At 37.8% G+C, this 144,179-nt stretch overlaps 2 protein-coding genes across 3 annotated transcripts; one reads left to right on the top strand and one right to left on the bottom strand.

Moving 5' to 3' along the window:
• The first annotated feature begins 5,141 nt into the window (after positions 1-5,141).
• LOC128638274 (leucine-rich glioma-inactivated protein 1) lies at positions 5,142-117,051 on the top strand. The gene is made up of 9 exons (XM_053690139.1): positions 5,142-5,360; positions 55,937-56,439; positions 88,480-88,551; positions 89,481-89,552; positions 97,383-97,454; positions 103,939-104,010; positions 108,231-108,409; positions 109,976-110,140; positions 115,434-117,051. Exons 2-9 carry the CDS (start codon positions 56,237-56,239, stop codon positions 116,294-116,296), a joined length of 1,698 nt encoding a protein of 565 aa, XP_053546114.1. The 5' UTR covers positions 5,142-5,360; positions 55,937-56,236; the 3' UTR covers positions 116,297-117,051.
• A 1,401-nt stretch (positions 117,052-118,452) lies between these two features.
• LOC128638275 (FXYD domain-containing ion transport regulator 6-like) lies at positions 118,453-136,763 on the bottom strand. Of its 2 annotated transcripts, none has more exons than XM_053690141.1 (6): positions 136,668-136,763; positions 132,923-132,965; positions 130,862-130,894; positions 130,151-130,225; positions 121,511-121,575; positions 118,453-118,872 (listed from the first exon to the last, which is right to left on the bottom strand). In XM_053690141.1, exons 1-6 carry the CDS (start codon positions 136,677-136,679, stop codon positions 118,861-118,863), a joined length of 240 nt encoding a protein of 79 aa, XP_053546116.1. In that variant the 5' UTR covers positions 136,680-136,763; the 3' UTR covers positions 118,453-118,860. The 2 variants fall into 2 exon arrangements, with proteins under 2 accessions (XP_053546116.1, XP_053546117.1); XM_053690142.1 differs by having other exon boundaries at positions 118,453-118,875.
• Positions 136,764-144,179: the final 7,416 nt, after the last annotated feature.

Below are 144,179 nucleotides of genomic sequence, written 5' to 3' on the forward strand. Positions count from 1 at the left end.
GTATATACATATATATTTATGTGTTACTATGTGTATATATATATATATTTATGTGTTACTGTGTGTATATACATATATATTTATGTGTTACTATGTGTATATACATATATATTTATGTGTTATTATGTGTATATACATATATATTTATGTGTTAGTATGTGTATATACATATATATTTATGTATTACTATGTGTATATACATATATATTTATGTGTTACTATGTGTATATACATATATATTTATGTGTTACTATGTGTATATACATATATATTTATGTGTTACTATGTGTATATACATATATATTTATATGTTACTATGTGTATATACACATATATTTATGTGTTACTATGTGTATATTCATATATATTTATGTGTTACTATGTGTATATACATATATATTTATGTGTTACTATGTGTATATACATATATATTTATGTGTTACTATGTGTATATACATATATATTTATGTGTATATATATATATATTTATGTGTTACTATGTGTATATACATATATATTTATGTGTTACTATGTGTATATACATATATATTTATGTGTATATATATATATATTTATGTGTTACTATGTGTATATACATATATATTTATGTGTATATATATATATATATTTATGTGTTACTATGTGTATATACACATATTAACACATAAATATATAGGTGTATAAGCATATACGTATATATTTACTGGGGACACACAGTTCCTATAGACCTCAATAAAAAGGCACTTTTTAGTACCGTTTTTTTTTTTTCCCTAACAACCGACACCCACGAACTTCAGCCCCAAAATTCTGCCTAGTGCAGTAAGTTTATTGAAAAATAAAGATGCTGCCATCTTTATTTTTTAGTAAACTACACTAGATCATATTTTGGGGGCATTTGTTGCAGATTTATAAAATTAAACCAGAGATCTGATCTCTGATCTCTGATTTTATAAGCTCTAATTGCTACCGCAAGCTCACAGTAGCATTAAAAAGACACTTGTAATGACTGGTTAATTATTTCACTCCCGCAAATGAGCAAATATGTTGTAATAATTTAGTGATCCACTTGTACTCTTGCCCTAGGTGTTTATCCTGTTCTAAAATAATAGTCAATGGCTGCAAACAAATCTTCTGCATTAAGAAAGGGACAGTAAAGTCAAAATTAAACTTTTACGGATGAAATAGAGCAGCAATTTTATGAGACTTTTAAATTTACTTCTGTTAACAAATTTACTTTGTCCTCTTTATTTATAAGTGTGTGTATATATATAGATATATATATACAGAGATACCTAGGAAGGCAAAACTGCAAAAAGGAAAAGCTCTAGTGAGTTACAGGTGAAACTTGGAAAAATAGAATATTGTGCAAAAGTTAATTTATTTCCCTAATGCAACTTAAAAGGTGAAACTAATATATGAGATAGACTCATTACAAGCAAAGCAAGATAGTTTAAGCCGTGATTTGTCATAATTGTGATGATTATGGCTTACAGCTCATGAAAACCCCAAATCCACAATCTCAGAAAATTAGAATATAGTGAAAAGGTGCAATATTCTAGGCTTGAAGTGTCCCACTCTAATCAGCTAATTAAGCCATAACACCTGCAAAGGGTTCCTGAGCCTTTAAATGGTCTCTCTGGTTCAGTAGGAATCACAATCATGGGAAAAGACTGCTGACCTGACAGTTGTGAAGAAAACCATCATTGACACCCTCCATAAGGAGGGAAAGCCTCAAAAGGTAATTGCAAAAGAAGTTGGATGTTCCCAAAGTGCTGTATCAAAGCACATTAATAGAAAGTTATGGTGAAGGGAAAAGTGTGGAAGAAAAAGGTGCACAAGCAGCAGGGATGATCGCAACCTGGAGAGGATTGTCAGGAAAAGGTAATTCAAAAGTGTTGGGGACTTTCACAAGGAGTGGACTGAGGCTGGAGTCAGTGCATCCAGAGCCACCACACACCGACGGATCCTGGACATGGACTTCAAATGTCGTATTCTTCTTGTCAAGCCACTCCTGAACAACTAACAATATCAGAAGCGTCTTACCTGGAATAAAGAAAAACAGACCTGGTCTGTTGCTCAGTGGTCCAAAGTCCTCTTTTCTGATGAGAGCAAATTTTGCATCTCATTTGGAAACTAAGGACCCAGAGTACGGAGGAAGAATGGAGAGGCACACACTGTAAGATGCTTGAAGTCTAGTGTGAAGTTTCCACAGTCTGTGTTGATTTGGGGAGCCATGTCATCTGCTGGTGTTGGTCCACTGTGCTTCATTAAGTCCAGGGTCAACGCAGTTGTCTACCAGGAGATTTTGGAGCACTTTATGACTCCTTATGGAAACGAGCCCTATGGGGATGCTGACTTCATTTTCCAGCAGGACTTGGCACCTGCCCACACTGCCAAAAGCACCAAAACCTGGTTCAATGACCGTGGGATTACTGTGCTTGATTGGCCAGCAAACTCACCTGACCTGAACCCTATAGAGAATCTATGGGACATTGCTAAGAGAAAAATGAGAGACATAGACCGAACAATGCAGAAGAGCTGAAGGCTGCTATAACACCTCAGCAGTGCCACAGGCTGATAGCTTCCATGCCATGACGCATTGAGGCAGTAATTGCTGCAAAAGGGGCCCAAACCAAGTACTGAGTACATACAGTATGCATGCTTATACTTTTCAGAGGTCCGATATTGTTCTTTGTACAATCCTTGTTTTATTGATTGCATGTGATATTCTAATTTTCTGAGATTGTGAATCTGGGGTTTTCATGAGCTGTAAGCCATAATCATCACAATTATGACAAATCACGGCTGAGTCTATCTCATATATTAGTTTCACCTTTTAAGTTGCATTAGTGAAATAAATGAACTTTTGCATGATAATCTAATTTTTCGAGTTTCACCTGTATTATTTCACTTGTTTCAGGTACAAAACCCTTTATACAAACTGCATGGGACTGGAAATGGTCTGGATTTTGGACTAGTTTAGATTTTGGAATATTTGCATCTGTATACTGTGACAGTTTGGAGAGGGGATGGGACCAAGTCTAAGCATCAATATCTAATGTCATTTGCACAATATTTACATTATGGGGCATATTTATCAAGCTCTGTAAACAGGCTCACCAGAAGTTATGAAGCAGCGGTCTAAAGACCGCTACTCCGACCATAGCCTGTCTGCCTGCTCTGAGGCGGCGGAACAGAAATCAACCCAATCAAATACGATCGGGTTGATTGGCACCCCCTGCTGGTGCAATGATAAATGCCGACAGCATATGCTGTCGGCATTTATCGATGTGCGGCGGACATAATACGCTACTTGGTATCATATCCTCTGGCACATTAATAAATATGCCCCTGTCTGATAATACAGCTTATATGTGCAGCCTAAAGGGGGTTTGTAATATACTTAGTACCACTAGAATGTGCAGTGCTGTAACCAGAATGGCAATAGCTGTTGTTTTAAATATATAGACTAATATTTGCATTTAAGAACAGAAAAAAAATCAATGGTAGAAAACTGTGACTTACTGGTGGGGAAAATGGTCATTTTAAAAAAAATATTAAATTATTAATTAAAACATCTGAATTTCAGAATAATTCTGGATTTTGGAATTTCAGATTTGGGGATTTGTATATGTACCAATTTAAAGAGACAGTAACGTCATAATTAAACATTCATGATTTAGACAGAGCATACCATTTTGAACAACTGTCCAATTTACTTCTGTTATTTAATTTGCTTCATTCTCTTGTTATCCTTTGTTGAAGGGTTTATCTAGGTAAGGTCAGGAGCAGCAAAAGCACCTGGTTGCTAGCTGCTGATTGGTGGATATATATATATATATACATATACAGAGGCGTAACTAGAAACCACAGGGCCCAGGTGCAAAAATCTAAGAAGGGCCCACCCCCCAAAAAAAGTGAATTTGATATATATCTTTTTTTTTTTTTTACTTTTTTTTTTTACCCTGTGCCCACAGTCTGTGAGATAGTCTGACCCCCCCATTACTGTATATAGTGACACTGTTGGGTCACATATATACACACACACATAAACACCAATGGGTAAAACAGAAACACTAACCCCTGTAGTCAGAGACACTAGTGAAGCATCATGTCACACTCACATGATATCAGTGCAGGAAGTGGCAGGTCAACGTTTTTTATTGTTTTTTTGGGGGGGTTTTTAAGCTGTTTTAAGCAATTGCGACCTCTGCACCCCTGTAGTTTCACCCCTGTGTGTGTGTATATATATATATATATATATATATATATATATATATATATATATATATATATATATATATATATGCCTATTGTCATTAGCTCACCCATGTGTTAAGTTAGAAACCAGTAGTGCATTGCTGCTCCTTTAACAAATGATACCAAGAGAATGAAGCAAATTTGATAATAGAAGTTATTTAACATTGTATGTTTTACCTAAATCATGAAAGAAAAATTTTGGGTTTTATGTCCCTTTAATCCCTGTGAACATGTTAAACACATAGTTAAATTCAGCTTCAGATAAACAATGCACAATTGGGAGCCAAAAATCATCTGATAAGCCAATGACAAGAGACATTTGTGTGTAGTCACACAAGCTAGATTCCGGTAGTGCATTGCTTCTCCAGAGCCAACCTAGGTATGCTTTTAAACAAAGGATAGCAAGATAACAAAGTAAATGTTCTAATAAAAGCAAATGGATATGTATCTTCTCTTACTGTATGCTCTCTGTACCATGAAAGTTTAATTTGGACTTTCATAAAAGGACACTCAAGTGTAAATGTAACTTTCATGATTCAGATGGAGTCTATTTATATTTACACTTTTTGAGTCACCAGCTTCTACTGAGCATGTGCAAGAATTCACAGAATATACGTATATGCTAAACTAAATTGGGTACATTTAAGTGGAAATCATCTCACTAAGTTCCTCCAGCTGTATAACAAAAACAACAAACAGAATAAGTGAATACTGGCAGACGCTGAAGGAAAACTGGAGACATTATGCTCACTTAGAATGATAAACAGAGACACAATCTGACACATATAAACGCGGAAATAAAAAAAAGCAGCACCAATCACTGGGCCCTTCCCCTAAACCCATCCCAAAGAAGCAGCTATATTGTGTCAGAGAGAGAAACACTGGCAGAGAGAGTGGGTGGGAAACACAAAAATAGAACAAGCTTAAAAGGAAACAGAGAAAATAAGGCAAAGCGTAGCAAATAAAGATCTAGTGATTAATAATAGTGCTGAGAGATCACCCCCCAAACCCCCCCACAAAGAGCTGCAGAGACAGTGAATCAAAGAAGCAGAGACAAGATGCAAGAAAACCACAAGTGTTCTGCACAATGTGATGGCACAGTAAGTACCACAAGAGTTTTTTCATATGTTTTTAAATTTCATCCACTACTCACACTCTATTAACAATGTTTAACCTTTTTGTATATATTTATTTGTTTCTTTATTTATATTTATTTATTTTATATGTTTTATATACTTTTGGACATACTGGGGGCATTCAATATCATTCAGAAATGTTTATTGTATGATATTTCTACAAAACTCACAGACTAGGGGCTCGATGATTGAAAGCTCTCTGGGCTGGCGAGATTATTAAAGAATGCTGCCAGTCCTTCTATTTCCCTGGTGGAATGATCTAAAGCCGCTTTTTACTCTGAAAACAGGGTGTCTCGCTAAGGGGCGAATACTGCATTTTCATATGAAATGTGCACAACAAAATTTGTATTTTAAACATTATACAAAACAAATATTTGAACCATTCACACAAAAATAAGCAGGGAAAAATTGTATTGTTAAGGTGCATCAAAAACCGTAACAAAATTCTTCACCAAAAATCGTATGTTAAAAAAAAAAGTTAAAAAAAGTTAAAATTGTATGTAATTTACACAGGAATAAATCAAATTAAATATGCACAGCGTAAATCGTAATTGTAGTACACTGGGTGTGCGAAAATCACACCGAAATTTGAACTTATAAATACAAAATGCAAAGTGTAATTGTTGTTTTTTCGTAAAATGGGCTGAACATGGGCGTAACATGGGCGTTCCATGGGTGTATATGAAAATGTCTCTCTAATCCCAGCCTAATTCTATAAAAAAATTCGCACTGGAGATATCACCGTTTTTTCTCACCAACTAAAAGGTGGCGAGCTTTTGTCAAAACACTCAAAATAATTATAACCCTAATAGATAAACACATATATACGAAAATATAGGAGAATATAAGATGCTCAATACAGAAAGCAGCGTAATGTGAGTTATATTGGCTGCAGGATTTTAATTTAATGTGCTCCCCCTGCTCCCTGCTAACTTCGCTCTAAGGAGCGAAGTGTCCGTATCCAATGAGCTCCAATACTTTTAATAGGAGCCATCTCGCCACTCGCAGGGACTGCCCCTTTTTTACTATCATTCCACTGGGAGCAGCCTTGCGAGAGTCGGTGAGAAAAAGTAGAGCAGGTGAAGTTTATATCATCGAGCCCTAGGAATTTTTTTATAGAATAGTTGATAAGCTTTTCTAAAAGATTATGAACAACCCAAATACTAGAAAGTTTGTTTCTGCCTTTTGTTATATATAGGCATTCCAGATTTATTTTATTTATTTTTTATGATTTGTTTCCATAGAGCATCTTTTGTTTTTTCTTTCCATCCTACCACTTGAAGCAAATTGTACAGCATTTGGTCAATAACCTTTTGATCTGCTCCATAAAACCAACAAATGGTCTTACATGGGGAAATAGGATTTATGGAAGGAAAGATACCTAGGTGTTGATTCTGACAGGCAGAAGATTCCAAAAAATATGTGGAATAGTATTTGAGCTATAAAAACTAGGCTTGGTTCCTAAAAAAATAAATAATGCAAATGTGTTGTAGCATAGTATAATGATGGGAGAAAAGATTTTATTGACATAGATTTTAGGCTGAAAACACAAATAAGTTTTATGTCAAGAATGTTTCTTAATAGGCTCTTGATTTCATATTCAGCATTGTTTGGTTAAAGGGACAGTCTACACCAGAATTTTTGTTGTTTAAAAAGAAAGATAATCCCTTTATAACCCATTCCCCAGTTTTGCATAACAAACACAGTTATAATAATACACATTTTACCTCTGTAATTATCTTGTATCTAAGCTTCTGCTGACTGCCCCCTTATTTCAGTTCTTTTGACAGACATGCAGTTTATCCAATCAGTGCTCAGTCCTAGGTCACTTTACGTGCATGAGCTCAATGATATCTATATGAAACATGTGAACTAATGCCCTCTAGTGGTCAAAATGTATTCAGATTAGAGGCAGTCTTCAAAGTCTAAGAAATTAGCATATGAACCTCCTAGTTTTAGCTTTCAACTAAGAATACCAAGAGAACAAAGCAAAATTGGTGATAAAAGTAAATTGGGAAGTTGTTTAAAATTGCATGCCCTATTTAAAACATGAAATTTTTTTTGGACTTGACTGTCCCTTTAACATTATCAGTTCAGACCTGTTACACTGTATCTATAGGTTTTCATAAAATATAAAACAGCCAAAACCTTATCCTCTAATGGTGGGTTTGTATTATATTCCTCATGGGAAAAATGAAAAAATGTAATGTATTAGTCAGGTTCATAACTGAACATTAAGATATTGCAATACCAGTTAGGTAATATAATGTTTAAACACATGAAACATTTTTATATTCTAATATCAAATATTTCATTATGTGTAGTAACAATGTTGTTGTATTACACAATCATTATTTATTTGCAAACGTTTTCTGTAATTCTTAACTTTGTTTTTGTTTTGTTTTTGTTTGTTTATTTTCCTAAACCTGGGAGTATAGAAAATACAGACTCCAATACAACCTGCTACATTCAGCACAGCTATTGTTTGATTACTGTAGTGGCTAATTTATATCTGTTCCTAGACGGCCTCGTCACCGTATATAAGAGCTTAAGATGCTATTTTAGGGACTTAAAACAATACAGATATTGTTATAAAAATGATTATTTTAGATATATTTTTTATATTTATTTTCTTTGCAGATCTTTGTACGGTTTAAATGCTGATATAATCCAGAGATGGGCAGTTTCTAGTACATAGAGCTGCAGATCAATATTTTAGGAGCTATAAGGGTGGCCTATAAATCTATTACCATTAAACAAACAAATAATAGATTTCCTGTAAACGTTTAGTGGCACATGGCCAGATTTGGTTACAGGGCATTCTCCGTCTGCAGATCTTCCCTCCAGAGGCCTCTTTTGAGTTGTGTTCACCCCAAATCACACATTTTTATTTGTTTTTTCCTTGGGCCACAAAACTTTGGTGCACAATGTTAGTTCTGCTTTTCTTGAAGGGCCAAATAAACTAGTACCGAAGGCAGCATAAAGCCCTCTGGTTTAAACAACTTTCTAATTTACTTTTATGAACAAATTGAAATGCAGGGATGTAAACTCAGGGGCATGCACGTGTCTGGAGCACTATATAGCAGCAGTTTTGCAAGAATGTTATCTATTTGCAAGAGCACTCAATGGCAGCACTATTTCCTGTCATGCTTCAGATGCTACCTAGGTATTTCTTCAACACAAAATATCATGAGAACAAAGCAAATTTAATAATAGAGGTAAATTGGAAATGTATTTAATATTGTATGCCCGGTTTGAATCACAAAATAGTTTTTTGGGTTTCATATCCCTTTATGAATGTCTGTGATTAATTAAGCTTACAATTCACAATAAAATATGGATGAACACAAAAGGACATTTGGTTCTTATTTACAGCCAAATTAAAGTTTCGGTGTTAAGAACAATTAAAGGGACATTAAAGGGAAAATGTGTTCAATCATTTTATTTATTGCTCTGTTTCTTGCATTTAGCATGGGTTGATCGCAATCCATCAGTTTCATCTATCTACTGGCTGCCTATCAGTATCAGCTATCTACTGGCTGCCTATCAGTATCAGCTACCTACTGGCTTTTTATCAGTATCAGCTATCTACTGGCTTTTTATCAGTATCAGCTATCTACTAGTTGCCTGTCAGTATCAGCTATCTACTGGCTGCCTATCAGTATCGGCTATCTACTGGCTGCCTATCAGTGTCAGCTATATATTGGCTGCCTATCAGCATCAGCAATCTATTGGCTGCATATAAAAGTCACATATGCCCACTATATCCAAGCTATACTGTATGTTGCAGCTCTTTGCGCACAATGGAAATAGTGTGCGTATTATGAGTTAAAAATAAACGTGTTCGCTTGAGCGCAATCAAATTTAACATGTGTTGGGTTACGCAAGACACAAAATTTGCACAAAAACATCAAAAATATATTTAACAGTACAGTTACACATTTATAATAACACTGTCTGATAATTAATTTATTATATGTGAATTTATATGTATACATATATAGAGATATATATATAAGTGCATTGGAGCCCTTTGCAGTAAAGTAGCTGAAAACATGTAAAAGCATATTTATGTAATATTGATATTTAATAATGTATTTAACTCTGTATGTACTGTAAATATTTCTCATTCAAATGTTCTTTACATAAGGGAATATGTTTTGAGTATTTTGAAATAGATATTCCTATACGTATATATATATACCAACAAAAAAGCCATCAGATATATAGAAATATGTATTTAAGAATAAATAGAACATATGCTGCTATGTGGAGAATACAAACTGTTACACAAAACTCATAACTAAACTGCTACAAAGTACACTAACACACATAAACTATCTATTAACCCCTAAACCAAGATCCTCCCGCATCGCAGACACTATAATAAAATTATTGACCCCTAATTTGCCGCTCCTGACATCGCTGCCACTAATAAAATTTATTAACCCCTATTCCGCCGCTCCCTGACATTGTCGCCACTATACTAAAGTTATTATTTCCTATTTCTTACACCCCAACATCGTTCACACTATAATAAAGATATTAACCCCTATTCCGCCACTCCTCGACATCCCCGCCACTAAATAAAGTTATTAACCCCTAAACCTCTGGCCCCCGACATCACTACCACTAAATAAACCTAATAACTCCTAAACCGCCAGCCCCCCACTTAGCCAAAAAACTAAATTAACCCCTAAACCTAACAACCCTCTAACTTTAAATTCAAATTAAAATATCTCTATCTTAAAATAAATAAAAACTTACCTGTGAAATTAAAAAAACCTAAGTTTAAACTATAAATTAAACTCACATAACTATTATACTAAAATTAAAATAACTATCAATTAAATAAATACAATTACTCATTAAAAAAACCTAACACTACTAAATAAATTAAATCTACAGTTACAAAAATGAAAAATACTAAATTACAAAAAATAAAAAGGGCATTCAGCTATTTTAAGACAAGCCCAAACCCTATTCTAAATAAAAACACCTTAAAAAAACCTAACACTAACCCCTCTTTAGGTACTCACAGTTATTGAAGTCCGGCTTGAACGATCTTCATCCCAGCAGCTCCATCTTCATCCAGACGGCTCCATCTTCATCCATCGAGGGACCGGCATCTTCCTCATCCTTGCGGAGGCGGAGCGGTCGATTCGCAGAGGCGGAGTTCCATCTGCATCCAGACGACTCCATCTTCATCCATCAAGGGACCGGAGTCTTCTTCATCCCTGCGGAGGCAAAGGTCCATTAATCCGACATGGAGGTCCTCTTCATCCGATCGTCTGGCCGCGCACTGAGAATTTAAATGCAAGGTCCCCATTTTCATACTGGGGGTACCATTGCATTCCTACTGGCTGAAAAATTTAAATCATCGATGGATGAAGATGGGGCCGCCTAGATGAAGATGGAGGCGCTGGGATGAAGATCGTTCAAAACGGACTTCAGCAACTGTGAGTAACAAAAGAGGGGTTAGTGTTAGGTTTTTTTACATTTTTTTGGGGGTGTTTTTTTTTTAGATTAGGGTTAGGGCTGAATGCCCTTTTAAGGGCAAGAAAAAGAGCTGATTGCCCTTTTAAGGGCAATGCCCATACAAATGCCCTTTTCAGGGCATCGGGTAGATTAGTTTTTTTTAGCTAGGATTTTTTTATTTTTTGGGTTTGGGGGGTGGGGGTTTGTAATGTTAGGGGGTGTTTGTTTTTATTTTGTAGCAAAAGAGATGATTTCTTTAGGGCAATGCCCTACAAAAATCCCTTTTAAGGGCAATTGGTAGTTTATTAAAGATTAGGATTTTTTATTTTGGGGTGTTTTTTTTTTTTTTAAAACAGGGTATTAGAATAGGAATAATTTTTATTGTTTTGGATAATTTCATTGTTATTTTTTGTAATAGTACGGCTAGATTACGAGTCTTGAGTTATGAGTAAAATAGCAGCGTTAAGCCTCATAACGCTGCTTTTTTTACTACTGATGGTATTACGAGTCTTGCAGATTTAGGGGCAAGGCACACTTTTTTGGCCTTAACACAAATCAACTTACGCAAATTGTGTATAGTCTTTTTTCTATGGGACTTCCATAGCGCCGGTATTTTTGAGCTTGTCCTGGGAGGCTAAAAAGTGAGCGATACACCCTACCCCGTCAAGATTCGTAATGCATTTTAAAGTCAGTAGTTATGAGTTTTATACTACAACGCTGTAGCATAAAACTCATAACTAAAGTGCTAAAAAGTACACTAACACCCATAAACTACCTATTAACCCCTAAACCGAGGCCCTCCCGCATCGCAAACACTAAAATAAAATTATTAACCCCTAATCTGCTGCTTCGGACATCGCCGCCACTAGAATAAACATATTAACCCATAAACTGCCGCACTGCCACATCGCAAACACTAGTTAAATATTATTAACCCCTAATCTGCTGTCCCTAACATCGCCGCCACCTATCTACCTTTATTAACCCCTAATCTGCCGCCCCCAACGTCGCAGCCACTATATTATATTTATTAACCCCTAAATCTAAGTCTAACCCTAACCCTAACACCCCCTAACTTAAATATAATTAAAATAAATCTAAATACAAATTGCTATCATTACCTAAATAATTCATATTTAAAACTAAATACTTACCTATAAAATAAACCCTAAACTAGCTACAATATAACTAATAGTTACATTGTATCTATCTTAGGGTTTATTTTTATTTTACAGGCAAGTTTGTATTTATTTTAACTAGGTAGAATAGTTACTAAATAGTTATTAACTATTTAATAACTACCTAGCTAAAATAAATACAAATTGACCTGTAAAATAAAACCTAACCTAAGTTACACTAACACTTAACACTACACTACAATTAATTAAATTACCTAAATTAAATACAATTCTCTAAATTAAATACAATTAGCTAAATTACAAAAAAACAAACACTAAATTACAGAAAATAAAAAACAAAGATCAAGATCTTTAAACTAATTACACCTAATCTAATAGCCCTATAAAAATAAAAAAAAACACCCAAAATAAAAGCCTAGCCTAAACTAAACTATCAATAGCCCTTAAAAGGGCCTTTTGCGGGGCATTGCCCCAAAGAAATCAGCTCTTTTACCTGTAAAAAAAAATAGGAACAACCCCCCCAACAGTAAAACCCACCACCCACGCAACCAACCTCCCACATAAAACCCTAACTAAAAAAACCTTTGCTCCCCATTGCCCTGAAAAGGGCATTTGGATGGGCATTGCCCTTAAAAGGGCATTTAGCTCTATTGCGGCCCAAAGCCCTAACCTAAAAATAAAACCCACCCAATACACCCTTAAAAAATCCTAACATTAACCCCCGAAGATCCACTTACCGGGTGAAGTCTTCATCCAAGCGGCAAGATGTCCTCAACGAAGCCAGCAGAAGTGGTCCTCCAGACGGGCAGAAGTGGTTCTCCAGATGGGCAGAAGTCTTCATCCATCCGGCGCGGAGCAGCTCCATCTTCAAGACATCCGGCGCGGAGCATCCTCTTCTTCTGATGTCTTCTTGCTGAATGAAGGTACCATTAAGTGACGTCATCCAAGGGCGTCCCTTAGATTCCGATTAGATGATAGAATTCTATCAGCCAATCGGAATTAAGGTTTAAAAAATTCTATTGGCTGATGCAATAAGCCAATAGGATTGAACTTCAATCCTATTGGCTGATCCAATCATCCAATAGGATGGAGCTTGCATTCTATTGGTTGATTGGAACAGCCAACTAGGGTTTGCGATGCGGGAGTACAGCGGTTTAGGGGTTAATATGTTTATTATAGTGGCGGCGACATTGGGGGCGGCAGATTAGGGGTTAATAACATTATGTAGGTGTCAGCGATGTTGTGGGCAGCAAATTAGGAGTTAATAAATATAATGTAGGTGTCGGCGATGTTGGGGGCAGCAGATTAGGGGTTAATAAGTATAATGTAGGTGTCAGCGATGTCGGGGGCGGCAGATTAGGGGTAATTAAGTATAAGATTAGGGGTGTTTAGACTCAGGGTTCATGTTAGGGTGTTAGGTGTAAACATAAAATGTGTTTCCCCATAGGAATCAATGGGGCTGCGTTACTGAGCTTTACTCTGCTTTTTTACCGGCTCTCCCCATTGATGTCTATGGGGAAATCGTGCATGAGCACCTACAACCAGCTAACCGCTGACTTAAGCAGTGCTGGTATTGGAGTGCGGTATGGAGCACAATTTTGCTCTATGCTCACTTCTTGCCTTTTAACGCTAGGTTTAGAAAAACCTGTAATACCAGCGCTGTAGGTAAGTGAGTGGTATCAATAACAAGCAAGTTAACACCGCACCCCTCATAACGCAAAACTCATAATGTGGCCGGTAGTTTTTTTTTATCTTTTGTAATTTTAGTGTTTTTTATTTTTTTGTAATGTTAGATTTTTTTTATTTTTGTAATGTTAGTTATTTTTTTTTTTGTAATGTTAGGTTTTAGTGTAAGGCAGCTTGGGTTTAATTTTTATTTCATAGGTAAGTTTGTATTTATTTTAACTAGGTAGTTAGTAAATAGTTAATAACTATTTACTAACTAGTCTACCTAGTTAAAATAAATACAAACTTACCAGTGAAATAAAAACTTAAGCTAGCTATAATATAACTATCAGTTATATTGTAGCGAGCTTAGGTTTCATTTTTATTTCACAGGTAAGTTTATATTTAGTTTTATTTATTATTTAGTTAATAATTGTAACTTAAATTTGGGTATATTTTAATTATGTTAAAGTTAGGGGTATTAGGTTTAGGGTTAGGGTTACGGTTAGGTTTAGGATTAGGTTTAGGGGTTAATATAGTTTAATTTAGGTTATTGCGATGTGGGGGCCGGCAGTTTAGGGGTTAATAGGTTTATTTAGTGGCAGTGATGTGGGAGGCCAGAGGTTTAGGGTTTAATAACTTTATTTAGTGGCAGCGATGTTGGGGAGTGGCGGAATAGGGGTTAATAAATTGATTTAGGTGGTGGCGCTATCGGGAGCAGCAGATTAGGGGTTAATAACATTATGTAGGTGTCGGCGATGTCGGGGGCAGCAGATTAGGGGTGTTTAGACTTGGGGTTTATGTTAGGGTGTTAGGTTTAAACTTAACTTTTTTTTCCCCATAGACATCAATGGGTTTGCGTTACGGAGCTTTTCATTCCGCGATCGCAGGTGTTAGGTTTTTTCTAACACTCTCTCCCCATTGATGTCTATGGGGAAAGCATGCACGTCAAAGCAGCGCTTGTATTTTGTGCGGTATGGAGCTTAACGCAACCATATTGCATGCACAAAAACTCATAATGCAGCGCTATGGAGGGTAAAATAACGCAACTTTTTGCGTTTGTTTCGCACCCTCTATAGCGCAAAACTTGTAATCTAGGTGATTTTCAATTAAATAACAGAATCCTCTGTGATGCGATTCACCAGGGGCCTTTGTTAACCTAAATGTGATCGCCCTCGCTGTCTCCCTTGTGGTTTACTGCTCAGTTCATTAACACTAAAACATCTTGTGAGTTTGTCACCAGCGTCTCTGGTCCCTAATGAGATCTGAGAGATGTTAAATAAAGTAGAAAAACATCACAGACCAACAAGGGAATAAACTGTCTGTTTCAGTACCAGAGGGATTTAAATCTGGTATCCAACTAGGCATTCACAGCCACAGATCCTGAGATTACCGAGATCAGACTAACCATGGTATCCAAATAGGTATTCACAGCCCCAGATCCTGAGATTACAGAGATCAGACTAACCATGGCATCCTACGCATGACATCACAATGAGCTCATGGTATCCTACGCATGACATCACAATGAGCTCATGGTATCCTATGCATGATATAACAATGAGCTCATGGCATCCTACGCATGATATCACAATGAGCTCATGGTATCCTACGCATGATATCACAATGAGCTCATGGTATCCTACGCATGACATCACAATGAGCTCATGGTATCCTACGCATGATATCACAATGAGCTCATGGCATCCTACGCATGATATCACAATGAGCTCATGGTATCCTATTCATGATATCACAATGAGCTCATGGTATCCTACGCATGATATCACAATGAGCTCATGGTATCCTACGCATGATATCACAATGAGCTCATGGTATCCTACGCATGATATCACAATGAGCTCATGGTATCCTACGCATGATATCACAATGAGCTCATGGTATCCTACGCATGATATCACAATGAGCTCATGGTATCCTACGCATGATATCACAATGAGCTCATGGTATCCTACGCATGATATCACAATGAGCTCATGGTATCCTACGCTTGATATCACAATGAGCTCATGGTATCCTACGTATGATATCACAATGAGCTCATGGTATCCTACGCATGATATCACAATGAGCTCATGGTATCCTACGCATGATATCACAATGAGCTCATGGTATCCTAAGAGCTCATGGTATCCTACGCATGATATCACAATGAGCTCATGGCATCCTACGCATGATATCACAATGAGCTCATGGCATCCTACACATGATATCACAATGAGCTCATGGTATCCTACGCATGATATCACAATGAGCTCATGGCATCCTACGCATGATATCACAATGAGCTCATGGTATCCTACGCATGATATCACAATGAGCTCATGGTATCCTACGCATGATATCACAATGAGCTCATGGCATCCTACGCTTGATATCACAATGAGCTCATGGTATCCTACGCATGATATCACAATGAGCTCATGGTATCCTACGCATGATATCACAATGAGCTCATGGTATCCTACGCATGATATCACAATGAGCTCATGGTATCCTCCGCATGATATCACAATGAGCTCATGGCATCCTACGCATGATATCACAATGAGCTCATGGCATCCTACACATGATATCACAATGAGCTCATCGTATCCTACGCATGATATCACAATGAGACCATGGTATCCTACGCATGATATCACAATGAGCTCATGGTATCCTATGCATGATATCACAATGAGCTCATGGTATCCTACGCATGATATCACATTGAGCTCATGGTATCCTACGCATGATATCACAATGAGCTCATGGTATCCTACGCATGATATCACAATGAGCTCATGGTATCCTACGCATGATATCACAATGAGCTCATGGTATCCTACGCATGATATCACAATGAGCTCATGGTATCCTACGCATGATATCACAATGAGCTCATGGTATCCTACGCATGATATCACAATGAGCTCATGGCATCCTACGCATGATATCACAATGAGCTCATGGTATCCTACGCATGATATCACAATGAGCTCATGGCATCCTATGCATGATATCACAATGAGCTCATGGTATCCTACGCTTGATATCACAATGAGCTCATGGTATCCTACGCATGATATCACAATGAGCTCATGGTATCCTACGCATGATATCACAATGAGCTCATGGCATCCTACGCATGACATCACAATGAGCTCATGGTATCCTACGCATGACATCACAATGAGCTCATGGTATCCTACGCATGATATAACAATGAGCTCATGGCATCCTACGCATGATATCACAATGAGCTCATGGTATCCTACGCATGATATCACAATGAGCTCATGGTATCCTACGCATGACATCACAATGAGCTCATGGTATCCTACGCATGATATCACAATGAGCTCATGGCATCCTACGCATGATATCACAATGAGCTCATGGTATCCTACGCATGATATCACAATGAGCTCATGGTATCCTACGCATGATATCACAATGAGCTCATGGCATCCTACGCATGATATCACAATGAGCTCATGGCATCCTACGCATGATATCACAATGAGCTCATGGCATCCTACACATGATATCACAATGAGCTCATGGCATCCTACGCATGATATCACAATGAGCTCATGGCATCCTACGCTTGATATCACAATGAGCTCATGGTATCCTACGCATGATATCACAATGAGCTCATGATATCCTACGCTTGATATCACAATGAGCTCATGGTATCCTACGCATGATATCACAATGAGCTCATGGCATCCTACGCATGATATCACAATGAGCTCATGGTATCCTACGCATGATATCACAATGAGCTCATGGTATCCTACGCATGATATCACAATGAGCTCATGGTATCCTACACTTGATATCACAATGAGCTCATGGTATCCTACGTATGATATCACAATGAGCTCATGGTATCCTACGCATGATATCACAATGAGCTCATGGTATCCTACGCATGATATCACAATGAGCTCATGGTATCCTAAGAGCTCATGGTATCCTACGCATGATATCACAATGAGCTCATGGCATCCTACGCATGATATCACAATGAGCTCATGGCATCCTACACATGATATCACAATGAGCTCATGGTATCCTACGCATGATATCACAATGAGCTCATGGCATCCTACGCATGATATCACAATGAGCTCATGGTATCCTACGCATGATATCACAATGAGCTCATGGTATCCTACGCATGATTTCACAATGAGCTCATGGCATCCTACGCTTGATATCACAATGAGCTCATGGTATCCTACGCATGATATCACAATGAGCTCATGGTATCCTACGCATGATATCACAATGAGCTCATGGTATCCTACGCATGATATCACAATGAGCTCATGGTATCCTACGCATGATATCACAATGAGCTCATGGCATCCTACGCATGATATCACAATGAGCTCATGGCATCCTACACATGATATCACAATGAGCTCATCGTATCCTACGCATGATATCACAATGAGCCCATGGTATCCTACGCATGATATCACAATGAGCTCATGGTATCCTACGCATGATATCACAATGAGCTCATGGTATCCTACGCATGATATCACAATGAGCTCATGGTATCCTACGCATGATATCACAATGAGCTCATGGTATCCTACGCATGATATCACAATGAGCTCATGGTATACTACGCATGATATCACAATGAGCTCATGGTATCCTACGCATGATATCACAATGAGCTCATGGTATCCTACGCATGATATCACAATGAGCTCATGGCATCCTACGCATGATATCACAATGAGCTCATGGTATCCTACGCATGATATCACAATGAGCTCATGGCATCCTACGCATGATATCACAATGAGCTCATGGTATCCTACGCTTGATATCACAATGAGCTCATGGTATCCTACGCATGATATTACAATGAGCTCATGGTATCCTACGCATGATATCACAATGAGCTCATGGTATCCTACGCTTGATATCACAATGAGCTCATGGTATCCTACGCATGATATCACAATGAGCTCATGCTATCCTACGCATGATATCACAATGAGCTCATGGCATCCTACGCATGATATCACAATGAGCTCATGGTATCCTACGCATGATATCACAATGAGCTCATGGTATCCTACACTTGATATCACAATGAGCTCATGGTATCCTACGTATGATATCACAATGAGCTCATGGTATCCTACGCATGATATCACAATGAGCTCATGGTATCCTACGCATGATATCACAATGAGCTTATGGTATCCTAAGAGCTCATGGTATCCTACGCATGATATCACAATGAGCTCATGGCATCCTACGCATGATATCACAATGAGCTCATGGCATCCTACACATGATATCACAATGAGCTCATGGTATCCTACGCATGATATCACAATGAGCTCATGGCATCCTACGCATGATATCACAATGAGCTCATGGTATCCTACGCATGATATCACAATGAGCTCATGGTATCCTACGCATGATATCACAATGAGCTCATGGCATCCTACGCTTGATATCACAATGAGCTCATGGTATCCTACGCATGATATCACAATGAGCTCATGGTATCCTACGCATGATATCACAATGAGCTCATGGTATCCTACGCATGATATCACAATGAGCTCATGGTATCCTACGCATGATATCACAATGAGCTCATGGCATCCTACGCATGATATCACAATGAGCTCATGGCATCCTACGCATGATATCACAATGAGCTCATGGCATCCTACACATGATATCACAATGAGCTCATCGTATCCTACGCATGATATCACAATGAGCCCATGGTATCCTACGCATGATATCACAATGAGCTCATGGTATCCTACGCATGATATCACAATGAGCTCATGGTATCCTACGCATGATATCACAATGAGCTCATGGTATCCTACGCATGATATCACAATGAGCTCATGGTATCCTACGCATGATATCACAATGAGCTCATGGTATCCTACGCATGATATCACAATGAGCTCATGGTATCCTACGCATGATATCACAATGAGCTCATGGTATCCTACGCATGATATCACAATGAGCTCATGGCATCCTACGCATGATATCACAATGAGCTCATGGTATCCTACGCATGATATCACAATGAGCTCATGGCATCCTACGCATGATATCACAATGAGCTCATGGTATCCTACGCTTGATATCACAATGAGCTCATGGTATCCTACGCATGATATCACAATGAGCTCATGGTATCCTACGCATGATATCACAATGAGCTCATGGTATCCTACGCTTGATATCACAATGAGCTCATGGTATCCTACGCATGATATCACAATGAGCTCATGGTATCCTACGCATGATATCACAATGAGCTCATGGTATCCTACGCATGATATCACAATGAGCTCATGGCATCCTACGCATGATATCACAATGAGCTCATGGTATCCTACGCATGATATCACAATGAGCTAATGGCATCCTACGCATGATATCACAATGAGCTCATGGTATCCTACGCATGATATCACAATGAGCTCATCGTATCCTACGCATGATATCACAATGAGCTCATTTTATCCTACGCATGATATCACAATGAGCTCATGGTATCCTACGCATGATATCACTCTACAAGAGTCTGCTTTTAAAGTCAGTTTGGGGCTACATTTGGATTACAGTTATGGTTTGAAGAGATATCGATCCCAATGTTTTTCTTCCAGGATTCAGATAGAACATGTTATTTTAAACAACTTTCTAATGTACTTATATTATCAATTTTTATTTTTTCTCTTGGTATCTTTTGTTGACAAGCAGGGACATTTCTGGAGCACTATATGGTAGCAGTTTTGCAAGAATGTTATCCATTTGTAAGAGCACTAGAGGGCAGCACTATTTCCTGTCATGTAGTGCTACAGATAGGAACAAAGCAAATGTTATAATAAATGCTCTGCCTGAATCACAAAATATTTTTGGGTGGTTTCATATCCCTTTAAGTTTAGGGTCATGGCTTAAGATTAGGGCTTAAAGGGACAGTTAGTTTGAATTACATGTTCATGAGTCAAATAGAGTATGCAGTTTAAACAACTTTCTAATGTTTTTATACCATAAAATGTGCTTTGTTCTCTTGCTATCCAACCAACACACTATGGCAGCAGTATTTGCAACAATGTATAACATTGCAATAAACATTGTTGCAAACACTGCTGCCAGATGGCTAAAGACACATTCACGCTCCTGAGCTCACCTAGGATTACTTTTTAACAAAGTATACCAAGAGAACTAAGCAAAGTTGTATTAAATATCATGCTTTATCCAATCTTTACTGCCTCTTTAAGTTTAGTGTTAGGACTAGAGTTAAGGCTGAGGGCCTGATGGTAGATAAGTTGCCGGCATGGAGAAAAATCAAGTTAAATCTTTTGGGAATTTAGGTATCTCCCCTTCATGGCCAGAACCCTGTATAATTAAATAAACAGTTCTTAACCTAAAATCTGCCTTTCTAAAATGATTTAAGGGATCATCTCACCAGGGATAGGGCTTAGATTTAGGTTAAGGGCTAGAATAAGGGTTTAGGTGTAGGGTTAGAGCTTATGTTAACGGTTAGGGCTAAAGTTAGGCATTAGGTTTAGGGTTAGGGTTAGAGTTAGGGTTTAGGTTTAGAGTAAGGGCTTATGATTAGGTTAAGGGCTAGAGTTAGGGTTTAGGTTTAAGGTCAAGGTCTATGATTAGGGTTAGGGCTACAGTTAGTGCTTAGGTTTAGGGTTAGAGTTAGGGTTTAGGTTTATAGTAAGGGCTTATGATTAGGTTAAGGGCTAGAGTTAGGGTTTAGGTTTAAGGTCGAGGTCTATGATTAGGGTTAGGGCTACAGTTAGTGCTTAGGTTTAGGGTTAGGGTCTATATATCTATGATTATGTTTGGATTTATGTTTAGTGTTAGAGTTAGGGTTTAGGTTTAGAGATAGTGTTTACGTTTCTGTGTTAGGGTTTATGTTTATGGTTAGGACCAGAGTTTGGCTATGCCTAAGGACTTGGTTAAAGTTATAGTAAGGCATTAAGTTTAAAGTTAAAGCTACAATTAGGGCTTAGGTATAGGGTTAGGACTTTAGATAGAGCTTAGGTTTAGGGCTAGAGTCATTGTTTAGAATCAAGGTTAGGGCTAGAGTTAACATTTAAGTTTATGGTTAAAGCTAAAATTAGGTTTTAAGGTTTAGGGTTACAGATTAAGTGAGGATTTAGGGTTAGGGCTACAGTTAGTAAATTAGAGTTGTGGCTAGGTGAAAGCTGGATTGGGTTTAGGGCTAGATTAAGGGTATAAGGTCTAGGGTAAGGGCTAGAGTTAGGAATTGAGTTTACTGATACAGATAAGGCTTAAGTTTAGGGATAAAGCTAAAGTTAGCTTTTAAGGTTTAGGGTTACATATTAAGTGAGGATTTGGGGTTAGGGCTACAGTTACTGTAGGTCTTATTGTTAGGGCTAGAGTTGAGGCTAGATTAAAGATGGAGTTAGGAATTGATTTAGGGCTTAGGTGTAGGGTTAGGGCTAGAGTTAGGACTTTGGTATAATGTTAGAACTAGTATTAATACTTATGTTTAGTGCTAGGGTAGCATTATGGTTTAGGTTTAATGTTAAGGCTAGATTTAGGAATTAGGTTTAGGGTTAAATTATAAGATTGGGCATAGGTTTAGGGTTATGGCTAGAGTTAGGAATTAGGTATAAGGTTTGAGCGAGGGCTACAGTAAGGTTTAAGTTTAGGTCTAGAGAGGATTTAGGTATAGGGCTACTGCTAGAGTTAGGAATTAGATATAGGGTTTGGGGTAGGGCTAGAGTTCGGGTTTAGGTTTAGGGATAATATATAGGGTTAGTGCTAGTGTGAGGGCTTAGTACAGGGTTAGGACTAAAGTTAGGGCTTAAGTATAAGGTTATGACTAAAGTTAGTAAGTATTAGGAATATAATTAGGGCTTCAGTGTAGGGTTAGTCATAGACTGTATAGAGTTAGGTACAGAGTTTGGGATTAGGGTTATTATTATTATTATCGGTTATTTGTAGAGCGCCAACAGATTCCGCAGCGCTAACAGATTCCGCAGCGCTAGGTTAGGGGCGGGCTAGAACTAGGTATTATGTATAGGCTAGGGCTAGAGTTAGGGCTTTGGGATACGTTTTTGATTAGGGTTAACCCTTTTAATGCAAACTCATCAGACAGGTTAATTACACTGTTAATTCATTAACTGAATTGTGAGAGCTGTTTATATTAGCCAGAGAGATCAGGAGATCAGTTGCTCATAAAGATTAATTTCTTGTTACTTTCAATAGTATTTTAAACAGAATTAACCCCCTGTTTCCCATATGTAATTCCTGCTCTTTTCATATTAATGATAGAACATTTTATAGTTTAAAGTCCCTTTAAAAATTCTGGATAGTGGCAACTTTGTGACAAATATATAGTGTTCATTAGTTCTGTAAACCCATGACTAAATCACTAACATGATTAGCGTCTCTCTAACTTGCGCCCTCAGGGTTTACCATTTACAATAGTCCCCTTATTGCCCTGAATCTCCAGATAGAGTATAGGGCCAAACACTGTAGGCGGAAGTAGATGGTTCCCACAGAAATTTTTTATAGGTGAAAAGTACCAGGATTCCAATAAGAATTCCCGTGAGAGAGAAAAAAAAGGAAACCAACATCAACATACACAGATCAAAAATACAATGATGTTGCTACAATAAACTAATACAATAATTTGATTGCTAATTTGCTATTTATACTGAAGTTTGGTTTATAGTTGCTGCTAAATTGACTACTTTTATTTATTTTATGTCCATGATTTAAATGCTCCCCAGTGATTCTGAGAATAAAAAATAATCTTTTCAGTATGCTAAAAAAAAAATCACAATACAAAACAATTATTTTATTCACATATCCCACTACATTCCTTGTTTATTTTAATATTCCTAACTAACATGGGCGTGATCCGATAAAGATCGTAGTTTGCGGCGCAAGCGAGGGAACCCCTGCTGCCCGCAGTTTCAGCTCGCAACTCGAGCTATCCGTCAGAGGCTAAAGTGCCGTAAGTCTGATAAACCAGCGATGTCCAGAAATCTGCGTAAGTACAAATTTCTGGAGTCGCCAGTGACTAACGGCACTTTAGAAACTGCCGGCGCCTACAAAACCTGACTAAAGTTATAAAATCACCCGTACTGTCTAACACGCCTCCCAAACATAGCCCGACACGTCTAACCCTCTATCCGCTATCCCCCCTCACTATCCTAACAATAAAAAATGTATTAACCCCTAAACCGCCACTCCCAGACCCCGCCGCCAGCTATATTAAATCTATAACCCTCTAATGTGAGCCCCTACCCCGCCGCCATCTACCTTACCTACCCCCTAAAGTGAGCCCCTACCCCACCGCCATCTACCTTACCTACCCCCCAAAGTGAGCCCCTACCCTGCCGTCATCTACCTTACCTACCCCCTAAAGTGAGCCCCTACCCCGCCGCCATCTACCTTACCTACCCCCTAAAGTGAGCCACTACCCTGCCGCCATCTACCTTACCTACCCCCTAAAGTGAACCCCTACCCCGCCGCCATCTATCTTACCTACCCCCTAAAGTGAGCCCCTTACACCGCCGCCATATATTTAAAAAATATTAACCCCTAATTTAATCCCCCTACACCGCCGCCAGCTATATTAACTATATTAATCCTAATTATATTAGGGTTAATATAGTTAATATAGTTATTATATTATATATGTTAACTACAGGCAGTCCTCGGGTTACAGACATCTGACTTAAGTACAACTCGTACTTACATACAGAGAAAATAGAGCTTTATCGACAATCCTTCTTTCCAGGATAATCCAAAATACTGAAAATCCAATTGTCACAAGGACAGAAAGTGATGTGAAATTTTCTGAACAGGGGCACAGATAGCAAAACAAACTTTATCCTATGCTATCCAAAACAAAACAAAAATGTTTGGCTAGAGTTTCACCTAAAAAAAGTGCCTGTTCCAACTTACATACAAATTCAACTTAAGAACAAACATGGGGCGCGATCCGATATCGATCGCAGTTTGCGGCGCAAGCGAGGGAACCGGCGTCGCCCGCAGTTTCAGCTCGCAACTCGAGCCATCCCATATAAGTCGCCGTCAGATGCTAACGTGCCGTAAGTCTCACAAACCAGCGATGTCCAGAAATCTGCGTAAGTACAAATTTCTGGCGTCGCCAGTGACTTGCGGCACGTTAGAAACTGCCGGCGCCTATAAAACCTGACTAAAGTTTAAAACACCCGCACTGTCTAACACGCCTCCTAAACATAGCCCGACAAGTCTAACACGCCTCCCTAACATAGCCCGACAAGTCTAACACGCCTCCCTAACATAGCCCGACAAGTCTAACACGCCTCCCTAACATAGCCCGACAAGTCTAACACGCCTCCCTAACATAGCCCGCACTGTCTAACACGCCTCCCTAACATAGCCCGACAAGTCTAACACGCCTCCCTAACATAGCCCGCACTGTCTAACACGCCTCCCTAACATAGCCCGCACTGTCTAACACGCCTCCCTAACATAGCCCGCACTGTCTAACACGCCTCCCTAACATAGCCCGACAAGTCTAACACGCCTCCCTAACATAGCCCGACAAGTCTAACACGCCTCCCTAACATAGCCCGACAAGTCTAACACGCCTCCCTAACATAGCCCGCACTGTCTAACACGTCTCCCTAACATAGCCCGCACTGTCTAACACGTCTCCCTAACATAGCCCGCACTGTCTAACCCTCTATCCGCTATCCCCCCTCACTAGCCTAACAATAAAAAAGCTATTAACCCCTAAACCGCCGCTCCTTTACCCCGCCGCAACCTAATAAAGTTATTAACCCCTAAACCGCCACTCCCGTACCCCGCCGCCAGCTATATTATATCTATAACCCCCTAAAGTGAGCCCCTAACACCGCCGCCATCTATATTAAAATTATTAACCACTAATGTAAGCCCCTTACACCGCCGCCATCTCTATTAAAATGATTAACCCCTAATTTAATCTACCTACCCCGCCGCCAGCTATATTATCTATATTAACCCTAAGTATATTATAGTTAATATAGGTATTACATTATATATATTAACTATATTAACCCTAATTATATTAGGGTTAATATAGTTAATATAGTTACTATAGTATTTATATTAACTATATTAACTCTATCTAACCCTAACTAAATTTATATTAAATTAATCTAATTCATTTATAAACTAAAATATTCCTATTTAAATCTAAATACTTACCTATAAAATAAACCCTAAGATAGCTACAATATAATTAATAATTACATTGTAGCTATGTTAGGGTTAATATTTATTTTACAGGTAAATTGTTAATTATTTTAACTAGGTATAATAGATATTAAATAGTTATTAACTATTTAATATCTACCTAGTTAAAATAATTACCCAATTACCTGTAAAATAAATCCTAACCTAAGTTACAAATACACCTACACTATCAATAAATTTAATAAACTACAAACATCTATCTAAAAATACAATTAAATTAACTAAACTAAATTACAAAAAAAAAACCCCACTAAATTACAAAAAATAAAAAAAAGATTACAAGATATTTAAGCTAATTACACCTATTCTAAGCCCCCTAATAAAATAATAAACCCCCAAAATAAAAAAAATTCCCTGCCCTATTCTAAATTCAACAAATTTCAAAGCTCTTTACCTTACCAGCCCTTAAAAGGGCCTTTTGTGGGGCATGCCCCAAAGAATTCAGCTCTTTTGCATACAACAAATACAATACCCCCCCCCCATTACAACCCACCACCCACATACCCCTATTCTAAACCCACCCAAACCCCCCTTAAAAAAGCCTAACACTACCCCCCTGAAGATCTCCCTACCTTGTCTTCACCACACCGGGCCGAACTCCTGATCCGGGCGATGTCTTCCTCCAAGCGGCAAAGAAGAATTCTTCCTCCGGCGATGTCATCCTCCAAGCGGCAAAGAAGAATTCTTCCTCCGGCGACGTCTTCCTCCAAGCGGCAGCAAAGTCTTCATTCTTCCGGCGGCATCTTCAATCTTCTTTCTTCGCTCCGCCGCCGCGGAGCATCCATCCCGGCCGACTGCTGAACTTGGAATGAGGTACCTTTAAATGACGTCATCCAAGATGGCGTCCGCCGAATTCCGATTGGCTGATAGGATTCTATCAGCCAATCGGAATTAAGTTAAAAAAATCTGATTGGCTGATTCAATCAGCCAATCAGATTCAAGTTCAATCCGATTGGCTGATCCAATCAGCCAATCAGATTGAGCTCGCATTCTATTGGCTGTTCCGGCGGAGCGAAGAAAGAAGATTGAAGATGCCGCCGGAAGAATGAAGACTTTGCTGCCGCTTGGAGGAAGACGTCGCCGGAGGAAGAATTCTTCTTTGCCGCTTGGAGGATGACATCGCCGGAGGAAGAATTCTTCTTTGCCGCTTGGAGGAAGACATCGCCCGGATCGGATCAGGAGTTCGGCCCGGTGTGGTGAAGACAAGGTAGGGAGATCTTCAGGGGGGTAGTGTTAGGCTTTTTTAAGGGGGGTTTGGGTGGGTTTAGAATAGGGGTATGTGGGTGGTGGGTTGTAATGGGGGGGGGGTATTGTATTTGTTGTATGCAAAAGAGCTGAATTCTTTGGGGCATGCCCCACAAAAGGCCCTTTTAAGGGCTGGTAAGGTAAAGAGCTTTGAAATTTGTTGAATTTAGAATAGGGCAGGGAATTTTTTTTATTTTGGGGGTTTATTATTTTATTAGGGGGCTTAGAATAGGTGTAATTAGCTTAAATATCTTGTAATCTTTTTTTTATTTTTTGTAATTTAGTGTTTTTTTTTTTTTGTAATTTAGTTTAGTTAATTTAATTGTATTTTTAGATAGATGTTTGTAGTTTATTTAATTTATTGATAGTGTAGGTGTATTTGTAACTTAGGTTAGGATTTATTTTACAGGTAATTGGGTAATTATTTTAACTAGGTAGATATTAAATAGTTAATAACTATTTAATATCTATTATACCTAGTTAAAATAATTAACAATTTACCTGTAAAATAAATATTAACCCTAACATAGCTACAATGTAATTATTAATTATATTGTAGCTATCTTAGGGTTTATTTTATAGGTAAGTATTTAGATTTAAATAGGAATATTTTAGTTTATAAATGAATTAGATTAATTTAATATAAATTTAGTTAGGGTTAGATAGAGTTAATATAGTTAATATAAATACTATAGTAACTATATTAACTATATTAACCCTAATATAATTAGGGTTAATATAGTTAATATATATAATGTAATACCTATATTAACTATAATATACTTAGGGTTAATATAGATAATATAGCTGGCGGCGGGGTAGGTAGATTAAATTAGGGGTTAATCATTTTAATAGAGATGGCGGCGGTGTAAGGGGCTTACATTAGGGGTTAATAATATTAATATAGCTGGCGGCGGTATAGGGGGATTAGATTAGGGGTTAATAATTTTTATATAGGTGGCGGCGGTGTAAGGGGTCAGATTAGGGGATAGATAAGGTAAATGGCGGCGGTTTTAGAGGCTCACAGTAGGGGGTTAGTTTATGTAGATGGCGGCGGGGTCCGGGAGCGGCGGTTTAGGGGGTAATAACTTTATTAGGGATTTCGGGGGGGGGGGGATCGCGGTTGACAGGGAGATAGACATTGCGCATGCGTTAGGTGTTAGGTTTATTTTCTAGTTAGTTTAGGGAGTTACGGGGCTCCAATAGTCAGCGTAAGGCTTCTTACGGCTGCTTTTTGTGGCGAGGTGAAAATGGAGTAAGTTTTCTCCATTTTCGCCACGTAAGTCCTTACGCTGCATATTGGATACCAAACTGCGCGGGTTTGGTATACCTGCCTATGGCCCAAAAAACTGCGGGCGACGGCAGAAATATACGGGCGTAACTTCTATATGTGATACCAAACCCGCGCAAATATTGGCGTCGCCGGCTTTTGCGGGCGACGATTTATATCGGATCAACCCCCAGAAGTCCCTATCTTGTACGTAACCCGGGGACTGCCTGTATATTAACCCTAATTATATTAGGGTTAATATAGTTAATATCGTTATTATATTATATATATATATTAAGTATAATAACCCTATCTAACTCTAACATCCCTAACTAAATTCTTATTAAAATAGATCTAATTAATATTAATATTATTAATTAAAATATTCCTATTTAAATCTAAATACTTACCTATAAAATAAACCCTAAGATAGCTACAATGTAATTAATAATTACATTGTAGCTATTTTAGGGTTTATATTTATTTTACAGGTAACTTGGCATTTATTTTAACTAGGTACAATAGCTATTAAATAGTTAATAACTATTTAATAGCTACCTAGTTAAAATAATTACCAATTTACCTGTAAAATAAATCCTATCTTAAGTTACAAATATACCTACACTATCAATAAATTAAATAAACTACAAATATCTAAACTAAAATACAATAAAATAATCTAAACTAAATTACATAAAAAAACAAACAGTAAATTATAAAAAATAAAAAAAAGATTACAAGATTTTTAAGCTAATTACACCTATTCTAAGCCCCCTAATAAAATAATAAAGCCCCCCAAAATAAAAAAAATTCCCTACCCTATTCTAAATTTAAAAAGTTCACAGCTCTTTTACCTTACCAGCCCTTAAAAGGACCTTTTGCGGGGCATGCCCCAAAGAAAACAGCTCTTTTGCCTGTAAAAAAAAAAACACAATACCACCCCCCCAACATTACAACCCACCACCCACATACCCCTATTCTAAACCCACCTAACCCCCCCTTAAAAAAACCTAACACTACCCCCCTGTAGATCTCCCTACCTTGTCTTCACCCAGCCGGGCAGAACTCTTCATCCGATCCGGGCGATGTCCAATCAAGCGGCAGAGAAGTCTTCTTCCATCCGGGCGATGTCTTAAATCAAGCGGCAGTGAAGTCTTCTTCCATCCGGCGATGTCTTCAATCAAGCGGCAGTGAAGTCTTCTTCCATCCGGGCGATGTCTTCAATCAAGCGGCAGTGAAGTCTTCTTCCATCCGGCGATGTCTTCAAGCAAAGCGGCATCTTCAATCTTCTTTCTTCGCTCCTCCGCCGCGGAGCATCCATCCTGCACGAAGACTGAACTAGGAATGAGGTACCTTTAAATGACGTCATCCAAGATGGCGTCCGTCGAATTCCGATTAGCTGATAGGATTCTATCAGCCAATCGGAATTAAGGTAGAAAAATCTGATTGGCTGATTAAATCAGCCAATCAGATTCAAGTTCAATCCGATTGGCTTTTAAGGGCTGGTAAGGTAAAAGAGCTGTGAACTTTTTAAATTTAGAATAGAGTAGGGAATTTTTTTTTATTTTGGGGGCTTTATTATTTTATTAGGGTGCTTAGAATAGGTGTAATTATCTTAAAAATCTTGTAATCTTTTTTTTATTTTTTGTAATTTAGTGTTTTGTTTTTTTGTAATTTAGTTTAGATTATTTTATTGTATTTTAGTTTAGATATTTGTAGTTTATTTAATTTATTGATAGTGTAGGTGTATTTGTAACTTAGGTTAGGATTTATTTTACAGGTAAATTGGTAATTATTTTAACTAGGTAGCTATTAAATAGTTAGTAACTATTTAATAGCTATTTTACCTAGTTAAAATAAATGCCAAGTTACCTGTAAAATAAATATAAACCCTAAAATAGCTACAATGTAATTATTAATTACATTGTAGCTATCTTAGGGTTTATTTTATTTTATAGGTAAGTATTTAGATTTAAAGGGACAGTAAACCTTAAAAATAATGTTATATAATTCTGCACATAGTGCAGAATTATATAACATTATTTAAGTGCTATAGCTATAAATGCCTTTTTTACCTTTTAATATGTTAAAAATATGGCGCTTTTACAGACCCGCTCTCTGCTCTCTGCTGAGCGGGTCTGTTATATTTAATCAGTGCATCGGGCCAGCTGTATAGTCACAGCCCGGCCCGACCGTGCCATAGCACTAAGTTCAGCTCGCTCCTGTGACAGGAGCGAGCTGCACTTAGTCTTATGGCGCGGTCGGGCCGGGCTGTGACTATACAGCTGGCCCGATGCGCTGACTAAATATAACAGACCCGCTCAGCAGAGAGCAGAGAGCGGGTCTGTAAAAGCTCCATATTTTTAACATATTAAAAGGTAAAAAAGGCATTTATAGCTATAGCACTTAAATAATGTTATATAATTCTGCACTATGTGCAGAATTATATAACATTATTTTTAAGGTTTACTGTCCCTTTAAATAGGAATATTTTAATTAATAATATTAATATTAATTTGATCTATTTTAATAAGAATTTAGTTAGGGATGTTAGAGTTAGTTAGGGTTATTATACTTAATATATATATAATATAATAACGATATTAACTATATTAACCCTAATATAATTAGGGTTAATATAGTTAATATATATAATATAATAACTATATTAACTATATTAACCCTAATATAATTAGGGTTAATATAGTTAATATAGCTGGCGGCGGTGTAGGGGGATTAAATTAGGGGTTAATATTTTTAAAATATATGGCGGCAGTGTAAGGGGCTCACTTTAGGGGGTAGGTAAGGTAGATGGGGGCGGGGTAGGAGCTCACTTTAGGGGGTAGGTAAGGTAGATGGCGGCGGGGTAGGGACTCACTTTAGGGGGTAGGTAAGGTAGATGGTGGCGGGGTAGGGGCTCACTTTAGGGGGTAGGTAAGGTAGATGGCGGCTGGGTAGGGGCTCACTTTAGGGGGTAGGTAAGGTAGATGGCGGCGGGGTAGGGGCTCACTTTAGGGGGGTAGGTAAGGTAGCTGGCGACGGTGTAGGGGGATCACATTAGGGCATTATACTTTTATTGTAGGTGGCGGCGGGGTCCGGGAACGGCGGTTTAGGGGTTAAATACTTTATTAGGGATTGCAGCGGGGGATCGTGGTTGACAGATAGATAAACATTGCGCATGCGTTAGGTGTTTGGTTTTATTTGGCAGGTAGTTTAGGGAGTTACGGGGCTCCAATAGACAGCGTAAGGCTTACTAAGGCTGCATTTTGTGGCGAGGTGAAAATGGAGTAAGATTTCTCCATTTTCGCCATGTAAGTCCTTACGCTGTATATTGGATACCAAACTGCGCTGGTTTGGTATACCTGCCTATGGCCCAAAAAACTACGGGCGAAGGCAGAAATATACGAGCGTAACTTCTAGGTTACGCCATATATGTGATTCCAAACCAGCGCAAATTTCGGCGTCGCCGGCTTTTGTGGGCGACACTGCATATCGGATCGTGCCCCATATTTCTTTGCACTCTTTATTATTATGTCTGTAGAATCTTCTCATAATTAAAAGCCACTGTTACTGATTGCCCTGCACCTTCTGAATATGCTGCCATAGAATATGTCCATATCAAGAAGCACCTCTTTCCAATATACTTCTGTTTTTCATGAATTATTTGTTAGGTAGGCAGAGGAATGTACATGTTTCTTGAGAACTGAATGGCAACAGTACATGTTTGTAAACTTGTTATTCATATAGGTCTAGATTACAAAAGGAGCACAAAAAAGTAGCACGATTGAGTGCTAACAACGCACAAGATAAATCACTAGACCTCCTATTCTTGGATTCGTATTACAAGTTGAAAGTTAAAAGTTTATATGTGAGTGAACAATTCAGGTGCGCTTTTATGTGGAAGTTTGTACAGCTGTGCTAAATACCTTTTACCATAGACTTCTATGGCGTGCGCTACAAAAACCCTGTTATGGCTTTTAATTGTACACCTAAAGATGCGCAACGCTAAGGGCGCTAACCTAAAGGTGTGTTAAGAAATACTTCAAAAGGATTCACTATGAAGAAAATGTGATATATATACAGTGTGTATATATATATATATATATATATATATATACACACATATATATATACACACCTTTTAGCTCTTTTCAGTCAAACACCTTGTCATATAGCTCCCTTTAAAACACTTGTCATACATACATTTATTTGGACAATAAACTTATATTATATATATATATATATATATATATATATATATATATATATATATATATATATATATATATATATATATATATATATATATATATATACTATATATATATAAATATGAGTGTAATACTTTAATTTATTATGTATTACATGCGTTTAGTTCTACTTTTCTTGTAACCTTAACATTTTACTTCAGATCTCAAATCGCTCTAACTTTTGAAGCGTTATTTGGGCTTTCGCTTGAGTGAAACACATAACTTTCAACTTGTGATATAAGCGATGCTTAGTGCAGTTATAAACTCCGTTAAATGTATATAGGGAGCGCTAAAGAAATGTCGGCCACGCTAAAGATTCTCCGGCTAATATGTTTTCCCCTGGACTTACAATACCACATTGCGTTTTTGACAGCGCACCTTTCACTAGCTCTGCACTTGTGATCTAGGATAAATTGGAACGTTTTTTAGTTGTTTGCCATTTCTTAATTAAGAACCTTTTATATAATTTTAATGCATTCACCTTCATGTATTGGTAAACCTTTAAAAATAATAAGATAGTAGAAGCTTTCTAAATAAGGCATATTTCTTTCTTTCTTGCCTTCGTTCTCTTTTACAGATCATTTGTAAAAGTCTTTAGAACTCTTGTTAAATTGCTCTGCTAACATTACAAAGACCTTCTTTTCATAACGTTAGAAGCTTGGAACATTTCTTCATCATGGGCCAGTGACCCCCTTTCATTAGAAAGCAAATTAATTATACATTCAGAAAGATAAATATAGAATGGTTAACATTTCCATTATTTATAGTAGGTGGCTGAAATTGTTTGTTCTCGGAGAGTGTAAAAGCGCTGGACTCTGGCACAGAAGAAATGTTCTCTGGAGTGATAAATCACACTTTATTATCTAGCAGCCTGATGGAAGAATACGGGTGTGGAAGATACCAGGAGAGCACTACCTACTGGAATAAATAGTGCCTACTATAAATTTTGGTGGAGGAAGGAAACTAGTCTGGCTGTTTTTTAGGGTTCATGCTAAGCCCCTTTCTTATTTGTGATTCTTGATCTGAGATGGTTGAGTAATTTCAGTTGGTTAATTGGAAAACAGGTAGCACCTGTCAAATTTTGGCAGAATTGACTCAACTTTAATCCTTGTTTGTATGTTTTTTTATTTTAATAAAATATGTGTTCCCATATATGTGTCTAAAAACACATTTAGGGCTAGATGTGCAAGCGATATTAGCGCTCCACTGAGTAATAGCAGTGCACAAGCGCAATGCAAATGCAAGCTCACATTCGCATTGCTAGGACGCATTGCGCTCAAGAGAGTGTGCTTCCATAGGCTCCAATGGGAGCCTTATTCTGATGCACAGCGAAGGGGTAAGTAGTGCAGCGATGGCAGCATATTTTTAAATATACATGTACAGTATATGACTATATACATATAAATGTATGTGTTAATAAGTGTATATACACATACTAACACATAATATATATGTATATACACATACTAACACATAAATATATATGTATATACACATAATAACACATAAATATATATGTATATACACATAGTAACACATAAATATATATGTATATACACATACTAACACATAAATATATATGTATATACACATACTAACACATAAATATATATGTATATACACATAATAACACATAAATATATATGTATATACACATAGTAACACATAAATATATATGTATATACACATAGTAACACATAAATATATCTGTATATACACATAGTAACACATAAATATATATGTATATACACATAATAACACATAAATATATATGTATATACACATAATAACACATAAATATATATGTATATACACATAATAACACATAAATATATATGTATATACACATACTAACACATAAATATATATGTATATACACATAGTAACACATCAATATATATGTATATACACATAGTAACACATAAATATATATGTATATACACATAATAACACATAAATATATATGTATATACACACAGTAACACATAAATATATATGTATATACACATAATAACACATAAATATATATGTATATACACATAGTAACACATAAATATATATGTATATACACATACTAACACATAAATATATATGTATATACACATAGTAACACATAAATATATATGTATATACACATAGTTACACATAAATATATATGTATATACAGATAGTAACACATAAATATATATGTATATACACATACTAACACATAAATATATATGTATATACACATAGTAACACAAATATATATGTATATACACATAATAACACATAAATATATATATATACACATACTAACACATAAATATATATGTATATACACATAGTAACACATAAATATATATGTATATACACATAGTAACACATAAATATATCTGTATATACACATAGTAACACATAAATATATATATATACACATACTAACACATAAATATATATGTATACACACACAGTAACACATAAATATATATGTATATACACATAGTAACACATAAATATATCTGTATATACACATAGTAACACATAAATATATATGTATATACACATACTAACACATAAATATATATGTATATACACATAGTAACACATAAATATATATGTATATACACATAGTTACACATAAATATATATGTATATACACATAGTAACACATAAATATATCTGTATAAACACATACTAACACATAAATATATATGTATATACACATACTAACACATAAATATATATGTATATACACATAGTAACACATAAATATATATGTATATACACATAGTAACACATAAATATATATGTATATACACATAGTTACACATAAATATATATGTATATACACATAGTAACACATAAATATATCTGTATAAACACATAGTAACACATAAATATATATGTATATACACATACTAACACATAAATATATATGTATATACACATAGTAACACAAATATATATGTATATACACATAATAACACATAAATATATATATATACACATACTAACACATAAATATATATGTATATACACATAGTAACACATAAATATATATGTATATATATATAGTAACACATACATATATATGTATATACACATAGTAACACATAAATATATATGTATATACACATAGTAACACATAAATATATATGTATATACACATACTAACACATAAATATATATGTATATACACATTGTAACACATAAATATATATGGATATACACATAGTAACACATAAATATACAGTATATGTATATACACATAGTAACACATAAATATACAGTATGTCTATATACACATAATAACACATAAATATATATGTATATACACATATTAACACATAAATATATATGTATATACACATTGTAACACATAAATATATATGTATATACACATATTAACACATAAATATATATGTATATACACATTGTAACACATAAATATATATGTATATACACATAATAACACATAAATATATATGTATATACACATAGTAACACATAAATATACAGTATATGTATATACACATAGTAACACATAAATATACAGTATGTGTATATACACATAATAACACATAAATATATATGTATATACACATACTAACACATAAATATATATGTATATACACATTGTAACACATAAATATATATGGATATACACATAGTAACACATAAATATACAGTATATGTATATACACATAGTAACACATAAATATACAGTATGTGTATATACACATAATAACACATAAATATATATGTATATACACATATTAACACATAAATATATATGTATATACACATTGTAACACATAAATATATATGTATATACACATATTAACACATAAATATATATGTATATACACATTGTAACACATAAATATATATGTATATACACATAATAACACATAAATATATATGTATATACACATACTAACACATAAATATATATGTATATACACATAATAACACATAAATATATATGTATATACACATAATAACACATAAATATATATGTATATACACATAGTAACACATAAATATATATGTATATACACATACTAACACATAAATAGATATGTATATACACATAATAACACATAAATATATATGTATATACACATACTAACACATAAATATATATGTATATACACATAGTAACACATAAATATATATGTATATACACATACTAACACATAAATATATATGTATATACACATACTAACACATAAATATATATGTATATACACATAATAACACATAAATATATATGTATATACACATACTAACACATAAATATATATGTATATACACATATTAACACATACATATATATGTATATACACACAGTAACACATAAATAAATATATATGTATATACACATAGTAACACATAAATATATACTGTATGTATAAAGTCATATACATATATATTTACTGGGAACACACAGTTCCCATAGAGCGCAATGTAAAGGTACTTCTCACTGCCTAGTGCAGTTGTTTTTTATTTAAAAAAAATGCTTCACTTTTTTTAAAATAAAAAAGTTTAATTCCCTCTATTTTGAGGGCATTTGATGCACTTTTAGAAAATTAACCAGAGATCGGATCTCTGGTTAGTTTTTGAAACGCGGTAGCAATAACCAGCAACTTGTAATGGCTGGTTAAATTTGCCCGTTTGCTTGCACACAATAATTTAGCGCTCCACTTGTAATCTGTCTCTTAGTTGTTTATGCTTATGATGGCTGTCACCATCTGACCATCTGTCAGAGAACAATCAGGAGCAATTAACATGAAATAAATGCTGAATATAAATATGTCTTCTAAGTAATAATAGCTTGAGAATAATATGTAGATGCGTTTTTTTTAAATATTATTAGTTGTAAACATATTTAAGAATTAAGTGTAACATTTTAGTTTCTAGAACGTAATAGGCACCTCCATGTTGAAACCTAGATTTCCTTTATCTTATCCCTTCTGCTGAGAATAATTAGGGCCATATTTTAGGGAGTTGCTAAATGTGCAAACAATGGCAGTGCAGAATATATCAACGTTAAAGGGACAGTCTACTCCAATTTCTTTTGGTTTAAAAAGATAGATAATTTTTTATTACCCATTCCCCAGTTTTGCACCAGCAACACGGTTATATTAATACACTTTTTACCTCTGTGATTACCTTGTATCTAAACCTCTGCAGACTGCCCCCTTATTTCATTTCTTTTGACATACTTGCATTTTAGCCAATCAGTGCTCACTCGGTAGTAAGCACAATGATATCTGTATGGCACACACAAACTAGCGCTGTCTAGCTGTTAAAAACTGTCAAAATGCACTGAGATAAGAAGCGTCCGTCAAGGGTTCAGAAATTAGCATGCAAGCCTAGGTTTAGCTTTCAACAAAGAATACCAAGAGAACAAAGCAAATATGATGATAAAAGTAATTTGGAAAGTTGTTTAAAATTGCCCTATCTGAATCATGAAAGTTAAATTTTGACAAGACTATCATTTTAAAGGGAGATAGGTACTATATCAATATAATTGCTACTAACTAGCCTCAGTGTGTCTCTTAAAAATCTAGAATAACTATGTTACAATTAAAAATTCTCATCTGTATTCATAAATTTCAAATGGTGTAGCTAATATTAAAATAATATTTGTTTATCAGTTTCTAATAATCCGATTGACTAAAATGATTTAGTGAATATCGCCCTCTAGTGTCATATGTTAGCTTCATTGGAATTTTCACCTTTTTTTGCTGCAAATACATGTCCAGAAATATCATTAGACTTTATAACAACTTTTTAGGAGTATTACTAATTCTATGTCCCTTTTAAGGAGATTTATTAATTATATTTGTGTATTATGTTTTCTTTGTTGACTCTAATAAAGAGTATTTTTAAATATTTCTGTTTAAAATATAAATTTCTCTTGAAAAAACAACTTTTTCATGTTTTTGAGGTATCCACGACATAGCTTTGGGGCTTGTCCTTGATAGCCAGTGAGTAATTCATATTTTGGTATCAGCTGTTCACGAACATTTCTTCCGACCTTCAATATCAATTTAAACAGCTATAAATGACCTTTTTTATGCAGCAGTGTTTTAGCATTTTTTTTATTTTTTTTCCAAACAACTTTGTTGAAAATAAAATGATGAGATATATATGGTGGGACACGCAGCTCCTCTGATTTACATTTTCAACAGTTACAAGTTTTCGCACAACTACATGGCTAGACTAAACAAAAATCATAATTTCCTAGGAACTTATAAGTTAAAATTAAACAAGAAAGTGGAGAAAGGGAAAAGGGGAAGAAAAGAGAGGAAAAGAAGGGGAAAGGAAGGCAAGTCCTGTCCTGTACACAATTCTCAAGGTGCATCGACTATCAGGTGTTTTTCCGAAATATTTATTTGTCTTATTCGGGGCGCGATCCGATATAGATCGTAGTTTGCGGCGCAAGCGAGGGAACCCGCGTCGCCCGCAGTTTCAGCTCGCAACTCGAGCTATCCCATATACGGCGCCGTCAGATGCTAATGTGCCGTAAATCGGATAAACCAGCGATGTCCAGAAATCTGCGCAAGTACAAATTTCTGGCGTCGCCAGTGACTTGCGGCACGTTAGAAACTGCCGGCGCCTACAAAACCTGACTAAAGTCTAAATCACCCGCACTGTCTAACACGCCTCCTAAACATTGCCCGACACAACTAACCCTCTATCCGCTATCCCCCTCACTATCCTAACAATAACAATGTATTAACCCCTAAACCGCCGCTACCTAATAAAGTTATTAACCCCTAAACCGCCGCCAGCTATATTAAATCTATAACCCCCTAAAGTGAGCCCCTAACACCGCCGCCATCTACCTTACCTACCCCCTAAAGTGAGCCCCTACCCCACCGCTATCTATTTTAAAATTATTAACCCCTAATCTAATCCCCCTACCCCGCCGCCATCTATATTAAATTATTTAACCCCTAAAATACTAAAACAAAGAAACCTTTCTGTGCATGTTTTTATATCTTATATTGTGAGTATTCTGGTCAAAGTTTTTTGTTAATAAAGTGCTGTTTGTTCATACAATATTGCACTATTGGAGTCCATCTGTTTGTATTCACAGACTGCGCTGTTTTCTGTGGGATTGGAGTTACCTAAAATACTAAACTATCCCTACCACTAAACCTAAGTCTAACCCTACAAATAGCCCTGAAAAGGGCTTTTTGCGTGGCATTGCCCCAAAGTAACAGCTCTTTTGCCAGCCCTTAAAAGGGCTTTTTGCGGGGCATGCCCCAAAGAATTCAGCTCTTTTGCCAGCCCTTAAAAGGGCTTTTGGCGGGCTTTGTCACAAAGTAAACTGCTCTTTTGCCTACAATCTACATCCCCCTACACCGCGGCCACCTATAATAAATGTATTAACCCCTAATCTAATCCCCCTACACCGCCGCCAGCTAGATTAACTATATTAACCCTAATTATATTAGGGTTAATATAGTTAATATAGTTATTATATTATATATATTAACTATATTAACCCTAATTATATTAGGGTTAATATAGTTAATATCGTTATTATAATATATATATATAAAGTATAATAACCCTATCTAACTCTAACATCCCTAACTAAACTCTTATTAAAATAAATCTAATATTAATATTATTAATTAAAATATTCCTATTTAAATCTAAATACTTACCTATAAAATAAACCCTAAGATAGCTACAATATAATTAATAATTACATTGTAGCTATGTTAGGGTTTATATTTATTTTACAGGTAAATTGTTAATTATTTTAACTAGGTATAATAGCTATTAAATAGTTATGAACTATTTAAGAGCTACCTAGTTAAAATAATTACCCAATTACCTGTAAAATAAATCCTAACCTAAGTTACAAATACACCTACACTATCAATAAATTAAATAAACTACAAATATCTATCTAAAAATACAATTAAATAAACTAAACTAAATTACAAAAAAACAAACACTAAATTACAAAAAATGAAAAAAAGATTACAAGATTTTTAAGCTAATTACACCTATTCTAAGCCCCCTAATAAAATAATAAAGCCCCCCAAAATAAAAAAAATTCCCTACCCTATTCTAAATTAAAAAAAGTTCAACGCTCTTTTACCTTACCAGCCCTTAAAAGGGCCTTTTGTGGGGGCATGCCCCAAAGAAAACTGCTCTTTTGCCTGAAAAAAAAAACACAATACCACCCCCCAACATTACAACCCACCAATCACATACCCCTAATCTAACCCAAACCCCCCTTAAATAAACCTAACACTATCCCCCTGAAGATCTCCCTACCTTGTCTTCACCACCGGGCCGAACTCCTCATCCGATCCGGGCGATGTCTATCCAAGCGGTAAAGAAGAGGTCTTCATCCCAGCGATGTCTTTATCCAAGCGGCAGCAAAGTCTTCTTCCATCGGGCAGAATCTTCAATCAAGCGGCATCTTGAATCTTCTCTCCACCGACGCGGAGCATCCATCCCGGCCGACGACTGAACGACGAATGAGGTACCTTTAAATGACGTCATCCAAGATGGCGTCCGTCGAATTCCGATTGGCTGATAGGATTCTATCAGCCAATCGGAATTAAGGTAGAAAAATCTGATTGGCTGATTGAATCAGCCAATCAGATTCAAGTTCAATCCGATTGGCTGAACCAATCAGCCAATCAGATTGAGCTCGCATTTTATTGGCTGATCGGAACAGCCAATAGAACGCAAGCTCAATCTGATTGGCTGATTGGTTCAGCCAATCGGATTGAACTTGAATCTGATTGGCTGATTCAATCAGCCAATCAGATTTTTCTACCTTAATTCCGATTGGCTGATAGAATCCTATCAGCCAATCGGAATTCGATGGACGCCATCTTGGATGACGTCATTTAAAGGTACCTCATTCGTCGTTCAGTCGTCGGCCAGGATGGATGCTCCGCGTCGGTGGAGAGAAGATTCAAGATGCCGCTTGATTGAAGATTCTGCCCGATGGAAGAAGACTTTGCTGCCGCTTGGATAAAGACATCGCTGGGATGAAGACCTCTTCTTTACCGCTTGGATAGACATCGCCCGGATCGGATGAGGAGTTCGGCCCGGTGGTGAAGACAAGGTAGGGAGATCTTCAGGGGGGTAGTGTTAGGTTTATTTAAGGGGGGTTTGGGTTAGATTAGGGGTATGTGGGTGGTGGGTTGTAATGTTGGGGGGTGGTATTGTGTTTTTTTTTTCAGGCAAAAGAGCAGTTTTCTTTGGGGCATGCCCCCACAAAAGGCCCTTTTAAGGGCTGGTAAGGTAAAAGAGCTTTGAACTTTTTTTTAATTTAGAATAGGGTAGGGAATTTTTTTTATTTTGGGGGGCTTTATTATTTTATTAGGGGGATTAGAATAGGTGTAATTAGCTTAAAAATCTTGTAATCTTTTTTTTATTTTTTGTAATTTAGTGTTTGTTTGTTTTTGCAGTTTAGTTTATTTAATTGTATTTTTTAGATAGATATTTGTAGTTTATTTAATTTATTGATAGTGTAGGTGTATTTGTAACTTAGGTTAGGATTTATTTTACAGGTAATTGGGTAATTATTTTAACTAGGTAGCTCTTAAATAGTTATTAACTATTTAATAGCTATTATACCTAGTTAAAATAATTAACAATTTACCTGTAAAATAAATATAAACCCTAACATAGCTACAATGTAATTATTAATTATATTGTAGCTATCTTAGGGTTTATTTTATAGGTAAGTATTTAGATTTAAATAGGAATATTTTAGTTTATAATATGAATTAGATTTATTTAATAAGAATTTAGTTAGGGGTGTTAGGGTTAGATAGAGTTAATATAGTTAATATAAATACTATAGTAACTATATTAACTATATTAACCCTAATATAATTAGGGTTAATATAGTTAATATATATAATGTAATAACTATATTAACTATAATATACTTAGGGTTAATATAGATAATATAGCTGGCGGTGGGGTAGGTAGATTAAATTAGGGGTTAATAATTTTAATATAGATGGCGGCGGTGTACAGGGCTTACATTAGGGGTTAATACCATTAATATAGGTGGCGGCGGTGTAGGGAGGGCAGTTTATAGGGCAAAAGAGCTGTTTACTTTGGGGCAAAGCCCCGCAAAAGGCCCTTTTATGGGCTGGTAATAGAGATAATTATTTTAGGGGGATTAGATTAGGGGTTAATAATATTAATATAGCTGGCGGCGGTATAGGGGGATTAGATTATGGGGTCAATAATTTTTATATAGGTGGCGGCGGTGTAAGGGGTCAGATTAGGGGATAGATAAGGTAGATGGTGGCGGTGTAAGGGGTTCACATTAGGGGATAGATCAGTTAGATGGTGGCGGTTTTAGGGGCTCACAGTAGGGGGTTAGTTTATGTAGATGGCGGCGGTTTATGGGTTAAATACTTTATTAGGGATTGCGGCGGGGGATCGCGGTTGACAGGGAGATAGACATTGCGCATGCGTTAGGTGTTAGGTTTATTTAGCAGCCAGTTTAGGGAGTTACGGGGCTCCAATACTCAGCAGAAGGCTTCTTACGGCTGCTTTTTGTGGCGAGGTGAAAATGGAGTAAGATTTCTCCATTTTCGCCACGTAAGTCCTTACGCTGTATATTGGATACCAAACTGCGCGGGTTTGGTATACCTGCCTATGGCCCAAAAAACTACGGGCGACGGCAGAAATATACGCGCGTAACTTCTAGGTTACGCCGTATATAAGATACCAAACCCGCGCAAATATTGGCGTCGCCAGCTTTTGCGGGCGACGATTTTTATCGGATCGACCCCTTGGTTTGTATATATGTTTCCCAAGTCTGGGACATTTCTGCATAGGTTTCCATTTTTCCGTTTTTGAGATAATGATATTCCTCTAATTTTAAACGGTCTGTTACTTTCTCAACCCACATGGTCAATGGAGGGACCCTGTTACTTTTCCAATTTTTGGCTATTAGTTGTTTTGCTCCATTTGTCATTATCGTAAATAAACGTAGATAAGGTTTATATTTAATGTTTGGGGGTTTATTTAGAAGCCATATCGCGGGGTCTAGGGGGAACACAAATCCCAATACAGATTCTATTTCGTTAATTACTTGTCTCCAGAAATTTTGAATGTCGTTACACCACCACCACATGTGTGCAACATTACTATTTACGTGTCCGCATCTCCAACACCTATTCGGTTGGGAGCGGAACAATCTGTGTAGTTTCTTTGGAGTAAAATACCACCTATGTAACATTTTGAAATTAAGTTCCAAAATAGAAGAGGAGATAGAGGATTTCCTAGTGGCGTATAGTATTGAGTTACTCGTTTGGGGGAGTATAAAAATACCCAGAACTGTTTCCCATTTCTCTAAGTACGGGGGTACATATCCTGGGGGTTTCTGAGTTTATTAATTGTGGATAATGTGTGTCTAAGTGGTGGAGTTTGTACGCATAAGGATTCAAAGTTTGTCAGCGGTCTTGTCATGTTATTGTGGTCTTTGTGCTTAAGTATGTAGTTTCTAGCTTGTCTGTATGTGAACCAGTTGGAAAAGTGTTCGTGACCCTCTGCTATCAGGTCAGATTGTGTGCGTATTGATTCATTTGCAATCATGGTTCGTACCGTTATGTCTTTAGTGAAGTTTACTGGGTCTATTGTGGTTACTAGGGGCCGTTTTGTGAACTCTCCATTTTCCAAGAGGGACGTCAATGGTGATGGTATAGAAGAGATAAATAGTGATGTGTTGATAATTTTTTTCCATACCTGAAATGTCTCCCTCGTTACCAGATTACTGTCTGTTTTGAGATGAAGTGTGTTGGAGTTATACCAACACAATCTACCCAGATGGAGTTTTTGGTGCATTAGGTGTTCTAGAGGAACCCAGCGTTTGTGATGATAATGGATATTCCAATCCACAATCCTCTGTAAAAATATAGCCTGTCTATACACTTCGAGATTTGGGACTCCCATTCCTCCCTGTGACCTACGTGATTGCATTATGTTTTGATTTATTCTCGGTGGCCTTTTGTTCCATTTATAATCATTAAATGCTTTTTGTATGGAGGGCAAGTAGTTTTTGGGTAGTGGGATAGGTAGTATTTGTAGATATTAGAGTATTCTTGGGAAGATGTTAATTTTAATAACTTCTATACGTCCCAACCAGGATATCTGTTTAGATCTCCATGAAGAGAGGTCACTAATAATTGCGTGTTTAAGTGGAATGTAGTTCATTGTGAACATGTCGTCAAAGGTTGGCGCTAGTTTAGTGTTTTAGCATTTTAAGGTGCAAACAATGCATTAATATCTGGCTGCTGAGTAATAGATAAACTAACTGTATATTAATATCTGGCTGTTGAGTAATAGATAAACTAACTGTATATTACTATCTGGCTGCTGAGTAATAGATAAACTAACTGTATATTACTATCTGGCTGCTGAGTAATAGATACACTAACTGTATATTAATATCTGGCAGCTGAGTAATAGATAAGCTAACTGTATATTAATATCTGGCTGCTGAGAAATAGATAAACTAACTGTATATTAATATCTGGCAGCTGAGTAATAGATAAACTAACTGTATATCAATATCTGGCTGCTGAGTAATAGATAAACTAACTGTATATTAATATCTGGCTGCTGAGTAATAGATAAACTAACTGTATATTAATATCTGGCTGCTGAGAAATAGATAAACTAACTGTATATTAATATCTGGCAGCTGAGTAATAGATAAACTAACTGTATATTAATATCTGGCTGCTGAGTAATAGATAAACTAACTGTATATTAATATCTGGCTGCTGAGTAATAGATTAACTGTATATTAATATCTGGCTGCTGAGAAATAGATAAACTAACTGTATATTAATATCTGGCAGCTGAGTAATAGATAAACTAACTGTATATTAATATCTGGCTGCTGAGTAATAGATAAACTAACTGTATATTAATATCTGGCAGCTGAGTAATAGATAAACTAACTGTATATTAATATCTGGCTGCTGAGTAATAGATAAACTAACTGTATATTAATATCTGGCTGCTGAGTAATAGATAAACTAACTGTATATTACTATCTGGCTGCTGAGTAATAGATAAACTAACTGTATATTAATATCTGGCAGCTGAGTAATAGATAAACTAACTGTATATTAATATCTGGCTGCTGAGTAATAGATAAACTAACTGTATATTACTATCTGGCTGCTGAGTAATAGATAAACTAACTGTATATTACTATCTGGCTGCTGAGTAATAGATAAACTAACTGTATATTACTATCTGGCTGCTGAGTAATAGATAAACTGTGTATTACTATCTGGCTGCTGAGTAATAGATGAACTAACTGTATATTAATATCTGGCAGCTGAGTAATAGATAAACTAACTGTATATTAATATTTGACTGCTGAGAAATAGATAAACTAACTGTATATTACTATCTGGCTGCTGAGCAATAGAAAAACTAACTGTATATTAATATCTGGCTGCTGAGTAATAGATAAACTAACTGTATATTAATATCTGGCTGCTGAGTAATAGATAAACTAACTGTATATAAATATCTGGCAGCTGAGTAATAGATAAACTAACTGTATATTAATATCTGGCTGCTGAGTAATAGATAAACTAACTGTATATTAATATCTGGCTGCTGAGTAATAGATAAACTAACTGTATATTACTATCTGGCTGCTGAGTAATAGATAAACTAACTGTATATTAATATCTGGCCGCTGATTAATAGATAAACTAATTGTATATTAATATCTGGCAGCTGAGTAATAGATAAACTAACTGTATATTAATATCTGGCTGCTGAGTAATAGATAAACTAACTGTATATTAATATCTGGCTGCTGAGTAGTAGATAAACTAAACTGTATATCACTATCTGGCTGCGGAGTAATAGATAAACTAACTGTATATTAATATCTGGCTGCTGAGTAATAGATAAACTAAACTGTATATTACTATCTGGCTGCGGAGTAATAGATAAACTAACTGCATATTAATATCTGGCAGCTGAGTAATAGATAAACTAACTGTATATTAATATCTGGCAGCTGAGTAATAGATAAACTAACTGTATATTAATATTTGGCTGCTGAGTAATAGATAAACTAACTGTATATTAATATCTGGCTGCTGAGTAATAGATAAACTAACTGTATATTAATATCTGACAGCTGAGTAATAGATAAACTAACTGTATATTAATATCTGGCTGCTGAGTAATAGATAAACTAACTGTATATTAATATCTGGCTGCTGAGTAATAGATAAACTAAACTGTATATTACTATCTGGCTGCGGAGTAATAGATAAACTAACTGTATATTAATATCTGGCAGCTGAGTAATAGATAAACTAACTGTATATTAATATCTGGCAGCTGAGTAATAGATAAACTAACTGTATATTAATAGTTGGCTGCTGAGTAATAGATAAACTAACTGTATATTAATATCTGGTTGCTGAGTAATAGATAAACTAACTGTATATTACTATCTGGCTGCTGAGTAATAGATAAACTAACTGTATATTACTATCTGGCTGCTGAGTAATAGATAAACTAACTGTATATTAATATCTGGCTGCTGAGTAATAGATAAACTAACTGTATATTACTATCTGGCTGCTGAGTGATAGATAAACTAACTGTATATTAATATCTGGCAGCTGAGTAATAGTTAAACTAACTGTATATTAATATCTGGCTGCTGAGTAATAGATAAACTAACTGTATATTAATATCTGGCAGCTGAGTAATAGATAAACTAACTGTATATTAATATCTGGCAGCTGAGTAATAGATAAACTAACTGTATATTAATATCTGGCAGCTGAGTAATAGATAAACTAACTGTATATTAATATCTGGCTGCTGAGTAATAGATAAACTAACTGTATATTACTATCTGGCTGCTGAGTAATAGATAAACTAACTGTATATTACTATCTGGCTGCTGAGTAATAGATAAACTAACTGTATATTACTATCTGGCTGCTGAGTAATAGATAAACTAACTGTATATTAATATCTGGCTGCTGAGTAATAGATAAACTAACTGTATATTACTATCTGGCTGCTGAGTAATAGATAAACTAACTGTATATTAATATCTGGCTGCTGAGTAATAGATAAACTAACTGTATATTAATATCTGACAGCTGAGTAATAGATACGCTAACTGTATATTAATATCTGACAGCTGAGTAATAGATAAACTAACTGTATATTACTATCTGGCTGCTGAGTAATAGATAAACTAACTGTGTATTACTATCTGGCTGCTGAGTAATAGATAAACTAACTGTATATTAATGATATCTGACAATCAAGTATGTATAAAATTGCCAGTTTTCTGAGATATTAAAGGGAAATAAAACCCCACAATTTTCTTTAATTATTCAAATAGAACATACAATTTTAAACCACTTTCCAATTCACCTCTAAAATCAAATTTGCCTCATTCTCTTAGTATCCTTTGTTGAAGAAGCTACAATGAGCCATTAGCATCAGGAATGACATAAGTGCAGCAACCAATCAGCATGAAGCTGCCACTAGTGTATTGCTCCTGAGCCTACTTAGGTATGCTGTCAACAAAGGGTACCAAGAGAAATATGTGGGTTTGATAAGAGAAGCAAATTTAATTGTTTTTAATTATGTGCTCCATTTGAATCATGAAAGTTTATTATTGACTTCCATTAACTATTTACAATGTATTTCTTCTGAATTACTCTTTAAATTTGTCTGTTCATGGTTCAACACACACTCAAAGCACACAAACACACACACATATATACTTACATACACACATACCACACATACATACACACATATACACTCATACACATACACACACATACACTCATACATACCACACATACATATACACACACATATATACTCATACATACACACATACCACACATACATACATATACACATACCACACATACACATACACACACATATACACTCATACATACACACATACCACACATACACATACACACACATATATACTCATACATACACACATACCACACACACACATACACACACATATACACTCATACATTCACACATACCACACATACATATACACACACACATATACACTCATACATACACACATACCAGACATACATATACACACACACATATACACTCATACATACACACATACCACACATACATATACACACACATATACACTCATACATACACACATACCACACATACACATACACACACATATACACTCATACATACACACATACCACACATACACATACACACACATATACACTCATACATACACACATACCACACATACATATACACACACATATACACTCATACATACACACATACCACACATACACATACACACACATATACACTTATACATACACACAAACCACACATACATATATACACACACATATACACTCATACATACACACATACCACACATACATATACAAACACATATACACTCATACATACACACATACCACACATACATATACACACACATACACTCATACATACACCCATACCACACATACATATACACACATATACACTCATACATACACACATACCACACATACATATACACACACATACACTCATACATACACACATACCACACATATACACACTCACACATACACACATACCACACATACATATACACACATATACTCATACATACACACATACCACACATACATACACACACATATACACTCATACATACACACATACCACACATACATATACACACACATACACTCATACATACACACATACCACACATACATATACACACATACACTCATACATACACACATACCACACATACATACACACAAATATACACTCATACATACACACATACCACACATACATATACACACACATACACTCATACATACACACATACCACACATACATATACACACATACACTCATACACACACACATACCACACATACATACATACACACATACCACACATACATACACACATACCACACGTACACTCATACATACACACATACCACACATACACTCATACATACACACATACATACCACACATACATATACACACACATACACTCATACATACCACACATACATATACACACACATACACTCATTCATACACACATACCACACATACATATACACACACATACCATCATACATACACACATACCACACATACATACATACATACATACACACACATATACACTCATACATACACACAAACCACACATACATATACACACACATATACACTCATACATACACACATACCACACATACATATACACACACATATACACTCATACATACACACATACCACACATACATATACACTCATACATACACACATACCACACATATACACACTCATACATACACACATACCACATATACATATACACACACATACACTCATATATACACACATACCACACATATACACACTCATACATATAAACATACCACACATACATATACACACATACACTCATACATACACACATACCACACATACATACACACACACATATACACTCATACATACACACATACCACACATACATATACACACACATACACTCATACATACACACATACCACACATACATACCACACATACATACATACATACCACACATACATACACACATACCACACATACACTCATACATACACACATACCACACATACACTCATACATACACACATACCACACATACATATACACACACATACACTCATACATACACACATACCACACACATACACTCATACATACCACACATACATATACACACATACACTCATACATACACACATACCACACATACATATACACACACATACCATCATACATACACACATACCACACATACATACATACACACATACCACACATACATATACACACACATACATACATACATACATACATACACACATACCACACATACATACACACATACAGCACATACACTCATACATACACACATACCACACATACAAACATATATACACACATACCACACATACATATACACACACATACACTCATACATACACACATACCACACATACATATACACACATACATTCATAAATACACACATACCACACATACATATACACACACATACACTCATACACACACACATACATATACACACACATACACTCATACATACACACATACCACACATACATGTACACACACATACACTCATACATACATACATACACACATACCATACATACATATACACACAAATACACTCATACATACACACATACCACACATACATATACACACATATACACTCATACATACACACATACATATACACACACACATACACTCATACATACACACATACCACACATACATGTACACACACATACACTCATACATACATACATACACACATACCATACATACATATACACACAAATACACTCATACATACACACATACCACACATACATATACACACATATACACTCATACATACACACATACATATACACACATATACACTCATACATACACACATGCCACACACATATACACTCATACATACACACATACCACACATACATATACACACACATACACTCATACATACACACATACCACACATATACACACTCATACATACATACACACATACCACACATACATATACACACATACACTCATACATACACACATACCACACATACATACACACACATATACACTCATACATACACACATACCACACATACATATACACACACATACACTCATACATACACACATACCACACATACATATACACACATACACTCATACATACACACATACCACACATACATACACACATACCACACATACACTCATACATACACACATACCACACATACACTCATACATACACACATACATATACACACACATACACTCATACATACACACATACCACACATATACACACTCATACATACACACATACCACACATACATATACACACATACCACACATACACTCATACATACACACATACCACACATACACTCATACATACACACATACCACACATACATACACACACATATACACTCATACATACACACATACCACACATACATATACACACACATACCATCATACATACACACATACCACACATACATACATACACACATACCACACATACATATACACACACATACACTCATACATACACACATACCACACATACATACATACACACATACCACACATACATACACACATACCGCACATACACTCATACATACACACATACCACACATACAATCATATATACACACATACCACACATACATATACACACACATACACTCATACATACCACACATACATACACACACACATACACTCATACATACACACATACCACACATACATATACACACACATATACACTCATACATCCACACATACATATACACACACATACACTCATACATACACACATACCACACATACATATGCATACAAATACACTCATACATACACACATACCATACATACATATACACACACATACACTCATATATACACACATACCACACATGTACACACACATATCACACATATACACACATATACACTCATACATACACACATGCACACACATACACTCATACATTCACACATACCATACATACATACATATACACACAAATACACTCATACATACCACACATACACACACAAATGCACTCATACATATACACACACATACACTCATACATACACACATACCACACATACATATACACACCAATACACTCATACATACACACATACCACACATATACACACACATACCACACATAACACACACATAAACACATATACACACATATACACACACATACCACACATATACACACATATACACTCATACATACACACATGCACACACATATACACTCATACATACACACATACCACACATACATATATCACACAAATGTACTCATATATACACACATACCACAAATATACACACAAATACACTCATACATACACACATATCACACATACATATACACACACATACACACATAAACACATATACATGCACACACCTATACATACACACACAAATATACATACATGCACATACACACACATACACACACATAAACACATATACATACACACACAAACGCACACACCTAAACATACACACAAATATACATACACACACAAACAAACATAAATACATATACACACACACATAAACACATATACATACACGCACATACAAACATAAACACATATACACACACACTCACATACACACACATACATACACACTCATAAACACATATACATACACGCACATACACACATAAACACACATACACACACACATACAGACACATACAGGCACACATAAACACATATACAGGTGAAACTCGAAAAATTTGAATATCGTGCAAAAGTTAATTTATTTTATTTTATTTCAAAAGTTGAAACTAATATATGAGATAGACTCATTAGATGCAAAGCAAGATAGTTCAAGCCGTGATTTGTCATAATTGTGATGATAATGGCTTACAGCTCATGAAAACCCCAAATCCACAATCTCAGAAAAGTAATATATTACATGCAATCAATAAAACATGGATTGTACATAGAACAATATTGGATCTCTGAAAAGTATAAGCATGCAAACTGTATGTACTCAGTACTTGGTTTGGGTCCCTTTTGCAGCAATTACTGCCTCTATGCGGCGTGGCATGGAAGCTATCAGCCTGTGGCACTGCTGAGGTGTTATGGAAGACCAGGATGCTTCAATAACGGCCTTCAGCTCTTCTGCATTGTTCGGGCTCATGTCTCTCATCTTTCTCTTGGCAATGCCCCATAGATTCTCTATGGGGTTCAGGTCAGGCGAGTTTGCTGGCCAATAAAGCACAGTAATTCCACGGTCATTGAACCAGGTTTTGGTGCTTTTGGCAGTGTGGGCAGGTGCCAAGTCCTGCTGGAAAATGAAGTCAGCATCCCCATAGAGCTCATCTGCAGAAGGAAGCATGAAGTGCTCCAAAATCTCCTGGTAGACGGCCGAGTTGACCCTGGACTTAATGAAGCACAGTGGACCAACACCAGCAGATGACATGGCTCCCCAAATCAACACAGACTGTGGAAACTTCACACTGAACTTCAAGCATCTTGCAGTGTGTGCCTCTCCACTCTTCCTCCATACTCTGGGTCCTTGGTTTCCAAATGAGATGCAAAATTTGCTCTCATCAGAAAAGAGGACTTTGGACCACTGAGCAACAGACCAGGTCTGTTTTTCTTTAACCCACGTAAGACGCTTCTGATGTTTGTTGTTCAGGAGTGGCTTGACAAGAGGAATACAACATTTGAAGCCCATGTCCAGGATCCGTCTGTGTGTGGTGGCTCTTGATGCACTGACTCCAGTCTCAGTCCACTCCTTGTGAAAGTCCCCAACACTTTTGAATGGCCTTTTCCTGACAATTCTCTCCAGGCTGCAGTCATCCCTGCTGCTTGTGCACCTTTTTCTTCCACATTTTTCCCTTCCACATAACTTTCTATTAATGTGCTTTGATACAGCACTTTGGGAACATCCAACTTCTTTTGCAATTACCTTTTGAGGCTTTCCTTCCTTATGGAGGGTGTCAATGATGGTTTTCTGCACAACTGTCAGGTCAGCAGTCTTTCGCATGATTGTGAATCCTACTGAACCAGACTGAGAGACCATTTAAAGGCTCAGGAACCCTTTGCATGTGTTATGGCTTAATTAGCTGATTAGAGTGGGACACTTTGAGCCTAGAATATTGCACCTTTTCACAATATTCTAATTTTTCTGAGATTGTGGATTTGGGGTTTTCATGAGCTGTAAGCCATAATCATCACAATTATGACAACTCACGGCTTGAACTATCTTGCTTTGCATTTAATGAGTCTATCTCATATATTAGTTTCACCTTTAAGTTGCATTAGTGAAATAAATTAACTTTTGCATAATATTCTAATTTTTCAAGTTTCACCTGTACATACACTCACATACACACATAAACACATATACATACACACACACACACACACAAATGCACACACCTATACATACACGCACATACACATACACACATAAACACATATACATACACACACACACAAATGCACACACCTATACATACACGCACATACACATACACACATAAACACATATACATACATACACACAAACACACACACACATATACATACACGCACATACACACATAAACACATATACATACATACACACAAACACACACACCTATACATACACGCACATACACATACACACATAAACACATATACATACATACACACAAACACACACACCTATACATACACGCACATACACATACACACATAAACACATATACATACAAACACACACCTATACATACACGCACATACACACATAAACACATATACATACACACACACAAACACACACCTATACATACACGCACATACACACACACATAAACACATATACATACAAACACACAAACACACACACATATACATACACACACACACAAACACACACACATATACATACACATACACATGCACATACACACATAAACACATACACACACACAAACACACACACCTATACATACACGCACATACACATACACATACACACATAAACACATATTCATACATACACACAAACACACACACACATATACATACACATACACGCACATACACACATAAACACATATACATACACATACACAAACACACACCTATACATACACGCACATACACATACACATACACACATAAACACATATACATACATACACACAAACACACACACATATACATACACATACACGCACATACACACATAAACACATATACATACACACACACGCACACACCTATACACACACATATACATACACATACACGCACATACACACATAAACACATATACATACACACACACGCACACACCTATACACACACACATATACATACACATACACGCACATACACACATATACAAGTTTTAGTAGATTGTTACATAGAAGAGTTCACATTTATTTTTATTCTGTTACAGAATCAAATAAACCTTTTTCAAACTTCTGTATAGCAAGAGGAGAGGAAATCCTCCAAGCAAAGTTTTGTCAAACTAGGAAGAGAACAAGAAATAGCAGTAAAAAGACAATAAATATCTGTGGGTGGAGATCAGGCAAGTTGGACATTACAGAATGAACTATGAAGAATTCAGAATAAAATGGGAGAGCGGTAACAGAAAAGTGATGGTGAAAAAACAGAAGAGATAAAGAAAAATTAATTTTGTACAGCAAAATGGTGGCTGCGAGAAAAAACAACCATGAACTGAATAAATAACAGATCTATGGACACAAGAATAATGGAGCTACCGATCCGTTTATTTATTTGGACCATTCTATTAATTTGCCTTTTGCCTCTGTGCCAAACTCGGGTGATGAGACCTCCAAAGTGGAAGTGTCCTATGGTCTGCAACTGCACCTTTGATAACGTCATCTGTTACGGCTCAAGTTACATTCCCCGGACTTACTCCTCCGACATCATTTCAGTGTGAGAAAAACAACTTTTCTACTTGCACATCTTACCTTTCCTCTGAATGTTCATGTATTTACCTGGCACACAGAACAATAAACATCCCTCTTTATCCCACAGTATTCACCTGCAGCTTGTACACATAAAGTATTCCTGTATCCCACAGTATTCACCTGCACCCTGTACACATAAAGTCCTCCTGTATACCACAGTATTCACCTGCACCCTGTACACATAAAGTTCTCCTGTATCCCAAAGTATTCACCTGCACTCTGTACACATAAAGTCCTCCTGTATCCCACAGTATTCACCTGCACCCTGTACACATAAAGTCCTCCTGTATCCCACAGTATTCACCTGCACCCTGTACACATAAAGTCCTCCTGTATCCCAGAGTATTCACCTGGCACCCTGTACACATAAAGTCCTCCTGTATCCAACAGTATTCACCTGCACCCTGTACACATAAAGTCCTCCTGTATCCCACAGTATTCACCTGCAGCTTGTACACATAAAGTATTCCTGTATCCCACAGTATTCCCCTGCACCCTGTACACATAAAGTCCTCCTGTATCCAACAGTATTCACCTGCACCCTGTACACATAAAGTCCTCCTGTATCCTACAGTATTCACCTGCAGCTTGTACACATAAAGTATTCCTGTATCCCACAGTATTCACCTGCACCCTGTACACATAAAGTCCTCCTGTATACCACAGTATTCACCTGCACCCTGTACACATAAAGTCCTCCTGTATCCAACAGTATTCACCTGCACCCTGTACACATAAAGTCCTCCTGTATCCCACAGTATTCACCTGCAGCTTGTACACATAAAGTATTCCTGTATCCCACAGTATTCACCTGCACCCTGTACACATAAAGTCCTCCTGTATCCCACAGTATTCACCTGCACCCTGTACACATAAAGTTCTCCTGTATCCCAAAGTATTCACCTGCACTCTGTACACATAAAGTCCTCCTGTATCCCACAGTATTCACCTGCACCCTGTACACATAAAGTCTTCCTGTATCCCACAGTATTCACCTGCACCCTGTACACATAAAGTCCTCATGTATCCCACAGTATTCACCTGCACCCTGTACACATAAAGTCCTCCTGTATCCCAGAGTATTCACCTGGCACCCTTTACACATAAAGTCCCCCTGTATCCCACAGTATTCACCTGGCACCCTGTACACATAAAGTCCCCCTGTATCCCACAGTATTCACCTGCACCCTGTACACATAAAGTCCTCCTGTATCCCACAGTATTCACCTGCACCCTGTACACATAAAGTGCTCCTGTATCCAACAGTACTCACCTGCACCCTGTACACATAAAGTCCTCCTGTATCCCACAGTATTCACCTGCACCCTGTACACATAAAGTCCTCCTGTATCCCACAGTATTCACCTGCACCCTGTACACATAAAGTCCTCCTGTATACAACAGTATTCAACTGCACCCTGTACACATAAAGTCCTCCTGTATCCCACAGTTTTCACCTGCACCCTGTACACATAAAGTCCCCCTGTATCCCACAGTATTCACCTGCACCCTGTACACAAAAAGTCCTCCTGTATACCACAGTATTCACCTGCACCCTGTACACATAAGGTCCTCCTGTATCCCACAGTATTCACCTGCACTCTGTACACATAAAGTCCTCCTGTATCCAACAGTATTCACCTGCACCCTGTACACATAAAGTCCCCCTGTATCGCACAGTATTCACCTGTACCCTGTACACATAAAGTCCTTCTGTATCCCACAGTATTCACCTGGCACCCTGTACACATAAAGTCCTCCTGTATCCCACAGTATTCACCTGCACCCTGTACACATCAAGTCCTCCTGTATCCCAGAGTATTCACCTGCACCCTGTACACATAAAGTCCTCCTGTATCCCAGAGTATTCACCTGCACCCTGTACACATAAAGCCCTCCTCTATACCACAGTATTCACCTGCACTCTGTACACATAAAGTCCTCCTGTATCCCAGAGTATTCACCTGGCACCCTGTACACATAAAGTCCCCCTGTATCCCACAGTATTCACCTGCACCCTGTACACAAAAAGTTCTCCTGTATCCCACAGTATTCACCTGCACCCTGTACACATAAAGTCCTCCTGTATACCACAGTATTCACCAGCACCCTGTACACATAAGGTCCTCCTGTATCCCACAGTATTCACCAGCACTCTGTACACATAAAGCCCTCCTGTATCCAACAGTATTCACCTGCACCCTGTACACATAAAGTCCCCCTGTATCGCACAGTATTCACCTGCACCCTGTACACATAAAGTCCTTCTGTATCCCACAGTATTCACCTGGCACCCTGTACACATAAAGTCCTCCTGTATCCCAGAGTATTCACCTGCACCCTGTACACATAAAGTCCTCCTCTATACCACAGTATTCACCTGCACCCTGTACACATAAAGTCCTCCTGTATCCCAGAGTATTCACCTGGCACCCTGTACACATAAAGACCCCCTGTATCCCACAGTATTCACCTGCACCCTGTACACATAAAGTTCTCCTGTATCCCACAGTATTCACCTGCACCCTGTACACATAAAGTTCTCCTGTATCCCACAGTATTCACCTGCACTCCGTACATATAAAGTCCTCCTGTATCCCACAGTATTTACCTGGCACCCTGTACACATAAAGTCCCCCTGTATCCCACAGTATTCACCTGGCACCCTGTACGCATAAAGTCCTCCTGTATCCAACAGTATTCACCTGCACCCTGTACAAATAAAGTCCCCCTGTATCCCACAGTATTCACCTGCACCCTGTACACATAAAGTCCTCCTGTATCCCACAGTATTCACCTGCACCCTGTACACATAAAGTACTCCTGTATCCCTGAGTATTCACCTGCACCCTGTACACATAAAGTTCTCCTGTATACCACAGTATTCACCTGCACCATGTACACATAAGGTCCTCCTGTATCCCACAGTATTCACCTGCACTCTGTACACATAAAGTCCTACTGTATCCCACAGTATTCACCTGCACTCTGTACACATAAAGTCCTCCTGTATCCCACAGTATTCACTTGCACCCTGTACACATAAAGTCCTCCTGTATCCCACAGTATTCACCTGCACCCTGTACACATAAAGTCTTCCTGTATCCCAGAGTATTCACCTGGCACCCTGTACACATAAAGTCCCCCTGTATCCCACAGTATTCACCTGGCACCCTGTAAACATAAAGTCCCCCTGTATTCCACAGTATTCACCTGCACCCTGTACACATAAAGTCCTCCTGTATCCCACAGTATTCACCTGCACCCTGTACACATAAAGTGCTCCTGTATCCAACAGTATTCACCTGCACCCTGTACACATAAAGTCCTCCTGTATCCCACAGTATTCACCTGCACCCTGTACACATAAAGTCCTCCTGTATCCCACAGTATTCACCTGCACCCTGTACACATAAGGTCCTCCTGTATCCCACAGTATTCACCTGCACCCTGTACACATAAAGTCCTCCTGTATCCCACAGTATTCACCTGCACCCTGTACACATAAAGTCCTCCTGTATCCCACAGTATTCACCTGCACCCTGTACACATAAAGTCCTCCTGTATCCCAGAGTATTCACCTGGCACCCTGTACACATAAAGTCCTCCTGTATCCAACAGTATTCACCTGCGCCCTGTACACATAAAGTCCTCCTGTATCCCACAGTATTCAACTGCAGCTTGTACACAGAAATTATTCCTGTATCCCACAGTATTCACCTGCACCCTGTACACATAAAGTCCTCCAGTATCCAACAGTATTCACCTGCACCCTGTACACATAAAGTCCTCCTGTATCCCACAGTATTCACCTGCAGCTTGTACACATAAAGTATTCCTGTATCCCACAGTATTCACCTGCACCCTGTACACATAAAGTCCTCCTGTATACCACAGTATTCACCTGCACCCTGTACACATAAAGTCCTCCTGTATCCAACAGTATTCACCTGCACCCTGTACACATAAAGTCCTCCTGTATCCCACAGTATTCACCTGCAGCTTGTACACATAAAGTATTCCTGTATCCCACAGTATTCACCTGCACCCTGTACACATAAAGTCCTCCTGTATCCCACAGTATTCACCTGCACCTGTACACATAAAGTTCTCCTGTATCCCAAAGTATTCACCTGCACTCTGTACACATAAAGTCCTCCTGTATCCCACAGTATTCACCTGCACCCTGTACACATAAAGTCCTCCTGTATCCCACAGTATTCACCTGCACCCTGTACACATAAAGTCCTCATGTATCCCACAGTATTCAACTGCACCCTGTACACATAAAGTCCTCCTGTATCCCAGAGTATTCACCTGGCACCCTTTACACATAAAGTCCCCCTGTATCCCACAGTATTCACCTGGCACCCTGTACACATAAAGTCCCCCTGTATCCCACAGTATTCACCTGCACCCTGTACACATAAAGTCCTCCTGTATCCCACAGTATTCACCTGCACCCTGTACACATAAAGTGCTCCTGTATCCAACAGTACTCACCTGCACCCTGTACACATAAAGTCCTCCTGTATCCCACAGTATTCACCTGCACCCTGTACACATAAAGTCCTCCTGTATCCCACAGTATTCACCTGCACCCTGTACACATAAAGTCCTCCTGTATACAACAGTATTCACCTGCACCCTGTACACATAAAGTCCTCCTGTATCCCACAGTTTTCACCTGCACCCTGTACACATAAAGTCCCCCTGTATCCCACAGTATTCACCTGCACCCTGTACACATAAAGTCCTCCTGTATACCACAGTATTCACCTTCACCCTGTACACATAAAGTCCTCCTGTATCCAACAGTATTCACCTGCACCCTGTACACATAAAGTCCCCCTGTATCGCACAGTATTCACCTGTACCCTGTACACATAAAGTCCTTCTGTATCCCACAGTATTCACCTGGCACCCTGTACACATAAAGTCCTCCTGTATCCCACAGTATTCACCTGCACCCTGTACACATAAAGTCCTCCTGTATCCCAGAGTATTCACCTGGCACCCTGTACACATAAAGTCCCCCTGTATCCCACAGTATTCACCTGCACCCTGTACACATAAAGTTCTCCTGTATCCCACAGTATTCACCTGCACCCTGTACACATAAAGTCCTCCTGTATACCACAGTATTCACCTGCACACTGTACACATAAGGTCCTCCTGTATCCCACAGTATTCACCTGCACCCTGTACACATAAAGTCCTCCTCTATACCACAGTATTCACCTGCACCCTGTACACATAAAGTCCTCCTGTATCCCAGAGTATTCACCTGGCACCCTGTACACATAAAGTCCCCCTGTATCCCACAGTATTCACCTGCACCCTGTACACATAAAGTCCCCCTGTATCGCACAGTATTCACCTGCACCCTGTACACATAAAGTCCTTCTGTATCCCACAGTATTCACCTGGCACCCTGTACACATAAAGTCCTCCTGTATCCCAGAGTATCCACCTGCACCCTGTACACATAAAGTCCTCCTCTATACCACAGTATTCACCTGCACCCTGTACACATAAAGTCCTCCTGTATCCCAGAGTATTCACCTGGCACCCTGTACACATAAAGACCCCCTGTATCCCACAGTATTCACCTGCACCCTGTACACATAAAGTTCTCCTGTATCCCACAGTATTCACCTGCACCCTGTACACATAAAGTTCTCCTGTATCCCACAGTATTCACCTGCACTCCGTACATATAAAGTCCTCCTGTATCCCACAGTATTTACCTGGCACCCTGTACACATAAAGTCCCCCTGTATCCCACAGTATTCACCTGGCACCCTGTACGCATAAAGTCCTCCTGTATCCAACAGTATTCACCTGCACCCTGTACAAATAAAGTCCCCCTGTATCCCACAGTATTCACCTGCACCCTGTACACATAAAGTCCTCCTGTATCCCACAGTATTCACCTGCACCCTGTACACATAAAGTACTCCTGTATCCCTGAGTATTCACCTGCACCCTGTACACATAAAGTTCTCCTGTATACCACAGTATTCACCTGCACCATGTACACATAAGGTCCTCCTGTATCTCACAGTATTCACCTGCACTCTGTACACATAAAGACCTACTGTATCCCACAGTATTCACCTGCACTCTGTACACATAAAGTCCTCCTGTATCCCACAGTATTCACTTGCACCCTGTACACATAAAGTCCTCCTGTATCCCAGAGTATTCACCTGGCACCCTGTACACATAAAGTCCCCCTGTATCCCACAGTATTCACCTGGCACCCTGTAAACATAAAGTCCCCCTGTATTCCACAGTATTCACCTGCACCCTGTACACATAAAGTCCTCCTGTATCCCACAGTATTCACCTGCACCCTGTACACATAAAGTGCTCCTGTATCCAACAGTATTCACCTGCACCCTGTACACATAAAGTCCTCCTGTATCCCACAGTATTCACCTGCACCCTGTACACATAAGGTCCTCCTGTATCCCACAGTATTCACCTGCACCCTGTACACATAAAGTCCTCCTGTATCCCACAGTATTCACCTGCACCCTGTACACATAAAGTCCTCCTGTATCCCAGAGTATTCACCTGCACCCTGTACACATAAAGTCCTCCTGTATCCCAGAGTATTCACCTGCACCCTGTACACATAAAGTCCTCCTGTATCCAACAGTATTCACCTGCACCCTGTACACATAAAGTCCTCCTGTATCCCAGAGTATTTACCTGGCACCCTGTACACATAAAGTCCCCCTGTATCCCACAGTATTCACCTGCACCCTGTACACATAAAGTTCTCCTGTATCCCACAGTATTCACCTGCACCCTGTACACATAAAGTTCTCCTGTATCCCACAGTATTCACCTGCACTCCGTACATATAAAGTCCTCCTGTATCCCACAGTATTTACCTGGCACCCTGTACACATAAAGTCCCCCTGTATCCCACAGTATTCACCTGGCACCCTGTACGCATAAAGTCCTCCTGTATCCAACAGTATTCACCTGCACCCTGTACAAATAAAGTCCCCCTGTATCCCACAGTATTCACCTGCACCCTGTACACATAAAGTCCTCCTGCATCCCACAGTATTCACCTGCACCCTGTACACATAAAGTACTCCTGTATCTCTGAGTATTCACCTACACCCTGTACACATAAAGTTCTCCTGTATACCACAGTATTCACCTGCACCATGTACACATAAGGTCCTCCTGTATCCCACAGTATTCACCTGCACTCTGTACACATAAAGTCCTACTGTATCCCACAGTATTCATCTGCACTCTGTACACATAAAGTCCTCCTGTATCCCACAGTATTCACTTGCACCCTGTACACATAAAGTCCTCCTGTATCCCACAGTATTCACATGCACCCTGTACACATAAAGTCCTCCTGTATCCCACAGTATTCACCTGCACCCTGTACACATAAAGTCCTCCTGTATCCAACAGTATTCACCTGCACCCTGTACACATAAAGTCCCCCTGTATCGCACAGTATTCACCTGTACCCTGTACACATAAAGTCCTTCTGTATCCCACAGTATTCACCTGGCACCCTGTACACATAAAGTCCTCCTGTATCCCACAGTATTCACCTGCACCCTGTACACATAAAGTCCTCCTGTATCCCAGAGTATTCACCTGGCACCCTGTACACATAAAGTCCCCCTGTATCCCACAGTATTCACCTGCACCCTGTACACATAAAGTTCTCCTGTATCCCACAGTATTCACCTGCACCCTGTACACATAAAGTCCTCCTGTATACCACAGTATTCACCTGCACACTGTACACATAAGGTCCTCCTGTATCCCACAGTATTCACCTGCACCCTGTACACATAAAGTCCTCCTCTATACCACAGTATTCACCTGCACCCTGTACACATAAAGTCCTCCTGTATCCCAGAGTATTCACCTGGCACCCTGTACACATAAAGTCCCCCTGTATCCCACAGTATTCACCTGCACCCTGTACACATAAAGTCCCTCTGTATCGCACAGTATTCACCTGCACCCTGTACACATAAAGTCCTTCTGTATCCCACAGTATTCACCTGGCACCCTGTACACATAAAGTCCTCCTGTATCCCAGAGTATCCACCTGCACCCTGTACACATAAAGTCCTCCTCTATACCACAGTATTCACCTGCACCCTGTACACATAAAGTCCTCCTGTATCCCAGAGTATTCACCTGGCACCCTGTACACATAAAGACCCCCTGTATCCCACAGTATTCACCTGCACCCTGTACACATAAAGTTCTCCTGTATCCCACAGTATTCACCTGCACCCTGTACACATAAAGTTCTCCTGTATCCCACAGTATTCACCTGCACTCCGTACATATAAAGTCCTCCTGTATCCCACAGTATTTACCTGGCACCCTGTACACATAAAGTCCCCCTGTATCCCACAGTATTCACCTGGCACCCTGTACGCATAAAGTCCTCCTGTATCCAACAGTATTCACCTGCACCCTGTACAAATAAAGTCCCCCTGTATCCCACAGTATTCACCTGCACCCTGTACACATAAAGTCCTCCTGTATCCCACAGTATTCACCTGCACCCTGTACACATAAAGTACTCCTGTATCCCTGAGTATTCACCTGCACCCTGTACACATAAAGTTCTCCTGTATACCACAGTATTCACCTGCACCATGTACACATAAGGTCCTCCTGTATCTCACAGTATTCACCTGCACTCTGTACACATAAAGACCTACTGTATCCCACAGTATTCACCTGCACTCTGTACACATAAAGTCCTCCTGTATCCCACAGTATTCACTTGCACCCTGTACACATAAAGTCCTCCTGTATCCCACAGTATTCACCTGCACCCTGTACACATAAAGTCCTCCTGTATCCCAGAGTATTCACCTGGCACCCTGTACACATAAAGTCCCCCTGTATCCCACAGTATTCACCTGGCACCCTGTAAACATAAAGTCCCCCTGTATTCCACAGTATTCACCTGCACCCTGTACACATAAAGTCCTCCTGTATCCCACAGTATTCACCTGCACCCTGTACACATAAAGTGCTCCTGTATCCAACAGTATTCACCTGCACCCTGTACACATAAAGTCCTCCTGTATCCCACAGTATTCACCTGCACCCTGTACACATAAGGTCCTCCTGTATCCCAGAGTATTCACCTGCACCCTGTACACATAAAGTCCTCCTGTATCCCACAGTATTCACCTGCACCCTGTACACATAAAGTCCTCCTGTATCCCAGAGTATTCACCTGCACCCTGTACACATAAAGTCCTCCTGTATCCCAGAGTATTCACCTGCACCCTGTACACATAAAGTCCTCCTGTATCCAACAGTATTCACCTGCACCCTGTACACATAAAGTCCTCCTGTATCCCAGAGTATTTACCTGGCACCCTGTACACATAAAGTCCCCCTGTATCCCACAGTATTCACCTGCACCCTGTACACATAAAGTTCTCCTGTATCCCACAGTATTCACCTGCACCCTGTACACATAAAGTTCTCCTGTATCCCACAGTATTCACCTGCACTCCGTACATATAAAGGCCTCCTGTATCCCACAGTATTTACCTGGCACCCTGTACACATAAAGTCCCCCTGTATCCCACAGTATTCACCTGGCACCCTGTACGCATAAAGTCCTCCTGTATCCAACAGTATTCACCTGCACCCTGTACAAATAAAGTCCCCCTGTATCCCACAGTATTCACCTGCACCCTGTACACATAAAGTACTCCTGTATCCCACAGTATTCACCTGCACCCTGTACACATAAAGTACTCCTGTATCCCTGAGTATTCACCTACACCCTGTACACATAAAGTTCTCCTGTATACCACAGTATTCACCTGCACCATGTACACATAAGGTCCTCCTGTATCCCACAGTATTCACCTGCACTCTGTACACATAAAGTCCTACTGTATCCCACAGTATTCATCTGCACTCTGTACACATAAAGTCCTCCTGTATCCCACAGTATTCACTTGCACCCTGTACACATAAAGTCCTCCTGTATCCCACAGTATTCACCTGCACCCTGTACACATAAAGTCCTCCTGTATCCCACAGTATTCACCTGCACCCTGTACACATAAAGTCCTCCTGTATACCACAGTATTCACCTGCACCCTGTACACATAAAGTCCCCCTGTATCCCACAGAATTCACCTGCACCCTGTACACATAAAGTCCCCCTGTATCCCACAGTATTCACCTGCACCCTGTACACATAAAGTTCTCCTGTATCCCAAAGTATTCACCTGCACTCTGTACACATAAAGTCCTCCTGTATCCCACAGTATTCACCTGCACCCTGTACACATAAAGTCCTCCTGTATCCCAGAGTATTCACCTGGCACCCTGTACACATAAAGTCCCCCTGTATCCCACAGTATTCACCTGCACCCTGTATACATAAAGTCCTCCTGTATCCCACAGTATTCGCCTGCACCCTGTACACATAAAGTGCTCCTGTATCCAACAGTATTCACCTGCACCCTGTACACATAAAGTCCTCCTGTATCCCACAGTATTCACCTGCACCCTGTACACATAAAGTCCTCCTGTATCCCACAGTATTCACCTGCACTCTGTACACATAAAGTCCTCCTGTATACAACAGTATTCACCTGCACCCTGTACACATAAAGTCCTCCTGTATCCCACAGTTTTCACCTGCACCCTGTACACATAAAGTCCCCCTGTATCCCACAGTATTCACCTGCACCCTGTACACATAAAGTCCTCCTGTATACCACAGTATTCACCTGCACCCTGTACACATAAGGTCCTCCTGTATCCCACAGTATTCACCTGCACTCTGTACACATAAAGTCCTCCTGTATCCCACAGTATTCACCTGCACCCTGTACACATAACGTCCCCCTGTATCGCACAGTATTCACCTGCACCCTGTACACATAAAGTCCTCCTGTATCCCACAGTATTCACCTGCACCCTGTACACATAAAGTCCTCCTATATACCAGAACAATAAACATCCCTCTTTATCCCACAGTATTCACCTGCACCCTGTACACATAAAGTCCCCCTGTATCCCAAAGTATTCACCTGCACCCTGTACACATAAAGTCCTTCTGTATCCCACAGTATTCACCTGGCACCCTGTACACATAAAGTCCTTCTGTATCCCACAGTATTCACCTGCACCCTGTACACATAAAGTTCCCCTGTATCCCACAGTATTCACCTGCACTCTGTACACATAAATTCCTCCTGTATCCCACAGTATTCACCTGCACCCTGTACACATAAAGTCCTCCTGTATCCCACAGTATTAACCTGCACCCTGTACACATAAAGTCCTCCTGTATCCCAGAGTATTCACCTGCACCCTGTACACATAAAGTCCTCCTGTATCCCAGAGTATTCACCTGCACCCTGTACACATAAAGTCCTCCTGTATCCCAGAGTATTCACCTGCACCCTGTACACATAAAGTCCTCCTCTATACCACAGTATTCACCTGCACCCTGTACACATAAAGTCCTCCTGTATCCCAGAGTATTCACCTGGCACCCTGTACACATAAAGTTCTCCTGTATACCACAGTATTCACCTGCACCATGTACACATAAGGTCCTCCTGTATCCCACAGTATTCACCTGCACTCTGTACACATAAAGTCCTCCTGTATCCCACAGTATTCACCTGCACCCTGTACACATAAAGTCCTCCTGTATCCCACAGTATTCACTTGCACCCTGTACACATAAAGTCCTCCTGTATCCCACAGTATTCACATGCACCCTGTACACATAAAGTCCTCCTGTATCCCACAGTATTCACCTGCACCCTGTACACATAAAGTCCTCCTGTATACCACAGTATTCACCTGCACCCTGTGCACATAAAGTCCCCCTGTATCCCACAGTATTCACCTGCACCCTGTACACATAAAGTCCCCCTGTATCCCACAGTATTCACCTGCACCCTGTACACATAAAGTTCTCCTGTATCCCAAAGTATTCACCTACACTCTGTACACATAAAGTCCTCCTGTATCCCACAGTATTCACCTACACTCTGTACACATAAAGTCCTCCTGTATCCCACAGTATTCACCTGCACCCTGTACACATAAAGTCCTCCTGTATCCCGCAGTATTCACTAGCACCCTGTACACATAAAGTCCTCCTGTATCCCACAGTATTCACATGCACCCTGTACACATAAAGTCCTCCTGTATCCCACAGTATTCACCTGCACCCTGTACACATAAAGTCCTCCTGTATACCACAGTATTCACCTGCACCCTGTACACATAAAGTCCCCCTGTATCCCACAGTATTCACCTGCACCCTGTACACATAAAGTCCCCCTGTATCCCACAGTATTCACCTGCACCCTGTACACATAAAGTTCTCCTGTATACCACAGTATTCACCTGCACCATGTACACATAAGGTCCTCCTGTATCTCACAGTATTCACCTGCACTCTGTACACATAAAGACCTACTGTATCCCACAGTATTCACCTGCACTCTGTACACATAAAGTCCTCCTGTATCCCACAGTATTCACTTGCACCCTGTACACATAAAGTCCTCCTGTATCCCACAGTATTCACCTGCACCCTGTACACATAAAGTCCTCCTGTATCCCAGAGTATTCACCTGGCACCCTGTACACATAAAGTCCCCCTGTATCCCACAGTATTCACCTGGCACCCTGTAAACATAAAGTCCCCCTGTATTCCACAGTATTCACCTGCACCCTGTACACATAAAGTCCTCCTGTATCCCACAGTATTCACCTGCACCCTGTACACATAAAGTGCTCCTGTATCCAACAGTATTCACCTGCACCCTGTACACATAAAGTCCTCCTGTATCCCACAGTATTCACCTGCACCCTGTACACATAAGGTCCTCCTGTATCCCAGAGTATTCACCTGCACCCTGTACACATAAAGTCCTCCTGTATCCCACAGTATTCACCTGCACCCTGTACACATAAAGTCCTCCTGTATCCCAGAGTATTCACCTGCACCCTGTACACATAAAGTCCTCCTGTATCCCACAGTATTCACCTGCACCCTGTACACATAAAGTCCTCCTGTATCCAACAGTATTCACCTGCACCCTGTACACATAAAGTCCTCCTGTATCCCAGAGTATTTACCTGGCACCCTGTACACATAAAGTCCCCCTGTATCCCACAGTATTCACCTGCACCCTGTACACATAAAGTTCTCCTGTATCCCACAGTATTCACCTGCACCCTGTACACATAAAGTTCTCCTGTATCCCACAGTATTCACCTGCACTCCGTACATATAAAGGCCTCCTGTATCCCACAGTATTTACCTGGCACCCTGTACACATAAAGTCCCCCTGTATCCCACAGTATTCACCTGGCACCCTGTACGCATAAAGTCCTCCTGTATCCAACAGTATTCACCTGCACCCTGTACAAATAAAGTCCCCCTGTATCCCACAGTATTCACCTGCACCCTGTACACATAAAGTACTCCTGTATCCCACAGTATTCACCTGCACCCTGTACACATAAAGTACTCCTGTATCCCTGAGTATTCACCTACACCCTGTACACATAAAGTTCTCCTGTATACCACAGTATTCACCTGCACCATGTACACATAAGGTCCTCCTGTATCCCACAGTATTCACCTGCACTCTGTACACATAAAGTCCTACTGTATCCCACAGTATTCATCTGCACTCTGTACACATAAAGTCCTCCTGTATCCCACAGTATTCACTTGCACCCTGTACACATAAAGTCCTCCTGTATCCCACAGTATTCACATGCACCCTGTACACATAAAGTCCTCCTGTATCCCACAGTATTCACCTGCACCCTGTACACATAAAGTCCTCCTGTATACCACAGTATTCACCTGCACCCTGTACACATAAAGTCCCCCTGTATCCCACAGAATTCACCTGCACCCTGTACACATAAAGTCCCCCTGTATCCCACAGTATTCACCTGCACCCTGTACACATAAAGTTCTCCTGTATCCCAAAGTATTCACCTGCACTCTGTACACATAAAGTCCTCCTGTATCCCACAGTATTCACCTGCACCCTGTACACATAAAGTCCTCCTGTATCCCAGAGTATTCACCTGGCACCCTGTACACATAAAGTCCCCCTGTATCCCACAGTATTCACCTGCACCCTGTATACATAAAGTCCTCCTGTATCCCACAGTATTCGCCTGCACCCTGTACACATAAAGTGCTCCTGTATCCAACAGTATTCACCTGCACCCTGTACACATAAAGTCCTCCTGTATCCCACAGTATTCACCTGCACCCTGTACACATAAAGTCCTCCTGTATCCCACAGTATTCACCTGCACTCTGTACACATAAAGTCCTCCTGTATACAACAGTATTCACCTGCACCCTGTACACATAAAGTCCTCCTGTATCCCACAGTTTTCACCTGCACCCTGTACACATAAAGTCCCCCTGTATCCCACAGTATTCACCTGCACCCTGTACACATAAAGTCCTCCTGTATACCACAGTATTCACCTGCACCCTGTACACATAAGGTCCTCCTGTATCCCACAGTATTCACCTGCACTCTGTACACATAAAGTCCTCCTGTATCCCACAGTATTCACCTGCACCCTGTACACATAACGTCCCCCTGTATCGCACAGTATTCACCTGCACCCTGTACACATAAAGTCCTCCTGTATCCCACAGTATTCACCTGCACCCTGTACACATAAAGTCCTCCTATATACCAGAACAATAAACATCCCTCTTTATCCCACAGTATTCACCTGCACCCTGTACACATAAAGTCCCCCTGTATCCCAAAGTATTCACCTGCACCCTGTACACATAAAGTCCTTCTGTATCCCACAGTATTCACCTGGCACCCTGTACACATAAAGTCCTTCTGTATCCCACAGTATTCACCTGCACCCTGTACACATAAAGTTCCCCTGTATCCCACAGTATTCACCTGCACTCTGTACACATAAATTCCTCCTGTATCCCACAGTATTCACCTGCACCCTGTACACATAAAGTCCTCCTGTATCCCACAGTATTAACCTGCACCCTGTACACATAAAGTCCTCCTGTATCCCAGAGTATTCACCTGCACCCTGTACACATAAAGTCCTCCTGTATCCCAGAGTATTCACCTGCACCCTGTACACATAAAGTCCTCCTGTATCCCACAGTATTCACCTGCACCCTGTACACATAAAGTACTCCTCTATACCACAGTATTCACCTGCACCCTGTACACATAAAGTCCTCCTGTATCCCAGAGTATTCACCTGGCACCCTGTACACATAAAGTTCTCCTGTATACCACAGTATTCACCTGCACCATGTACACATAAGGTCCTCCTGTATCCCACAGTATTCACCTGCACTCTGTACACATAAAGTCCTCCTGTATCCCACAGTATTCACCTGCACTCTGTACACATAAAGTCCTCCTGTATCCCACAGTATTCACTTGCACCCTGTACACATAAAGTCCTCCTGTATCCCACAGTATTCACATGCACCCTGTACACATAAAGTCCTCCTGTATCCCACAGTATTCACCTGCACCCTGTACACATAAAGTCCTCCTGTATACCACAGTATTCACCTGCACCCTGTGCACATAAAGTCCCCAAGTATCCCACAGTATTCACCTGCACCCTGTACACATAAAGTCCCCCTGTATCCCACAGTATTCACCTGCACCCTGTACACATAAAGTTCTCCTGTATCCCAAAGTATTCACCTACACTCTGTACACATAAAGTCCTCCTGTATCCCACAGTATTCACCTACACTCTGTACACATAAAGTCCTCCTGTATCCCACAGTATTCACCTGCACCCTGTACACATAAAGTCCTCCTGTATCCCGCAGTATTCACTAGCACCCTGTACACATAAAGTCCTCCTGTATCCCACAGTATTCACATGCACCCTGTACACATAAAGTCCTCCTGTATCCCACAGTATTCACCTGCACCCTGTACACATAAAGTCCTCCTGTATACCACAGTATTCACCTGCACCCTGTACACATAAAGTCCCCCTGTATCCCACAGTATTCACCTGCACCCTGTACACATAAAGTCCCCCTGTATCCCACAGTATTCACCTGCACCCTGTACACATAAAGTTCTCCTGTATCCCAAAGTATTCACCTGCACTCTGTACACATAAAGTCCTCCTGTATCCCACAGTATTCACCTGCACCCTGTACACATAAAGTCCTCCTGTATCCCAGAGTATTCACCTGGCACCCTGTACACATAAAGTCCTCCTGTATCCAACAGTATTCACCTGCACCCTGTACACATAAAGTCCTCCTGTATCCCACAGTATTCACCTGCAGCTTGTACACATAAAGTATTCCTGTATCCCACAGTATTCACCTGCACCCTGTACACATAAAGTCCTCCTGTACACCACAGTATTCACCTGCACCCTGTACACATAAAGTCCTCCTGTATCCAACAGTATTCACCTGCACCCTGTACACATAAAGTCCTCCTGTATCCCACAGTATTCACCTGCAGCTTGTACACATAAAGTATTCCTGTATCCCACAGTATTCACCTGCACCCTGTACACATAAAGTCCTCCTGTATCCAACAGTATTCACCTGCACTCTGTACACATAAAGTCCTCCTGTATCCCACAGTATTCACCTGCACCCTGTACACATAAAGTCCTCCTGTATCCCACAGTATTCACCTGCACCCTGTACACATAAAGTCCTCCTGTATCCCACAGTATTCGCCTGCACCCTGTACACATAAAGTCCTCCTGTATCCCAGAGTATTCACCTGGCACCCTTTACACATAAAGTCCCCTTGTATCCCACAGTATTCACCTGCACCCTGTACACATAAAGTCCCCCTGTATCCCACAGTATTCACCTGCACCCTGTACACATAAAGTCCCCCTGTATCCCACAGTATTCACCTGCACCCTGTACACATAAAGTCCTCCTGTATACAAGAGTATTCACCTGCACCCTGTACACATAAAGTCCTCCTGTATCCCACAGTTTTCACCTGCACCCTGTACACATAAAGTCCTCCTGTATACAAGAGTATTCACCTGCACCCTGTACACATAAAGTCCTCCTGTATCCCACAGTTTTCACCTGCACCCTGTACACATAAAGTCCCCCTGTATCCCACAGTATTCACCTGCACCCTGTACACATAAAGTCCTCCTGTATCCCACAGTATTCACCTGCACCCTGTACACATAAAGTCCCCCTGTATCCCACAGTATTCACCTGCACCCTGTACACATAAAGTCCTCCTGTATACAAGAGTATTCACCTGCACCCTGTACACATAAAGTCCTCCTGTATCCCACAGTTTTCACCTGCACCCTGTACACATAAAGTCCCCCTGTATCCCACAGTATTCACCTGCACCCTGTACACATAAAGTCCTCCTGTATACCACAGTATTCACCTGCACCCTGTACACATAAGGTCCTCCTGTAGGAGGTGGAGGTGAGCGCCAAAGTAGGCTGAGGAAGGGGGGAAGGGGACGACTGTTAGGCTGATAGAGTGGTGCCCATAATGTGGGTCCTCCTAATGATAGTTGTGGAGTAAGTGTACAAAGTATAATGATAAAATGGTTATATAGGGTAAAAATGTATATCAATATTTATTCCACACAATTGGTTAAAAATGTCAGTGATCTTCTAAAAAATACAGTCAAAAAAATAATAAACAATCATAGACAATCATGGATCCATGTTACAATAACGAAATGTTGAAAAAGACATAAAATCAAAATAAAAGTAGAAATGTACAATAAAAATGAGCTGATACACCTAAAAACGTTTGGCAAAGAATGACCTGATAGGCCAAGTATCTAAGTATGGATGGTACACTATGGTACAGTCCAGATATTGATGAGTGTTCTTATAGTTGTATTTATCCAAACAGATAGCAATGTGACAAAAGAAAGTGTCTTTATCTATATCCAATTCTGAAAAAATTCCAAAACAGTGTGTGTCCTGTGCTTGAAAAAATAGAAATAAAAATAAAAATACAAACTTAAAAATGTGAAAAACAATGTGATCACTGGATGTCAAAAAAATGGAAAAAGTTAATGTTTTGCTTCAATCGCTATTTTATAGCACTTCCGGAAGTGAAATATGTGCCTAACGAAATTAACATAGAGATATAACGAAAATAAAAATCGGAAGCTTCAATTTATAATAAACAAAGGGGGTTTGTTCAACAAACAAATAGAGAGTCATTGAAGCAAAACATTAACATTCACTCATAGGACATAAGCCATTACTAGTACTCAGAAGGGAAACCGGAAGCCAACACAGTAAACATTAGCGAAACCGGAAGTGCAGGTCGAAAACAATTTTACCAACCCTAAATATGCTAACCAAGGGCATATATGTAAAGGTAATATTCCAAACAGAATTGGCCCTGAGAACACAGTAACAGCTAATAGTTAAAATTAATTTTTTAATAGCACGACTTAAAACGAAACTTTTTGCCCATACCCATAATGCACTTAACAGGAAGGGGCGTGGCCTATTAGTTTTTGGCGCCCAAACATCAGCTACAGCTCTTATAAATTCCCTTAGCTTACTCACAATGTTAGTCTTGATAAAGGCCAGGAGTACATGGCCGAAACGCGTCGACTGATTTGAGTAAGCATAATACTGATATACCCACTGAACAGTTTGTATATATTATAGTATTGTTTGTTTTCTTTACAGGTTTTTGCACAGTTTTATTTGTCTTATTGCATCAAACTGGGCGACAACTTCACTGCACAGAAATCACTATATCATTTTGGACACTTTTTGATTAACTTTTGAAAGACTAATTTTTTGCTTCACTTGTTTGAGGATTTCCACATTTTTGCTAAGTTACTTATTTTTTTCTAACTTTTTCCATTTTTTTGACATCCAGTGATCACATTGTTTTTCACATTTTTAAGTTTGTATTTTTATTTTTATTTCTATTTTTTCAAGCACAGGACACACACTGTTTTGGAATTTTTTCAGAATTGGATATAGATAAAGACACTTTCTTTTGTCACATTGCTATCTGTTTGGATAAATACAACTATAAGAACACTCATCAATATCTGGACTGTACCATAGTGTACCATCCATACTTAGATACTTGGCCTATCAGGTCATTCTTTGCCAAACGTTTTTAAGTGTATCAGCTCATTTTTATTGTACATTTCTACTTTTATTTTGATTTTATGTCTTTTTCAACATTTCGTTATTGTAACATGGATCCATGATTGTCTATGATTGTTTATTATTTTTTTGACTGTATTTTTTAGAAGATCACTGACATTTTTAACCAATTGTGTGGAATAAATATTGATATACATTTTTACCCTATATAACCATTTTATCATTATACTTTGTACACTTACTCCACAACTATCATTAGGAGGACCCACATTGTGGGCACCACTCTATCAGCCTAACAGTCGTCCCCTTCCCCCCTTCCTCAGCCTACTTTGGCGCTCACCTCCACCCCCTACCGTTTTCTATTTATATTGGGTACACTAGGGTACCCGCTGAGGAGAGCTAGAGGTATTCCCAATCCACTTCCCCACATCTGTCTTCTGCGCAGGATTTACATCTTTTCTCTTTAAGGTCCTCCTGTATCCCACAGTATTCACCTGCACTCTGTACACATAAAGTCCTCCTGTATCCCACAGTATTCACCTGCACCCTGTACACATAAAGTCCCCCTGTATCGCACAGTATTCACCTGCACCCTGTACACATAAAGTCCTCCTGTATCCCACAGTATTCACCTGCACCCTGTACACATAAAGTCCTCCTATATACCAGAACAATAAACATCCCTCTTTATCCCACAGTATTCACCTGCACCCTGTACACATACAGTCCCCCTGTATCCCAAAGTATTCACCTGCACCCTGTACACATAAAGTCCTTCTGTATCCCACAGTATTCACCTGGCACCCTGTACACATAAAGTCCCCCTGTATCCCACAGTATTCACCTGCACTCTGTACACATAAATTCCTCCTGTATGCCACAGTATTCACCTGCACCCTGTACACATAAAGTCCTCCTGTATCCCACAGTATTAACCTGCACCCTGTACACATAAAGTCCTCCTGTGTCCCAGAGTATTCACCTGCACCCTGTACACATAAAGTCCTCCTCTATACCACAGTATTCACCTGCACCCTGTACACATAAAGTCCTCCTGTATCCCAGAGTATTCACCTGGCACCCTGTACACATAAAGTCCCCCTGTATCCCACAGTATTCACCTGCACCCTGTACACATAACGTTCTCCTGTATCCCACAGTATTCACCTGCACCCTGTACACATAAAGTTCTCCTGTATCCCACAGTATTCACCTGCACTCCGTACATATAAAGTCCTCCTGTATCCCACAGTATTCACCTGCACTCCGTACACATAAAGTCCTTCTGTATCCCACAGTATTTACCTGGCACCCTGTACACATAAAGTACTCCTGTATCCCTGAGTATTCACCTGCACCCTGTACACATAAAGTTCTCCTGTATACCACAGTATTCGCCTGCACCATGTACACATAAGGTCCTCCTGTATCCCACAGTATTCACCTGCACTCTGTACACATAAAGTCCTCCTGTATCCCACAGTATTCACCTGCACTCTGTACACATAAAGTCCTCCTGTATCCCACAGTATTCACTTGCACCCTGTACACATAAAGTCCTCCTGTATCCCACAGTATTCACATGCACCCTGTACACATAAAGTCCTCCTGTATCCCACAGTATTAACCTGCACCCTGTACACATAAAGTCCTCCTGTATCCCAGAGTATTCACCTGCACCCTGTACACATAAAGTCCTCCTGTATCCCAGAGTATTCACCTGCACCCTGTACACATAAAGTCCTCCTGTATCCCAGAGTATTCACCTGCACCCTGTACACATAAAGTCCTCCTCTATACCACAGTATTCACCTGCACCCTGTACACATAAAGTCCTCCTGTATCCCAGAGTATTCACCTGGCACCCTGTACACATAAAGTTCTCCTGTATACCACAGTATTCACCTGCACCATGTACACATAAGGTCCTCCTGTATCCCACAGTATTCACCTGCACTCTGTACACATAAAGTCCTCCTGTATCCCACAGTATTCACCTGCACTCTGTACACATAAAGTCCTCCTGTATCCCACAGTATTCACTTGCACCCTGTACACATAAAGTCCTCCTGTATCCCACAGTATTCACATGCACCCTGTACACATAAAGTCCTCCTGTATCCCACAGTATTCACCTGCACCCTGTACACATAAAGTCCTCCTGTATACCACAGTATTCACCTGCACCCTGTACACATAAAGTCCCCCTGTATCCCACAGTATTCACCTGCACCCTGTACACATAAAGTCCCCCTGTATCCCACAGTATTCACCTGCACCCTGTACACATAAAGTTCTCCTGTATCCCAAAGTATTCACCTACACTCTGTACACATAAAGTCCTCCTGTATCCCACAGTATTCACTAGCACCCTGTACACATAAAGTCCCCCTGTATCCCACAGTATTCACCTGTACACATAAAGTCCTCCTGTATACAAGAGTATTCACCTGCACCCTGTACACATAAAGTCCTCCTGTATCCCACAGTTTTCACCTGCACCCTGTACACATAAAGTCCCCCTGTATCCCACAGTATTCACCTGCACCCTGTACACATAAAGTCCTCCTGTATACCACAGTATTCACCTGCACCCTGTACACATAAGGTCCTCCTGTAGGAGGTGGAGGTGAGCGCCAAAGTAGGCTGAGGAAGGGGGGAAGGGGACGACAGTTAGGCTGATAGAGTGGTGCCCATAATGTGGGTCCTCCTAATGATAGTTGTGGAGTAAGTGTACAAAGTATAATGATAAAATGGTTATATAGGGTAAAAATGTATATCAATATTTATTCCACACAATTGGTTAAAAATGTCAGTGATCTTCTAAAAAATACAGTCAAAAAAATAATAAACAATCATAGACAATCATGGATCCATGTTACAATAACGAAATGTTGAAAAAGACATAAAATCAAAATAAAAGTAGAAATGTACAATAAAAATGAGCTGATACACCTAAAAACGTTTGGCAAAGAATGACCTGATAGGCCAAGTATCTTAGTATGGATGGTACACTATGGTACAGTCCAGATATTGATGAGTGTTCTTATAGTTGTATTTATCCAAACAGATAGCAATGTGACAAAAGAAAGTGTCTTTATCTATATCCAATTCTGAAAAAATTCCAAAACAGTGTGTGTCCTGTGCTTGAAAAAATAGAAATAAAAATAAAAATACAAACTTAAAAATGTGAAAAACAATGTGATCACTGGATGTCAAAAAAATGGAAAAAGTTAGAAAAAAATAAGTAACTTAGCAAAAATGTGGAAATCCTCAAATAAGTGAAGCAAAAAATTAGTCTTTCAAAAGTTAATCAAAAAGTGTCCAAAATGATATAGTGATTTCTGTGCAGTGAAGTTGTCGCCCAGTTTGATGGAATAAGACAAATAAAACTGTGCAAAAACCTGTAAAGAAAACAAACAATACTATAATATATACAAACTGTTCAGTGGGTATATCAGTATTATGCTTACTCAAATCAGTCGACGCGTTTCGGCCATGTACTCCTGGCCTTTATCAAGACTAACATTGTGAGTAAGCTAAGGGAATTTATAAGAGCTTTAGCTGATGTTTGGGCGTCAAAAACTAATAGGCCACGCCCCTTCCTGTTAAGTGCATTATGGGTATGGGCAAAAAGTTTCGTTTTAAGTCGTGCTATTAAAAAATTAATTTTAACTATTAGCTGTTACTGTGTTCTCAGGGCCAATTCTGTTTGGAATATTACCTTTACATATATGCCCTTGGTTAGCATATTTAGGGTTGGTAAAATTGTTTTCGACCTGCACTTCCGGTTTCGCTAATGTTTACTGTGTTGGCTTCCGGTTTCCCTTCTGTGTACTAGTAATGGCTTATGTCCTATGAGTGAATGTTAATGTTTTGCTTCAATCGCTATTTTATAGCACTTCCGGAAGTGAAATATGTGCCTAACGAAATTAACATAGAGATATAACGAAAATAAAAATCGGAAGCTTCAATTTATAATAAACAAAGGGGGTTTGTTCAACAAACAAATAGAGAGTCATTGAAGCAAAACATTAACATTCACTCATAGGACATAAGCCATTACTAGTACACAGAAGGGAAACCGGAAGCCAACACAGTAAACATTAGCGAAACCGGAAGTGCAGGTCGAAAACAATTTTACCAACCCTAAATATGCTAACCAAGGGCATATATGTAAAGGTAATATTCCAAACAGAATTGGCCCTGAGAACACAGTAACAGCTAATAGTTAAAATTAATTTTTTAATAGCACGACTTAAAACGAAACTTTTTGCCCATACCCATAATGCACTTAACAGGAAGGGGCGTGGCCTATTAGTTTTTGGCGCCCAAACATCAGCTACAGCTCTTATAAATTCCCTTAGCTTACTCACAATGTTAGTCTTGATAAAGGCCAGGAGTACATGGCCGAAACGCGTCGACTGATTTGAGTAAGCATAATACTGATATACCCACTGAACAGTTTGTATATATTATAGTATTGTTTGTTTTCTTTACAGGTTTTTGCACAGTTTTATTTGTCTTATTGCATCAAACTGGGCGACAACTTCACTGCACAGAAATCACTATATCATTTTGGACACTTTTTGATTAACTTTTGAAAGACTAATTTTTTGCTTTACTTGTTTGAGGATTTCCACATTTTTGCTAAGTTACTTATTTTTTTCTAACTTTTTCCATTTTTTTGACATCCAGTGATCACATTGTTTTTCACATTTTTAAGTTTGTATTTTTATTTTTATTTCTATTGTTTCAAGCACAGGACACACACTGTTTTGGAATTTTTTCAGAATTGGATATAGATAAAGACACTTTCTTTTGTCACATTGCTATCTGTTTGGATAAATACAACTATAAGAACACTCATCAATATCTGGACTGTACCATAGTGTACCATCCATACTTAGATACTTGGCCTATCAGGTCATTCTTTGCCAAACGTTTTTAAGTGTATCAGCTCATTTTTATTGTACATTTCTACTTTTATTTTGATTTTATGTCTTTTTCAACATTTCGTTATTGTAACATGGATCCATGATTGTCTATGATTGTTTATTATTTTTTTGACTGTATTTTTTAGAAGATCACTGACATTTTTAACCAATTGTGTGGAATAAATATTGATATACATTTTTACCCTATATAACCATTTTATCATTATACTTTGTACACTTACTCCACAACTATCATTAGGAGGACCCACATTATGGGCACCACTCTATCAGCCTAACTGTCGTCCCCTTCCCCCCTTCCTCAGCCTACTTTGGCGCTCACCTCCACCCCCTACCGTTTTCTATTTATATTGGGTACACTAGGGTACCCGCTGAGGAGAGCTAGAGGTATTCCCAATCCACTTCCCCACATCTGTCTTCTGCGCAGGATTTACATCTTTTCTCTTTAAGGTCCTCCTGTATCCCACAGTATTCACCTGCACTCTGTACACATAAAGTCCTCCTGTATCCCACAGTATTCACCTGCACCCTGTACACATAAAGTCCCCCTGTATCGCACAGTATTCACCTGCACCCTGTACACATAAAGTCCTCCTGTATCCCACAGTATTCACCTGCACCCTGTACACATAAAGTCCTCCTATATACCAGAACAATAAACATCCCTCTTTATCCCACAGTATTCACCTGCACCCTGTACACATAAAGTCCCCCTGTATCCCAAAGTATTCACCTGCACCCTGTACACATAAAGTCCTTCTGTATCCCACAGTATTCACCTGGCACCCTGTACACATAAAGTCCTCCTGTATCCCACAGTATTCACCTGCACCCTGTACACATAAAGTCCCCCTGTATCCCACAGTATTCACCTGCACTCTGTACACATAAATTCCTCCTGTATGCCACAGTATTCACCTGCACCCTGTACACATAAAGTCCTCCTGTATCCCACAGTATTAACCTGCACCCTGTACACATAAAGTCCTCCTGTATCCCAGAGTATTCACCTGCACCCTGTACACATAAAGTCCTCCTCTATACCACAGTATTCACCTGCACCCTGTACACATAAAGTCCTCCTGTATCCCAGAGTATTCACCTGGCACCCTGTACACATAAAGTCCCCCTGTATCCCACAGTATTCACCTGCACCCTGTACACATAACGTTCTCCTGTATCCCACAGTATTCACCTGCACCCTGTACACATAAAGTTCTCCTGTATCCCACAGTATTCACCTGCACTCCGTACATATAAAGTCCTCCTGTATCCCACAGTATTCACCTGCACTCCGTACACATAAAGTCCTTCTGTATCCCACAGTATTTACCTGGCACCCTGTACACATAAAGTACTCCTGTATCCCTGAGTATTCACCTGCACCCTGTACACATAAAGTTCTCCTGTATACCACAGTATTCGCCTGCACCATGTACACATAAGGTCCTCCTGTATCCCACAGTATTCACCTGCACTCTGTACACATAAAGTCCTCCTGTATCCCACAGTATTCACCTGCACTCTGTACACATAAAGTCCTCCTGTATCCCACAGTATTCACTTGCACCCTGTACACATAAAGTCCTCCTGTATCCCACAGTATTCACATGCACCCTGTACACATAAAGTCCTCCTGTATCCCACAGTATTCACCTGCACCCTGTACACATAAAGTCCTCCTGTATACCACAGTATTCACCTGCACCCTGTACACATAAAGTCCCCCTGTATCCCACAGTATTCACCTGCACCCTGTACACATAAAGTCCCCCTGTATCCCACAGTATTCACCTGCACCCTGTACACATAAAGTTCTCCTGTATCCCAAAGTATTCACCTACACTCTGTACACATAAAATCCTCCTGTATCCCACAGTATTCACATACACTCTGTACACATAAAGTCCTCCTGTATCCCACAGTATTCACCTGCACCCTGTACACATAAAGTCCTCCTGTATCCCAGAGTATTCACCTGGCACCCTGTACATATAAAGTCCCCCTGTATCCCACAGTATTCACCTGGCACCCTGTACACATAAAGTCCCCCTGTATCCCACAGTATTCACCTGCACCCTGTACACATAAAGTCCTCCTGTATCCCACAGTATTCACCTGCACCCTGTACACATAAAGTGCTCCTGTATCCAACAGTATTCACCTGCACCCTGTACACATAAAGTCCTCCTGTATCCCACAGTATTCACCTGCACCCTGTACACATAAAGTCCTCCTGTATCCCACAGTATTCACCTGCACCCTGTACACATAAAGTCCTCCTGTATACAACAGTATTCACCTGCACCCTGTACACATAAAGTCCTCCTGTATACCACAGTATTCACCTGCACCCTGTACACATAAAGTCCTCCTGTATCCCACAGTATTCACCTGCACCCTGTACACATAAAGTACTTGTGTATCCCACAGTATTCACCTGCACCCTGTACACGTAAAGTCCTCCTGTATCCCACAGTATTCACCTGCACCCTGTACACGTAAAGTCCTCCTGTATCCCACAGTATTCACCTGCACCCTGTACACATAAAGTCCTCCTGTATCTCTGAGTATTCACCTGCACCCTGTACACATAAAGTCCTCCTGTATCCCATAGTTTTCACCTGCACCCTGTACACATAAAGTTCCCCTGTATCCCACAGTATTCACCTGCACCCTGTACACATAAAGTCCTCCTGTATACCACAGTATTCACCTGCACCCTGTACACATAAGGTCCTCCTGTATCCCACAGTATTCACCTGCACTCTGTACACATAAAGTCCTCCTGTATCCAACAGTATTCACCTGCACCCTGTACACATAAAGTCCCCCTGTATCGCACAGTATTCACCTGCACCCTGTACACATAAAGTCCCCCTGTATCGCAGTTTTCACCTGCACCCTGTACACATAAAGTCCTCCTGTATCCCACAGTATTCACCTGCACCCTGTACACATAAAGTCCTCCTGTATCCCATAGTATTCACCTGCACCCTGTACACATAAAGTCCTCCTGTATCCCACAGTATTCACCTGCACCATGTACACATAAGGTCCTCCTGTATCCCACAGTATTCACCTGCACTCCGTACATATAAAGTCCTCCTGTATCCCACAGTATTCACCTGCATCCTGTACACATAAAGTCCTCCTGTATCCCTGAGTATTCACCTGCACCCTGTACACATAAAGTCCTCCTGTAGCCACTTTACACACTGTTATATATTTATGCTACCCAAGTTTCCACAGTATAGGTCTAAAACCCATTAATCTAGAGTTTACTTTGTATCCCACAGTATTCCCCTAACTCCCAGTACACAGAAATTAAAAGTTTAAATTGGCCTCATAAATGTGTCTTTAAAGGAACTTCTACGCCCCCTAGTGTTATGTTACTATATGTCACTATTTACATGTCATCTCTTTTAATGCTTCTGCGCCCCCTGGTGTTATGCTATGTGTTATGTTACAATATGTCACTATTTGCATTTCCTCTCTTTTTATGCTTCTGCGCCCCCTAGTGTTATGTTTGTAATATATTTTTTTACAGGACGCTTTCTACTTTGTACTCAAATACACAGTGGAATATTTCTAACTGATCTGTACAGAAACAAAGTGAAAACATTCATATTAAATTCCTGGAAATATGACAATTATATGACTCATTTTTCTGTTATGCAAGTTAAAGTTTTTAATATGTGATTTTTCTTTTGTGTGGCAAACAAGTTGTCAGAAACCTAATTTATTTAATAGTATCTACACATATTTTTTTTTCATCATTGAGTCTTGGATTTGTCATACAATTTGTATTTCATGTGACAGCATCAATTTACAATGTCTGCAGCTGATGGGTTGTCATTTTCTTTCTAGAAACCTAACCTGCCCACGCCACACGCCCTTTAAGAGGAATGAAAGGACATTAATATTCAAATTAACATTAAACCCAAAGAACAATAGATCCTAAATGTTAAATAATTTTCTATATAATGGTGGAATATTAGAAAGAAAACATTCTTATTCTTGTAAAGATTAACCCCTTAGTGAATATATAGATGATATTAGTGATAGATACAGTGGGGCCGAATTATCAAGCTCTGAATGGAGCTTGATGCCCCGTGTTTCTGGCGAGCACTCATTTATGAAAGTTATGAAACACAAGTTATGAAGACCACTGATCCTTAACCTGTCCGCCTGCTCTGAGGCGGCGGGCAGACATCGCCGGAAATCAACCCGATCAAATACGATCAGGTTGATTGACATCCCCTGCTAGCGTCCGATTGGCCGCAAATCTGCAGGGGGCAATGATAAAGGCAGAGAACGTATACTGCCAGCATTTATCGATGTGCAGCGGACATGATCCGCAATATCGGATCATGTCCGCTCGCATCATGATAAATAGGCCCCAGTGTGTCAATCTATCTGGCTTAGAAGTGAGCAATATACTAGAATGTTATATGATGCATACCTCCGGCTAACTACCTATGCGTATACATATAAATGGCTAACTGCCTATGCATATACATATAAATGGCTAACTGCCTATGCATATACATATAAATGGCCCATATAATAATAATTCTGCAGTCTGACCAGAATACAGAATAACACCAGAAGTTTATTAAATCAAATTTTGAATTCAGGCCCACAGGGACCCTTGTATTTAATCTATGGATCCAAAAAAACATCCCGTTTGGATAAAAGACTGTTTCTGTCCCCGCCTCTTGTATCAGTCTTAACTACTTCTATTATAGACCATGTGAAAGAGCTTGTGTCTTTATTGTGTTTGGCCTTGAAGTGCTGAACAAGTGGCATAGACAAATCACATTGTTTGATATTACAAAGGTGTTCCCTTATCCTAGATCTTACTTCATGGGTCGTGAGAAAATCCAGTACATAAGTCTCTGGATCCATAGATTAAATACAAGGGTCCCTGTGGGCCTGAATTCAGAATTTGATTTAATAAACTTCTGGTGTTAAGATTCTGTATCCTGGTCAGACTGTAGAATTATCATTATATAAGCCATTTATATGTATATGCATAGGCAGTTAGCCATTTATATGTATATGCATAGGCAGTTAGCCATTTATATGTATATGCATAGGCAGTTAGCCATTTATATGTATATGCATAGGCAGTTAGCCATTTATATGTATATGCATAGGCAGTTAGTCATTTATATGTATATGCATAGGCAGTTAGCCATTTATATGTATATGCATAGGCAGTTAGCCATTTATATGTATATGCATAGGCAGTTAGCCATTTATATGTATATGCATAGGCAGTTAGCCATTTATATGTAAATGCATAGGCAGTTAGCCATTTATATGTATATGCATAGGCAGTTAGCCATTTATATGTATATGCATAGGCAGTTAGACATTTATATGTATATGCATAGGCAGTTAGCCATTTATATGTATATGCATAGGCAGTTACTAGCCATTTATATGTATATGCATAGGCAGTTAGCCATTTATATGTATATGCATAGGCAGTTAGCCATTTATATGTATATGCATAGGCAGTTAGCCATTTATATGTATATGCATAGGCAGTTACTAGCCATTTATATGTATATGCATAGGCAGTTAGCCATTTATATGTATATGCATAGGCAGTTAGCCATTTATATGTAAATGCATAGGCAGTTAGCCATTTATATGTATATGCATAGGCAGTTAGCCATTTATATGTATAAGCATAGGCAGTTAGACATTTATATGTATATGCATAGGCAGTTAGCCATTTATATGTATATGCCTAGGCAGTTAGCCATTTATATGTATATGCATAGGCAGTTACTAGCCATTTATATGTATATGCATAGGCAGTTAGCCATTTATATGTATATGTATAGGCAGTTACTAGCCATTTATATGTATATGCATAGGCAGTTAGCCATTTATATGTATATGCATAGGCAGTTAGCCATTTATATGTATATGCATAGGCAGTTAGCCATTTATATGTATATGCCTAGGCAGTTACTAGCCATTTATATGTATATGCCTAGGCAGTTACTAGCCATTTATATGTATATGCATAGGCTGTTGGACATTTATATGTATATGTATAGGCAGTTACTAGCCATTTATATGTATATGTATAGGCAGTTACTAGCCATTTATATGTATATGTATAGGCAGTTACTAGCCATTTATATGTATATGTATAGGCAGTTAGCCATTTATATGTATATGCATAGGCAGTTAGCCATTTATATGTATATGCATAGGCAGTTAGCCATTTATATGTATATGCCTAGGCAGTTAGCCATTTATATGTATATGCCTAGGCAGTTAGCCGGAGGTATGTATCTTATAACATTCTAGTATATTGCTCACTTCTAAGCCAGATAGATTGACACACTATATCTAAGGGTGTAATGTCTTTTTGTGTGAGAATATGTAACCGTATGTGATACGGACCGCGTTCGGCAAGCGCCTCCAGTGAGCCCTGCGCTCGCTTGGAGTGTTCAAGGAAAGCTTCCAAGCGAGGTGCTGATCGTTCTCTTAACGCTCAGATGACATCACTCACAGCGCTTCCAGCTTGCTGGTAACGCTGGAAATTAAAAGAGCAAGCGTCTGAGCTTCTCAGCTCACTATAATGCAGCTTGGGAGCGTTTTTTTAACTGTGACGTCTATCCAGTGCCACGTCATTCCTCAGGGGATTTAACTGGCACTGGGTCTTGGCGCTTGATGAATGTGGCTACAGTTATTATAATATAAGATACAGTCATATAAGTGTAATTACTTTTGCCATCCAAAATGAAATCTCTATGTGCATAATATGCAGTTTGATGACTTCATGTAATTTGCATAAGTTTATAATGTAATTTACATAAGCTTTTCTTGTAACCTAATGAATGTTCTGTATACAATGGAATTTTAAATACTGAAGTTCATTTTTGCAATATGTACCATACAAGAAATCCGAAATGTATATATAACTAGTTGAAGTGAATTGTGTTAAATGTCTATTAGGGGGCCTGTTTTTACTCCAAGGTGTGTTTGTGAAGTATTGGTCACATGTTTCTTTTAGCCAATTACTAGGCTCTATTAAGGTATAAAAAGGTATGCAATTCAGGTGTTACTCATGCTACGATTACAGCATAATGCCGAAACGCGTCAGCGGGTAACTGGGATACCCACACATTCACCACTGCTCCTGTTTTTGAAGGTAGCCTTATTTCCATGTTTTAACTAAAATAAAACTTAGAACTTTATCCGGTGCTCCTGCATTCACTTTTGTTCTCTAACCTTAATCTTAACTATAACTCTCTCCCTGACCCTAGTCTTAACCCTAAGCCCTAAAGTTAACTTAGCCCTAACCCTAGCCTCAACCGTTTCCCTAACAGCAGCCCTAACCCTTGCTTTAACCATAGGCTATGTCAGCTAGCGCACTGTGCAATCTGTTTGTTTAGCCTTGACGGTTACAAAGACCTACATTATTTTTGTCAACCATGGAAACAAAATATTAGGTTGTGTGACAAATCAGCATGTGGATATCAAGAAGTCAATATTTCTGAACTACTATTTAGTTTGACTTCTTACATTTTAACAATATAAAATGCAGCAATTCAGATGTCAAAGTATATATATATATATATATATATATATATATATATATATATATATATATATATATATATATATATATATATATATATATACTGTATATGTAACATGGACAGACAGGCAGACTAACTGAAAACTAAGAACTGGTTCATTAAATCACATTTTCAGAACCAATCTGGGACTTGGTAGGGGGATGAGCAGGGGGGTGGGTGGAGTTGCTGCTTTTCTGCTGACTATGCTCTACAGAGAAATTAATACGCCTGTTACTTTATTTCTTGCAGGTCTTTCCTTCGCTGTACCTTCAGTTATATTCCTCCTGGAAGCTTTGCTCCATCACAGACGTTGCAAATACTGTAAGAACCACAAATACTATAAGTCTAATGTGTGCCTGTATTTTTTGTTAGCTCTACTCTTGTTTTGACCCCCAAAAGTAAACTATAATAAATGGCAACCCATAAGAAGAAATTATAAAATAAAATAATATTTTTTCAATTAAGTAACCCCAGGTGTAACCAGGCATTGGCCCTTTCATATTGTTTCACAGATCAATTTGTCTATGAAAATGTTAACGTTTTAAGCTCGAAGATCATTAATGGAATAATAAACATCTAAATATAGGAAATTATTAGCTAATATACATCTCTTTTAGTTGTAAAAGTTTTACTAAAATATATACAACATAAGTTCCCTATGACTGTTTTATCAAATTATCAAATGCATATTAATCCATTCTATGGCAAAAAAAACAAACGAAAAACTAAGTAAATGTCCTTGTTAAAATAAAGAAGAAAACATGATTAGCCTATTTTATTTACTCTAAATGAATTTCAAAGGTTTGCAAAACATCTCAGTTTTTTCCCCCCAACATTTAATTTTACTTTATTGTTTACCAAATGCAAAATTCAGAAATTCAAATATAAATAATACAGAAAATATAATAGTGGAATATTTCATTGTAATTGTATAGGACTCAAAATTCAAATGTAATAGTCTAACAAATATAAAAAGGAGCTTTATAGAATATTTGATCATTGTCAAGGGGAAGATCATGGTATATTCTTCTGTGGCATTTTTATATATTGTTTCCCAGCGTTACATTTGAATTTCTTATTATTTATATTGCTAAAACATCACTCATTTGACAACGATTGACACCTCCCCTCTGAGTTACAGTTTTAACTAAACTAATATATTATAAATCTTTTGTTCACCATCCGTTAACCTTTTTACACTTCTGATATTTGACTTTGTTCACTTTTACATCGTTTCTGCTTCTTCGCAGCTTATTTACCTCAAGTTCCTTTGACACAATCGCTGACGATGCTTTCATGGGGCTGAAACACCTCGAGTACCTGTGAGTAAAAAAAAGTGTGGTTCCCAGAGGTGGCTATTTTATAGCTTCTGTTATGGAATTTATTTAAATGTCTAGTAGAGATTTGCATTCAAATGTAGCTGATTCCTTGAGTGGTTTGATGCACCAACAGCCAAATACATTATTGGACAGAAGGGAAGAAAAAAAATGTTTATTTGACAAAATTGATTTATTTGTTCATGTCATTTGGCATCAAAAAAAGGTGCAGGAATGGGATGGGGGGTGGATTTATATTTGGTTAATAAGCTCCTTGGTTTGTAATGAGGTACAGGAGGTCTTACCATTCATTTGTCAATCAACTCCTGTCCAAATCCTGCTATATTATTACTAATGACTGATGTTAGGGACAGCCTTAATGTTCTTTTAACATTGAAAAAAAATATATGTTCTTTTAAATAGTTGAAATCCTATAATGGATTAATTGTCTATATTAGCTGTTCCCATTGGATTTAACTTTAACAAATTTGAATCCAACATCCATCCAAACTTTATGCCTGCATGGCCAAAATTCAGCCGAACGGAACGTTTGAAAAAATCTGAAACAAATCTTTCGGACAAAACAAATTTTTCACCCGTGCACGTCTGATGGCTAGTAACTGCGTAATAAAGCTAAAATGAACCAATGTTGATAGACACTTTAGTACTCGCAATATATCTAGGCACATGTAAAAGCCCAGCTGTAGAGATGCTGCTTATAATTAACTACTCTGTGGGATATAAAGGCTATAATGAAACTTCCATCATTCAGATTTAAAAAAATGAAAAAAATCCAAATCACTTTTTTTTTTCAAACTGCCTCTTTCTTTTGGTCTCCTTCATTGAAACGTAGCACCTTTAGAACATTTCTATGAAAGCATACTGAGGTAGGCTTGGGAGTGTGCATGTGTCTTAAACTGAAGTTTCACTTTGACTTTTGTGTACAAGTAGCCTTTGTTATTTTTGCCAGTGGAGATGGAGTGGCATAAACAAAGTATTTTAATAAATGATGAGGAGTAGGAGGGATTTCAGATACGCAATAGAAAAGTAACGTATCAGATGATTAATGCATGATGGGACATAAAACACGAGAAGCTAAAAACTCTCATAGGTTTACACAAAAATAGCAGTTACGGATAATTTAAAGAAACACAGGCCTAGATTTGGAGTTCGGCGGTAGCCGTCAAAACCAGCGTTAGAGGCTCCTAACGCTGGTTTTGGCCGCCCGCTGGTATTTGGAGTCAGTGATTAAAGGGTCTAACGCTCACTTTTCAGCCGCGACTTTTCCATACCGCAGATCCCCCTACGCCATTTGCGTATCCTATCTTTTCAATGGGATCTTTCTAACGCTGGTATTTAGAGTCGTTTCTGAAGTGAGCGTTAGAGCTCTAACGACAAAATTCCAGCCGCCTGAAAATAGCAGGAGTTAAGAGCTTTCTGGCTAACGCCGGTTCATAAAGCTCTTAACTACTGTACCCTAAAGTACACTAACACCCATAAACTACCTATGTACCCCTAAACCGAGCTCCCCCCACATCGCCGCCACTCGATTAAAATTTTTAACCCCTAATCTGCCGACCGCCACCTACGTTATACTTATGTACCCCTAATCTGCTCCCCCTAACCCCGCCGACCCCTGTATTACATTTATTAACCCCTAACCTGCCCCCCACAACGTCGCCGCCAGCTACTTAAAATAATTAACCCCTAATCTTCCGACCGCAAAGCGCCGCCACCTACGTTATCCCTATGTACCCCTAATCTGCTACCCCTAACACCGCCGACCCCTATATTATATTTATTAACCCCTAATCTGCCCCCCTCAATGTCGCCGACACCTGCCTACACTTATTAACCCCTAATCTGCCGAGCGGACCTGAGCGCTACTATAATAAAGTTATTAACCCCTAACCCGCCTCACTAACCCTATCATAAATAGTATTAACCCCTAATCTGCCCTCCCTAACATCGCCGACACCTACCTTCAATTATTAACCCCTAATCTGACGACCGGAGCTCACCGCTATTCTAATAAATTGATTAACCCCTAAAGCTAAGTCTAACCCTAACACTAACACCCCCCTAACTTAAATATAATTTACATCTAACGAAATTAATTAACTCTTATTAAATAAATGATTCCTATTTAAAGCTAAATACTTACCTGTAAAATAAATCCTAATATAGCTACAATATAAATTATAATTATATTATAGCTATTTTAGGATTAATATTTATTTTACAGGCAACTTTTTAATTATTTTAACCAGGTACAATAGCTATTAAATAGTTAAGAACTATTTAATAGTTACCTAGTTAAAATAATAACAAATTTACCTGTAAAATAAATCCTAACCTAAGATATAATTAAACCTAACACTACCCTATCAATAAATTAATTAAATAAACTACCTACAATTACCTACAATTAACCTAACACTACACTATCAATAAATTAATTAAACACAATTCCTACAAATAAATACAATTAAATAAACTAGCTAAAGTACAAAAAATAAAAAAGAACTAAGTTACAAAAAATAATAAAATATTTACAAACATAAGAAAAATATTACAACAATTTTAAACTAATTACACCTACTCTAAGCCCCCTAATAAAATAACAAAGCCCCCCAAAATAAAAAATTCCCTACCCTATTCTAAATTAAAAAAGTTACAAGCTCTTTTACCTTACCAGCCCTGAACAGGGCCCTTTGCGGGGCATGCCCCAAGGATTTCAGCTCTTTTGCCTGTAAAAAAAAACATACCATACCCCCCCCCCCAACATTACAACCCACCACCCACATACCCCTAATCTAACCCAAACCCCCCTTAAATAAACCTAACACTAAGCCCCTGAAGATCTTCCTACCTTGTCTTCACCATACCAGGTTCACCGATCCGTCCTGGCTCCAACATCTTCATCCAACCCAAGCGGGGGTTGGCGATCCATCATCCGGTGCTGAAGAGGTCCAGAAGAGGCTCCAAAGTCTTCCTCCTATCCGGCAAGAAGAGGACATCCGGACCGGCAAACATCTTCTCCAAGCGGCATCTTCAATCTTCTTCCATCCGGTGCGGAGCGGGTCCATCTTGAAGCAGGCGACGCGGATCCATCCTCTTCTTCCGTTGTCTCCCGACGAATGACGGTTCCTTTAAGGGACGTCATCCAAGATGGCGTCCCTCGAATTCCGATTGGCTGATAGGATTCTATCAGCCAATCGGAATTAAGGTAGGAATTTTCTGATTGGCTGATGGAATCAGCCAATCAGAATCAAGTTCAATCCGATTGGCTGATCCAATCAGCCAATCAGATTGAGCTTGCATTCTATTGGCTGATCGGAACAGCCAATAGAATGCGAGCTCAATCTGATTGGCTGATTGGATCAGCCAATCGGATTGAACTTGATTCTGATTGGCTGATTCCATCAGCCAATCAGAAAATTCCTACCTTAATTCCGATTGGCTGATAGAATCCTATCAGCCAATCGGAATTCGAGGGACGCCATCTTGGATGACGTCCCTTAAAGGAACCGTCATTCGTCGGGAGACAACGGAAGAAGAGGATGGATCCGCGTCGCCTGCTTCAAGATGGACCCGCTCCGCACCGGATGGAAGAAGATTGAAGATGCCGCTTGGAGAAGATGTTTGCCGGTCCGGATGTCCTCTTCTTGCCGGATAGGAGGAAGACTTTGGAGCCTCTTCTGGACCTCTTCAGCACCGGATGATGGATCGCCAACCCCCGCTTGGGTTGGATGAAGATGTTGGAGCCAGGACGGATCGGTGAACCTGGTATGGTGAAGACAAGGTAGGAAGATCTTCAGGGGCTTAGTGTTAGGTTTATTTAAGGGGGGTTTGGGTTAGATTAGGGGTATGTGGGTGGTGGGTTGTAATGTTGGGGGGGGGGGTATGGTATGTTTTTTTTTACAGGCAAAAGAGCTGAAATCCTTGGGGCATGCCCCGCAAAGGGCCCTGTTCAGGGCTGGTAAGGTAAAAGAGCTTGTAACTTTTTAAATTTAGAATAGGGTAGGGAATTTTTTATTTTGGGGGGCTTTGTTGTTTTATTAGGGGGCTTAGAGTAGGTGTAATTAGTTTAAAATTGTTGTAATATTTTCCTTATGTTTGTAAATATTTTATTATTTTTTGTAACTTAGTTCTTTTTTATTTTTTGTACTTTAGCTAGTTTATTTAATTGTATTTATTTGTAGGAATTGTGTTTAATTAATTTATTGATAGTGTAGTGTTAGGTTAATTGTAGGTAATTGTAGGTAGTTTATTTAATTAATTTATTGATAGGGTAGTGTTAGGTTTAATTATATCTTAGGTTAGGATTTATTTTACAGGTAAATTTGTTATTATTTTAACTAGGTAACTATTAAATAGTTCTTAACTATTTAATAGCTATTGTACCTGGTTAAAATAATTAAAAAGTTGCCTGTAAAATAAATATTAATCCTAAAATAGCTATAATATAATTATAATTTATATTGTAGCTATATTAGGATTTATTTTACAGGTAAGTATTTAGCTTTAAATAGGAATCATTTATTTAATAAGAGTTAATTAATTTCATTAGATGTAAATTATATTTAACTTAGGGGGGTGTTAGTATTAGGGTTAGACTTAGCTTTAGGGGTTAATACATTTATTATAGTAGCGGTGAGGTCCGCTCGGCAGATTAGGGGTTAATAATTGAAGGTAGGTGTCGGCGATGTTAGGGAGGGCAGATTAGGGGTTAATACTATTTATGATAGGGTTAGTGAGGCGGATTAGGGGTTAATAACTTTATTATAGTAGCGCTCAGGTCCGCTCGGCAGATTAGGAGTTAATAAGTGTAGGCAGGTGTCGGCGACGTTGAGGGGGGCAGATTAGGGGTTAATAAATATAATATAGGGGTCGGCGATGTTAGGGCAGCAGATTAGGGGTACATAGGGATAACGTAGGTTGCGGCGGTTTACGGAGCGGCAGATTAGGGGTTAAAAAAAATATGCAGGTGTCAGCGATAGCGGGGGCGGCAGATTAGGGGTTAATAAGTGTAAGGTTAGGGGTGTTTAGACTTGGGGTACATGTTAGAGTGTTAGGTGCAGACGTAGGAAGTGTTTCCCCATAGGAAACAATGGGGCTGCGTTAGGAGCTGAACGCTGCTTTTTTGCAGGTGTTAGGTTTTTTTTCAGCTCAAACAGCCCCATTGTTTCCTATGGGAGAATCGTGCACAAGCACGTTTTTGAGGCCGGCCGCGTCCGTAAGCAACTCTGGTATCGAGAGTTGCATTTGCGGTAAAAATGCTCTACGCTCCTTTTTTGGAGCCTAACGCAGCATTTGATTAAACTCTCGATACCAGAGTTAAATTTATGGTGCGGCCAGAAAAAAGCCCGCGGAGCGTTAACAGCCCTTTTACCGCCAAACTTCAAATCTAGGCCACAGGTCGGATATCCCATTGAATGGGAAATATTGCAATTGACTACATAGCTGAATTCAAATTCAGTGGCTACTATGTCACATCTGGTATATGGCCTCATTAGCGATATTTAATGAGGAGAATCTCACCCTGCCCTAAGTGTTTTGTATGGGGTTACTATTGTTTACATGTCATGGCTCAGGTCAATGCAGAAAATAAAGACGCTGTATTTATGGTGAAACTTCTAAGTTTGTTGAAATGATAATTTATTAAGATCCCTGGCAGCTTTGTATTCCATATAAGTGTTTTGTTGTGTCATAACTTCACCGTGTGTCCAAAGCTGATTTATTTTAATTTAATTTTTAATATTCTATAAAAATTTAAACTAGATCTTTAAAATAAATCTCAGAAACTTTCTATGGGATTCATGCTTAATCAATTTAATATCAATATGCTAATAATTAGTCTGACCTCTTGGATAATAAAAATTCCCTGAGGCACTAATTAGTGTGATTTCCGTGAGCTACTGTCAACCCCCCCCCCCCCAAAAAAAAACCCCACCATTCTCTGTTAGGTGTTACAAATGCTTTAAAGATTAATATTTATTAAATGAAATTTAAAGGTTTCAAGTTAAAGGGACACTGTACCCAAAAATTTTCTTTTGTAATTAAGAAAGAGCATTCAATTTTAAGCAACTTTCTAACTTACTCCTATTATCAATTTTTCTTCGTTCTCTTGCTATCTTTATTTGAAAAAGAAGGCATCTAAGCTTGTTTTGGGTTCAGTACTCTGGTCATCAACTTTTTTATTGGTGAATGAATTTATCCACCAATCAGCAAGTACAACCCAGGTTGTTGTTCAACAAAAATGGGCCGGCATCTAAACTTACATTCTTGCATTTCAAATAAAGATACCAAGAGAATGAAGAAAAATTGATAAAAGGAGTAAATTAGAAAGATGCTTAAAATGTCATGCTCAATCTGAATCACGAAAGAAAAAATTTGGGTACAGTGTCCCTTTAAATTTTTGTTTTTGTTCTTCAACACAATAATTATTTTTCATTTTCCATCTAACCTGTATTTTAATTGCATGGCCGGTAGCTTTAAGGTTTAGGTCAGAGACCTGGTTACTGTGAGTAAGAAGTAATAAATCCTTTAAATGAAAGATAACATAAAATTAGCGGTTTTATAATTATTTGTGCTCTTTTAGGCAAAGGTCAATTTCTTTTTAAAGAAAGTGGCACCAAAAGTCAATGGAGACTAAAGTTTCAGCTTCATTGAACACCACAAAATACTCTGGTGCTGGCTCTGATTAAGGACGGGAAAATAACTTACTTTAGAATTGCTGGAAAATGTCCCCTTTGGCATTCTACTTAACGACAGATGGCTAGATTACAAGTGGAGCGCTAATTTATCACGCCCGCAAACGGTCAAAATCGATAAATAACCAGCGATAAATAATGAGCTTGCGTAGCAATTAGCACTCTGAAAACTAACCAGAGGTCAGGTTAATTTTAAAAAATTTACCCAATTGGCCCCAAACTTTAGTATGAGGCTGTATTTTAATTAAAAAAAAAAATAGCATCTTTAATTTTTATTCATTTACATATATATTTTAAAGTACTACACATCGCCGCGAGACTTACCCCCTTCTCTGCGCTAGGTTCTTTGCCGTGTCTGACAGCATGAGAACGAGGCTCTTTTTGACATTGACATAGATATAATCTTTCATTATAGCAATCTACAATAGTACATCAACCTGCTACCTCCATCTGGTATGTGTGTGTGTGTATACAATACAGTATATATATATATATATATATATATATATATATATATATATATATATATATATATATATATATATATATATATATATATTGTATATATATATGTGTGTGTGTGCCCCATGATCCTTTGCTTTAAAGTCTGTATTGCTGAATTTACCTACCCAGACAGGTGGGGTTATGTGGGCGGAGCTAGGAAGGGTGAAGGTCTAGCATGCGTGGTGCTGATCTGTATCTTGTAACTCAGGTCATGGTGAATGTTCAGGGTGCCAAAATGTTCACTTTGTCTTTGAGGTGCAAAATACCCCTGGATACTGAGAGGTTGATATTAATATTCTGAGAATTCATTTTTACTACATTAAAAGGCAGAGTTTAAGGACACTTTAATCATGATGATAAGCAGTAGCAGAGTGCTACAATGTTCAGTGTAGAAAGACTTTCTCTTTTTAATAGATATAGTAAATTATTGAAAAGCATTTTATCACCCATTATAACAGGCAAGTGACTCGGAGTGTGCAGGGATTGGAGTGACTTATTTTACTACACTTTATAGCACATTAATTGTTACATGCGCTTTATTGAGAAGTCATTGATACAGCTATGCATTTTCTTGGTTCAGTAACATACACTGACCTATTTCTATTTATTTTTCTAGGTTCATTGAAGACAACAAAATTAACTCAATATCTAGGAATGCATTCCGAGGGTTAAAATCTCTCATCCACCTGTAAGTAACGAGCAGACCCATGATGCGCACTTGTAGGTGGGTGCTGTGTGTAAACAAGGAGGGCCAATTGTATACAGTCATACTGGGCTTGTTTATTAAAGGGACAGTCTACACCAGAATTGTTATTGTTAAAAAGATAGATAATCCCTTTATTACCAAATCCCCAGTTTTGCACAACCAATACTATTGTATTAATATACTTTTTACCTCTGTGATTACCTTGTATCTAAGCCTCTGCAGACTGCCCCCTTATTTCAGTTCTATTAACAGACTTGCATTTTAGCCAATTAGTGCTGACTTCTAGGTGACTCCATGGGTGTGAGCACAATGTTATCTATATGGTACACATGAATGAATGCCCTCTAGTTGTGAAAAACTGTCAAAATGCATTCAGGTAAGAGGCGGCCTTCATGGGATAAGAAATTAGCATATGAGCCTACCTACATTTAACTTTCAACTAAGAATACCAAGAGAACAAAGCAAAATTGATGTTATAAGTAAATTGATGTTAAAAGTAAATTGATGATTGCAAGTGGCATGCTAACTTTAGCACATGCTAGTTTAAAGTTAACATGGCCACACAAGCGCAAACTAAATTTGCACTTGTTGAGTTAGCACGACTGAAGTCCTTGTGTAAAGGTTTAGCACTAATTTAAAATTTGCACCAAACACAACATAAATACATTAAAATAAAGTATAACACTCATATATAAGCTATCTAATATAATATAGATATAAAAAAATAATAATTATAAGGGTTAAAAGGTATATAGTATATGACAAGGTGTTTGATTGGAAAAGACTATAATGGATAGGTGCATTTCTAAATATGTGTATACATGTGTATTTATGTTTATATGTGTATAATTGTATGGGTATACATGTGTATTTATGTTTATATGTGTATACATGTGTATTTATGTTTATATGTGTATAATTGTATGGGTATACATGTGTATTTATGTTTATATGTGTATACATGTGTATTTATGTTTATATGTGTATAATTGTATGGGTATACATGTGTATTTATGTTTATATGTGTATACATGTGTATTTATGTTTATATGTGTATACATGTGTATTTATGTTTATATGTGTATAATTGTATGGATATACACATTTACACATATAAACACATATAAACACATATATATACACACACACACACACACACTTTGGTGCCATTTTCACTCAAATATGTCCGTATCCTAGGAACCTTCTGTCAACAAACTGTCTGTACACTATTCTCTGTGTAAATCCGGTGTACCAATAACATTAAACAAGTACATAATAAAAACAATACTGCATCTATATACTAAAAACTGGTCAAGCAATATATTCTTATATCGAATTTAAACACGGAACTGACCTAACCTACAAAACTACTAAACTAGCAAGATCAGGCTAAGCACTAATAGAGCGGATTCTGCTAATATTGGCTGCGCGTATCCCATCATAGGCATAGATGGATTCTCCAATGCTATTTCAGGAGACTCAGCCCGTTAGTATACAATACTGTCATACAGCACACATAGTGATCAGAAAGGACACACATAAAACGTTAAACATAAAAAGAAAAAGACTCACAGACAGAAAAAATAATAATAGAGAAATACCAACAATGTTTCAGCAAAAGAGGCTATAAAAGGAAGGCTCTAAAAGAACAGATGAACTGATTAATACTGAGGGTAACATAAGGAAGGTCGGAGACAGCCAAAGGACACTAACATTTACCACTACGTATACCGCTGACAAGAACGAGTTCAACCGGATCATGAGACGCAACTGGGAAATCCTTCAAAGTGACGAGACTCTACCGTTCAAGGATATGGAAGCACCCGTATTGGATATAGGAAGGGGAAATCCTTGAAGGACAGTTTGCAATTAACGGATCCAACGCACTGCTATTCCAAGAACTGGCTAAATAAGCAGGCGCTTAAACCTGGTTGCTATAATTGTAGCGGATGTACTACATGTAATGGAATGTCTACTGGAAGTTACTTCAATCACCCAAGACACAATATAAAGTACTTTCTTAAACATAGGGTCACATGTACAACCCTGTATATAGTCTATTTGCTGTACTGCCCGTGTAGCCTATTTTATGTAGGTAAAACCTGCTTGAGGATCCGAATGGCAAACCATTGTAGTGCCATAAGACAGGCTATAAAGAAAGGAGAGTCCAATCAACCTGTGGCCAGACATTTTTAAGAACAAGGGCATAATGTGGCGGATCTACGCTATACTATCATCGACCACGTACCAGAGATGAGCAGAGGTGGCGATAGAATTAAAGTGCTTTTGCAGAGGAAGACAAGATGGACTTTTGAATTGGAACCATAATCCCTAAAGAATTAAAGTGATGGTAAACTCTTTTACTTATCAATTTCATATTTACACTGCTATAGGTATGTATGATCAAACCGCATAGTTATTTTTTTAATTTAGTATTTAATTTCTAAACAATTTTCCTAATCTTTTGTAAGCTGTTTGCTCCGCATCTCCCCGCCTCGCTCCGCCCCTCTTACATGCCTGTAACCACACTCTGTCCTTAGTCCTCTCTCCACCCTCTCCTTACGTCAACCCTCATTGCTCGTTCATGATATTCTAATTGTTGACGCATGCGCATCAATTATGATTGCTATGAATAATATCTGGATTGCATTACAGCTATCTCAATAATTAATGAGTAACACAAAGGTTTTCTTAAACAATTTTTTGGTAAACAAACATATTGACAATCGAAATTAGTATGATGTACTTACTGGCACTACTCCAAGTAAGGAATGTATTGTAAAATAATAGTATACAATACAGTGCTTACTTTCGAGTGCCGTGTGAAAAAAAAACCTGAAGACGTATGCGTGAAATCGATCGTGCACGTGCAAATTCTTTGACGTATTTTGATGAAGTTGATTGGGTGTTAGGATTGTTGGGACTTATCGTTAGGGTGCATGCGCAAAAATTGTAATGCAAAGAGCCTGTCTAGCGACTGGATAGAGGATTGGACACAGGCAGGGTAAATCCATGTGACGTCACGGTGGGCTGGCGATTTTACGGAACAGATATATTATTGATTTGGAAATTGTAAGTAAATGGCTATTTCATGTTTATAGCGAAATTTCAGTTGACAGTTTAATACGATTTGATAATACCTATAACATATTCACCCTATACTGAGTTTACCATCCCTTTAAACACTAAACTTGAATGGCATAGCTTCTTGTAAAGATTGAGCTCCTGGATATAATAAGGATTTATAGCATCAGTGTATTGGAATGTTTATGTTTGTCTTTCCTCACATGTCTTATGTCTCTTCCCTTATCCATGTGTTTCTAGTCCTGTAGGTTGTTTAAGTCTTGCTACTGGCACTTTTCTCTTCCCCTCATTTGTGAGTCTGTTGGGAATGTTGTTTTGATGTTTTATTTCTTTACCTTGTGTTGGTTTTGCATTTTATTTTAATTTCTCTTTTCTCTTTTTGGTTTATTTTGTTAGTTATTTTTTGAGTTTTGCTCATTTTTATTTTTATTTATTAATATTATTTGTATTTTTATGTTTTTCACCTTTTACTCTTATTATTTTTTCTGTCTGTGAGTCGTTTTCTTTTTGTTTCACATGTTTTATGTGTGTCCTTTCTGATCACTATGTGTGCTGTATGACAGTATTGTATACTAACAGGCTGAGCCTCCTTAAATGGCATCAGAGAATCCATCTATGCCTATGATGGGATACGCGCAGCCGATATTAGCAGAATCCGCTCTATTAGTGCTTAGCCTGATCTTGCTAGTTTAGTAGTTTCATATTTTAGGTCAGTTCCGTGTTTAAATTCGATATTAGAATATATTGCTTGATCAGTTTTTAGTTTATATATATATGCAATATTGTTTTTATGATGTACTTGTTTAATGTTATTGGTACACCGGGTTTACATGGAGAATAGTGTACAGACAGTTTGTTGACAGAAAGTTGCTAGGATACGGACGCCGCCTGATGACGTGCGTTCCGTGCAGGGTGCCTTTCCAGTTCACTTGTAGGTAGTAGCTGTTAGAGGTGAGTGGGTATTTATGGTTCTTGCTTATGTTGGGTAATTGTTATCAGTTTGAAAATAAAGGATAACGCCCCGAAACGTCATGTTAAGGGATTAAAATATACCCTTGGTTAAATCCGATGAGTGCCCTCTTCATTTGCTTCTATCTGTAATACTTTGTAGTGCACCCCGGTACACAACGGTTACCGTGAGTGCTAGGCCACGCAGGAAATATATATATATATATGTGCAGGTAGGTATTTAGAAATAAATAGAAAATGTTCTTCTATGTGAAGAACATTGTAACATAGTAACATATTAGATGAGGTTGAAAAAAGACAGAAGAACCATTGAGTTCAACCTATAACATTGGAATGTAAAATATTCGTAACTACCTTCCAGTTAGCGCAGTTGGTCTAACGCGTTGTAGTGCTTGAGCTATACGTTTTTTTTCAGTTTGCTCGCTGCATTCAAGTCTATGGGGAGAAGAAGTTAGCGCGGTCGCAATATCTGAAGTCCATAAGCTCTTGCACAAATATTTTACCTTCAACTTTTAATACAGATGCTATCCCATGCATGTTAAAAGTTTACTTCTGGCAATATGAGGTCTCAGGTGTTAGAAGAAAAAGGTAGGCAAAGGGCTTTAAAATAGGTATATACATACATGTATCTGTCTAAAGATGTGTGTGTGTATATACAGTGTATATACAGTATATATATATGTAGGCTGACCATATTGCCGCTTTAAGAAGGAACACATATGAAAAATACATATGTCAGGGCTGTTTTCAGGGCTGTTTAAAGAAATAGTTTTGTATAAGAACCCTCCCATATGTATTTTTCATATGTGTTCCTTCTTAAAGCGGCAATATGGTCAGCCTATATATATATATATATATATATATATATATATATATATATATATATATATATAACAGTGAAGATCCAGATCAAGTGCACTCACTTCCACATTTAACATTCACCAGGGTGCGTATGCAAAAATGTATTCAAATTCAAAAGTCACAAGGACAATGCAGCACTCACCGGATTTTTACGGCCGTAATTTGTTGGATGGTAAACCATTGACAAAGGTGTCAGGTAGACACCAAAACGTTTGGGCTATGGAATTTTAACTTTTGTTAAATAACGCTGATTTTTTTATGCCGAAAAATCTGGTGAGTGCTGCATTGTCCTTGTGACTATATACTTTATATACTTTATGCATCTATATATGTCTATATATGTGTACATGTGTATTTATGTATTTATATGTGTATATATGTAATTACAGACATACAGTATATACATATATAAACACAAATACATATATAGACAAAAATATAAGTGCAATGAAGCCCTTTGCATCAAGTAGCTAAAAACAAATCATATTTATGCAATATTAAAGGGACATGAAACCTAAAATTTTCCTTTTATTATTCAGATAGAGAATACAATTTTAAACAACTTTCCAATTTACTTCTATTATTTAATTTGTTTCCTTATCTTGTTATCCTTTGCTGAAAGGTGTATCTAGGCAAGCTCATGAGCAGCAGAGAACCTAGGTTCTAGCTGTTGATTGGTGGCTGCATATTTATATTGATTGTGATTGGCTCATCCATGAGTTCAGTTAGAAACCAGTAGTGCATTGCTGCTTCTTCAACAAATGATACCAAGAGAAGAGAATGAAACAAATAAAAAGTTGTTTAAACTTGTATTCTCTATCTGAATCATTGAATAAAAAATGGGGGTTTTCCTGTCCCTTTAATATTCAATAAAGAGTAACTAAGTATGTACTGTAAATATTTCACATTCCAATGTTCTTCAAAATAGGGGAAAATGTATTGTTAAATAGATATTTATGTAAATCTGTATATACCTATATATATATATATGTTGAGAAAGAGAAAACTGTCTAAATACCTCAGCGCTAAAAAATTACACTAAGGGGCCTATTTATTATGTGTCTGTTCGCCATGATCCGATCAGCGGATCATGTCCGACAGACATTGCTGAATGTGGAGAGCAATACGCTCTTCGCATTCAGCATTGCACCAGCAGCTCTTGTGAACTGCTGGTGCAACGCCGCCCCTGCAGATTCGCGGCCAATCAGCCGCTAGCAGGGGGGTGAATTGCAGTGATGTCTGTCCGCCTCCTGTTGTCTTCAACAAGATACAGTGAGCTAAACACAAGAGGCACCACTTTCACCTGTTTTACAACATTTTTACCATCTATTTTGTATACAGATGTTTTCCAATGCACACAGCTTACATTCAGATCACACTATGCATAACACAGTTACTATCCCATTAATTGACAAGGGTTGAGAACATTATTAGGTATCCAAAATCCAGTGCAGTTTAAGTTTCCAAGTTGGAATTTGTAACCAGACCTATATTTCACACGTAGAATTTACTTCTTTGCTCTCTGATATATTGTTTTTCTTCCTTTCTACAGGAGTTTGGCAAATAATGATCTGCAATTTCTACCGCAAGGCTTATTCTCAAATCTACCGGCAATCAAACATATGTAAGAACATAAGTGGAAGTTGAAACAAATGAAGAGTGTTTGGCTGCTGAGATAGACAGATCCTTAAAAGCAAACTTATTAATTGCTAACAAAGAGTTAAAGAGCAGAGGAGACATTAGGGGATAACCAGTGGTAAAATGAGTCTAAGCGCATAAACGTGCGTGATATATGCATTGCATTTATCATGTAGATATTGCTTGTTGTATTAAAGGGACATTACCGCTGTGCACAACTACAAAAGAACAGTAAATACTCACAATGTGACTGCATTCATTGTGTTCCTGTAGTTCTTTTGAAATAAGTTTTCCTGTTTTAATAGCTTAAAGAGGCAAGATACTGAAGCTCCGCCTCTCCATAGATGCCGCCATCTTAGGTACAGGTATTCTCACAGCCTGTGACAGAAGTTGTGGGAATTTACATATCGATTAAGTTCTCAACTTTTTGACAACTGTAAATAGTGCTTTAGGTTAGGGTGTCTGGTACGAAGCAGGAGCTGTACATTTTTGCTCTATATTAATGTTGAGTATTTTTTAAATATATTTTGTGTATATGTAAAACTTAATACAAAAATGTAAAGTTCACTTGATGTATAATGCACACACAAAGCAAATGATACAGCTAAAAAAAGGCAATATCACTGATCTGTGAGTGTGCACAGCTTCTGTCACAGGCTGTGAGAATACCTGAGCTACAAGATGGCCGCCCCAGAGCTTCAGTATCTGGCACCTTTTAAGCTATTAAAACAGAAGAACAGATTTGTAAGAGCTGCAGGAACAGGATGAGATGTAATAACAGAGTAAGTAGTTACTATTGTTTTCTACTTGTGCACAGTAGTTCAATGCCCCTTTAAAGAAGAAGAAGAAGAAACAAAAAACTGTGTCCCTTTAAGTGAAATATTAAATTATTTCAAACTGGCATCCTTTTCAATGTGGGTAACAATTTTCACTTATATTATTTTAACCCCTTGCTCCATAATACCAGATCGTAGAGGCTCACATAGTCTCTGATTATCCTAAAGAGCAATTTTTCTAAGGAGCTTTAGTTTAGGTTAAAAATGAATCTTTAATGCTTAAACCTTCTTATAAAGAAATGCAATGGTTGATTGGTTATTATTTCACAGTTATCGTTAGACCAGGGGGACATTTATCACTGTTTTTCTTTGGTAGTTTATGAGTTAAAGGGACAGTACCTTGGGTTTGACACATAAAATATTTAATTCTGCACTCTGCAATAACTTTACAATATATTTTCCTTATTTGTTTTGTGTCTATTTAATGTAAATTTACATCTGAAAATTGTACCTATTGCATGTATATTTATGTTAAGTTTCTCCAATCATTATCAACTCAAACAAGTTTTCCCACTCGCGCACGTTGATTTGTGCATGTGCAATTTGAAATAGCTAACTGCAAAATATTAAACGTGCACTAAAGAAAAAATGTGATAAAACACTGGTAAGGATATGTGATCTTCAGGAATCCAAAAGTTAAATTCCTTGGAAGAAAAGGAAATAACAACAAATAGTGAAGTCCTGTATACACCGATTATATAAAAAAGAGGTGGAAGTATCTACTCACACTCTTAGGAGCTATAACTTAGCTGTCAGTAAAATGGCTCATGTGTTAAAGTATAGATGGATCAAGGGACATCAAACTTCGTAAAAGCAATTTGTTACTCCAGTAAAATCACTCAGGATAAGGGAACAATTGTAAAACACAATGCCGACTGTAGAGTCACCAAACACGGCATTCACAGACAGCTGCAGAGTGTAAATTTCAACGTCCCAACCCTCCTTGTGACATCAGAGTGCCAACAGTCCAACGTACGTTTCACCGGCCATAGCCAGCTTTTTCAAGGATATCCAGGTGTCCCACGTTGCTTACTTTATAGTCTAAGCTTCTTTCCCATTCGTTCTTCTTAATTGTCCATTTAGTTAACTCTTTATGAGACAAACTCTTGTACTTATATCTAATACGTATTTAGGAAAAGTGCCAATGTGGGAACATCAAAGAAATAACACATAAGCCATTAATGTTTAAAATACAAATACATTATATACATAAATAAAATTAAAACATACATATTTATTTGTTACCATAAAAAAAAAATTAAAATGTATTTTCTTCATATTTCCCATACGGGAATCAAACTCATATTCATAGCATACATTAAAATAGTTAAAACCGGTGTGTTAACATTAATGTGTTATTTCTTTGATGTTCCCACATTGGCACTTTTCCTAAATACGTATTAGATATAAGTACAAGCGTTTGTCTCATAAAGAGTTAACTAAATGGACAATTAAGAAGAATGAATGGGAAAGAAGCTTAACAAAAACAAAATACTAATCAGCGCTTAGTCAACACTCCAAGATATTATATTTTGGGCAAATATGAAAGCCAATTGTGATTCACAAATAAAAATATAGAAGAAATAATAACAATGAAAAAAATAATACATAAATAAAATAGTAAAAATGTAACCAAATAAATACTTCAGCAAATATAGATTACAGTAGAGAATGAACCCCTAGAGCAATTGTCTTTATATGGATACAATGTCCATCGAGAAGTATGTCCTTATTAAAATGAAAAAAAAAAACAGTACCTTAGTTAAAATTCAACATGAAATGCAAATGTTGGTAAAGGACTATGGTAGTTCTTCTAAATTCACATAATAGGTTAAAATCCACCACTGCTGCTCTTTCTAAACCATGCCTTCTTCACAATGGTTGTGAAATCCAAACAAACTTACATAAAAAAATAGAGCGCAAAAAAAGAGGTGTTGTGTGCCAGAGATGATCTGCAGCTGTCTTGTGCTTCGTTTAGCACGTTCCTGTGGACACAGCAAATTTTTAAGGCATTTTATATATGCACTTCTTGTAAGTACATTTTATCTTGCGTATGTATACTGTTTAATAAATCTGCATTTAAATCCTCTTTTTTTTGCGCTCTGTTTTTTATGTAAGTTTGTTGGGAAAGAAGCTTAGACTATAAAGTAAGCAACGTTGGACACCTGGAAAAAGCTGGCTAAGATCAGTGAAACGTACGTCGGATCTGTTTGGACTGTTGAGACTCTGATTTCTAGCACAAACACAGTGGTGTTCAAAGAACAACACTGTTAGACCCCTGGCGCTGCCGAGACAGCTAAAATAAGTGAGAGCAAATTAGACCAAAAATATATATCAAATTAGTCAGTATAAATTCCAAAAAGACCATTAAGAGTTAATGATTTTTCAGTAAAAAAGGCTCACTGATAAATCATTAACTCTTAATGGTCTTTTTGGAATTTATACTGACTAATTTGATATATATTTTTGGTCTAATTTGCTCTCACTTATTTTAGCTGTCTCGGCAGCGCCAGGGGTCTAACAGTGTTGTTCTTTGAACACCACTGTGTTTGTGCTAGTTACTTGTTTGGAGTTAGGGGAATCTCCATTTAACCCGTTGGCTTATAAGTGTATCCATTATTCCAGCGCAGTGTGATCTACTTTTTTCTTATTGAGACTCTGATGTCACAAGGAGGGTTGGGACTTTGAAATTTACACTCTGCAGCTGTCTGTGAACGCCGTGTTTGGTGATTCTACAGTCGGCTTTGTGTTTTACAATTGTTCCCTTATCCTGAGTGATTTTACTGGAGTAACGAATTGCTTTTATGAAGTTTGATGTCTCTTGATCTATCTATACTTTAACACATGAGCCATTTTACTGAGAGCTAAGTTATAGCTCCCAAGAGTGTGAGTAGACACTTCCATCTCTTTTTTATATAATCTGTGTATACAGGACTTTACTATTTATTTCCTTTTCTTCAAAGGATTTTAACTTCTGGATTCCTGAAGATCACATGTCCTTACCAGTGCTTTATCACATTTCTCCTTTATTGGCTATATATTTGTTTTGTGATATCACAAGGTAACATTTATTTTTTGATTAAACGTGCACTGTTAAACAGTCATACAAGAAACAGCTAACTGGACAAGAAGGAAGTTGTGGGCGGAGCTTGCCAGCCATTTTCAGCTGCTAACAAAAGATCATTATATAAAAGATTCTGGCCTTCTTACAAGCTTAGAGATATAGAACCCGTTGTAAGATGCCTGTCTGGTATGTTGCAATTAGTAATAAAGAATAAGTATTGGGTTTAGATATAATGAAGATAGAATAAGTAATTTAGGTCATGGAATAGTCACTCATTCTGAAGTCAAATTACATATTTTATTTCAGAGATCTACGTGGAAACCCCATGCACTGTGACTGCAAAATAAAGTGGCTGGTGCAGTGGATAAACACGATAGGAAAGAACATACCTGTGTGGCTCCCATTACCATGTGAAGAGCCGGAAAAACACAGAGGGAGGAACCTGAGTTCTCTTTCAGAGCATGAATTTGACTGTGTTACTGGCAGTAAGTAACACTCATTATAACATTGTTACTTTTATTAATGGATAAAATATATTATACCAGAGGTGCCCACACTTTTTTTGTGTTGGGATCTACTTTTCAAATGACCAGCTCAACGAGATCTACCCACTAAAAATTGCCCGGCTCCTAAGCTTACATTCCTGCTTTTTCAAATAAAGATAACAAGAGAATGAGGAGAACTGATAATAGGAGGAAATAAGAAAAAATAAAATGTGTGTTTCATATCCCTTTAAGGTTGCATGATTTAGTAACACATGGATGTGCACAAGCATAAAGCTATAACAGATTAATCCTGACAACAAAAGTAGCACTGACTGCAATTCGAGTTAACAGGAGCAACCCCTTGTGCCAGGTTACAAAACACTGCATTCAAATTACTGCCACGGACCCCCTTTACTTTGCACTGTGGTCTTGGCTTGATATGACCCAGTGAGGCTTACACAAATAAATTTTAATAGTGCGCCATGCAGACCATTTCTTACAGAGTCAACACGTTCATTTGCCATACGTCAATCAGACTTGTTCCTTTAGCATAACACAGCAGCCTCTGCCTTTACTTTTTCTATCTATTAACATTTACCCTCCTAACTATACTATACCGCCATATCCATTGGGAGAGTACTCACTCAACCATGCTTTTGATAGGCCAATTGTGTTGTCATTCAAAAATCATCTACATTGATTGGTTGAAATTGATGTCCCTCAAGATCCAATCCTGTAGCACTTTTCATGTCCGACCATCAGACTGTTTAATGACCCCTTCACACACTGCGGTAGGTCTGGCGGTATCCCTAGCAACCATACTCTACTCACGTCCCAGTGTTGAGATTGCGTAACTTGACCACATCATTTTGATCACATTCGCCGCGGTCTACCAGTAGCACCTTCGGGAGCTACTGGTAGATCCCGATCTACCTATTGGGCATCCCTGTATTATACCCTCCAATGCCATTAGTCAACTTCATACTACAATAGTCAGTCATCCTACATCAGCTATCTGCTAACACCTCACAAGCAAGTCTCAGGAAATCCACCTAATAACCCACTTCATATTCTCTAATTTCCTTTGTTTTTTTGGTATCCTTTCTTGGAAAGCATACCTAGGTAGGCTCAGGAGCTGCGAACTAGCTGCTGATTTGTGGCTGCACATATATGCCTGCTGTCATTGGCTTGCTGATGTGTTCAGCTAGCTCCCAGTAGTTCACTGCTGCTCTTTCAATAACAGATACCCGGAGAATTAAGCACAATTGATAATAGAAGTAAAATGGAAAGTTGTGTAAAATTATTTCTAAATCATTAAAGAAAATGTCTAATTTACTCAAATCCAGACCTAATATCTCTTGTAATTTCTCCTTCTTGTATCTAGACCACCACATTCTGTTTTGGTTGCTAGGAAACAAACCCATCAATAGTACATTAGATTTACACGACAGGAGATGCCTTTTTTAAGCTTTCAGATATTTTAATGCAGTTATCATTTTAGTCTATTTATAAAAGTAACATTAGTTGCTCTCAGATGCAGACTGACTGATGGCTTTACTTTTGTAGACATAGTTCAGCGTTGGACATTTAAACTCCCCTCTTTGTCTGTCAAGTCTTTCGAGTATGCCTCAAACCACTTTGTCATCATTACTCAGCCATTTGAGGGCCGCTGTACCTTCCTGGAATGGGACCATGTGGCTTATGTGTTCCGGCATTACGACAGCATAAAAGGTAAGGACAAACTTATATGTCAGTGTTTGATATTCCCCTAATATTCTACTTAAAGGGATAGTCCAGTCAAAATTAAACTTTCATGATTCAGATAGAGCAGCAATTTTAAGCAACTATTGGTATCTTTATTTGTTGGTATCTTTAAATGTAGCCACCAATCAGCAAGCACTACCCAGGTGCTGAACCAAAAATGGTCCGGCTTCTAAGCTTACGTTCAAATAAAGATACCAAGAGAATGAAGACAAGTTCATAATAGGAGTAAATTAGAAAGTTGTTTAAAATTGTTGCTCTATGCAAATCATGAAAGTTTCATTTTAACTTGACTATTCCTTTAAAAGTAAATTGATATCACAATAGCTCACACAACAAATAATTCTTGTTACATTTATTTTAAATTACTAAACATTATTTATGACTTTAATGATTATTTTATAGACATATTTCCACCAAGGGTATAACGTAAGTTTCCCAATAACTTTCATTTCTTCAGTCAAATGTGTAAATAGAATGAATGTTACATTTTATTATTGTAAATGTAAAATGTGATTATTTAACAAAATAAGAAAAACATGAAATTGTGATTGTAACATTTAAATGATAATTCTGAATTCATTCTAAGCCTAAAGAGTCAACATTCAAATGATAATTTTGCTATTTCAGTTTTTTTTTTTTTGTTAAACACAATGTAAAATTCTAACTGGGGAATGTAAATGTAACGTTAGTTTGAATCAATAAAATGTCAGACTGTTTGACTTCTATTTGGTTTTCATTAAAGGGACAGTCAACACCAGAATTGTTGTTGTTTTAAAAGATAGATAATCCCTTTATTACCCATTCCCCAGTTTTGCATAACCAACACTGTTATTTTAAAGGGACATTATACACTAGTTTTTTTCTTTGCATAAATGTTTTGTATATGATCTATTTATATAGCCCATAAAGTTTTTTGTTTTTTTTAAATGGATAGTTTTACTTATTTTTAAATAACATTGCTTTGATTTTCAGACTCCTAAACAAGCCCTAAAGTTTTAGGAGAATACAGACGTATACCTACTCCAGCTTGCTCCTGTTTGTGTAAAGGGTCTTTTCATATACAGAGGAAGGGGGGGGGGTGGTCTGCAATTTCACATATACAGTGGGTGTTCCAGTAACCTTTTAAACAGAGCTAAACTGGGAGCTTCTAAGTAAGTTTTTAAACAGTTTTATACTGGATTTATTTTTATATCAGTGTCTGTGCATTGTATTCTTTATAGTAGTGTCTATTATATGCAGAAAATTGGTGTATACTGTCCCTTTAATATACTTGTTACCTCTGTGATTAACTTGTATCTAAGCATCTTCTGACAGCCCCCTGATCAGTGATCACATGACTTTTTATTTATCATCTATTGCCTTTCATTTTAGCCAATTAGTGCAGTGTCTGCCACAATCCACGGACGTGATCACAATGTTCTCTATATGGTTTACATGAACTAGCTCTCCCCTGTTGTGAAAAGCAAATAAAAAAAATGTGATAAGAGGCGGCCTTCAAGGGCTTAGAAATTATCATATGAGCCTGCCTAGCTTTTGTTTTCAACTAAGAATACCAAGAGAACAAAGTAAAATTTGTGATAATAGTAAATTGGAAAGTTGTTTAAAATTACATGCCTATTTGAAACATGAAAGTTTTTTTTTGACTTGACTGTCCCTTTAAGGACAAACACAGGTGACCAACATGTGAAATTTGAAACAAATGTTTCAAAATATTCCCCTATTCATAGCTGTGATGTCATCTTGAAATTCAAGAGAACAGATTTGCCTCTGTTAGAACAGAATAGCAAACATATCAAATCAGCAAACGGAAGTGACGTTCCGTCAGCTGACTGATCAAAAATACTCAACGCGCATGCGCTCCTTCGTCACAACCCATGAGATTCTATGTTGTTAGTGCAGCCGCGCACACTAACATAGCCATCTGATTGTTGGAGGTTTGTTAGTGTGCATACATCTACAAACACACACATATATATATATATATATATATATATATATATATATATATATATATATATATATATATATATATATATATATATATATATACACACTAGGCGATAAACCTGCCCAGAGGGCAGTCTATGTCTAAAAAATACAAACCCCCAAGTTAAAGTTACAAAAAATAAAAATAAAAAAAAAATTACAGAAAAAAATGAACAAAGCTATCCAAAATAAAAAAATTAGACCTAAACTAATAGCCCCATAAAAATCCCCCCATAAATGGAAAAAAAACCTAATCTAATACTAAACTACCAATAGCGCTTGAAATGGTCTTTTGTAGGGCATTGCCCTAAGTTAAACAGCTCTTTTACCTCTAAAAAATACTAAGTCCCCCCTAACAGTAAAAAAAACCCCACCGACCAAACCCCCCCCCAAAAAAAAAAAACTAACACTAAAAAAAATAAACTACCCATTGCCCCTAAAGGGGCATTTGTATGACCATTGCACTTAAAAAGGCAATCAGCTCTTTTTCAAGCCCCCAATAAAACTAATCTAAAAAAAACCCACCCCAAAATCGTAAATAAAAAAGCCTAAACCTAAGCCCCAAATAGGTACTCACTGTTCCTGAAGTCGGGCAGAGAAGGTCTTCTTCCGGACGGATCCATCATCTTCTATCTTTATCTGGAGTGAAGGCGTCACAGAGCGGAGTTACGGAGCTGTGTTCCCGATGTCTGGATCCTCAGCGGTGGTCCTCAACGGCGGCCGTCCTTGGCGGCATTGAGGCTCCTCTTCATCCGATGTCCATCATAGACTGAAGATTGAATGTAAGATACCGCAATCAATTTGGGGTACCTTGCATTCCTATTGGCTGAAATTTTGAAATCAGCCAAAAGGATTAGAGCTTCTGAAATCCTATTGGCTGTTCTATAAGATTTTAGTAGCTCTCATCCTACTGGCTGATTTAAATTTTTTAGCCAATAGCAATGCAAGGTACCCCAATAAATATGGTGTACCTTGCATTCAATCTTCAGTGTGCGACGGACGTACACATACATCATACATAGTTACACATTTAAACACAGGGCCAGATTACAAGTGGCGCGCTGTTTAGAGCGAGTGACATCGGGGTTATAGCACGCGTATTACAAGTTGAAAGTAATTGCAAATGCATGAGCACAATTGTGATTTACGCTATGAGTACCTCGACCACAGAGCTCTGGTTAATTGTTACGTGAGAAATAAAAAATATTGCAAAAGCACATAAAATATACATTAAACAAAGTTACATCCATAATAACATTGTCTGATAAAAATATTTAAAAAAAATATTGCATAAAAAATGTATAATACCTGAAAGATATGAGGTCTCAGGTGTTAGAAAAAAAGGCAGCCAAATGGGCTTTAACATAGAGTTACCTCTTTAGACATGTGTATATATATATATATATATATATATATATATATTTATTTATATGTGTGTATATATGTATTTATATGTGTAAATATGTATTTACAGACATATATACACATATGAACATATAAATACATATTTTTATATATATATATATATATATATATATATATATATATATATATATATATATATATATATATATATATATATATATATATATATATATATACAGGTGGCCCTCGGTTTACAACGGTTCAATTTACACCGTTTCAGAATAACAACCTTTTTTTTCCAGTCATGTGACTGCTATTGAAAAGCATTGAGAAGCAGTGCATTGATTAAAATAGCCAGTAGGTGGAGCTGTCCACTTGTGTTGCAGCAAAGATATGCAAGCCAAACAAATTTGGAATGCATGGAAAGAACTGTTTGCAGAAAAATGCAAGTAAACTCTGTGTTGTGTGATTATTTTATTAGGTTTATAATGCTGTTTAGCAAATGTTTTTGTTCATTTAACTTAGTTTAATTATATATTCTGTGTTGTGTGATTATTTTATTAGGTTTATAATAATGTTTAGCATTTAAAGTCTTCATTTCAAAGCTTTAAAAATAATGTATTAGGTGTTACTTATGACAATTTTGAGAGGGGCCTGGAACCTATCTCCCTCACATCCCATTGACTTACATTATAAACTGGGTTTCAATTTACAACGGTTTCGATTTACAACCATTTCTTCTGGAACCTAGCCCCGGCGTAAACCGAGGGCTACCTGTATGTATATATATATATATATATATATATATATATATATATATATATATATATATACTGTATATATGTGCATTGGAGCCCTTTGTAGTTAAGTAGATGAAAACATGAAAAAGCATATTTATGCAATATTCATGTTTAATAAAGTGTTATACTGTGTATTTACTGTAAATATTTCACATCCCAATGTTCTGCACATAGCAGAATGTGTTCTAAGTGTTTTTAAATAGATATTCCTATATTTATCTGTATATGTATATATATATATATATTTATAGAAACATATTTTACAAAAAAAATCATATATATATATATATATATATATATATATATATATATATAGAACATATTCTTCTATGTGAAGAACATTGGAATGTGAAATATTAATATTTTCATGTCGGGTTAGCGTACTTGGAAAAAATGTGATCAGGTTTGCATGCGAGTAGGGTGTTTGGTTTATGGGCAAATACGTTAACGTGGTCACAATATTCTAACTTCCACTTTTTGTGCATGTTGGTTTTGTGTTTATGCTAAAACATTTTACTTTGATCTTGTAATACGCACGCTACCAACCTGCACAAAAAGCAGGAGCGATACGTATTGTCCCACTCGTGATCAAGACCATAATACGTATATCTATATCTATATATCTATCTATCTATCTATCTATCTATCTATCTATCTATCTATCTATCTATATATATATATATATATATATATATATATATATATATATATATTTCACATGTGTTTTGTGATACTTTTATTGTAGCCCTAACACTTAACTTCATTTCCCAGTTTGCACTAATTCTTCTAGAGCTATTTTCGCCTGAAAGCATCCCATAACTTTCACCTTGTAATATCAGTGATATTTAGTGCGGTTGCAATCTCCATTGACATTTTAGGGTGCTAAAGGGTTGTCGGCTGCGCTAAACCTTCTCTGGTAAATCTTTTTTTACCATGGTCATGTGATATACATTTGTGAGCTAATTGTGGCACGGTCAGTCCAGTAATATTGACATCACACCCTGTGCTATCCTTAGTGCTCCACTTGTAATCTGGCCCATTGTCTTTTATATCATGTAAACCTATATAATTAATATTTCAGATCTTTCTTTTGTTCTATCCTGTTCTAGGTGTCTCTATTGTTTCCTGTCTGCCTCTCGTTATCGGTAAACAGCTGTTTGTTGTGGTTGCCCAGCTGTTTGGTAGCTCTTCCATTTATCGTCATGATCCTTCCCCAGCAAGTATCTCATCTTTCCGTCTCTTCCAAAAACTACCTGAGGTGGTCAAACCTAATGATGTGGAACAGTTTATATCAAATGATGGAGAATATTATTTCATAATTGCTGACAGTGCCAAATCTGGTGCCAGCACCTTGTACCGATGGGATGGCAGGGGATTCTACCCTTATCAGAGACTTCCACGCTGGTACCGTGATACAGATGCTGAACCTCTGTTCCTGTCAGGATTTCCCCACTTTATTATGAGCAGTGGCTCTCAAAGGCCTGTAGTCTATCGATTTGAGGACAAGCATCTCCGTCGTCTAACTGATATCCCAGAAGCATGGGATGTATATGCGGTGAAGCATTTTACAGAACCAGAAGATGGTGTTTTTGCCTGTTTGGTGAGATATATGGGGGACTCATCCCTTGTGCGCTGGGATGGTTCCATGTTCCGTCAGCTCCAACAGTTTCCATCCAGAGGTTCCCATGTTTTCCAACCTTTGCTGCTAGGGAAGAAATGGCATACTTTACTAGGCCATGATTTTGGTTATGCATGGGTCTACCAGCTGGAAAAATGGAACCATTGGGAGATTGAGGAAGAAAATGATGGTGAAGGACAGAATGGACCTTTGGTACCAATACAGGAACTGAAAGTTATTGAGGCACGTGCCTTCACATCTGTACAAGTGCTCGGCAGGCAGTTTATCTTTGTGGCCAGTTTTGGAGGAGATACTGTGGTGTATGAGTATGTGGAGGCAGAAAATAGTCCCTAAACTATGGTTTCAATTAGAAGAAGAGACTGGAAACTGGGACAGCCAGGTATGAGTCAGGAAAAGAAGACTCTATTGAAAGAGAGAGGGACAATGATAACAGTGATGTTCCTGTCTCAGCAAATCATTTTCATGTTAGACTTAAAATTTGGATCTTAAATTTGTCAACAGCGTAATGTACAAGATGTATCTATCACAAAGTTTTAAAGAAAACCTATTGTTTGATATATCCACATTATAATATTCCATATTTTCTCTAGTAAATTTGATTATAGATAGCATCCGAAAATATTAAAAATATTTGTCTAAAAACAAAATCACAACTAGAAAGTAACCAAATCTTCTAACACACAACTTAAAAGCAAAGTTATATTTAAAGACACAGTAAACAAATTAATTTTGTTACGTAATGTAATCATTTTAACAGAAGAGTGGTATTTTGGCTTTCAGAAATCATGTTACTTTATTCACTAAAATACAAGAACATTCTTTTAAATATCTGAACTAATTAGTATCAGAGGAAGAGTCGTATCCTTACTCGTAACCTTACTCTTATTTAAGGAAAGTGTAGTATACCTTAATTTGGAGAAATTCCTAGATATGCAATGTGACACTGGATTCTGGCACTAAAAAAATCGTAAAATGTGTACGTTTGCCTATTCACTGCTTTGTAACAATGTATTTTTTATATTACAAGTGTTTTTGTTACTATTGTGTGCTTTTTTTGTAATAAAACATAAATGCACAGGTTACAATAACTCTGCAATGAGACAAATCTCTCCAACACCTACATTAATGGAGCTGATTCATTAAATTGACTAGCTCCCCAAAAATGTTTTCCTAATATGGTATATGCTCGCCATCTTGTGGTACATTTTGGTTTTGACATATTACTTTTTTAATACACTTGAAAGTGATTTTTTTTTTGCACTTGATGCAAAAATAATTCTAGTAAAAGGGGCATACATGCATATGCTTTACATTTACCATTGTACCTGCTCAGAGTGCAGGCAATGACTTGTATGATGCTAATTAGGTAATATCTGGCATGATACACACAGTCGCTGGCTGCGTTGACAGGTTTCAATAATAGTTAATGACCTAGAACTGCTGTACTCGAAGTTAATTAATAATAACTTTTATTGAAAATTGTAATGCATCAACATGGGTTTAAAAAATGTTGTAAATCTACTAACTAAAAGAACTAGAGACCTCACCAATGCATCTCATGTGTTTGGGATAGTCTAGATTCAGAGACCAGCATAGTGATTAACCTGTCTCATGTTTGTATCAACTGCTCTAATTTCATTGGTTAAAATGCACATGATGTTAAATCATTATACAAAGCCCAACTGTGTAAAAGTATACTCTAATCAGAACATTCACAATCTCTTAAAGGGGTATTCAACAATGGTATAAACAACATTACACAAAATATATTGGAAACATCACATTCAATATAAGTATACAATTGAATGTATATACATTTATTCTTGTTTATACATATCTATATATGCACATTCCTACCGCATCATTATCTGTGTACATACATTGGTTAGTAAGTGTTCTTTCTAAAAATATAAACTCATTTTACAAAACAATTTTTCATAGTAAAATGGCACTTTTACACAAACCTTTAGTTTTATGCATCTTCCATTTTGTATTTAAAGGGCCATGGTACCCAAATGTTGAAACACTTGAAAGTGATGCAGCATAGCTGTAAAAAGCTGACTAGAAAATATCACCTGAACATCTCTTTGTAAAAAAGAAAAATATTTTACCTCAAAAGTTCCTCAGTAGCCACATCCCATTGTAAAGGACTTCTAAGCAGCAAATCAGTCTGTCCAGGGACAGCTAAGGGAGTGAGCCTGGTGCACACTCATCTTATTTCCCTATTCAGTTTAAGGAAGTTTACTATGAAATCTCATGAGAGTTAAGTGAAATCTCATGAGATCACAGTAAAAGAGTTCATGACCTCAGCACTGTTGATGCTGATTGGCTGCTGTTCATTTCTTCTTCTTTTTTTTTTTACCTGTAGCTGGGCAGCAGCTGAATTAAAACTTTTTACACAGCACTTACTCTGGTGAGCTGAGGAGATTGTGAGGTAAAATATCTTCCTTTTTTACATAGAGATGCTCAGGTGATATTTTCCGGTCAGCTTTTTACAGCTATGCTGCATCAGTTTCAAGTGATTTAGCATATGAGTATTATGTCCCTTTAATGTCCTTTCAAGATTTAATAAGCCTGTTGTTAGGTGCTGCTGCCTTATAACATGTATTTAGGAAAGAACTGTAAGGGAAATAGAATAGTGAACACTTTAGAATGGAGAAATTTACAAGTCCAAAGTGAGGCTTTAGATTCCGTATTTTATACTGGGGATTACTTAGCAACAGAAGAATGTTCTCATGCTCCTTCTTGGTGTGTAGTGTCGACACTTCTCACCACAGTGGCACTTTATGCCATATCACTACTATATTTATTGCTCGGCGCCATTACTGGAGTTCTCGCTCTGATGTTGACAACAATGGACAGTAGTTTATCAAGTGTTGTCTCTTCTTTCTTTGGCTTTATTTCATGTCCTACTATATACAAAATGGGTAGAGAGAGAAATAGACAAAAGGCAATGACAAGTTGACTACTTTAAAAATAATATGGATCCCCTAACTAAATAATCATTACAAATATAAGTATATGTTTCAAAAGTGATCGGAAGCCTGTAAAAAGGTCAAACTAGCTTGAATCCCAAGTCTATGCTTAATCCTAACCATAACTCTAGACCTAAATCTAACCCTGTCCATAAATCTAGCTTTAACCTCACTTATATTCTAACACTAACCACCACTCTAGACCTAAACCTAACCCTGCCCCTAACTCTAGTTTTAACCCTACTTATATTCTAACACTAACCATCACTCTAGACCTAAACCTAACCCTGCCCCTATCTTTAGCTTTAACCCCACTTATATTCTAACACTAACCATAACTCTAGACCTAAACCTAACCCTGCCCCTAACACTAGCTTTAACCCCACTTATATTCTAATACTAGAAAAATGAGTTACAAAGTCAATAACAAAAGAGTGCTTTAACCCTGCAATTGTATAGGAGAAATTCTCACTGAATAATAAAGGAACGATTGTTTAACCATTCAAACTTTATCTTTATTGGTTTAACTATTCAATCATACACGTTTAAAAACACTTAAACTCTCTAGATATCAATATATAGCATAGGTGTGAATAATTCCTCTGAGAATCATGTATCTAGATGTGAAACCTTGTAATTGGTTTGTATCATATCAATCAGTCGGATGCAAACAATATCTTTTGTAGCTGGCTATTAATAAATTCAGAAAAAATGTTGTAACAAGAGGACTTGTTAATATGTGGAATGTCAGATTATGAGATTAAAGCTATCTAGATAATACTATATCTGTAATTATAAAGTCCTTGCTTACACAGAGCTTCCTCAGAGGGAGCATGAGCGAAATAGGTGTCGGGGGTCTGGCTTTAGAGAGTACATACTCTCATTTTTTAACTGCCCACTCTCCATGATAATTGTTGATTGCAATAATTTTTGCCAATAGCTTGTAAATGTGTGTTATATTCTGAGATCAGACGCTATGCTATGAGTGAAACAAGTCAGTTAAACGTTAATCTAGTCCCCCGCTTTAGAAGGGGCTTAAGCAGACAGTATCTATTATACTGAACAGCTGTGCTAAAGTTAACTGTGTAAGCAAGGACTTTATAATTACAGATTAGCTAGATAGCTTTACTCTCATAATCTGACATCCCACATATTAACAGGTCCTCTTGTTACAACTTTATTTCTGAATTTATTAATAGCCGGCTACAAAAGATATTGTTTGCATCCGACTGCTTGATATGATACAAACCAATTACAAGGTTTCACATCTAGATACATGATTCTCAGAGGAATTATTCACACACTTATGCTATATATTTATATCTAGAGAGTTTAAGTGTTTTTAAATGTGTATGATTGAATAGTTAAACTAAAATATAAAGTATGAATGGTTAAACAATTGTTCCTGTATTATTTTGAGAGAATTTCTCCTATTCAATTGTAGAGGTAAAGCACTCTTTTTTGTTACAGACTTTGTAACTCGTTGTTCTATGAGTCTCCATAGTGCTATATTGCCCCCCTAACAGGTGCTTGTTGATTACAAAAATATTTGGCACCTATAGGTACTTACCATTAGTACTACTTTACCTACTATCTTGTTACTATAATATATTCTAACACTAACCATAACTCTAGACCTAACCCTGCCCCTAACTCTAGCTTTACCCCACTTATATTCTAACACTAACCATAACTCTAGACCTAACCCTAACCCTGCACCTAACTCTAGCTTTAACCCCACTTATATTTTAACACTAACCATCACTAAAGCCCTAAACCTAACTCTGCCCCAAACTCTAGCATTAACCCCACTTATATTCTAACACTAACCATATCGCTAATGCTAGCTGTAGATCTACTCCCTACTGTAACCAGGACCCTAATCTTAAATTATCCCTACCCCTAACATTATACAAATCCTTATCTTAACCGTTACCCTTATCCTAACCGTGACCCTAACATTAATCCTCACCCTAGCCTTTAACATGACATAAACCTAGCTGTAACCATAATTTTCAACCTAACCATGTTCCTAATCCAAACCATAATATTCACTCTTGCTCTATCCGGACTTGAATACAAAGCTAAACCCTTACCTTAGTCCTAAACATAACTCTTACATTAACCCTCACCCTAGCCCTAACCTTATTTCAAGCCAAAATATTCACACTAGCTCTAACCTGATGCAAACCCTAGTCTTAACCCTCACCCTAGCTCTAAACATGACCCTAACCATAATCCTAACTTTTAGTCCTAACCATAACCCTAACATTAACTCTCACCCTACACCCGGGCCCTAATCATAAGCTTAACATTATCCCTCACTCTTGATCTATCCATGACCTTAACCCTAAACCTAAATTATCCATCACCCTAGTCGTAAACTATAGGCATTGTGTATTATGTGTCTCATATTTAAAAATGTATTTTCACAACTTCACAATACTAATCAACTAATTGTACCACAATATGTATATAACATTTTAAATTAAAGAACACACATAATGTTTTCATTTATCTTTGAGGAAGGTGACAACAAGCAATCATTAAATTAAAGATGGACGTTACTTACATGTGTTATATTCTGTTGTAGAGTTGCTGGTGCTAATTTTCTGGATTTAAAAAATTTGAAATCGGCTGGAAATAAAGGAAATATTAAATTTAATAGTTTTTCCTTGTAGTTTTCATAAGGTTCTGATATGTTGAGCAAATCAGATGCAAACCAACCTGTAAGTAATTATGATCATACAAAACTGTTTAGAAATAACAATAAATTAAAAAGACCTAGGAAATGATGAACAAACATTCTCCAGTTTGGAGAGTAATTATAGTGTAGACTTCACAGGAGCTAAACTCAATGAACTCTCTAAGAAAAGGGGCAGAACCCAGAATCCCAGAGAGATGAGAGTGGCATACAATAGAAAGTAATGGAGCTCTCTGGGATACTGAATCTCACAGGGGAGAGTGAAGCTAATGTGGAGCACATTGTACTGATATAAAGCCTCATGTTGAAGCAAATACAAATTATACTGAATTGTTTCCACTACAATTTTACTTGTATTTACAGCTTACTTCTAGTCTGGTACTTTTTCGGACAGTTAAATAAGTATATGGTGAATTTTGAGCAACCTTTACCTGTACAGCTGCAAACCTGCTGGTGTAAAATGCTTATAGAGAATATCATGAATATTGTAAAAGATTCAAACACATCCTGAAACTCTCCTGTTCAGTCCATGGAACTCCCCTGTCCCTCTCACTTTCTGAAGTTTTCAGATTTACGTCACATAGAACAAATATAAAGTGCAATGTAATTTTTAAAAGATACCCATAAATATACAAAGTATGATCCTTATTTGTTAAAGTTACACAGGAACTTTCAAAACATAATCAGTATCAAATGCAAAATAGAAAGAGCAAAGAATTAATATAATAAAACTTCAAGGCCAATAAATGTCTAAAAATTAATTTCATTACAATGCAGTAAATATCAATGCAGCAGAACTCTCATGTAATGCAGTGCTATATTGCACTGGGTGTCTCTCCCTCACATCCAGAAATGCAGGGAACGCCCCTTTGTATCATATGACAGCCATCAGCCAATCACAGACTTGAATACAAAAAGGTATTTGAAATATAAACCTTGCATTTCCAATTCCATTAGGCGCATAGTGTTTTGTCTTTGACAAAATGCTTTTGTTAAAAGTAATGACTGCTGGTTTTTAATGGGAACGCACTTCGTCTTCTTGCTGTGTCATGGGTGATGTCACACACTATATTCATAAGCCATATTACTGAAAAATATTCTATTATTTATATGAAAATCAGTATTTCAACATGTTTAAAATGTGTTTCTTTAAAAAAAGCTTAATTAAAAACTGTTTAAATTTAAAGTGAAAGTAACAGGAAGTGAATGATTGTGTACAGCTGAGATGAGTGACAGCTCACTGGCGGGTATAGGAACTGCCACTGATAAAAGTTGTTTTATTCAGCACAGGAGCATACATTAAAAAAATGTTCTTTTATACATTTTGAAACATTCTTGTTTAGATTTTTGAGTAACACGTCCCTTTTAGTGCAAAAGCACAAGATACGGTCATACTTCATGCGCTCGCTGTTATCTTTTGCAAAAAATGCATCTCTTTCATTGAGTGGTCACTTGACCTGAACAGGGTGAGAATAAGAGTTTTCTGCCCCGTTAGATACCAGGTTTAGAGTAGCAATGAAATTGCTGCTCTTTCAACATAAATCTATAAAGCTAATTATTTGAAAGAGAATCATTTCCTATTTCAGTAGAGGGATCACTAAATAAAATGTATTTAATGAAAAAACATAATTTATGTAAGAACTTACCTGATAAATTCATTTCTTTCATATTGGCCAGAGTCCATGAGCTAGTGACATATGGGATATACAATCCTACCAGGAGGGGCAAAGTTTCCCAAATCTCAAAATGCCTATAAATACACCCCTCACCACACCCACAATTCAGTTTAACGAATAGCCAAGCAGTGGGGTGATAAAGAAAGGAGTAGAAAGCATCAACAAAGGAAATTTGGAAATAATTGTGCTTTATACAAAAAATCATAACCACCATAAAAAGGGTGGGCCTCATGGACTCTTGCCAATATGAAAGAAATGAATTTATCAGGTAAGTTCTTACATAAATTATGTTTTCTTTCATGTAATTGGCAAGAGTCCATGAGCTAGTGACATATGGGATATCAATACCCAAGATGTGGAGTCTTCCACTCAAGAGTCACTAGAGAGGGAGGGAATAAAACAAAAAACAGCCATATTCCACTGAGAAAATAATCCACAACCCAAAAATAAGTTTATTTTCACTTTTGAAAGAAAAAAAAACTTAAATCAAAAAGCAGAAGAATCAAACTTAAACAGCTGCCTGAAGAACTTTTCTACCAAAAACTGCTTCCGAAGGAGCAAATACATCAAAATGGTAGAATTTAGTAAATGTATGCAAAGAGGACCAAGTGGCTGCTTTGCAAATCTGATCAACTGAAGCTTCATTCTTAAAAGCCCATGAAGTGGAGATTGATCTAGTAGAATGAGCTGTAATTCTCTGAGGCGGGGTTTGACCCGACTCCAAATAAGCTTGATGAATCAAAAGTTTCAACCAAGAAGCCAAGGAAATAGCAGAAGCTTTCTGACCTTTCCTAGGACCAGAAAATAAAACAAATAGACTAGAAGTCTTCCTGAAATTTTTAGTAGCTTCCACATAATATTTCAAAGCTCTTACCACATCCAAAGAATGTAAGGATCTCTCCAAAGAATTCTTAGGATTAGGACATAAAGAAAGGACAACAATTTCTCTACTAATGTTGTTAGAATTCACAACCTTATGTAAAAATTGAAAAGAAGTCCGCAAAACTGCCTTATCCTGATGAAAAATCAGAAAATGAGACTCACAAGAAAGAGCAGATAGCTCAGAAACTCTTCTGGCAGAAGAGATAGCCAAAAGGAACAACACTTTCCAAGAAAGTAGTTTAATGTCCAAAGAATGCATAGGTTCAAATGGAGGAGCCTGTAAAGCCCTCAGAACCAAATTAAGACTCCAAGGAGGAGAAATTGACTTAATGACAGGCTAAAGCCTGTACAAAACAGTGTATATCAGGAAGTATAGCAATCTTTCTGTGAAATAAAACAGAAAGAGCGGAGATTTGTCCTTTCAAGGAACTTGCAGACAAACCCTTATCCAAACCATCCTGAAGAAACTGCAAAATTCTAGGAATTCTAAAAGAATGCCAGGAGAATTTATGAGAAGAACACCATGAAATGTAAGTCTTCCAAACTCTATAATAAATCTTTCTAGAGACAGATTTACGAGCTTGTAACATAGTATTAATCACTGAATCAGAGAAACCTCTATGACTTAGAACTAAGCGTTCAATTTCCATACCTTCAAATTTAATGATTTGAGATCCTGATGGAAAAACGGACCTTGAGATAGTAGGTCCGGCCGTAACGGAAGTGGCCAAGGCGGGCAACTGGACATCCGAACCAGATCCGCATACCAAAACCTGTGTGGCCATGCTGGAGCCACCAGCAACACAAAAGACTGTTCCATGATGATTTTGGAAATCACTCTTGGAAGGAGAACTAGAGGCGGGAAGATGTAAGCAGGTTGATAACACCAAGGAAGTGTCAGCGCATCCACTGCTTCCGCCTGAACATCCCTGGACCTTGACAGGTATCTGGGAAGTTTCTTGTTTAGATGAGAGGCCATGAGATCTATCTCTGGAAGCCCCCACATCTGAACAATCTGAGAAAACACATCTGGGTGGAGAGACCACTCCCCTGGATGTAAAGTCTGGCGGCTGAGATAATCCGCCTCCCAATTGTCTACACCTGGGATATGCACCGCAGAGATTAGACAGGAGCTGGATTCCACCCAAGCAAGTATCCGAGATACTTCTTTCATAGCTTGGGGACTGTGAGTCCCACCCTGATGATTGACATAAGCCACAGTTGTGATATTGTCTGTCTGAAAACAAATGAATGGTTCTCTCTTTAGTAGAGGCCAGAACTGAAGAGCCCTGAGAATTGCACGGAGTTCTAAAATATTTATTGGTAATCTCGCCTCTTGAGATTTCCAAACCCCTTGTGCTGTCAGAGACCCCCAAACAGCTCCCCAACCTGAAAGACTCGCATCTGTTGTGATCACAGTCCAGGTTGGGCGAACAAAAGAAGCCCCTTGAACCAAACGATGGTGATCTATCCACCATGTCAGAGAGTGTCGTACATTGGAATTCAAGGATATTAATTGTGAAATCTTTGTATAATCCCTGCACGATTGATTCAGCATACAAAGCTGTAGAGGTCTCATGTGAAAACAAGCAAAGGGAATTGCGTCCGATGATGCAGTCATGAGACCTAAAACTTCCATGCACATAGCCACTGAAGGGAATGACTGAGACTGAAGGAGCCGACATGCTGCAACCAATTTTAAACGTCTCTTGTCTGTTAGAGACAGAGTCATGGACACTGAATCTATCTGGAAGCCTAAAAAGGTGACCCTTGTCTGAGAAATCAAGAAACTTTTTGGTAAATTGATCCTCCAACCATGTTTCCGAAGAAACAACACTAGTTGATTCGTGTGAGATTCTGCAGTATGTAAAGACTGAGCTAGTACCAAGATATCGTCCAAATAAGGAAACACTGCAATACCCTGTTCTCTTATTACAGATAGTAGGGCACCCAGAACCTTTGAAAAGATTCTTGGAGCTGTTGCTAGGCCAAAGGGAAGAGCAACAAATTGGTAATGCTTGTCTAGAAAAGAGAATCTCAGAAACTGATAGTGTTCTGGATGAATCGGAATATGAAGGTATGCATCTTGCAAGTCTATTGTGGACATATAATGTCCTTGCTGAACAAAAGGCAGAATAGTCCTTATAGTCACCATCTTGAAAGTTGGTACTCTTACATAATGATTCAAAATTTTCAGATCCAGAACTGGTCTGAACAAATGTTCTTTCTTTGGTACAATGAATAGGTTTGAATAAAACCCCAAACCTTGTTCCTGAGGAGGAACTGGCATGATTACCCCTGAAGACTCCAGGTCTGAAACACACTTCAGAAAAGCCTGAGCTTTTACTGGATTTACAGGAATGTGTGAGAGAAAAAATCTTCTCACAGGAGGTCTTACTTTGAATCCTATTCGATACCCTTGAGAGACAATGCTCTGAATCCAATGATTTTGGACAGATTTTATCCAACAATCCTTGAAAAACCTTAATCTGCCCCTTACCAGCTGAGCTGGAATGAGGGCCGCACCTTCATGCAGACTTAGGGGCAGACTTTGGTTTACTAAATGGCTTGGATTTATTCCAATTTGAGGAAGGCTTCCAACTGGAAGCAGATTCCTTGGGAGGAGGATTGAGTTTTTGTTCCTTATTTTGACGAAAGGAACGAAAACGGTTAGAAGCCTTAGATTTACCCTTAGGTTTTTTATCCTGAGGCAAAAAAACTCCTTTTCCTCCAGTGATAGTTGAAATAATAGAATCCAACTGAGAACCAAATAAATTATTACCTTGGAAAGAAAGAGATAGTAATCTAGATTTAGATGTCATATCAGCATTCCAAGATTTAAGCCACAAAGCTCTTCTAGCTAATACAGCTAAAGACATGGATCTAACATCAATTTTGATAATATCAAAAATGGCATCACAAATAAAATGATTAGCATGTTGCAGTAAGTGAACAATGCTAGATATGTTAGAATCCAATTCATGTTGCGCTAAATTTTCCAACCAAAAAGTTGATGCAGCCGCAACATCACCCAAAGAAATAGCAGGTCTGAGAAGATGACCTGAATATAAATAGGCCTTCCTTAGATAAGATTCAAGCTTCCTATCTAAAGGATCCTTAAAGGATCTTCCATAGGAATAGTGGTACGTTTAGCAAGAGTAGAAAAAGCCCCATCAACTTTGGGGATCTTTTCCCAAAACTCTATAGATTTTGCTGGTAAAGGATACAATCTCTTAAACCTTGAAGAAGGAATAAAGGAAGTACATGGCTTATTCCATTCCCTAGAAATCATATCAGAAATAGCCTCAGGAATGGGAAAAACACCTGGGGAAACCACAGGAGGTTTAAAAACAGCATTTAAACGTTTATTAGACTGAACGTCAATATGACTGGTTACCTCAATATCCAAAGTAATTAACACTTCTTTTAATAAAGAACGCATATACTCTATTTTAAATAAATAAGTAGATTTGTCAGTGTCAATATATGAGGAAGGATCTTCTGTTTCAGACAGATCCTCATCAGAAGAGGATGAATTATTATGTTGTTGGTCATTTGAAATTTCATCAGCTAAATGAGAAGTTTTAAAAGACCTTTTACGTTTATTAGAAGGTGGAAATGCAGACAAAGCCTTCATAATAGATTCAGAAACAAATTCTTTAAAATTTACAGGTATATCATGCACATTAGAAGTTGAAGGAACTGCAACTGGCAATGTACTATTACTGATAGAAACACTATCTGCATGTAAAAGTTTATCATGACAACTATTACAAACGACATTCGGTGGAATAATTTCTACAATTTTACAACAAATGCACTTAGCTTTGGTAGAACCGATGTCAGGCAGCAATGTTCCAGCAGACAAGATCAGATTGGGACATCTTGCTCAATGTAAGAGAAAAAACAACATATAAAGCAAAATTATCTATTTCCTTAAATGACAGTTTCAGGAATGGGAAAAAATGCAAAAGCATAGGCCTCTTGATAGAGAAAAAAACAGGAGGCAAACATCAATGGAGTATTGAAATAATGAAAAAATTTGGCGCCAAGGATGACGCACAACGTAACGTAAACTTTTTTGGCGCCAAAAATGACCGGAAATGACACACTTGCGTCACTAATGACGCCGCCGTGTGAAAGGTCTCGGCGTCACGTATGACGCCGGAAATGACGAAGTTGCGTCATAAACGTATTTTTTCACGCCAAAAAAAGTTTGCGCCAAAAATGACGCAATAAAGTCTAGCATTTGACGCACCCGCAGGCCTAACACCCGCAATTGCAAAAAGTAATCAAATTGAAAAAAAGAATAAACCCCAGGTAAGAAATACATTTCTTAAAGTGTTTACATTCCCAAATATGAAACTGACAGTCTGCAGAAGGAAATACATGAACCTGACTCATGGAAAATATAAGTACAATACATATATTTAGAACTTTATATAATTGCATAAAGTGCCAAACCATAGCTGAGAGTGTCTTAAGTAATAAAAACATACTTACCAAAAGACACCCATCCACACATAGCAGATAGCCAAACCAGTACTAAAACAGTTATTAGTAGAGGTAATGGTAAATTGAGAGTATATCGTCGATCTGAAAAGGGAGGTAGGAGATGAATCTCTACGACCGATAACAGAGAACCTATGAAATAGACCCCCGTTAGGGAAATCATCGTATTCAAATAAGTGATACTCCCTTCACGTCCCTCTGACATTCGCTGTACTCTGAGAGGAATCGGGCTTCAACAATGCTGAGAAGCGCATATCAACGTAGAAATCTTAGCACAAACTTACTTCACCACCTCCATAGGAGGAAAAGTTTGTAAAACTGAATTGTGGGTGTGGTGAGGGGTGTATTTATAGGCATTTTGAGATTTGGGAACATTTTGCCCCTCCTGGTAGGATTGTATATCCCATATGTCACTAGCTCATGGACTCTTGCCAATTACATGAAAGAAATATGCAATTTCTTAACACTATACACTGATTTATAGAAAAACAAAAAGGTAATTGAAACAGAGTATTTTGCTCATTAAAGAAAAATACATTCACCCATGAAACCATAAATGTTTAATATAAGAGATTCATGTTTCAAGTAAGAGCTAAAATGACTCACTCAACATATCCATGACAACCCCACACCCCTTAGAGCAGATTGTTACAATGTGATCCAAACCCCCCAGTATAAATATATCATTGGTCAAGAAGCCAAATTTGCAAATGTCCAAATCTGGGAATGTCCTGGGAAAATCAGGACACTTGGCAAGAAGGAACGACAGTAATAATAATTACACGTGGCACCGATTTGAATGCCAGCCCAAGAGCCCATAGACAACTATTTAAAAACATGAAGCATAGCTGTGAGATGGGTGTTTAGCAGAGAACAGAATTAGTAGAATATACATTCAGGTGAGGCTAGTGTCAGTGCTTTTTATCTTGTCTGCCATATTGGACTCACCTGTCTTCTCCCCTTGCTTGTAGCAGAGTGTGTAACGCTGCTCACTACTCCAGGCTCCCTCTTATGGCCAAACTGGAGAACATCATCAGATAGAGACAGAGTCCCAGAATGATGATGTCATCATTCCCTATTTAACTATTTCAGTCCTGTTTGCCTTTGCCCTTGCATTGTCTCTGACTTCTATGTGAGTTCCTGTGTTTAACCTAGCTTGTTTGACGTCCCTTCTGGTTCCTAATCCCTGGCTTGTCTGACTACCTGCACTAGCTTTGACTCCTGGCTTGTCATTTGGCTTTTGGACTATTTATTTTCTTTTTGTTATTTTTTTAAAAAAAAGGTATGATTCATTTAGCATTTCAGGTATCTGTCTGATTCCTGGTTACTTGACAGCTAGTGGCTGTGTTAACTTAGTCAAGATCAAGATCCCTTTTTAAGGTTATGGTACAGCAATGCAATATGAAGACAAGTTTAATATAAAAACTATTTTACTTACAGAGGAACACGCCCACTCCAATCGCCAGCATACATCCAGCAAAGACCAGTCCCCCAATGCGAAGAGAGTTGTAATCTGAAGTGGTAACACGCGCACTGATTAATGTAGTATAAAAATACTGCGCTACACAAGTACCGCCCTTACCTATTTGTACGTTTATTATAAAGGGGTTCAAAAGCATTAGCGAAAAACTGTAGTAAGGAATTTGTAAAGATCTTAAAAAAAACTTATTTTTTTGTATGTTTTGCTGTGTTTGTTTTATAGTGAAAAGATGCACTGAGCTCCAGCTATGTCATGTGATTGTTTTAAAGGCATTTTCTAATGCAACGTTTGTGTGTTACTTATCCTAGCTTGCTATGTGTTTAACTTCTACAAAGGAGAAAGATTTCAAAACGGGAGCCCCAAGCCCTGCAGAACACAGCCAATCAGGAGCAGCAGATGAAACTAGTCGCCAATCATGACTTGTTCAGTAACTGCAATACTTGCAGCTCCTGGGTGGTATTTTGAGAGGTTAAACACATTTACTTTTGCTCAATTTGGAATTATAAATTGTTGGGTTAAATGGTAATCTAACCCAGAGTAGTATCTGTAATGCAAAAATGACATGTTCTAATGATTTCATGTTTGCTTTAAAAATGTCCCTTTAAGCAGTAATATTGCTCATTTCACCATATCCACCCCCAGATCCTTAACAAGGTACTGATATCTCACCGTAATAAAATTTGTCACTGGTTACAGAAGTTCCTTTAAAAGAAAATAAAACAAAAAAAATAAAGTCACATGCAGATAACACACAAAAATAATGAATACAAACCTCATGTGTAGACTACAGGATATTGAACATTTTCATTATTTGATTTATTTAATTTTATGATTAAAAAGTACAGAAATGCAACGTAGAATGAACGCAGCTCAGCAGCTTGTTTTTTGCTATTTTGACCACCAGGGGGCAGTCTCCGACTGCCTAGACACACCCCAAACTGAGTAGATCTGCGACAATATAGAGATCAGTCTGATTCTATTCACTAATAGGGAACTGTGGTGAAATACCTGGAGACTTCTGTTAATCATATACTTTATTACATATTCAGTTATTTCATTAAATAACCTGAGCCATAGACATAAACTTCTATTTAAAGTGATATGAATCACAAATGTTTTCTTTCATGATTCAGTTAGAGCAGCCATTTTAAGCAACTTTATAATGTACTCCAATTATTATTTTTTCTTCGTTCCCTTGCTATCTTTATTTAAGAATCAGGAATGTAAGCTTAGGAGCTGGTCTATTTTTGGTTTAGCACCTGGGAAGCATTTGCTGATTGGTGGCTACATTTAGCCAGGTGCTGAACCAAAAATGGGCCAGCTCCTAAGCTTACATTCCTGCTTTTCAAATAAAGATACCAAGGGAACGAAGAAAAATTGATAATAGGAGTAAATTAGAAAGTTTCTTAAAATTGCTGCTTTATCTGAATCATGAAAGTAAAATGTGTGTTTCATATCCCTTAAGCTACTTGCTGTGCGGGGTAATTACAGCTAAAACGGAAACAATTCACTTTTTGGTTGTTGTCTATGCATTTTTTTTAAATGAATTTGACTTTGTGCACACAACCACACATTTAAATAGACAGTAGACACATTGTAATTACAATATATTCCTGTTGGCAGGCAGGCAATACGGTTAGCCACTGCCATAATGTCAGTATAAAGTGCATTGCTCTGCAGTTGTTATCTGATAAAGCCAATTAGGTACAGATATGTAGCAGAGTTATCCTTTAGAAATCAACAGGGTGCAGAAAATCCTTAAATTTGTAGAGCTAAATCAAATTAAAAAGGGGCAAAATAAAGAATGAAAGTAAATTGCAAAAGTGTTTCATTGCACATAAATATTTTATATACAAATCTATGTGTTTACTGTGCTGTTAACCCCATCAGCAAGGCTAAGGCACAGCAGCTATTGAGCATGGCATGACAAAGAGCCAATTAGGCGTGGCATACACACGGAGTAGCCAATCAGTGTGTGTTTACTGCTCAGAATTGGGACTTTAGCTCTGTTACTAAACCCTTTGTAAGGTTAAATGCATAGACCTAGATACTAGACCAGCCTTAGGGATCCTAGCAGTTAGGTAGGTGGGAGGGCTTGGCACTTAAGGGGTTATTTGCATTTGAGGATTGTGGTTAGGTGGTTTATTTCTGTGGGAGACTTGGAGGTTATGGGGTTAATACAGATAGAGCCTTCTAGCAGGTGATGAACGTTAATTAGGGGGAGTGTCTAGGGGTCATGACTAGGGTTAAACATGACAGGTCACTAAATAGTAGCTGAGGTTGGTCTATTGTATATAAAAAAAAAAAAAAAAAAAAAAAAAAAGAAAGTACCACCTCTTGGTGTAGTGCATCAGTTTGAGCTTATTAAATGTCACCTAACCTATTGTTGCAGAGGATACTAAAATCACCTGTACTAGCAAATTAGATCTTTTTATTTTTTAACCTGCCCCTTTATATTTGCTAACACATTAATATAAACATTCCTTGGTGGAATGAGGGTGAATTCTGCCATCTTCAGTTTTTAGCGTCATCAAAATGTGAGTCCCACAGCCAATTCCTTTCTACCTATCAGCCATTTACTTTAATTTTGCACACACAAAAAAATATATAGAGTATCCAGCCTGACATCCATCACACAATCTCATTACATTGTCTAATAATTAAACATGCTCAGCCTCAGCATAAGAGAATGAGATATTTAGTGCAGAAATGTTTTCTGATTGTACTTACCTGCACACCCAGCCAGACTCAGGAGCACTAAAACGAACGTATTCTGGTAAAATAAAGCAGAACAAACCATTGTTTTTTTTGTGCAAATAGAGGACACTAAGTTGTTTTTATAGAATGTCTTGCACATAAGCTCTAGTAATGATGTTTTAGCTAGGATGGTCTGACGGACATTTCTATGGGAATATTTATACCTACACACAAGGAATATACCTTGAGTTATAGATTTGGACATGGTGTCAGAGTTTGGACCTCACATCACAGGATTCCTGCTGCATTACCTCTATACCACTGGTTTTCAAACCTGTCCCCAGACCTCCCTAAGAGGCCAGATTTTGAGGAAATCTGAACTGGAGCACAGGTGAAATAATCAGCTGATTAGTAAACAGTTGTTTTACCTGCTCTCATCCAAGGTAATCCTGAAAATCTGGTCTGTTGGGGAGGCCTTAGGACAGGTTTGAAAACCAGTGCACTATAGCGTCTCAGATTTCTAAATGATTTTCCAATGCTATCAGGCCTCTTGTGAGCTGCTGGTGCAATGTAAAATGCGGAGAGCGTATTGCTCTCCGCATTTAGCGAGGTCTTGCGGACCTGATCCGCAGTGTCGGATCAGGTCCGCAAGCCCTTTGATAAATGGGCGTGCAGGAGCGGTTTTACAGTGCAAACCCACTCCCCACTGAATCTACCCACCAAAAACCTGCAACTGCCCAAATGCTTTCCAGAGTCAGTATAAGGATTCATCTCCCTATGTGTTGGCGGCTGCTCACTGGTTACACACCACCTAATATGCTCCTGTATGATCATTCTGCGCAGCATAATGTCTGTAGCACATATGATAACATCATTACACTAGCTTTTACAGGTAATGTTGCTTGACATATAAATTGCCTCTACCCAGAACAAACTTCCACTAGACAGATAGTTCTAGGGGTAACAAGGACTCATGTGACACTTTAAAATGGACAAACAAAATTATTAGCATCACTCAAGGATCAGAATTGAGTGCAGTTAGAAGAAAAATTAGATAGCAACATCTCAATATTTGCAGATTGCATTTAATTGTGAAAGTGATAAGATCAGAGCAGGATATAATTGTTTTGTAAGTTAATATGAAAATTTGCAAAAATGGGCTGGTAAATGGCTACTGAGATTTACCACTGTTAAATGCAATCCAGTACATTTTCGCAGCATATAAGCATGCTGCCTGTTGCCTAAGCTGGACTAAACTTGTTGGAACAGAGGTGGAAAAGGGTTTAGCATTTCTTACAGTCCGCAAACTAAAAAGTAGTGTTCAATGCAGTCAGTTGCTCATAAGAAAATAGCATGTATAAAAGGTCACGTGCAAGACAAGAGAGCATAATTCCCCCCTCACCTTGATCATTGAGTATAGTTTTTGGACTAATTATTTAAAAAGACATTGCAGTATTAAAACTGGTTTAGAGAAGGGATACAAGATTTAAGCTATGAGGGAGATTAGCTAAATTGGCACGAGAGCTGATAATTCTTTATATGAATATATTCATGGTCCAAAAACTTGATAGCAGCACTGTATTTTTAGAGAAATTTCCAGATTTTATTGTAAAGGGGGTTTAAGAAGCAGCCAATCCGGATGCTTGTCCCTTGACTTGCAAGGAAGATTGTATGTGGCATGTGCAGCACAGTCAGTTTATTTCTCCGCTTAGTTTTTTTAAATTTACTATGAAATCTTTCAAGATTATGGCGACATCCCACAAGATCAAAGTAAAGCAAAACGTGAGCACAGAACTGATGATTGTGACTGGCTGTTTTATGATTTAATTTTGTGCAGGTGAAAGGGAGTAAATAAGATTTTATGATGAATAAATGTCCCTGTACAGCTAAGGAAAAGGAGCTTCAGGGCTCTATCATTTGAGGGGCCAACAAGGTTCCCAGCTAGGGAATGGATAGTGAATGGGTTGCAGACGGTTCGTCCAATGAACACATTTATTATTGCACAAGGAATTTGTGTAGCTCCACCCCCTTCTCTCGTGTGACCAATCACGCAAGAGCAGGACCTTCCAATGACAGCATTTATTATAAAAATAAAGTTGAAACAGGATCTGTAAATATTGAACTTGATGGATTTTTTGTCTTTCCATCTGATCTTCAATTTTATTGTGTTACCTACAAACACCAGACACCAACGGAGACCCATTTAGAGATGGGACAAGTGTGAGCACCTGGCAGAAACTGGTCAACTCCCTGCTTTGTGTGAGCTACTGGACATGTAGGGGCAGAAACAGGGTTTACCATTTTCCTTTGCATGTGTTACAGGCAGGAAGGAGTTAATAACTGCTTACCCGTGTGAAATATAAACTAGCAAATATGATATAGAAGTGACAGTGCCTAGGGCAGCACAAAACCTAAACACTCTACAGAACATTTTAATGAACTGAGAAAGCTGAGTTTTAGTTCAGATTATTATGGAATCTGTATAATTGTTTAGCTGCAATACTGGAACCTGACAAGTCTGTACCAAATGTCTCTTCACTTCAGTTTAATCTACTGCGCTCCATTAATGGCCGGATATTGTCTCCATCCAATAGTAACAATGAGACCAAAACTAATTATGGCAGCTCAGTGAAATTAGTATTTTGTTTTTATCGGTAAGCTGTGTACTTGCATATAGTTTATGACCTGGTGACAACCTCTCGCATAGGGATTGTATACTATGTGTAATAATTAAGATATTTTCAACATTATACAATTCCTACAATGTTATAAATTAGATGGAATAACAATAAATAAGTTTCTTAAAATTATTCCATCATTGCCCATAATCCCTTTATTACCCATTCCCCAGTTTTGCATAACCAACATGGTCTATATTAATATACTTTATACCTCTGTGATTACCTTGTATCTAAGCCTCTGCAGACTGCCCCTTATCTCAGTTATATTAATATACTTTTTACCTCTGTGATTACCTTGTATCTAAACCTCTGCAGACTGCCCCTTACCTCAGTTATATTAATATACTTTTTACCTCTGTGATTACCTTGTATCTAAGCCTCTGCAGACTGCCCCTTATTTCAGTTATATTAATATACTTTTTACCTCTGTGATTACCTTGTATCTAAGCCTCTGCAAACTGCCCCTTATCTCAGTTATATTAATATACTTTTTACCTCTGTGATTACCTTGTATCTAAGCCTCTGCATACTGCCCCCTTATTTCAGTTCTTTTCAAAGGCTTAAAAATCAGCCTATGAGCCAAGCTAAATTTAGCTTTCAACTAAGAACAGCAAGAGAACAAAGCTTATTTGATGATAAAAGTAAATTGGAAAGTTGTTTAATATTGCATGTTCTATCAGAATCAAGAAAATTTAATTTTGACTTTACTGTCCCTTTATGAGCAGATTAATAAGGGAGCCTTATTGAACAAACAAGAGAAGTCACTGGATATAAGGGAGGGTCTGGAGCCCTTTTATCCATAAAAGGTTCTTTAAATAAGATATTTGCAAAAAGACATGGGCTGGGATATCGGAATATGACACTAAATAGAGTAATGTCATAAAATTGCTGTTGAGGGTAACAGTTTATATCCAGTAGTATATTCCTTTCCGTCCAAATATACAGAAAAGTGCACAGGGTGATGTATATAAAATAAACTATTACATAAAACAACATCCATATCTACACCAGGGGCAGCAGTTAGGGGTGCTAGATATTTAGATATCCCTTGCCCTACGTATTATGTGATCTTAAATGTAATAGATGAATTTCCTTACCTGAGTAATCATGATGATTTCACAAAAAGACCTTCAGTTGTGTAAAACAATTTGTCACCATACAAACTGCCTGCTCCTTGTGTGCTGACTCTACACAGTCTGAGGATGTTATTGACCCAACAAGACCAGTAATATAAACCAAAAACACACACAGGTCAGAACCAGCCTGGGCCCAACAGAACTGACCAGAGATAGAGAAACAAAGCAGGGATGTGACAATAACAGAGTCAGTGACACAACTGGCTGATAAACATAACAAATACATACAAATATATATCTGTAAATTTACTTATGCTCCCTTTAAAAAAAACTGAAACCCAATGTTTTTCTTTCATGATTCAGTTTAAATAACTTCCCAATTTATTTGTTACCTGATTTGTTTCGTTCTCTTTGTATATTTTGTTGAAAAGCAACCTAGGCTCAGAAGCTGCTGATTGGTGGCTGCACATATATGCCTCTTGTCATTCTCTGTCAGCTTTCAGAAGCACATTACTGATCATTCAACAAAGGATACCAAGTGAATGAAGCAAATTAGAAAATAGAAGTAAATTGGAAAGTTGTATAAAATTAAATGTTCTGTCTGATTCAGAAAAGAAAAAAAAGTTGGGTTTCATGTCCCTTTAACCCCTTAACGACCGACGACGTATGCCATACGTCCTCAAAAAAAAAGCACTTAACGACTGAGGACATATGGCATACGTCGTCGGTTAAACAGAGCACTGGAAGCGATCAAAATCGCTTCCAGCCACTCTTACAGTATTGCAGGGATGCCTTGATGTCTAGGCATCCTGCAATACAGTTCCCGAGTGCCGGGACCGGATTGATCACTCCCCCACGAGTGATCACTTCCGGTTTCGCTCCACGTGGAGCCCAGCAGTGTTTCAGAGCATCGGAAGCGATCGGACACGCTTCCGATGCTTTGCTTGTGTGCTAAGTGCCTCGGTGGGTCGAGGCACTTAGTTAGTTATAAAATAAAAATAAAGAGAGAAAAAAAAAAAGCTCCAAATAGCCCCCCCCTTCACTAGGCATCCAAGATGGCGATGCCCAGTGCATCATGGGGCCTCTGGGGGTGTCCCTAGCCTGCCTCATCATAGGGGCAAGCTAGGGTCACCCAATCTGAGCCTCCCACCCAAAAAAAAAACACATAAATAAAATATCCCATTTGTCTGATCATGTCAATATTTGTAAATATTGACACTGATCAGTGTGGATCTCCCTCCCTCTCCTCACTTGCGATTTTGTTGGAGAGAGAGAGACCTGTTTTTTGCAGAGAGAGATTTAATTCTTTTATTTGTTAAAAAATATAGAACCAAAGGCCCATTTCAGAGCCATTAACCCCTAGCTTGCCAGTGATCACTATAAATCACTGGCATTAGCATAGCTGCACTTTTTTTGCTGTCTGTGCATTTTTTTAGGGGTTAATTTTTTTTGTTGTATTTTTTTTAAAAACCCAAAAGCTCTTTTCAGAGCCATTTAGCTAATTTAATTTCCAGAGTCATTAACCCCTAGCTTGCCAGTGATCGCTATAAATCACTGGCAGTAGCATAGCTGTACTTTTTTGCTGTCTGTGCATTTTTTTAGGGGTTAATTTTGTTGTAATTTTTTAAAAATCCAGAGGCTCTTTTCAGAAACATTTAGTTAATTTAATTTTCAGAGCCATTAACCCCTAGCTTGCCAGTGATCACTATAAATCACTGGCAGTAGCATAGCTGTACTTTTTTGCTAGTTAATTTAGTTAATTAATTTAGTTAATTAATTTAATTTAAAAAAAAAAATAGTACATTTTTTCTGTGACAGATACAAAAATGTCACAGAAAATATATAGTGCTGAGGAGGCGTATGCCATCCTTGCGTCAGAGTCAGATGCCTCTATGTCTGACTCAGACCCCAATTTTGACCCTGCCATATGCTCAGATACATCACTAGATGCAGTCTCAACTGATAGTGATGTATCTGTGGCTGCTAGACCCCCTACCAGCCCCCCTGCCAGAAGGAGGCGTGTTGCTGCCGAAGAGTGGGTAACACCTCATCTCCAGAGGCCAGATATCCCACCCTTCACAGCAAATGCTGGCATAAATATAGATGTGGCAGGTTTTAGCCCCCAGCAGTTTCTGGAAGTGTTTCTGGGCGATGATGTATTGGGAAACATTGTCGCCCAAACTAATTTATATGCCCATCAGTTCCGTGCTGCAAAGCCTGGAACATATTTGGCAAAGCAGCAATGGGCCCCCCATCAATGTGCCAGAATTCAAAAAATTCTGGGCATTGACCATGCTGATGGGCATCATAAAGAAACCCTCCATTCGCTCCTACTGGAGTACTAGCCCCATCTGCTCTACCCCCATTTTCTCCCAGATTATGGTTGAGGAAGAGGTATGAAATGATTCTGCATTTCATGCACTTCAGCGACAACAGCCTGTGCCCCCCTAGGGAGCATCCCCAATTTGACAGGCTGTATAAAATCCGCCCCCTGATAACCCACTTTTCTGCCAGGTTTGCAGAGGCTTATACACCTGGAAGGAATATATGCGTTGATGAATCCCTAATGAAGTATAAGGGAAGGCTGGGATTCAAGCAGTTTATTCCTTCCAAGCGCTCCAGATATGGGGTAAAGGTGTATAAGCTCTGTGACAGCGAGAATGGGTATACTCAGGCCTTCCGGGTGTATGAGGGAAAGGATAGCCACCTTGACCCTCCAGGTTGCCCAGAACATATGGGAACCACTGGCAAGATTGTCTGGGACCTGATATTACCCCTAATGAACAAAGGGTATCACTTGTACTTAGACAATTTTTATACAAGTGTCCTTTTGTTCAAGCTACTGTATTGCTTTGATACAGTAGCTTGCGGTACAATTAAAAAGAACCGCGCAGGTTTCCCAGGACAGCTTGTACGCACCCGGCTACGAAGGGGGGAGACCTCAGCTCTGTGCCAAGAGGAGCTGTTGGCACTTAAGTACAGAGACAAGAAGGATGTATACCTTCTTACCACCATCCACACAGAGAGGACGGTGGCGGTTTCTGTACGTGGCAGAGCTGAGATCATAAGGAAGCCAGTGTGCATCAAGTCTTATAACCGGCATATGGGTGGGGTTGATCTGGCTGATCAGCTGCTGCAGCCCTACCTAATTATGCGGAAGACAAGGGCCTGGTACAAAAAGGTTGCAATTTACCTAATGCAGATTGCAACCCACAACGCTTTTTTGTTGTTCAAAAAAGCAAACCCCAGAGTTAAAAAGACTTTTTTACAGTTTCAGCTCCAGATTATTACAGGGATTTTGTACCATGATGCACCTGCTCCCCGGGCGGTGATGGAAGAGAGCAGAGTTGGGGCTACCCATTTTATTTTTAAAATCCCCCCTACTGCCGCAAAGCAGAAACCACCAAAAAAAATGCAGAGTCTGTACCAAGAGGGGGAAGAGAAGGGACACCATATATCACTGTCCTGATTGCCCTGGACAGCCTGCACTCTGCATTGGGGACTGCTTCAAGCGGTACCATACAATGGTCAATTTTTTAAAAAATAAATACATTTGCTGTTATATATATATATATATTTTTCTTTTGGTTATGTTTACAGTTAGATGTTTTTTTTTACTTTTACTGTGCCAGATTTTTACATTTCACTACTCTATTTTTTTTCTAAAATTGGGCCTGGTTTTTTTTTTTTAACCAAAACCCCTGTCAAACCTATGCATGGGGGACATAGGTGTTCTCAGGGTGCCCTGCAGAAAACAACCTGAAGTATTCTTTTGTAATAACTTACAACAGTCTCTCCTAAATCATAGTCAAAAAGCAATGTGTCTGTAAAAATGAAAATTGAAAAATTACCACCATACACTTTCTCCAATTTTTTGGGCTAAAACGGTTGCTTCAAAGGCATCAAAGCACACCATATACAATACCTTGGGGTGTCAACATTTAAAAAATATACACTTTGAATGCAATAAATAAAAGTGGGGTATGCGATAGGCCTATCTTTAGTTTGGGGCCTATCAGAAGAAATACTCTCATTTTTAATAACTAAAATCATGTAACATAACCTTCCCAAAATCCTGGCAAACCTATGCATGGGGGGCATAGGTGTACTCAGGGTGCCTTGCAGAAAACAACCTGAAGTATTCTTTTGAAATAACTTACAACAGTCTCTCCTAAATCATAGTAAAAAAGCAATGCGTCTGTAACAATGAAAATTGAAAAATTACCACCATATACTTTCTCCAATTTTTTGGGCTAAAACGGTTGCATCAAAGTCATCAAACCACTCCATGTATAATACCTTGGGGTGTCAACTTTTTAAATATAATCACATTTATGGAAAACAAATAAATTGGGGTATGTTAAAAGACCCCCAAAAAAGACGATAGGCAAAGAAAATATGTTAAATGTGAAAAAAAAAATCAAACACATGTCAGACATTTGGCATTGCACCGCCCAAACAAGCCACCAAACCTATGCATAGGTGGTATCACTGAACTCAGGAGATGTTGGTGACCACATATTGGTGTCTTCTTTGGTAGTAACACATAACAGGAGCTGTGAATCCATGTCTAAAGTACAATGTATGTGAAAAATAACACAAAGAAATGAATGCCCAATAGTTTGACAAAGACTAGTGGTTGAATTAGTATATGGAAAGTGTTAAAATACCTGCATTTGAAATACCCTAGGATGTCTACTTTTCAAAAATATATGGTTTGATGGGGGTAAATTACATTGGCCGGCTTCAGAAATGTCTTAAATAGAACATGGGTGCATGGGATGTGAAAATGGGAAGTGTAAAAAATGGAATGCGCTTCCTAAAAATAAGGCCTTTTAGCCCCCAGGGAACCCAACACACCTATACATGGGTGGTATCACTGTACTCAGGAGATGTTGTTGAACACATATTGAGGTGTTTTTTGGCAGTAACACATAACAGGAACTGAGAATCCATGCCTAAAGTACAATGTGTGTGAAAAATAACACAAAAAAATGACTACCCAAAAGTTTGACAAAGACTGGTGGTTGAATTAGTGCATGGAAAGTGTTAAAATACCAGCATTTGAAATACCCTAGGGTGTCTACTTTTCAAAAATATATGGTTTGATGGGGGTAAATTCCATTGGCCAGCTTCAGAAATGTCCCAAATAGGACATGGGTGCATGATGACCGATGTGAAAATTCCAAGTTGAAAAACTGGAATGCGCTCTCTAAAAATAAGGGCTTTTAGCCCCCCGAGAACCCGACACACCTATACATGGGTGGTATCACTGTACCCAGGAGATGCTGCTGAAGACATATTAGGGTGTTATTTGGCAGTAACCCTTAATATCATCAGTAAATGTATTCTTAAATTGCTATTTTGTCAAAAAATCAAATTCCCCCCCCCCCCCCAAACTTTGGCATAGATTGGTGGTAAAATGGTTGCATGAAAAAAGTCAAAATACCCCAAGTTTAATACCTTAGGTTGTCTTCTTTTAAAAAATATATACATTTGAAGGGTTATTCAGGGATTCCTGACAGATATTGGTGTTACAATGTAACTGTCGCCAATTTTGAAAAAACATGGTTTTGAAATAGCAAAGTGCTACTTGTACTTATTGCCCTATAACTTGCAAAAAAAGCAAAGAACATGTAAACATTGGGTATTTATAAACTCAGGACAAAATTTAGAAACTGTTTAGCATTGGTATTTTATGGTGGTTGTAGATGTGTAAGAGATTTTGGGGCTCAAAGTTAGAAAGTGCATTTTTTTTCATTTTTTCCTCATATTTTATAATAAATTATAAGATATGATGAAAATAATCATATCTTTAGAAAGTCCATTTAATGGCGAGAAAAACAGTATATAATATGTGTGGGTACAGTAAATGAGTAAGAGCAAAATTACAGTTAAACACAAACATTGCAGAAATGCAAAAATAGCCTTGGTCCCAGATGGTCAACAAATTGAAAAGTGGTCTGGTCACTAAGGGGTTAATCATAGATCTACTGATATCAAAATATTCCATTCAGGGTTATAGGAAAACATGTTCCAGGGTACTGAGTGCCAACAACTCAGATAACTACAGTGAAAGTAACTATACGTACCAGTGTGTGTTGTTTAAAGGGACATTTGTTAGAGCTGGTCATTGTAGCGTAATTTCCTTTTCGAACAACTAAAAGCAATTACAATTAACTTGAAAAGTACATCTCATTGATGTTCCTGGGATTTTCCAATACAAACTCCAAAATGTATAGAAACAGAAGCGGCAGCTGCAGTTACTGAAGTCACATTAAAGGGACAGTATACACCAATTTTCATATAACCGCATGTAATGGACATGACTATAAAATATGCACAGATTCCGATCTAAAAATCCAGTATAAAACCTTTTAAAAAGTACTTAGAAGCTCCCAGTTTAGCTCTGTTGATGATGTTAGGCTAGGACACCCAGTGAAATGGGAATGAGAAAGCATAAGGCGCAGACCTCTGAAAAGCAGCACAATGTTATAAAAAAAATAAGCAAAACTATACATTGTTACAAAAACCCTCCCAGATGGGCTTTATAAGTAGATCTGCAAAATGTTTATGCAAAGAAAAATGTAATGTACAATGTCCCTATAAGCAGACATTTCTGTTGTGTTGCTATAGAACAATATAAATAAACAGCAAGTTTGCAGCTGGCAGCGTCTATAATCTATTTAAAATAAGAAAATGTCTTTGATGAGGTAGGAGGATGAGCTGTGCCCAGCACTTTAATGACCCTGTGTGGTTTGGCAACTTCATGTCTCACATTGTTTCAGACAGTTTATATTTCATAGCTCTAACTTTTTTTACACCAATATTCAGAACAATCTTTTTAACTTGTGGTTGTCCATAAGACCTGTCAATCTTTTTTAGGCAGATCCTGATTGGTCATCAGTACTTGAAGCAAATTTGCTGTGCTGCGTTTACTGTCATTCTATTCACATTTTCCCCTTAGTTTGATATTTATTTACCAACATTTCCTTGCAATGTGTATATTTTACTAATGGCATTTGTCTATAAACTTAACAGTCCAACTTCAGCAACATGATTTGTAGGGGTTTGTACCCTATATAGGTGTCATGGGGACTTCTGTATAGTCCGTTTTCTCTCTGTACACTATCACTTCATATTAGTGAAGTTTTTCTAGGTCCTCTGACACTGCTGGCCGTGAACAAACAACTACTGGAGCCAGAGGTAATGTCACTGTGCAGATGTCACATGCGCAGAAAACACAAAGTGACACTAAACACTTTTATAGAGAAAACATTATGGCCATAATGAAAATTCAAACTTAGGTGTTTACAAAACAAAAAGGTAATATTGCTTTTTATACACATAAGATACAGGCTAACAGACAAACATTACTGTACAATCTCCCTTTAATTCTGGCTCACAAAAAAACATCATCAAAAGGTTTCCATCCTACAACAGATCACAGCCTCTTGTGGACAAGCAACAATATCCCATTGCTGGTGCTAAAATGTATGTAAGTTGACTTGATACAAGTTAAAATAGTTTTGA

Source organism: Bombina bombina, chromosome 8 (assembly GCF_027579735.1).
Source record: "Bombina bombina isolate aBomBom1 chromosome 8, aBomBom1.pri, whole genome shotgun sequence".
NCBI classification, from domain to species: domain Eukaryota; kingdom Metazoa; phylum Chordata; class Amphibia; order Anura; family Bombinatoridae; genus Bombina; species Bombina bombina.

Excerpts from the sequence above, each read along its gene's own strand:
- LOC128638274 (XM_053690139.1), top strand. The coding sequence starts at position 56,237 with ATGGACACAAGAATAATGGAGCTACCGATCCGTTTATTTATTTGGACC. Across the intron at positions 56,440-88,479 it reads TCCTCCGACATCATTTCAGT|GTCTTTCCTTCGCTGTACCT; the intron begins GTGAGAAAAACA and ends TATTTCTTGCAG. Across the intron at positions 97,455-103,938 it reads TTAAAATCTCTCATCCACCT|GAGTTTGGCAAATAATGATC; the intron begins GTAAGTAACGAG and ends TCCTTTCTACAG.
- LOC128638275 (XM_053690141.1), bottom strand. Across the intron at positions 130,226-130,861 it reads CAGTGACAAATTTTATTACG|ATTACAACTCTCTTCGCATT; the intron begins GTGAGATATCAG and ends TTACCACTTCAG. Across the intron at positions 121,576-130,150 it reads TGGAGTGGGCGTGTTCCTCT|CCGATTTCAAATTTTTTAAA; the intron begins GTAAGTAAAATA and ends CTTTATTTCCAG.